At 44.4% G+C, this 142,756-nt stretch overlaps 1 protein-coding gene across 5 annotated transcripts; it reads left to right on the top strand.

The window, feature by feature from the left end:
• Positions 1–33,583: 33,583 nt before the first annotated feature.
• Positions 33,584–133,622, top strand: SLC4A11 (solute carrier family 4 member 11). Of its 5 annotated transcripts, none has more exons than XM_054202958.1 (21): positions 33,584–33,724; positions 51,060–51,110; positions 62,782–62,934; positions 73,171–73,217; positions 77,941–78,172; positions 78,822–78,884; positions 79,423–79,504; positions 88,710–88,833; positions 92,082–92,288; positions 97,268–97,352; positions 105,014–105,139; positions 105,994–106,107; positions 106,983–107,115; positions 107,423–107,496; positions 112,101–112,350; positions 113,103–113,209; positions 114,387–114,555; positions 117,389–117,562; positions 122,373–122,568; positions 124,738–124,907; positions 128,004–133,622. In XM_054202958.1, the coding sequence occupies exons 1-21, from the start codon at positions 33,664–33,666 to the stop codon at positions 128,065–128,067; spliced, it is 2,682 nt and encodes an 893-aa protein (XP_054058933.1). In that variant the 5' UTR covers positions 33,584–33,663; the 3' UTR covers positions 128,068–133,622. The 5 variants fall into 5 exon arrangements, with proteins under 5 accessions (XP_054058933.1, XP_054058930.1, XP_054058932.1 ...); XM_054202955.1 differs by lacking the exon at positions 33,584–33,724 and adding an exon at positions 37,775–38,164; XM_054202960.1 differs by lacking the exon at positions 33,584–33,724 and adding an exon at positions 38,221–39,299.
• Positions 133,623–142,756: the final 9,134 nt, after the last annotated feature.

Below are 142,756 nucleotides of genomic sequence, written 5' to 3'. Positions count from 1 at the left end.
AGTCATAATTGAAAGGCGTAAAACTTTATGCACCAGCTGCTGCTTTAGCCCTAAAACAGTTGGCTTCTCTAGGCAATTAGCCTGTTGACTTTTGAGCTGAAGGCTTTCACCTGCACAGACAGTGAGACTAGAGTTCTCCTCGGGTGATTTCCTGGATTCCTTTGTATGTGGCCAGGCTTGTTCATGTGGCAACTCTGCCTTGGCCCTGCCTTGTTTCTTAATCCGGTGGTAACTTTGGCATGACAGACACTTCTTTCAAGTACAAGTGTCTGTATCTAATGTCTCATTAGGATTTCAACAGCTTTATGCAAATGTTTGTTATTGTCCTAACAATGTCTGAACCCATGTTAAAGTCTGCCTGTGCTTCCTTTTTTGTTAGGAAGTCAGATTAGTATGCTTTGCTCCAGGTCTGCTCTGGTGGGAGCAGTTTGGGTGTTAATATATCTGCCCACAGTCAGTGGTGGTTCAAAATGGGCCTGTCTGGGATGGCTGATTTACGCATGCTGAGGAACATGCCCTAGATCAGAACAGTTGGACCAGGCTGTATGCTGTCTGAAGCTGTCCTCAGGACTGTGTCTTTACAAGCTAGACAGCAATGGCATCTTGCTAAATCAGCAGCCAAAGGTGAAATAAGTGAGTGCTGTGGCTTTCCTCTTTTCTAGTATACGGAGTTTCTCCTAGTTTTTATCCATAATGCTGTGACAGTCCCAAACTTCCTTTTCCTGTCCCTCACTGATGTGTTCAGCTGGGAAGGGAGCAGAGCACCACAGCTGGTCCCAGGGACAGAAGTGGTGAGAGATAGGAATCCCCCCCACCAACATATCTGGGTCTGCTGGTGTTGATGACAATAACTGCAGTAAGTCTTGGATTCGAGTCTGGCATCTGAATGGTCAGAGCCTCCACGTATTGACACAAACATGGATATCTTTGTATGTTTGCTCGTGCAAAATTATCCTTGGACTGTTGGCTTATTAGTCTCGATTCCTGTGTTCTTGCAGTTATAGCTTCCCTTCAAATTAGTTATTCTTCTCTTGAAAAGCGGGGACTTATCTCCTATGAGTAGGAGGGTTTGGCTTTTCAGGCCACATCAGCCCACTGGCATTGCCCCCACCCCTCCTTCCCCAAGATAAGGGAATTAAGGAGTGAGTTTGTAATAACAAAACAGCACAGTGATGCTCTGTGTAGCAGAGATGAAATGACTGCTTTGTGTGCTGGAGGCTTGTAGCTGACAGCTTGCTCAGCCTGGGGATGCCTTTTATTTCGAACCGAAATAAAAATAAATGCCAAAGTCTTCACAAGCTGCTGTTGTGACTGAATGAGGTACTTCGTCCTCAGAAATGTTCCCCTGGACTCTTGTGCGCCGTAAGCTGTCACAGTCCTTGAAGAATCAAATTTGATTGAGCCCCCAGCACTGTCTGCATCCAGATCTTGTCACTCCGAGCCCTATTGTAGTCTCTGCACTGGGTATTCGGAGCAGGCTAACAACTACGTAGGAGGTGCTCTCAGCTGCTTCTCTCCCCCTAAAGGAAGCTAGGGTTTATGTAATGGTACCACGTGTGTCCTTCCTCACACAACCAACTACAGCCCAACTTGAGAGGTGATCCCAAAGCCTTTTACAAGACTAAAAGGAAAGGGTTGCACACAGGGAAATAACTAACTAGCATCCCTGCTAAGGATTTTTCCTTGCACTGTAGCGGATACTGAGGAATCCACCTGTGCATTTGAATCCAGGGCTAGGTACCTAAGTCACTGACTTTTTTTTTCTGCTTCTCAAGGAAACACTTGTTTACCTGGCCCTAGTCTCAAATAGTAGCCATGTCCAACTTGGATTACGTAGCTGCTTCTAACTAGCACCCTCCCCCTCCCAGTTCCTTGATGAAGTTGGAGGCCACCCTTTAAGTGCTCAGGGCACTGCAGTCTCATTAGATAATGTTTGCCTGGGGGAGCGTGGTTGTATTAGACTTTTACTCTGATAAACTCCTTATTTATGTATGGTTGAACCTTTTCCCCTTGGCTGGCATATTTTATGATGAATGATGGTACATGACAGGATAGCAAAACTGGCTTGTAGCGTTGTTGACATGAGATGGGCAGCAAGCTGTGCTGGGAGTGGGTGCATTACCCCCTTCCTCCCCCCCCCCCCCCCCCCCCCCCCCCAAAAGAAAAAAAACTTGGTCACTCTGATCTTGGAGCATGTGAACAAAGCAGATGTGCAATTTGGTTTAAGGATACCGGCTTGCAGGAAAAACAAGTTATTTGGAAGAAGAATATTTTGGTGGACCGTGTTCCTGTTGCTTCAGGAAAACAGGTTGTTTAAGACTTGTGAGCAGATGGACGAGCCCAAGAAGTTTTTGAGAGGGCTTGCTGAAGTTTCCTGAAGCACGGCCTTTGTGTGTACGCAAGTACATGTAAAACCTGAAACAGCATATGGCTGAACTGAGGGTTGAACCTTCCCCAGTGTTGGTGTTGACTAGTTTCTCAACTCGTTAGGGCAATATCAGTTTGTGTAAGAAAAAGTGGAAGTGGGTGAGGTTATTCTTAAGACTGAGACAACTTCCTGTGATTAGGATGCTAAAATGGGTAGCAGTGCCCTTCTAAGAAACAGGAAAGCAAAGGAAGAGCTCTGCAGCTGTCTGTCCTGCAAGGCAACATGCCCTCAGGAGCTCACTGCACAAGCACAGAGGAAGCAATAGTGTTTAGCTGGTCTATTCATAAACCTTGCTGCTCAAACTTGGTTGATGAGATTATGTTGTAAAAAAACCAACACAGCTGGAGGGAAAGGACCTGGCACCTGATGCTCAATCCCTTTCCAGTAAGGAAAAAGTTGCGATGAGCTGCGGTGACTCATATTGGGATGAGAGGATGGATGTAGGATTGTTCTTAGTGTCAGGTATGGAGCTATTGGATCTGGGCAGAGCAGCACTTAAACTTGATCTTTGTCATTGAAGTGGAAGAAATGTGACATACACGGGGAACTTATGTTGGACTGCTTAAAGCTTAATTAGAAGGCTCTTAATGCTGTAAATAAAGAACTGATCCCTGAGGATGGGATTGGGATTTTTAAGATAGAAGCTGATGTAAGACTTCAGGATCTCCTGAGGAAACATCTTGTGGAAAAAGCCTGTGGAGTGAGAGCAGCATCCCAACTACTACCAATGGCTGGAAAGCCAAGAGGTCATCAACTTAACCGGATGAGATGTTTTCTCTAGCTTGATATCATCAGATTCAGAGGGTGTCCTTTTCATTGTTCTGCAAGTCTTGCTATTGCCTTTAAACTTACAAGGAAGACTTTAAAAGGGGTTTGCTGTGCCCAGCAGTTGTCATAAGGATGATCTTGCAGAACAAGTTGAAGTTGTTTGATATATTTGGGTCTGAGCTGAGACCACTAACAAGCACTTGGCTTGGCAGAGATTGGGAGAATGACTGTTCAACCTGTCTTGTACTAAAAGCACAGCTGTTTAAAGCACAGTAGGATTATAGACTTGCTAATGAGGACTCTGCCTAGCATTGGGGAACCCAAAAAAAATCTCATTTATGAAAGCAATCCCACTGTAAACCAGTTTTGTAGTCTCTGCAAATAGACACTAAGTGCTGTCAACTTGCAAATGGTGAAACTGAACTGCAAGGGGTAATATTTAGGGGCAGGCTCCTGGACAGGCTTCATTACCTTTCTGCAAGCCATTAATTCAATAAAGCAGTAACAGATCCATTTCTGCCTCATTTTCAGATGCTATCACATGCTTTTATTGTATCCTGAATAAGGTATGAAAAACTTTGTGTGGATGGAAAAATGGGAAGGGCTAGAAAAACAAGATAAAAGCACATAAAATTATAAAATTGACTTTCTTAAGAGTGTGGGCTCTGACAGAAGGGGAAGAAAGAGCTGCTGGGGTCAGAACTGAGGTTAAGATTGCATAATGTACGCCTCTAGTTGCATACACTTCTAATGTAAACCTCAAAACACTTGGCAAAATTCTTCCTCTTCAGCTCAAAAGTGAGATTGAATAAACCGAGGAAACCCAGTCTCCACAGAAAGAGGTGGTATGTTACTCTTGGTTACAAGTAGGTTTTCTGCTTTAAAGATCTGGTATGCCCTTGATTAGAAGCAGGTACACTTGGCTTTCAGCATCAAATGGTGAAATTCTCAAATACTGCAACTGGGCCTTTGCAGCTGCATGAGCAGAGCTTCATTTTAAGCATGGAATGCCATAGTTAGGTGTTACCAGGCTTTGTTTGAGGCTTCTCTGAAAGAAGAGGAGATCAGAGTTCTGACTCTTCATACAGCCTCTACCACACAAGTAATAGTAGGCTGCTTGAAACTTGTGCATGTGTCACTGACGTTGATATGAGCTTAGGACTGGAGATGTATCCTTCATCTGAATGCTCTAGACATCAGATGGCCAGGCTCTTAACTGGGTAGTTGTATCTATAACCTTTGTACTCTGCGTGGCTAGTGTACAACTGATTTCCATCTTTTGGTACTGTGTAGACCCCATCACCAGAGCTGGAAATCTCTGAAGCAATTTGTATTTGTCATGGTAGAATTGTCTGTTGTTGGCTTCATGCGGGAAGATGTAACCATAGCTCATGCTTTTCCATCTCTGTTCCCAAACATGAAGGGAAACTAAACAGTAACAAGATATAAGGTTATACAAATGTTGAGTTAAGGCTTAGCAAACCCTTCTGTTTCAGATCTGTTTCCCTTGAGCATAATGCCCAACACTCAACTTCATGCCAAATTGTTAAAAACATTCAGGCCACAAAAGCAGCACTCTAAAGCACAGAATAATTGAACTAATGCTGTATGTTTTATGGTCAAATAATTAAAGACTGACTTACACTCTTTCACTCACAAAATAAGAAAAACTTGCAGAAGCTAATTCCTGCCTGCTACTGTGAAAGTGTTTCTCTGTGTGCCTCTGGTGTCAGTGTTCTCCATCAGCAGGTTTGCATTTCCAGAGCTGCTGGGCAGACTCTGCTCCTGAAAACAATAGCCTCCAACAGCAAAGGGCTTTTCCAGTTGAGCAGCACTAGGCATAAAAATATACTGTGGCCAACAGTGCTCTCCTGACAAGGAGAATAGGTGAAATGAGGATTCCCCCATGATACAGAAAGGCATGTTCCATGGTGGAGCTAATAGAGGACTTCTTGCCACGTCTGTCTTGATACTGTCCCTTGTTACCACTCTTTGGTCTTCCCAAGCTGCTACTCTGGCCTACTGGCTTCAAACTTGGATTTTTAATTTCTTTCAGTCACCAATTCTCTCAGCATATCTCCTGCTGCTGCATATTTTCTCTTCTTTTCTACTGGCTCCTATTCATTACCTCCTGCTTGCCCCATACCTGCTTCCAATTTTAGTCAGCAAAGCCAAAACCCTTGAGTCTTAAATTCTAAAGTCTAAGGGTTGTTGAGCATATGCAATTTAGTTGCTTTTTCTCCTCCCCTCAAAAGGCTTATAATTTGCCCAGATTTTTGGCGATGACAAAAATTAAATTTGACACAAAAAGATATCCCCTGCTCATTAAAGTCCCAGTTCTAAATCATGGGTCCAAGGCGCTTTTAAAAAAAAAAAGTCACCAGAAATTGAACAAAACAATGTGTTTATTCCCATGCTGCTTTCTGAGAAGCAGTTGAATTCACATGTTCCAAAACAACTCTGCCCGAGGCAGACCCAGCTAGCATGCAAGCTCCTATCTTGAACAGCCAGGACTCGGTGAATTTATAAGCAACTGAAAACAGTACTGGGAAGGGTTAGGCAGCCTTAATAATATTTTCTAAAGATGCAGTCTTGGAAGTAAGATTATCTCCTTGAAAAGTCTCCTAAAAAAAAAAAAAAAATAATCAAGTCCTGCTGAATTCCCATAAGAACACGAAGGATTTAATTCAGACTTGCCACACTCTTGTGCAGACCTCCACAGACCCCACATCGTTCCTGTTTAAATAGACCAGTATTCTTGAATCTACCACAATAGCACAAAAGACAAATGGAAGCGATTGTGTGCTTGCGAGTCTATTTTCTTTAATGGATGCATTTCAGGGGTCATGGGCCATGTGGCCCTCCCTTAGATATACAATCAGACCCTGAAAGAACATTGTCTGCTGGAGAACTTCCTCTGACACACCACCCTGCTGAAACAGCATGACAACAGCCGTGTTTCATTTTTCAAAGAGCTGCATTCAGCCAACTTTGTAATTAGGACAATGAGGAATACGTATCTCTAAAGCAGCGTGTCTTTTAATAGTTGATTTATTTTTAAGAATGGGTGTGATTCAACAACTTTTTAAAAACTTCATCTCCTACTGTCTGTATCTTAAGGAATAAGCCTGGTGTTGATCTAGTGATTCTTTAAATGGAAGGCTGGAGTTGGCTGACTTCACTGTTTTGAATGTATTTTTATCAGTGTTATACCAGTGTCTGGGTTCTCAAGACTTGCTCCTTGGCCTCTCTATTACTGGCAGTCTTGCGGTGTGTTCGTCTGACCTATTCAAGCGAGCGCCTTGCAATGGAGATGTTTCCTGTGAGAGGTTAGTGGCATTTGTCTAGTCTGACACTGGTGCATGAGCTCTGCGATGGCCAGCATGAGTGTATACGCATTAGATAGCTCTGTTGCAAGGGGGCTGTATTCTCCCAGTTTTGGGGGCTGAGGGGGAGAAGAGATGTAGAGTTCCGGGGCTTTTGCTGCCTGGCTGCCCAGGTAGGGGGTTATGGTGTATTGCTTGGTGCTTCACAGTGAGCTTTGAGAGAATGCTTTCGAGGTCTCTCTTTTTTTTTTCCCCTATTGGTTTGGCCATCATTTGTAAGGGCTGTAGCCTGTTGGAAATTTCTGCAGCCTGACCTCACCACAGGTACTGGCAGATCTTTGCTATCCCTCAGTCTGGATGGGAAAGAATGAAGGAATGGTAGTTGTGTTGCTAACTAGGGGTTCCTCTCCTCCCTTTGCTGCTTTTTTTAAATGCCACATTTGTAGTACTGGAGTATGAGGGACCTCTGCCCAGATCCTCTACTATGCTAGGGCTTTTTGCTCTCTTGTTTCCTTACTAGGAGGTGCTGACATGTGAGTAATCCTTCCTGTACAACACCTCTAGACTCCTTTTCCCAGGCCTGAATTATGCTGGCAAGCAAGGCATGGTGCTGCCAGTAGAACTGGGCATTGGGTTTTGCAAAGGGAAGACGAACTGCAGTGGGTGATCTGTGTCTGCTAAAACGGTCTTGAGTCTTCTGTCAATTCAGCTGCTTCTGTTCCCATCAGAACTGTCCCTCAGTGCTCCCTGAAGCTTTGGCTGCTCAGGTATGGTAGTCAGGCTACTGTTGTGTACAACTATTATCTTTAAAGCTGAAGCCCTACATCTCTTCGTAAGTGCATCAGTGTATCTTTTGTCTTCCTCAGTACTTCCCAAGCTTCTCGTGCTCTGAGACTTAAAAGCAGTCGAGTGTTTAATATGCAACTTGGGATGAACATAGGTGCCAAGCTTTGAGATGAACGAAGTTGACCACCAGCTTCCCCCCTCTGCCCCATTAACTGGTCACTTTAAATTCAAGCTGAATTTGTTGATGGAACCTTAATTGCTCTTGGCATCTTGGGTGGGCTAAGTATCTCCCTGATAAGTCCTTGAAGGGTCTTGCTTGTAATAATGTTCCTTGGTGCTTGGGTGAACAGAACTGAACTTGTAACAGAGCTCCGTGGTAACAAGCAATGGGATTAACAAGAAAAATAGCCAGTTCTGCTCACTAGCTCTTACAAAATAGCCTTGTAGCTGAAGGAGCACATGTCTGGATCAGGTGTGACCTGTGTTCAAATTGAAGTAGCCACTTTGTGGACCTACAATCCCAGTCTTATTCTTCTAGTATGGTCTCAGACTGGGGATAAAGTCTGCTCTGCAGAGAGCCAGAGTAGGTTCAGAAAGGGACCACGAAAGAGCGGGCTATGAACACAGGGAGAAGCATCCATTTCACGTCCACTCCAGGTATTGCTGACACCTTTGGCACCAGAGTAGTGAGAAAAATGCGCTCTTTGCTGATTTGGATTTTAGCTTAACCATCTTAAAGGCATTGTTATTAATGTGGGATGGGCAGTAAACAGGACAAAGGATAAGGTAACTGTATCTTCTCAAAGCCTTAGTATTAGAGAGTAGTAATAGCAGGCAAGTGTTGGTAACTCTTTTTTTTAAATCTCCTTTAACTTTCAAATGCTACTAACAGTACATCTTGTACTGTTGAAGCTAGTTGGTTTCTCAGTACTCCAAGTTTGTGTGTATTAGTGCCACTGGGTTGCCTGACTAGAAAGGCTTCAGCTTCTGTGCTGAAACAGTCGAGGATTTGCCTTACATATAGGCAGAATGCCTTACATATAGGTGAACACGTCCAGGTCGGAGGAGACCAGTTCTTGCGTACCAAAAATGCTGTTCAGTGCCTAGAAACCAGCCAGGACTTCAGATGATCAGAAAGCACAAGAGCTGTCTCTAGATCACAGACTTCAGAGGCTTTCTGCTAATGGTGCATTTGAAATGTTACGTTGCTTTGGCCTTTAATTCTTCCAAAGGAAAGGAGTCTTTGTGCTCATCTCTTACTTATTGCATATAGAGTTGTATGAATATAATCTAAGAGAAAAACAAGTAGGGGCACAAGGCACAGCAACCAAAGAGTTTAGGTACTGCAATTTGAGCCTGGCTTTGTCCTCGGTTTGGGGTAAACAGTGTGGGATGAGCTTGAGTGGGGTTTGGGCATCAGTTTCCATCGTTGTCAGGTGTTAAACTTGGGAATCTGCACCCCTCTGAAAGAGGCGACTCCTGTAAATGCACGGTTACTGGCAACACTCTAGCTCAAACTTGAGAGTGTGCCCCAGACAGAAGTGTTTGGGTACTGGTGTCAAGGGAAACTGGTGAAAGTCATTCACACCCTTGGTGGGCCTGATGCGTAGGGAGTCAGTGTCATCTGTCCGTGTCTCCATGTTGCGTGGTTGTATGGGGAGAAGAAGGTGGTCAAAAATAAGTGTGGGCAAGGAAAGGATTGTTTAAGTGTCCTCTACGGAGAGGTGGGGGGATAATTTTGAAGACTGAAATTTTATTGGCAACGACAGAATTTTGTTGCTTTTTTTATTTAATAATTTTGTTCATGCAGAGTAGAGAAACAGTAAACCAGAATGGTGGCAACTCTGCTGACAAAGCATTAAATACTTGTTTCTGACAAGTTAGGGTATTTGTTTGTTTGTTTCTGGTAATCACAGAGTCATAGGGGTTGGAAGGGACCTCTGCCGATAATCTAGTCCAACCCTCCTGCCAAAGCAGGTTTACCCAGAGCAGGCTGGACAGGAACACATCCACGTGGGTTTTGGATATCTCCAGAGAATGAGACTCTGCAACTTCTCTGGGCAGCCTGTAGAATGAAGATGTCCTAGGATGACTGAAGAGCTATGACAAGCTATAGTATGGCTTCCCACTGCATTTTGTTTAAATGTATGTATGACTCCCATCTTGATGCTTAGGCAATGAAAACTGTACAGATAAGGTACCTCTGCTGGAAAGGCACTTGGAAGAGAGACCCTTTCTTTATGAGAAACTGAAATGATTTTTCCCGGTTGAATTAGTTTTTCTTAAAATGGCTTTCTCTTTGAGGGCTTCATGATGGCACTTAAATAACGCTTTATATCTCAAAAGTACTGACTGTGCACTAAATTTTACTGTAACTATTAGGAAATAAAACTTACGGCTATTGGCAGAAAATGAATGTGATGCTTCTGTATTTGAGTCATTTACTACCTAAAATAGTAAAAGAAGAGGGGGGGGTCTGGCAGACAGTTATGTAGCCCAAGTGTGACACAGATATCTAGTAAGGAGACCAATACAGACAGGCACAGGAAGCTTGAAATGATGAGTGCTAATTCTCTGAGGCAGGTTTCTATTAACATGACTATTTCTTGAGTAATTTTCAGCTGTAGCTCTTGTCTCAGGCTCTTCTATGTGGATATATTAAAAGGTACATAGTGTACCAGAGACTGAGAAATGTACTACAGGGAAGGGACATATCCACACTGTGATGCGGATTCTTCCCCCAGCAGATAAGAGTTTATAACCAGAATTGCCAAAATGCAAAGACAGAGACTAGCCATGCAAGGATGTTATCTGTGTTGCCCAAGTTGCTTTTAAATAAGCAAAAAAGCTTTTTGTTAAGCAAACCTCTTGCGCAGGGGAAGAATAGATTTCTTAAAATACCAAGGTTTTTAGCTTAACTGGCATCCTCATCCGTTCATCAGCACTGTGTATTTGTGGGTGACAGCTCCTTTCTCCTGAAGGAAGGATTACAGGTTCTGGTTTTGTCTTTTTTCTTCATCACCATGACTTTAACCTTTTTGTCAGCTGATATTGATGTCTTGTTAGCTTGGTTTATCCCTCTTCCTTTTTGAAAACACTGCATTTTTCAACTCCTCTAGCAAGTTGGAAACCAGATTCATCATTAATTCTTGTTGTATTGTTGTGTTGATACTTACACATTTCAAGTGTACCTCATTCTTGTTGCTGATTTCTGTGGAGGTACTAAAGCACTGTAAGTCCTTCTCTTCTTTTCTCTAGCTGCTGTTAGTTGAAAGTAGGAATTCAGCTGTCTTTGTGCTGACAGACACCTCAATAAGTTGTCACTTCCCTGCAGAACTAAAAATCTGCCTCTGATGTGTGAAGCTAACTAGCCACCTGAGCTCAGTGTAGCTTGATCGTTATCTGTGGTACTCTCTTCATCACCAAATGGCCCAACTCTCCTGTTCAACTCTTCTAGGGTTTCCTGTGTGCCATGGGTCTCCCATATCTTGCTTGCTGTCTCTGAGAGATAGCTTTTGTCCACTCCACCTTCCACCTCCTAGAAGGTGGGTTGGTTGCTTACTGATCTAGATGTGGGTTTTATATGCAGGCATCTGTTTATGGTGTTTCTCTCTTGCTATACATGTATCTCACCTGGGAGGCTGGTTAACTGTGACATTCGTGATGTAAGCCAGTTCCTTTCAGAGCTCAGATAGCGTTCGTCAGAAATGATACTTGACTCTGAAAACAAAACAGTTGGAAGCTGAGCCTCTCGGGAAACCCTGATTGCTTAGAGATAAGAGTAGCTTTGCTTTCACCTTCAAAAGGCAATAGGTAACAGCTCTGGTGCAAGTTCATCGGAGTCTGTGCATAGAGCATTGAGAAACCAAATGCCTCGATCCTGCAATGCCTTGACTAGCTGCTTTTAGCTCTACGCGCTTGGTATCGCGCTTGTCATTGATTGCTGTGTATTTAAAGTTCAATAGATGCTCTTCAGAGGATTGGGGTCTCTGCAACATAATTGTTTCCCTGTGAGGCAGAGGAAGAGGTGTCCCTTGAAAAATGTGTTTGCAAAACTTCTACTAGAGATCCTAAGGCTTGGTCTGGGAGATAGGTGACTTTGGCCCTGGTCGAATTCCAGCTGAGTGCTATCTGGTGACAGGGGCTCTGGTAGAATGTGGTTGTCATCCTATGCCATATGAACAGTTTGGTGGGTGCTGATGTGTTGATGCAGGACAGCTGCCTTCTGTTGAAAGTGGTGGAAGGTGTGATGTAAGTACTGCGTGCAGCAGTGTGAAGACTCTTGGAGAAGAAGAGGTCTGTGCGTGTGACTCTGACCCTGACTCAAAGTTCACTTGCAGATAAATATTAACTGGAGAGTATTCAAATGTCATGAATGTGCCATGGTCACTTGGTCTCTCCAGCTTTGCAGATGAGAGAATGTGAGAATGACATGTTTTTGGAGAACTCTTAAAGGATAGACTGCTTTGATATTTAAATATGCATCCGGGGAGGCGGGTAGTTGTGTGTCTTGGAGAAGAATGCAAGTTTATTTGCTTGCTTGGATGATTGCTCGACCACCACTTGTAGCGTGAAATATGAATTTGGAGAGAAACTAATAGAATGACTCCAGTGACTGCAGGCAGATGTGGGGTGGGGCATACTGTCTCTGATGCCTATTTAATGAGCTCTGTTTTAAAGGTTGGATATAGAAATGCAACTATGCATGCACATCCTCTGTAACCCTTAGAAGGCCTTTGACTGCTGGATTCTTACTCAGTTGCAACTTTTAGTTATACTGAGCAGGTCTGTATGAAAGAATTGAGGGGAACCTTGAAAACAGTGTCTTGGGAAGTCCTGGAGAGCAGCACTGAAAGCTTGGCCTTGCTTTTCACTTCTGATGAGTTTTGGGTCCTTTTGAAGCCTTAGCTGTTGCTTGAGTGTATTGTGGTGCAAAGAGTATTGCTTTTTTACATCTGTGGTGTGAGAAGGAACAACCTTGTCCCTAGGGTGACAAGCCATCCAGCAGCTCTTCACACAGAGTTACTCTGAGATGGGGTGACAGGGTCTGCCCTACCTGACACAGGGCTGGACGACCACACGGAAAGGCAGCATGAAATACATCTGAAATACAATTTCAAATAAGACAGACTGTATATATGCAGTTTTAGCTGTATCTTGAGTCCAACTGAGAGCCAATCTGGCACTGACAGCTTAAAAATGAATCTATGGTAGGATTTTTCTGTATGCTGTCTTACTATGAATAAATACGTTTGGTCTTCTCTATCCAAGTGCTAGAAAAAGCAGACAGAGCAGGAGACAAAAATTAACACCCACCCTATTTTGCCTGAAAACCTCTTACAAAATAAATAGTGCTGCATGATAGACTGAACTATTTACAAGTCTACTTTTACCGTAGATAAGGGTGGATGGGGGAAAAAAAAAACCAAAACAATTTTAATACCTCTATCTTTTTGACTTCTGCACAAACTGTGGGCAATCCAGAGCACTTAGCTGCAGGTCCACAGATGCTTTTAACATGAAAAGGTCAATAATGTCCACCAGCTAGTCTGTCTGCCCAAGACCAACTCTGTCACTGCCTGTAGGTCCCTCCATAAGGATGGGTTTAAAAGTAAAACCATTCCAGTTGCTCTGGTTGCTTGTATCTGAGGTAACAATGCTTCCGAAGTTAGGAAAAAAGTCTGCTCATGAGGTGACTTACTGGGGTACTGTGATGTTAGTAAGATTTGTGACAACCTTAATGAGTGTGTTTGCCAGTGGATAGTATGAAGCAGTTGGTGTTTAAAACAACATTCCAACACCTGCTTATATTACAAGGCATTATCTTAATATAGAAATACGGGTATTATCTGAGCACTTAAAATTAAATTTTACTTAACTTTACCCCAGGGTAAGGCCATATATCTATTACATAGCACTCAAAATAACCTCTCTTAGGTATCTGAAATGTCCTGTGGGTAGCTGAGCCTTTGGCTCATCCCGTGGGTCATTGCAGCAAGAATCTGCTAACTGGAACCCCTTAAATCGGCTCTTCCCTCAATGTCATCAACCATTTGGGACTCTCCTTCTCGTGAATGATATGCATGGCCTTCTGGTCCCTCATCTTCTGGGGAAGCTGCGGGAGAAGGGATCAGCATTATGGCTCGCATACTGTAGGCACAGTAATGTTCCAGAATGGTGGTGTTCCTTGTTGTCCTCCCCTCTAGCAGTGCTGGTGGTGGGGCTTTGGGATGCTCTGTTCTGCCTGTGAGCACTCCTCGCCTGCAAAATGAAGGATGATGACTGCATTAAGGAAGAGTTTGTTTTGTTTGGTTTTTTTCCCTGTAACAGGGCATCCCCTTTGCAGAGTATAAGAGGGGTGAGTGGTCTGTGGTTGCACATCTTGCATGAGCCTTCAGTTAACTAATGCACCCGGACGTGTCAGCCTAAAGCATTCCTTCCATCTTCTCGGGCAGTGGTGTTTCGTTCAATCCAAATGAACTCTGAGATGAAATGCAAAACGATTCCTTGAAATTAAAGCTTCTTAAGCTTAAAGCACTGCAGAAGTCATGCTGGATTGCAAGATAGGTCTGTGTCTGCAAAACCCCCCTAAGAAGTTTCCCATGTGAGTAATTTCTGCCCATTAAAAATCTAAAATTAACCCCTGGGATAACACCCCCATGTTACAACTGGAGAACAAATTTATCTTTTTCTGAGGCACTGAGTGTTTAATCCCTACAGACTCTCTCCCTTGAGACACAGCTTGGAAATTTATAGCAGATCTGAGAGTCTTTTGAACTTGGGCTCCGGCAACTCTTTTTGGCTAAATGTCCAGTTTCACATCTGACAAACTTTTAACTTGGAGTGTGTGAAAACAAATTCAGAACTTATCCATCCACAATCCAAAAGGGCAGGAGTTCAGGCCCACTTCAGAGGGCTTTTTGTCGAGCAATCCTGCTCATGGGCTTGATGGCCAAATCATACTGCAAGCCTGTAGGCTAAGGTGGTGTTGTAGAGGCGGCATGAGAAGTGTCTGTGATAATGATGTGTGAGGTTGGCAAGGTTGCAAGGGCTAAATCATGTGTGTAATCTCACAGGAGACTTCACTATGAAACTAACAGATGTCATAGCAAGGCCAAGAGGAATGCTAGCCAGAACTGAGGAGAGCAGACCATACATACCTATTCTGGACTTCGTTTTGTTGGCTTACAAAAGCATGGTTGTTGCATGGTAGTCAGGGTTCCTCCTTACGCTGTCCTTGGCTCTTCTGGCTGTACAAACGTGACATCCCCAGAAAAGCCTCTGACACTCAAAGGCACTCATGCTGGGAGATGTCAGCTCTCTAAAATGTTCTTTTAGGAAAAAAAAAGCAGAACTCTGCAATTAAATTCAGTCAAATTCAAGATGTGCAGAACAGGAATCCTATGGTGCAGGACAAAGCAGGACATGCTGTGCTGTGTATTCTGCTGGGGTTTCCTTTCTTATTAAATGACTTAACAGAAGGAAGTCATAACCCATTCAGTGTTCCCTCTTTTGTCTGGAAGAGTTAACTTTGCAGCACAAAAACAATCCAGCACAGCAAAATGACTGCATTGAGTGCAATGTAGAAATCCATTTGCTAAATGGTGGCTTTCTCAGTGGTTTTGCAGGGTGCCTCTCTCTAAAGAGAAACTCTTATGCAACTGTGAGGGTCTTATAGATGTAGCAAAGTCCATTTTGACAAATTCAAGATGCTTATAGTGTGTGACCTTGCTACAGACTGCCTCAAAGTGCAGCTACCTACTGAAATGGCCTCAGTCATCAGCTTGGCTCTGGCCATCCCAGGAGCAAGAGGGCATGTGCCAGGATGGAGTGGGCAGGGGAAACTGGATGTGAAACACTCATCACTAACAAAGTGAGTAAGCAAAACAGACTGCACGTTGGTTCCTACCTGTAGGGGGGGAAAAAAAAAAAACAACAAACAGCAAACCAACAAACAAACCACATCAAGTTGTCTAAGAGCTTTCTAGTTTCCCTTGGAAATCTTACCAAGAGGAAAATAACCAGGCAGCTTATCTGGCTCCAACCAGAGAAGTGAAACACAAATAGAGGTGGATGAGACCCATCCAGAGGCAAGGATAATAACCAGGACTCAAGAAAGGTGTTGGCAGCCCTGGTGTCCCTTGCTCTGGAGGAGATGAGGAGAAGTCCAGATGACCTCTCCAAGGTCAGTTAGTGCTGTGATGAAAGGCTACACAAATTGAGGGAAATCTGGAAAGCAATTTTAAATGAAGATGAACTTAGCTGCAGGTGCTTTTCTGCAGTGTACTTGCTTCAGTAAGTAACCAGTACACCTGGTTAAACTCTTTGAATCTAGGAAACATTTGGAGACTGCCCAGGCTGCTTTTTTTGGGCACCCTAAGGAAGTCTCTTACGTGTGTGTATATATATACATGCTTAAAAGCAGCAGATACATTTGCTTTGTGTGTCTCTGGCTTCCTCCGGATAGCTGAAAACCTAGAGAGCAGGCTTTGAAGGCCTGCTGCCTGCTCCCATGCCTGCTGCTTTAATATTTCTAAGAATTGAATGCTGTGAGCAGACTGTTTGTGCTGGGAATATTGTGATGCTCAAAAGTGACACCCTTAATTGGAATCTGCCTTATAGACAAACTTGTTCACTAACAAAACATGGCATTTCTTGCACACAACTTTTTAAATTTATTTTTTATTAATACCCACCCCACATCCCCCTGAGCCAGTAAGCTTAAAGTGAACATGCTGTTCTCAGCTGTAGCTTTCTTCTCAGCTGCTCCTGGTACAGATAGCCTCTGTCCAAGCAACAGGCCCTCTGTGGGCAGGAAAGGAATGGGGATGGGGGGTGTCAGGCTTATCTGAGCAAGGAATGAGCCACGGGGCACTGAGAAGAGGAGGAAGGATCACCCAGGTGCACAGCTGGGACTGAAGAGACCTGAACTTTGCTCCCATTGCTCTGTTCCCATCCTGAAGTTGGGCATGCAGCTTTATCTCTGACTCTATCTCCTCCTACCCTTTTTTTTTCCTTTGAAGCTGGGGGTAGAGGGAGAAGACCATGCAGGCACTGGGGTATCTCCTCAGGAGATGCTGAAGGGATGAGCCACTTTTCAACGTTATCTACTCCTGTGGCTTTGTTCCTGATGCCCGAGCACAGCTCCTGGATGTGGGCAACTGTTACAAGCTGAGGCGAAATGCAGTGGTGTCCCCCGTTCGGCGCTGCCAGCACAAACAGCTTCCCTTGCTGGCCGAGCCAGGAAGTCACTGAGTGAGTGCTTCCCCTCAGAGCTCGTTCCAGAGGCAGGGGGCCTTCCTGCACGGGGACACTGGCCCTTTCCTGGCTATATTTGGAGGATCTGTGTGGCACAGCTCTGTGTAACTCTTGCAGCATCAGTCCAGCCTTGCGCTGCTGTGGTGAAGGGGGAAAAAAAACCCACTTCTTGGTTAGGATGAAGCAGTAGGTCTGCTGGAGGTAAGGTGGTTGCAAGGTGGAGTGGCCCATGGCCAAGGCATGCCTCCCCCCAGTACAGGTGGTGACGGCAGGGCTGATAACTAGTACTGATTTTTGGATGGTGAGGCTGGAGGCAAGGCTAGCCATAGGAAATCTGCTCAGTTTGTCTTTCTGCCTACCCCTTGGGATGAGGGGTCTAGAGCCAGGCTACAAAGCCGATGGCAAGAGCTTGTACTAGTATGAGTTGGCTTTTGTTGCTTTGAAACTCACTATTAGTGTGATGAAAATAAAACAGAAAAAGAAATATATCTGAGTGGTGAGTGGCCTGTGGGTCAGACAGGGTGCTATTGTGGTGGGGCATGCAGTTGGGGATGAGGTCTCTCTGCCCTGCCAGGTGGATGAAGGAGGAGGCGGAGGGCTTTGAGGATACCCTGGGTAGCTCTAGCGCTTGCTGGACCTGCAACTTCATCTGTGCAGGCAGTGGCCCAGACTGGCCATGACTGGAACTCCCAGCACTCACCAACTCTCAGGAGTATGGGTTGTCCAGGAGCTGTTTGTGAAAAGTGCTTGGAACCCACCCAAAAATTGCTGGTCTTCAACTTTTGGAGAGCTTCCAATTCTGAGGTGCTGGCTCCAAAGGATGCAAGTAGAAAAGGGTTGCTTTCATGTTTTCCTGTGCCAACAAACCATGTTCCAAGATTTGCCAACTGCATCCTGGGCCGCATCAAAAGAAGCGTAGCCAGCAGATCAAGGGAGGTGGTTCTGCCTGTCTACTCCACTCTGATGAGACTCCACCTGGAGTACTGCATCCAGCTCTGGAGCCCTCGGCACAGGAAAGACATGGACCTGTTAGAGCGGGTCCAGAGGAGGGCCACAAAAATAATCAGGCTGAGTGAGTTGGGATTGTTTGTCCTAGAGAAGGGAAGGCTTAAAGGAAACATTACTGTGGTCTTTCAATATTTAAATGGGGCTTATAAGAAAGACGGGGACAAACATTTTAGCAGGGCCTGCAGCAATAGGACAAGGGGTAATAGCTTTAAACTAAAAGAGGGAAGACTTAGACTAGATAGAAGGAAGAATTTTTCTTACAATGAAGGTGGTGAAACACTGGCCCAGGTTGCCCAGAGAGGTGGTAGATGCCCCATCCCTGGAAACATTCAAGGTTAGGTTGGATGGGGCTCTGAGCAACCTGGTCTATTGAAGATGTCCCTGCTTATTGCAGGGGAGATTGGACTAGATGACCTCTAAAGGTCCCTTCCAACACAAACTATTTTATGATTCTATGATTGTAATGGTGTTAATAGGAGCTTTTGGCAGCCTTGGGGTCTCCTGGATATTGAGGGCTACCTGGTCATCTTAGATGTGGTGTCCCCAGCCACTCTGTGGGAACTCCTGTGTCCATCTTGCAGCAGCACAATGGTCTGGCAATAGGAATACTACCCTGAGGGCACTGTCTTTGTGCAGAGCATATGTAAGTCCCTGCTGTAAAGTGTAAGAATTGTATAGTGTGGGAAAACGTGTTGCTTCTCCTCTCCTGGTCCACCCCCTACTCAGTCTATTCTCAGGGAGGCTTGATTGAGAATATGTCTGTGTAGCTCTCCCTGTTAGAGAAGCTTTTACCTGCAGGATGGATGCTTCAAAGCATCTCAGTTGCTTTCCCCCAGAGCTCCCTGTTCTGTTCTTCTGGGCTGCTATGCTTTGTGCCTTCCAAAAAAACCTCTTCCAGATGGCTGAAATCACTGTGCAAATGACCTCACTTTGGAGCAGAGGTGCTACTGCTTCACTAAGGACTAGAATTCTGGAAATCTTTTATGTTAGTAGCATGTGTTCTCTTAGGATAACTGGACAATTATTTAACTCTCAACTCTGGCTCTGTGGAGGGTTCTCTTTTGCACTGTTAATCAACTCTATTTTCATTAAACTGCTCCAGTGTCATCACTGGGGCATAATTTGGAGGGAAACAGAGCATAAACTTGTGTTACTGAGCCAAATTTTCTTAACCTACCTAAAATAGTCTGTCAAAGTTGTATTCCTCCAGGCCACCACTAATTATATTTGTGTTGCTGAAGATCAGAATGAGACTGTATAATCTGAGCTTCCTTTGATTTTAAGGCCTCTCGCTTACTGGAATTGCAGTGAGAAGTTTCTGGCTTACCCAGATAATGATGGAGGAAAAGCACTGACCTCTGGTAGGCAAGGAAGAGGTGTCCTCATGTCTTTGCTCCCCTTGTTCCTCGAAATCTGGCTTGTCTTCATGTAAAATGCAGTGTTCCAAACTGTAGAGGTGCCTGTGCTGCCCCTCCAGCAGCCCTAGGCATCACTGGAGAGTCAGAAAGGCAACAGTGAGGGCCAAGGTCAAGAATAGCTTCTGTACAAGAAATAACAGAAAGTTAGATTATCTCCAACCTGGAAAAGGCCATAAGGAAAGAGGCTGAAGAGTGCAGACAAAGATAGGAAATGAAGGCTCATAATGCAAGGGTTTTTACTTAAAAATCTAGCAAAAGGAAACTGTTCTTGCGGCAGCATGCGAAGCTGTGGAGCTCCTTGCTGCAGAATTTTAGAGATGCTGAAATGCAGATGACCTCAAAGAATGAGTGAGCCCTTCTGTGGAAGGGACACGTGCTGCAGGTTATGGAGCATGGAGACCCACCTCTAACTCTGAAAGTCCTTGGTTTCCAGACTTGTTGGAGAATGCCCTAGGAGGCCTCCCTATAATCTGGGTTAGTGCTAAAGCTCTTGTCTATGTATTCATTGATAGCTATTATCTAGTCTATGACACTAGGCTGGAAGCAGGTTTTGTTGATCAGTGGAAGGAGCTGTTCTTAAGCTCTTGAGATGCTCTTGCTTTGCACCATACCTATCACCAGCAATTCCGACTATGTTCAAAGCTAATGTACTGATAGCAACAGTGCTCCAGGCCTTAGCTTTTTTTCTGAAGGACCAAAACCTTAGTGGGGTGTTTGTGTAAAAGAGTGGCCAGAAACACTCACTCTGTGTGTGGATGTGGCAAGGAGATGAGCTGTGTCTTTAGCTGTCTCCATCCTGTTCTATTCCTCGGTTCTTACTAAGGTCTTCCTTATGTTTTTCATAGGACTTGCTAAACTCTTTCCTCATAGTTTCCGTTGGTTGTTGATGATGATCATAACCCTTCCTGTAGAGGAAATGTACCAGGTGAACACCTTAATGTTTCAGAAAGTCAGATAACAACCTTGAATCTGGCTAGGATGGTGCTCTCAGCACTTCAGTATGCTTTCTGGGATTGGGACACCGCTAGTGAGTGATTTCAACCTCTTTCATGAGTGAGGTTGAAAGTAGTCCAGTGACTCAACCCACACCAGATCCAGGTGATAAGTTTGATATAGACTGAAACAAACTGCAAATTGTGCTAAATAGTTCTGAGCATGTACCTTGGGCAATAAGGGGTAAGGCTTTAAACTAAGGCTGCCGGATCTCATTTACATTGCTTAGGGTAGAGCTTGAAAACCCAACTGGTTTTGGTATTGAGACAGATTCAGCCTGTCTCTGGTGAGGACACAAATTGCTTCTCCAGTTTGCTTCTGAGGGACTGAAGCCAGAGATGTGATGTCTAGGCAGGCTGCCTGGTGAAAGGTTTCTCACGATGAAGATACACAAAGCTGGGTAGCAAGCTCAGGTCAAATATCTAGTGATGATTTCTTGCTAAAACTAACAAGAGCACTTAATTTACCAGTGCGGACCAAGATGGATATCTTTATCCCAGTCTGTTGGGCACTGAATGCCCATATCCTGAGGACGTGACAAAAGGCCTGGGGAGATTGTATTACTCAACAAATATGGTCACGACTGGCTCTCAGTACTTAGTAATCCACATAGCATTGCTTCAGAGTACAGTAAAGTATTTTGACTGTGGTAGTTCAGGTATCAATCATCAAAATATCCTGACTAACCTAGAGGAGAGTCCTGCAGCATGTGCTGACAGAAGATGGCCAGCAGTTAACTGCTGTGGTGTTCTCAGTATATAGTCCATAAAATACTTGTAATGGCATGCTAGCCCTCTATTCAAATGCACCATGGGTATCTGCTTTGTGTCTCCAGGCTGAAAACAGAACTGTGTGAGAGCAGCAGCCTGCCCGACTTGCTCTCTTCAAATGCTGCCTTGATTTGTTCCCCTCTGTTTTTGCCAGCTGACAGCAGTGCAGCCTGTTGGTAGCTTAGTCTGACAGTGAGAGAAAGATCTGAAGGAATAAAGTTAATGTCAACCGTGACCTGGGTGGAGGGAGATGAACAACCCTCTTGAAACAGCTGCATGGCCAAGGAGGAGAAGTAGGTGTAATGCAACCTCTTATTTAAATGGTTTAGTATTGTTTTAGTTAAGAGCATTGCTAGCTCCTTAATGTACAACATGAGTGCTTGGCATGTTTGTGTACAAAGGCAAATATACCTGTAGGAATCTCTGACAAGGTATCTTTTGTGGATCAGCATATTGGGTACATGGAAGGGGGTGGAAAATCAACCTCTTGCTCCTGTGTGGGAGGGTTGCGCCGGGAAAGGCATCATTGCATCTCTCCTTCCCTAAAGCTTAGAACAGTATGGAGTTACGGTAAAATTGATCGCTTAAGGACATCATCTACTCAGCAGCACCGTGCATCAGTTGGTTTAATAATGTCAACTCTGTGACCCCAATTCTAGCTACTTCTCTGGTTCCCAGCAGGTCTCAAGTTCAGAGACAAAATGATCTGAGACTGACATTGATCTTGGTGAAAGAAAATGCTGTAAAAGAGGAGTTGTTTCTAGCTCTGAACTAAAATGTTCCTAAAATCCAACTGCTGTGTTGCTTACCAGGGTGTCAAAAAAAAATAAAATCTCTTGTGGGAACAGCAATTGCAGGCCAGTCTGATAAGCTGAATCTCACTGCCTCTCTTCCCATCAGTCTGTTGGAGTTTCTCAGATGCCAGAGGGTTTCAGATGACTTGAGATGCGTGATTTTTCTCAGGTGTTTTTCTCCCTACCTGGTGAAAAAAATCTTAGACTACGAAGAGTATTTGGCTTCATTTAGAGGCCAAATGGTTGTTCTGTAGTGGGTGCTAAACCAGTACAAGGAACATGTAATCTTTAAGTGAAACCCTAGTTTTGTTTGTTCTGTTGTTGAGAAATTAGAAATGACACTGACTTTCCTTCTACAAGCCCATCCTTGTGGATACTTCAAACTGGTTGAACTCTTGTGGACTTAGATCACCCCAAAAAAAGAAAAGAGGACATAGTGTTGTGATGAAGGAGTTGTGCTCCTGACATGCGTTACTCTGTATTTGGGTGTACTCACTTGCCACATCCTAGGACTTCAGGACCTTCTTGCTCACTGGAAGGCAGGTAAAAAGGGCAGGGCATGTGGAAGCTCCCCAGAGAAGGAAATTACTGTCAAGTTACTCTCTGCTTTAATTTCAGTCTCTTTACCAACTTTCTCAGGATTCCTAGCCAGGAACCTGTCTGTCTGCAAGAGGAAACCATCTCGATGGATGATAGTGTGCCAGTGCTTCTGTAGGTGGCTCTTTGAAGTCTACTACTTATCTTCAGCTAGGACACCCAAAAAAATATAGAAGTGAAGTACAGCGGGTAGGTGTTGTAATTGCAGCTGTCTGCAGAACAGGATCTGCAGCTTGGCATACACAAGTCTGTCATGGTGAACACTTCTGAATGCGGCTTTCAAACTGGCAAATAAGGGCTGGTTTCTGGCAGTTTGGTGTATAAAACTTGCTTCTGCTCACTTTTGGAGTAAGAGCCCCACTAACAGTGCTTCAAGACATTTCATATAGTTCTGCAACCATAAGGGGAGTATGGATGGGCTATCTAAAAAAAAAAAAAATAAAAAAAATTGAGACGTCAGGTTGAAACCTTCTAGCTTGGCTGGACACTTTGTGGGTTTGGTGTTGCTCACTGAGGCTGAGTGTGCCCATTAACATCTGTATGTGTTGAAACTCTCTGGATGGGTTATGAACTCTTGCCTAGGTAAGAAAATCTTACCAAAGAGTTTGCAGGTGTCTTGAGGTGTCTGTGCATCTAAACATGGTTGTATAGTTGTGTGCAGTTGCAAGGTTTCAGAAATGAATCTTATATTGAACATCTTACATCCCTTTACGCGTAGGGATCTTTCCTGTGACAATGAAGTAATTTTATGTTCTTCTGGCACTGGGCTGATGGTAAGACACTGAATTCAGAGATAAGAACCACCTGCTTTTCTTCCAGCTCTCTGATATTAAAAAAACAACCCAACCAAACACCAGAAAACCCTTTGCTTCCTATGCCATATCTTTTAGTTTTTTCCAGTTTGTGCAGGAATAATACTCTCCTGGGAGAGGATGACTAGGCTACAGTCTAACTTGCTTAATAGTTGAAAACTTTCCTGCTAGTGAGCCAAAATTACCTTGCTTAGTTTTGTTCTGTTCCTTTCCAGTTCCTCTGTTTCAAAGCTTGTCCGCAATTGCTTTCCTCGCAGATCAGTTTTCTGAGAAACCGTAATCGTTTTATTGTTTGCTCTCAGGATCCTGTTTAGCTCTGCCAACAATATTGGAGTGAGTGATTCCAACTGCAGGCTATAAACCTACCTGCCTGATGCTCCATGCCAAGCAATGGAGGCGAATTATTAAAACACTGACTGTTAATGCTAAGCTGCTTGATTATGCATATGAATGGGAAAAACAAAAGCCACAAAAGAGGAGCTGTAAAACATGGCAAAATCTTGCAGTCTACCAAGAAGTTTTCATAGAACGGTTTCTCCTTGAACCCTTAGGCCGGCAGGTGATTCCAAGATTGCTACTGGGGTACCCAATGCTTAAGAGTTTCCCTTTCTGCCTTGCAAACACTGAAAAGAAAGTTCAAAGCCTTCAGGTCACTGTGAAACAGTTTCTCCCTATTACAAAGGGTTGCAGAAAGCAGGCTTAATCCATCTCACAGTTGGACTTAAATGATTGTTGTAGGTCCCATCCTACTGAAAATAATCTGTTCTGTCTCGAGAATCTCTTGTCCCACTGTTTATTCTTTCTTCCCTCCTATGGATAATGGAGGTGCGTGGCTGGTGTTAGAATGAGGAAAAAAGACCAACCAGTGAGGTGTGGTGGTTGGTGGTGGGGAAGGTGAAGATGGATACGGCCCAGCCTCAGCTAGGTAGATCTGTTTGTAGACCCTCTGAGCTCCTGCAGAAGGTCTCCTCTGAAAGCGAGCTTGGCCTTGCTGGAAAGAAGAGTATTGCTTAATGCTTAGGAAAGCCCTTGAATGAAAACTGGCTGGTTCAACATAGGCCACGGGTAGCTTAGTGGAATGGTGGGCTGAAATGCAAGGTCAAGAAGGAAGGCCCTGAGACTTGAGCTAACTCCACCTATGCTTAAGATACAGCTTCACAGCATGACAACATGTACTAACCAACAGAAGAGAAATGCAAGTGTGTGCTTGAACAAGAAAGATGCCTATTTGTAATGCTTTCAGACTCTTTTTGGCTTGGCCTTATACTTTGTCACTATTCACAGAGTGAGTAGGTAAGTCCTTGATGGCATTAATAGTCTATGGTATTTAATGCAAAAATGTATAATTATACAGGTATGGAGCTGCTTCATAATGGCATCTAGGGCTTTATTTATCCAGTTCTCTAGGTGGTGGGAATGCTACTGGTTGAAACTAGTTTTAAAGAGCAAGTGCTATCTAATAGCTTGCATGTTTGAGTCAGCTGGGCTTTTAACATCAAAAGAGCTTGGGTTTGTTTAATCTGGCAGTAGGGACAGTAACTCTTTCTCCTTGTCTGGGAGTTGGATTACAAAATCTTGAATTTGCTGTTGAGAGGTGCTACTAGTGCTTATGCTGGAGTGATGGTGAGGTCTGTGTACCAGCATCCTAAACCACACAAGGTGACGGTCCCTCTCTGCAACCACATTGTCTACCTGGGTGTGAAAATGAGGCAGAACTGTGGCTGCATCTTCAGGCAGTGGCTCCTGCAGTCTATCATACCGCTGATCATCAAGAAGCCGACTAAGTTTTTGATTAATGGGAATGCTATTTTAATGGTCTGTGCTTCAGTATATGCATATCAGGCTACTGCTTTCATGCTCCGATTAGCTCTAAAAGGCGCAGTTGTAAATGGGAGAATTTCTATCCCGTATCTGTGGGGCTGAAATAGGATGGAAATCTTTTATAACTTTAAAACTGCAGTGATTTGTGTTTGTGTCTCTTTTTTTTTAAGGACGTAAATGCTGCCTGGCTGCTCTGTGTTAGAGCATGTCTTACCAAGGAAGGCAGTGAAGGTGGCTAACACCTCCTTAGATCTGTCCTGTAAGTGACCAAAGAGTGTCCCTCTATTTCCCTAGTTGGGGTAGGGCACTGCAAGCTAGACAGCCCTATACCTGTCCCTTAGTGCCCCCAACCAACCTGAAACAGATGTTAAAAGGGCTTCATTCCACCTGTTCTATTGAGGTGCATCAGTAACTACTACGGACTTTTACTTAACACTTCGGAAAACAGATCCCCTTGTTGCTTCCATGTTGCAGCCTGGAAGTTGTGTTTGTGCTAATGGTGGGGTGGTGAAGACATGAATTGGCCTGTTCCAGAGGTGAGATTGAACTTGTCAATTAGCTTGGCTTAATCTGAGGTTCTATTTCTAACCTTAGTTCTACCATGGAACTGGTGGAGCCAGTTTATCATTTATTGCTGGTAGAGCCTTCAGCTCACCATAAACTTCTGTATCTGTGGACCAGGTGCCGGCATCCACATTCCCCTCCTAACAGATGAGCTAAGCCCCAAAGTGTTGTTCCACTATTTGGTTGTGCTGTTGCATTACCTTTAATGTCACTTTACTCATTTCAGAGGGCAGGTGTCTCCTTAAAACTGATGTTGCTTTGAAGTGACGGGCTTTCAAAGCTGAGCAGATGTGATAACCCATGGGTACGTGGAGACCCTCTGGTTTTGGTGAATACACAGAGGATAGCAATACCCCTTTTCTATGAGGACTTGGACAGGGATGCAGCATTTCTCACATTCAAAGTCTTTGCTGGCTACTTAAATTTAACACGTTTCTTGAAACGCCTCTTCTGCTGCATCCTTTTACCAAATATCCAGCTCTGATCCCAGTCTGCAGTGTCAAATCCAGAGGTGTCAATTTGTAATCACTTAACTTGGAAAACCAGAGCATCTCTGCTACTCGTACCCTACTGTCCCATCACTAGGGGAAGGTGGCACTTCAAGGAGAGAAAAGCGAGAGGCTTTTCATGCAACTCAAATTAAGTTAAACAAGCATAGCAAACTGTGAATCTGTTTTAGAAGTGAGTAAAACACTATTGGGCTTTGAAGCTTGTTGTGGAACTCGAGCGGCTTTTTTCTGTTCTTGTGTTCTTGCTGCCAGCAATTGTATCTGCTCAGTGAGATGAAAGTCATCATCCCAAAGTGTGAAGAATCTTCACAACCGCATCCCAGCACGTGATCCCTTTTTGTATTAAAAGTGGGGTTTTTAGCTTGTCTGGAAACTGTTACAGTTACTCCTGACCTCCACCTTCTCTGTGCTGCAAATCCTCGTGAACCTGCTGCTGAGTCCCATTCAAAAACCCCTCTTTGCCTGGAAAATGTTGCTCTTCGTTAGGCTTGTTTTCATCACCACTGCTCGTCATGGGCTTTTGCTTGGTACGAAACTGTGCTGGTGCCTGGTGCCCTCCTCTTCTTGGTCATGAAGGTTTCGGGTAAATATTTACGTCCGTGGATGTCTTGTGATCTGACTAGATGTGTTAGGCAAGGGGCTTTGCAAGCGTGCATAGCTAAGGTTTAAGGTTATTCCTTATTACATCTTTGGATGTTGCTGAGTGTTCCTGTTTTTTATCTACTGCCCTCAGTTGTGTAATTCTTTATTGCTCTATTACATGACATCATCTGGATCTGCTGCTCTAGTCTGTTCTCTGAGCTTCATAACATGTTCAGCTGAGTCTTGGGTAAGGACTGTCATTTATTTCTAAATCCATTAGTGTTCTGAAAATAACTAAATAAATGCCATGCTAAACTCCTTATCATCAGCACGTTGCCTCCAGCAGCAGTGAAAATATTCACATTGTTTGAGTCGCTGCTAACTGCAGAGGAGAGGCTGGGGTTGCCAGTGGCTGGACTGGTTACTGAGGTTTTTTTTTTCTTCTTTAAATTGTGCTCTTGCACAAAAAAGGCTGGCAAGTGTGTTCTCTACTGGAATCAACAATCTCTTAATGCTCTGAGGCTAAACTAAGGCTGAAGTCAGCTATTCAGCTGTGGCTCTGTGCAAATCTATTGTGTTTATCTCTGCCCGAGACCTACTCATTAGGCTAGCCAAGACTCTTTGTATAGTTGTAACATCATTTAAGGGTAGGCTTTTCCTATGTTCTTACTCATGTAGAATCCAGAGCAACGGAAAACCATCTCTTGCTGAATGTCACCTCTTAGGCGACTTCAGTGGCATGACTGGGTCTTGGCAATACTGCTGTACCAGTATATACTGTGTCCCATAATGATGAGATGTGCTGGTTCTTAGGCACATGCTGGCAGGATGGAGACGGAGCCGGGGCCCTCTGGTCCTTGGTTGACTGCTAGGGTTCAGGAAGCAGTGATACAGGTGGAGATGCTGTGTCCTATTGTTAATGAGCCATGAAATGGAGATGTGCTCGGAGCTCCATGGAGATGTTCTCTGTTTAATTGCTACAGAAAGGTAAACTGACACTCGGGTGTTAAAGTGGCAGGCTAGAGCTTAAGCCTGCTGGTGAGGAGATGGATTTCAAATCCCACACTCCCTTAGAAGTAACTCTTTCCTTTGTACCAAAATAACCATAAGCAATGTTCTTTCAAACTCTGATTCAAATCTTGCCTGCAGGTGGAAGAACACTCAGGAGCCTGAGGGCAGACCATAGCTGTAAGAGCAATGAGGTCCACATGTTATTGCTGCTCTCTTTACATCATCTCCCTTTGCCCTCTTCAGCTCTCCTAACCTGTTCGGGTGTGATGCACCTCTCCTTTCCTACAGGCGATGGAAAGGCTTGAGGCAAAGTTTGGTGTGTTGTAGGACTCCAAGGTCCTGATTAGATTTAGATCAGGCTTTGTGATGGCACTTCCCTGAGGGAATCTCTCTTCTGCTTTCCACATCTATCTTGCAGGGAGCCTGGGAGGCCCTGCTGTACTGCACGTGCTGTACTGCACAAGATGCTTTAATCAGTCAGCCAAGTGGAGTACAGGGAGCTGCACTGTCTAATGGAAGCTTTCCGTGGTCAAAAGTCCACGCCAAACTTACAGCTTGCTGGTCGCAGCTTGCAGAGGTCTCCAGACAAATCTTCTGCTAACTAAATGTTTTAGCAGACCACAAAATGTCCCCCTTGCTCTCCTTCTTTCCAAGATAAGCCCAGCTAGTTCGGACCTGAGTTGGACCAAGTCTTGCTTAAGTGTGTTGTGACCCCATCTTTCTAGTAAGGTATGAGTTTGACCAGTCTCGGATTGCCTTATCTTAAGCGTTGTTTGTGAAAATAGATGGCTGGATGAGGAGCAACTCTATTAATGTCCCTACTGAGGGGAAGGCCTGAGCATCCCTGGATGCCCAGCAAGGGTATGGCTTTCTCACCCTGTGGTCTAGGCAGCTTCTAGGGATGGCGAAGTAGTCTCTAGTTAATGTTTTGGCCCTTAAGGCCCCAGACAAGGAGAACAGGGTTCACTCAGTCCCTGCTAACCGATGCAGTCAGGAGACTAAAGCTCAGGCAGCACTGGTGGCCATCACATGAACCACGGCTTAGTACTCCAGGTGTGCAGCCATGCTGCTCCTGCTCTACTGGCAGGTGGGATCTTCACACTTACAAAACCTTCTAGTCCGGATGTCCAGGATTTGTTAGGGAGTCCTTATTTCTGCTGCTCCTGTCGAAGTGAGACATATTGCAAAACTCCTTCAAAGAGGAAAAGGCTTATTCCTGATGTTATTCCCTGCCCCAAATGCGTGCTCCTCAGGGAGGGCTGGAGCAGGGACTTTGCAGTCAGCTCCTCTCCACACTGCAGTTTATTCCTGTGGCACTCAGCTCCTTTACAAGAAGTCAATGGTTGGGCGACAGTTGCTCCCCTTACAGAATCACGGAATGGTTGGGTTGGAAGGGACCTTGAAGATCATCTAGTTCCAACCCCCCTGCCATAGGCAGGGACACCTCCCACTCGATCAGGTTGCTCAAAGCCCCATCCAGCCTGGCCTTCAACACTTCCAGGGATGGGGCATCAACAACTTCCCTGGGCAACCTGTTCTACTGCCTCGCCACCCTCACAGTAAGGAATTTCTTCCTTATATCCAATCTAAATCTACCCTTTTTCAGTTTGAGGCCGTTACCCCATGTTCTATCATAACATTCCCTGATAAAGAGTCCCTCCCCTCCTTCCTGTAGGCCCCCTGTAGGTACTGGAAGGCTGCTACAAGGTCTCTCTGGAGCCTTCTCTTCCCCAGGCTGAACAACCCCAACTCTCTCTGCCTGTCCTCATAGCAGAGGTGCTCCAGCCCTCTGATCATCTTTGTGGCCTTCCTCTGGACCTGTTCCAACAGGTCCATGTCCTTCCTGTGTTGAGGACTCCAGAGCAGAGTAGAGGGGCAGAATCACCTCCCAACGTGCTTGCAAGGGACCCTTAAATACCTCCTGAAGGGGACAGCATCTTTGTCCTGAGAAAAATGAATCACCCTTTTGGGGTAAGGGGAGAGGTCTGTGTTTAGGACAAGGACTGTGCGGCTAACACAGTCACCATGTTTGAGCGCTCAGTCCTGTTTGCGTCTCCCTGTTCAAGTTGGTGGTAACGCAAGTTGGCTTGCACGCTCCTGGCCTAATAAAACCTGCATGCTGCTGTGACTTTTGCCAGGGAGTTTCTGCCTCTAGCTCTGGCAGAGCACATGGGAGAGACTGGCTGCCTTCCCCAACTCCTACCAGTGCCAGGAGGAAATCACCATCTGGGTGCAATCTGCATCTAAAGGAGTCTGACCTTGCCAGCAGCCCTCGGTCTGAGCACCAGCCCTGGTCCTTGCTGGCCCTGCACAGCTCCCAGTATCTGTAGGAGAGAGACAGCAGAGCTTGAGGAGCTGTGGGAAGCTATAGGAAAAAAATTAATCTACAGGAGGGAGACAACAGAATGAGTATTTATCAATCAAAATATATTCTCTTAATCAAATATAACTAATTTCGGCCTTTGTCAGTGACAGGCTCTTCCCTTAGTGGTGAACATAAGCAAGGAGAAGCAGCAGAGTGTTGTCTCTGCCTTAAATCATCAGATTTTTGGGTCAGCTCCTTGTGCTGCTGCCCCTTCAACTTCCCTGATCCCCCTTGTGCTAAAGGGACTGTTGAGCCTTTTCTTGGAGTTGTTTTGTGACTCTTTCTGTGGTCTTCTCTCTCCTATTTGAATGAGTTTCTGGGGTGGGGGGCAACTCTTAAAGGGTAACTTGAGATGTGCTCCCTTGTAACTGGAGGTACTGACACAGTTCTGCCTAATACTTGTGCCTTTGCTGTGGGCTGGCACCCAAAAAAGTGATAGTTGCTAAACTTGCCCCAATGTCTCAATCTGCAGGCTGCAACTACTCAAATGGCAAGGTCACTAGTTACCTTGGCCTCTGACACTGAATTTCCTTAACAAATCTGCTGCCCTGAGCTGGTCTGGGTCTCTGCAGCCCGCTGTGCCTGAGCAACTTCCAACGTTGGTCCTGAAACGGGATCCATCCTGTAGTGCTGTGGTTGAGACCTGTGGGAATTCAGGGCTGAGACCAAAGGCCACTGAGGCAAACGGTGGTGGGACAAACACTTAAACCCCTTCCAAATGACAAGAACTCGAAAAGGAGCTGTTATCTGGTGGTTCCCCCCCAGGTCCCGCGATCGGAGGGGGGTTCCCAGCAGGACACTGTGCTCCCTCTGCCGTGCTGCAGCACTTATTGCACTGTCCTGCAGGCGGGGGTGGCCCCTGCAGCTGACAGCCCGGTGCGACAGGAGCCCATTGGGGAGGCAAAGTGACACTTCGCTTGAGCTGCAGTCAAAGCAGCAGGAGGCAGGAAGGGATTTAAGGGCTTCAGGGCACAATTAAAACAGAATAAAACAACTCTGGCTGCAGGTATGGTGGTACGTACTTTTTTTTTTTTGGATCCCATAAACAACTTCTTTGCTTTGGTTTAAAGTCTTGGCTGTGTCACAGCCGTGGGAATCCCAGCACTTCCTTCATGCCATGCGTATTGGATAAGAGTTTCTCTGCAAAGCTTGGGTCCACCTAGTGTTTCTTTCTGGGCTCCAAACTCCTGCAGTCTCTGGTGCTAGCCCACGAGAAAAATCATTGTCTTGGCAAAAGTGTCCTGCTAAAAACCAAATACACCTGGTATTCCTCCCTGGCTTGGAGGAAACCCAAATATATCTTCTGCTCTGCTACATGGCTGATCCTGCTGGACCAGGCAATCAGGTCCTGTATGATCTGGCTGTGAAGGCAAGCAAAAATCCACTTCCTGCTGGATCCTAGCCCCAAACCAGCCTAGGTACAAAGAGCTACTTAATGCCAATCAGACAGTCAAGAAGAAATAACTTGCTAAGAGAGGATGATGAACATCTGCCTTGAAGGGAGGTTGTCTTTGTGCATAAAGCTTGTTACTTGCTGGAGGGGGATACTCAGGTGAGGCTTCTCAGAAGCTGAAGGGCTCAGTGTAGGGTGTAACTCCTGATCCTTGGATCCAGGTCCCTCTGGGTGACTGTGCTTAGCTGGGCCAGTGGAGACATCCGGTCTCCACTGCAAAAAGCAGCTCTGGAAATGCTGGGATAGACCAGATATCTTCTGTCTGGCACTATCTGATATCTTCTCTGGTGCCTGGCATCATATCAGATGAGCTGATACCTTCCAGAAAGCTATACTGGTGATGGGGATAATATTTCTAGCAAGGGACACCTACTGCTGTAATAAGTCTTCGTCACAGGGAAATATGGTTTGGAGTATAAAAGGAAACTAGTATGGGTGCCAGTTTTCCACTGTTAGCTGTGGGCCCATAGGATGTAAGTCTTGGAGGAATTGTACAAACCCCTGCAGGAGACTTTTATGAAATACAGACCTGCAAATACCTCCTTGTGTGCTCTTGCATGTAATCCCATAGTCCTCTCCTTCCTGGTCATCATCTTCCAGGATGAGCTAGCAAGATTACAGCTTGGGAGACTGGGCTCCCAATCACCTGATGTAACTGGATGCCATGTGTTCAGCTTGTGCAACGAGTTAAATGTATTAAATATGTACCGTTTAAACCATTAAAACAACTATTAACTTCTGCAATGTATACATCTTTCAAACCAACATAACTAGATTAAAACCAGATCTCCTCACTCTTCTGTGATTGTTTTGGTGGGAATGGTTTTCTCTTGAAGGAGATGGCACTTAACACTTGAAACTAGAAAATTAGTTGATTCCTTGAAATTAATCTAGGTGCTAAATAAGCATGAATGCTCTCTTCTCCAATATTTTCTGGATCTATACAGTAGCTTAGGCCTTCAAATCTTGGCGGGGGATTCCCACCTTCAGCTGAAATGGTGTCAAATGGTTTCCTAGGTATTTTTTTGGTTTTGTTTTTTTTTTCTGGATGTGATTCACTGAGTTAGAGGATGGGGAAGGCTCACTCTGGATATGTTGCCTTTAGACCAAGATCTGTAACAATCAAAAACCAAGATGTCTCTAAGATTTCTTTAAACCCCCTTCACCCCTAACTTCCAAATTTCCCAAATTGCTTGCTGCAGCTACATCAGCTCAGGAACCCTTCTGGAGGAAGGAAAGATTGGGAAATGGAGAAACATAACAGACGGAGTCCAGCCTTTATGGCAGTATTGATCCTAATATGATACTGTGTACTAACTGGAGGCAATGCAAACGTCCTCTTGCCAGCCTCTAATTGCTACCTTGCTTTTATTTCAGCCGAGGATCCCTAAGCTTCATTCACCGCTTCTCCAACTGTTTTGTGTTCGGTGCTTCTAGTGTTGGCACCTGCCTCCTTGGGGAGAGTGATTTGAGCAGGGAGGCAAAAAAAACCCACAAAGGCTTGCTCAGGTTGTGAGCAAACACGGTAGCAGTGGCTGGGAAAAGCTCACAAAAAAAAAAAAGCAGCAAAGTTTGCAGAACTTTAAGAAATGTGCCAATGTTTTCTTAAAGCAAAGTCTACAGGTTGGAGAGCATCACTCTGCACCTGTTTTTAAAAATGTTGTTGCTGCTTGGTTTTGAAAAGAAATTGGGGGTATATCACTGTGCTATACCCCAGGGGTTCATTGTGAATCCCAGATGGCTGCTTTTGACTCGAATGTGCCTGCACCAGGTTATTTCAGAGGAAGTTTTGAAGTGGCAGAGAACACGGGTATGGACAATGGGGCTCTGTGGTGTACATCAGCATGCTTTATGGAAGAAGTGAGTTTTTTATCAGCTTGGTGCTTTTCTTCCCCCAGGTCTGAAGTTACTGCCAGCATCTCGCCTGCTAACACTTCTGGTGTTAGCCTTGCCTTCTTAGAAAAGTGAAAACTGGTTGTGGGTTTGTGTGGTGGTGTTTTTTTGGTGGTGGATTTATTTTTTTTTTTTATAAGTGGAGTGATGAGACTCAGTACAGGAGGTGGTGACGGTGGGGCGCAGACGTTACCTCTTGCCCTTCGAGCGCAGCCGGGGCAGTGCCCGGAGGGCCTGGCCTGGGCCGGGCCGGGCGCGATGGGCAGGGGCCGCGGGGCGGGCGGCGCTAGGACCCGGGCAGGGGTGTGACACCGCTCCGTCCCTTCCCCTCCCGTCCCGCGCTCCGCACCGACACTTTCTCTGTTATTATTTTTGGCTTCGCTGGCTCTTTTTTTTTTTTCTCCCCTCTGGTGTGTGGGGGGGAAAAAAATAAAATATAAACACACACCCACCCCCCCCGCCTCGAAACCACAAGAAAAGCCCGAAAAGTGTCAAGATGAAGACGGGATGAGAGGCAAACCCGCGGCAGCCATGGCAGCGAGACGGGTGTTCCACCTCCAGCCATGCGGTGAGAGGCGAAGCCGGCAGGAGCCCCGGCGTCGGGGGGGGACGGGACACAAGTGCGATGAGTTCCGCCGGCAGCTTGCGGGGTGTCCCTCCCCCCTCCTTCACCCCCTTCACTTGCCTTTTGCAGCAGCGGGGAGGGGTCGGGGCAGGGGATGGGATGAGATGGGGAGGGCGGTCTGGAGAGGGGATGGGGAATGTATCCTGCTTTACCTTCTTGGAAAGTTGCCGGGGTGGGGGGAGAGCAGAAATCGGGGAAATCTTCCATTTGCATCGTTGCTCAAAGGTTTTTTTTGTTCAGGAGCCTGTCGCTGTCGGCGGGGAGGTGGTGACACCCCCCGAATCTGGGCTCTCCTTGGGCAGCAGCGGGATGTCCCAGCCCAGGGAGCGCAGATGCGGCATGAGACAAGTACCAGGAGATAGAGGAGGGACGTGAACGTCGGGGCTTCTTATTCTGGAGGTGGTTTCTTCCCCCCCCCCCCCCGGCTTTTCCCCTTTTCTGGTACTTGTTTATACCTCAGCGGGGGAGGCGGGCGCGGTGTGGGGCTGAGCCCCGTTCCGGCGCTTTGCGTGCGGATGCGGCCGCCTGACTTCATGTTGGTAGTGGTGTAAAAGCCGCAATAAAAAGAGAGAGGAAAAAAAAAGGCGAAACTACATGGCTCAAGCTGAACTAGTGTAAAGGGCTTGGGCAGTCGTGTGCATTAGCAAAAACCCTAGCGATGGTGGTTTGGTTTTTTTTTGTTTTTTTTTTTTTTTTTAAAGGTGGGGAGAGAGTGGTTTTAAACGCACTTTGTGATTTACGCTAGACTTTAAAAGTTATTTTCTGAAGTGCCTCCCCCCCCCCCTTACCAAAGGAAGCACTTCCTTAATCAGCATGGCTGCGTTAGTGCTGGTTTGACACTGAATTAAATGACAGGGACTTGGGTTTGCGTAGGAAAGTTTGTTCTGGAGTAAAAGCAACTGTAGGTGGCACAACAGCTTTGCTGCCTGTAAAGCAGCGAGCGGGAGGCTGGTCCTCAAACTGCTCCTGAGGATCTCTTCTCCGGGAGGATTGTGCCTCTGTGTGTTGGTTTTGTTGTTTTTTTTTTTTTTTTTCACCTCTTCCCAGTTTAATGAAAAAGTTTGTTTCAGATCTGATGTTGTACCTCAAAGTTTGCTTCTGTGCTGCTGTTTTTCACGTCTAGGACTGTCATTCTTCCTCTTGAGACCTAGTGGTGTGGACTGTCTGTCCATCAGCAACGTGCATGTGAACAACCTCTACTGGGAACGTATAATTTATTCCCCCAACGTGCCAGTTTGCAGGGCTTCTCATGTGGGTTTTCCCTAGGTGTGGACATAGCTTTGTGCATTCTTTGCAGAGTTACCATCCCTCAAAAGCTGTAGCTGAAGTGTGGGATAAACTGTTTGACCCAGTGCTGGATAAATCCAGTGGTATTTCAGCCTTCTCACCTGCGTTGCTGTTGGAGTTGGTTTTGTGGCTGGATTTTTTTTTTTGGAGGCTGGAAGGGAAACAGTGATGCAACTCTTCAGTCCTGTCTACACTGCGACCTCAGTCATTGCTGCGGCCCCTGTGAGCCGCGCGCCGCCGTTTCCCTGCTATAATCAAGGCGCGTTGGCTAATCCATCTCAGCCAGAGTCCTCTTCTTATGAAATATCTGTGGCTTTTATACAGTTGCCACTCTGTAAGAATTATGTACCGCAGAGGAAGTTCCTCTCCGGCTCTCATGTTGTTCCTTGGCAGTTTGAATGCTTCAGCTTGTTTAAATGAACGCAGCTAGAAATACGAGTTAGGCTTTTAAATGGAGCGCTCGCTTGACTCCCCCAGTGTCATGAGACATCTGTATGTAAACTCATGGTGCCTTGACTTCTAGTAAAGCTGTAGTAAATCATTTAGGGCTGTAAACAGTTGTTAAAGCAAACTTTATTTTTATGTTGAGTCAATGTGAAAACAAAAATGTCTTGGGTTTAAAAGCAAAAGGATCCAAAGTGGAAGCTTTCTGTATTGTCTTAAAAAAAAAAAGTGTCAGCAAAATGCTTGATATTTCTTTGCAGAAGGGCACTTGAGGTTAGGTGCAAAGTTGGATTTTAGTCCAGAGTTATTGGACTTAGCCTGGAGCTGTTTTATTTGCCTGTATAAGACTAAAACCCAAACCTTGTCCTTGCAGAACTGCAGTGATGCACTGCATACATACTTTATGCCCGAAGACAGGTGCTAAATCATGTTACCTGGGGGGAAAGCTGTTCTTTTTTTCAGTGAGTAATTCTAATGCTGTGCTGTGATTTAGGTGTCTCTGGGAAGCCACAGTGCTTGCTATCCAAAAGCTTCCTATTGCCCTAGCTCGGGTGGTACTGAGTTTCATATTCCTAATGCAAAACCATTTCTAGAAAAGTCCCGTTTCTTTATGTGGGATTTATCTGGGAGTAAACAACTCCCTGGGACACTTTAATGACTCATCATCATGAAACTGTCATCTACCCTCTAAATATGTAAATTACTGCCAAGCACACCAGCAAATATCCAGCACATGTTAAATCCGAGCTACCTTTGCTGCTAGCAGCAGCTGAGACACGACATGGTGCTGACAAAAGGGGGTTAAGGAGTCTACTGAGAAGGATGCAGCACAGCGAGGTTAAAAACTGGGAATGCTGAGGCAATTCCTTGAGGTTTTGAGCAGTGTTTTGTGATAATGAAGTCTGCAGAGCAGCTCCTTTGGGAGTTTGTGCTGGGACCTGGTGAAACTGAAAAACTTTTTTTTTTTAATGCAATATAACTTTCTAAATATGACCTAGTATAAGCCTCCCTATAAAGCCTTTCTGCAGAGCATGGTGACATGCTGGCCCAGAGCAGAGCACTGCAGGCTTCTGCATCTGTCAGTGCTGGCTTTGATATCAAAGCACTTAGCTGTCGCTTATAACTCCGTGGGTTTTTCCTATTCCCCCTTTCTAAATTCATCCCTGGCTCTGACTTGCAATTTAAAAAAAAAAAAAAAGGCAGTACAAAAGGCTTCAATCTAACTTTGTTACTTACTCTGTTAAGAAGGGTCTGCAAGCTCTGATGGACCAGTGGGAGCTGTGATTTGGGTATGGAGGGAATAGAGTCCAGTTCTGTTCCTCATAAATGCCTTGCTGAGAAACTGCAAGAATATGGGGAGAAAAGCATGAAAATCTGATATAAGCTAAGTGGGTAACACTGCTTTTATACTAGTGTTGGGCAGGAACTTTTTTTCGCCAGTGGGTGCTCTTTTGCTCTCTAGGTTTGAAGGACCTGATGCAAATGGCAGCAGAAGGGTCTGTGGGGTTGTGGCTGCCCCAAGGGCATCCCTGCAGCCATACCATAGTGGGATGGATGGAGATTAGTGGTAATGTGGGCTCTGGCGGGGGGAGGATGGGACCCAGATTTGAAGCTGGTGGAGAGAAGATCTCAGCTGGTCAGTGCCTGGAGCTGGGCAGCCTTTGTCTCAAGATGCTGCGGGTGGGTTTTGAATGGCAATGGTGGTTGAGTGAATTATTGCTGGGTGCTACCCACTCATGGGGGCAGATAAGGAGTGGAAAAATTAGCAGGGGGCAGTCTTGGAGCTGAGGAATGGGTGGCCTTCCTCCCCTTTTGGTGTTGGGGCAGGTGCTGGCACCCTGCAGCGGTGGGAGCTGGCACTTGAGCGTGCTCCCTGAGCAAAAAAGCACCCCATGGGGCAGAGTGTTGGGCATCAGGTTTATTCTCCTTTTCCTCTCTCCCATTGCCATCTCCTTCTCCAGGAGTTAAATGCCTCTTCCCCCTGCTCCGAGGCTAATTGCGTCCCTAGGGTTTAACACGCGTGTGTTTGTTTTATTCAACGTGTTGGCTGTTCCCACCGGAACAGGCTGATTTTTATATTTTTTTTTTTAGGGATTGGGCTGCCTTTTTTTTTTTTTGCTTATTGTGCACAACAAGCAACTGCACAAGATATTCGTGGGGGAGGGGGGTGTGGAATTGTAGTAATGCCAATACTTTTTGAATATTATAAACCTGGCTTATCAGCCCGACGCAGAGCTGGAATTTGTCTCTTCCTGTGCTGCATCTCTGCTTTCTGAGAGGGGCGTTTAAATACAGGCTGGAGACGCAGCCTTTCCAGTGTGCTCTGCTGGGCTGTGACAGCAGCAGCGGGGCTGCTTGAGCGGCTTTCTTTTTGCACTAATTCCTCTCCAAAAAGGAACTTCTCGGGGAGAAGGCTCTGAGACTGCATGTCCCAACAGTACCCGCTGAAGGAGGTGAAGGGAGACGCGGTTTGCTTCGTACCTGGCTCTCCTATCTTCTCCGTCCTAATGGAGCCGGCTTCTTTTTGCTACCCCCGGCTCACCTTTCTCCGCTCGCCCTATGGCCAGTTCGGGGCAAGCGCTGGCTCTTCGCAAGATTTGGCCCCGTGGCCACAACGTTTGGTGACGCAGAGGTGGACTGGGCCGGTGGACGGTGCGTGACCGGGGATGGAAAGGGTCAGGGACTGGAGCGGGATAGTATGGGGTAGCAGAGAAGCCCACTGAGATTTGGAGGGGCTTTGGAGATGGTGGGCAAGGAGGGAGGCAACAGAGATAGGGCTTGGTGGATGCGTTGGTGCGGTTGTGTTGATGCGCTCTCCTCTTGGACCGTTCCTGGTGGTGCTCGCTTGGCCGCTGTCATCTCCACCAAGGAGTAGCTCCTGTCCCTGCTACACCCTCGTGCCTGGGCAGGCTGGCCAGGGAGAGCTGATAAACAACCTCCGCATGGAAAAAAATAAAAATAGAAACTGATCTTAGCCAGTCTTTTGTTTCATAAGCTTGTTCACTTGCTGAAATGAATCCGTCAGTGTTTGAAACCTGAAATACCTGCTGGAGGCTAGGCGGGCTTGTTTCACCTTTAGGGTTGTGATGCTGTCAACTCTGTCCTTTAAACTGCTATTAAAGGTATCAAGTGTGGGTATAGGGGAAGGTATTAAGATCATCCTCTATTGTAGATTTGTCTCACTACAAGTAAATACCTTAAGAGTATCAGCTTGGTTCAAAATTTTACATGTTGCTTTACTGCAAAGAATCTATGTGGAGAAACTCTGTAAATGCTGCTGTTTTAAGATCTGAGCCCTGCTGTTTGTGCTGATCCCAAGGACAGGAGTCTTGACTATAAAACTTGTTTTGGAGAAGATATCAAGCTTGATGAGATGAGGTCCTGAGCAGCCTGATGTAGTTTTGAAGGTGGCCCTGCCTGGAGCAAGGAGTGGGGGTAGAGACCTCCAGGGGTCTCTTTCACCCTTGCGTACTTTATGATACACTTCCTTTACATCTTATTAACAGTCTGAATATGATGCGCCTTACCTGGAAAAGCTCGTCAGGTGGCATGCAAAAAAAAAAAATATGGAGGAGACTGGATGAGCAGTCTCGGCAGAGAAAATGCGTAGGAGGTGTTTAAAAACATGCATTGCCTGTGGTTTCATGCAGCGGAAACAAGTCTGTAGCAGAGACTGAAAACGGGGGTATGTGGCTCTGACTGAATCCCTTGGCTAAAAGTGATGCCTCTTCCCGAGCCGTGCCCTGCCTCATCTTGCTTTGCACCGGGAAACGTTTGCTGCCACCTGGTAAATATGATCCCTGGGAAATTTTTACTTAAGACACAGTAATTGTCAGAGTTACTGTAGGGGAGTGACCCAGTCTTGCCAGCATTTGGATAACTCGCTGTTTATTTCTGCCTTTTATTTTTTAGGGTTCTGCCTTTTCTAAGGCTGACTTGATGTTGCTTTGGGGAGTTAGTTTTTTTCCTTTTTTCTTTTTCTTTTGGCCAGCATAGACCATTCCTCTGGGCTTTAAATATCCAGCTGGGGGAGACTTGGCTTATTGTTATGAAAATCTTGAATTGTAAGGAAAGTGAAGCAGTAGAATAAGGTGGAGGAGGGGGAGGATGTGGCATCTTCCTTCCAAAGCTTTTTAGGGACTGCATATTCGAGCCCCGGGCTTAGATATAAGTCTCTTTGGATGAGGTGAGGTCCCTTCAGCTTTATTTTCTGCAACTTGCTGTTATAGTGCAGACTTACTGCCCTGTTTCTCACTCCCTTATGCCGGCTCCTCACTGAATGCATGTGTTTAACCCTGGCACTGCTGCTGCCCGTGCAGCTGAACTGTCATGCTGGGTAGCATGGAAAAAAACATTGGAGCCCAGCTCTGCAATTGGCAGACAGCATGCTTGCTGAGTGCTGCAGCTATGTCTTTAAGAAATTCGCTATATCTGCCTCTCAGCAGCAGGTTTTCTTCCCTCTCTCTCTTCTTCCTGCATCTTCACATCCTCTTGTTTTCCCTGTACTTCTATCTGTAAGGTACAGTATCTTCTCACTTCAGTTGAGCCTGGCTGCCACAAAGCTTTTTTTTTTTTTTTAAGGAGGCACACAAGCTTTCTCTGTACAGCATCCAGCAAAAACTGCTGGCTCCGAAGCGCAGGGTCACTTTAATTATTCTATTTTTCCTCCTTGCTACCAGAGGCAAATAGCTCAAGAAGCAGCAGGATCTGGGTGGCTGGAGGAGAAAACCCAAAGCCCAGCCTTGGCCGGGGCTGCGGTGGCATGCGGAGTGGTGCTTTGTAGGCATGAAGTTAGCGGCTCGCCGGCATCGGCATCGCTGCTCCGGTTGGGAGAGCTGGGTTGGAGGTGCCCATCTGGGAGCTAATGGGTCACGCTCTCACTCCACCCATTTGCCACTCGCCAATTGGAAGTGAGGGAGAAAGATGCTCTGGATGGATTAATATTGGAGCCATTGAAAACGCACGAGCCATTGCCGCCTCGGCCACCTGAGCAAGTGGCATTTGGGAACAAGTGTGGTGACTCAGGGGGAGCAGCCAGGAAGGGAGCGGAGGCTGTTTGAACAGCATCTCTATTAAAGAAGTAGTGCAGGTAAGTTGTGTTCTTGAAGGAAAAAAAAAAAAACCCAAACCAAAACTGAAGCACTACTGTTGCTGGGTGATGCATTTGGACAGGAAATCTAGAAAACCATCTCTGCTAGCTCTTTAATTATTTAATTCGCTAAAGTAAGACAGTACTTGATGTATTTTCAATGGGCTTTGCTGCTTAGTGATGATATCTATTGCCTGTGCCGGATGTCTCTGTGCTGCTGTGTTTAAGGATGGAGAATACCTTTTTGAATTCAGTTTACATTAACCAGAGTGCTGTATTTCAGGGTTTGAATTTAGTTTCAAAATATGCATGGGGGGATGAGCACAAGGGATCTTACCTGTTCTGGTTTTTCTCTAATTAATGCTAAAACATCCTAACAGCCTGTCTGCAAGGCTTTACATACTGATGTTTCACGTGGGGAAAGTACAGTGCTGAGTGAAAACAAAATGCATATATGTAATCTGTTTAAAATGCTAGCAAACATCATCCCTGTTGCTGTAGTCATGGAAGCCATGTAGACGAACCATAAACAATGTCCCAATGAATAACACTCTATCATGGATTGTCAGTCTGCAATTATTTCACCACTTGACCAGGGCATTTTTATTTTGGGTTGACGATGGACAGCAAAATCAGATCCGGTGCTGCTGGCTGTCCCCCCACCCGCTGTGGTGGTAGTGTTACTGCTGCTGCTTCGTGTCTCCTAGACATAAAAACTCTATGGAGTGACTTGTGTTATCCTCCCAAGCCTGTTGTGATTTGAAATACCTGTTTCTGTGGGGAGGGCAATGGCTGCAGAGGGCAGCTGGGCTGTCATTTGGGTATCCTTTAGGCTGTTTTCACTTTTAATGGCAAGGGGAGATTTTTTCTTTCAGTGTCTTGCCTGGAACCACAACTTAAAAGGTGTTTGGTGATCAGGTGGCTGGGTTCACTGCTCTACTTCTGTGTCTTTCCATGTTTCCAGTATAGAGCTTGGGTTTGAGCTAACTTCTGGGTTTGGGTGTAAGTTTGAGCTGGTCTCCTGTTTCATCCAGATGTGTTTTTGGGGGGTGGTGGTAGGAATGGGTGCAGGAATAACTCTGCTGCAAAGCTTGAACCAGCCACTGTTTAGCAGCTGTTTTCATTCCTGGTGGCAATTAAGACAGGGGATAAAAACTTTATAGCAATGCACTTTGTTCCAAAACATGATCCTTGTGCCCTGGGGGGGTGCTGGAGTGTGAAACTGGTGATGCTGGAGCATCTCCTCCAACTAACCCCAAAGAAGTGTTACAGCTACTAGTTTACACCTTGCAGCTGCTTAACTTTTATGGTATTTAACACAACTGAAACAACGCTCCCTTCCTCTGAACAGCCCCAAGCAACTGAAATGTTGATAGACTGTCTCTTAACCATTTTTGCATGTTTTACACGGTACTGCTGCAGATAAGTGGCAGGTGGTGGCCTCTGGAAGACCTGCCTGTACAAGGGAAGCATTTCAGCAAAGAAAAAATGTCTGAAGCACCTTTCTGAAGCCACATTCAACCCCAACCAAGATTTGGGGCCACTGCAGTATCTCTTTTTGATTAAGAGTTATGAGGTTTTTGATAGGGCCCTGCAAGTGAAAGAGCTGTCTGAAAAGCTGTCACTAAGAGTTAATGCTTTCTAAATTATTTAAGTGTTTCAGGAAAAGTCTACTGAGAAGCCTCAACTGGTCTGTTCTTGGGCCTTTGCCAGCTTGTGGGATCTCTGGAGGTATTTGCTTTCGCTCCTCTCTATGCAGCACTTATGCAAGAAATCCTTGCAAGTCTTAAATCACTCTTTTTTTTTTTTTAGAGGGCCCAACAAAAAGAAACCTCCCCCTTCAACTTGGAGAAAAAAAAAAAAGGCAAATAGCACAAATTGTCTATCCACTAGCCAAATCCCAAAGTGGCGTTGTTCCCCCACTTCTCTGCTTGTCCTGCTCACCTACAAAATGCTGGCCAAGAAACCTGGCAGAGGAGGAGGAAAAGATATCCTGTTAGCAAAGCAGCTGCATGGCTCTCCATTATAGGGTCGCTTCCTCTTGCAGCTCACCTCTGGGAGGCACCCTCGGATATTAATTGCTCTGGTGGGCTAAATTGTGATGAGTTAACCTAACAGTCAACAGTGACAGCCTGGTGCTGCTGGTAAATCGAGCACTGCTGACACCACCAACCTTTAGTGTGCATGAGTTGTTTTTGTTTGTTTTTTTTTTTGGGGGGGGGGTTGTCTCTGGTAGCTGTCACTGCCGCACCCAGCGATCTTTTATTAGATGGTTTGATTGTGGCAGGTGCTCTAGAGGAAGCTGGGGAGGGGATGAAGAGGGGAATTGTTCAGTGCAGTGAGGAAGATGCTTTGAAAGCAGACATGTCTGATCCCTGAGCTTGTGTGTGGGTGTGTGTTTGCTTGGGAGTGCGCAGGCAGGAGGACGCTTCCTGCTCTATCCTTTCAATATGATGCTTTCTATTTTCACAGCCAGCGATTGTGAAAATTAGTTTTGGGGTTTCATTTACCGGAGTGACCGTGGCATGATTTGAGACCTCCTCACACCACTTCGCTTCATCAGGGATATATGCTCCTTGCATATAATCCTTGATTTGACACTTCAGTGCCTACTGAGTTGCAAAGCTATAAAGTTGTGTTTTCTGCCTGGACCGGGACTGGCATGCCGGGGTGGTTGCACTGCGATGGAGAGTTTAAGTAGATCCATGGAGCAAAGCTGTATGACTAGTGCACCATGGGATAGCCTAGGAAATGTCAGAGGGCTAGTGTCGCATCCTCCAAAAATCAGAGAAATGGGACACTTCCCAGGGGTGTTAGAGATGCTTAGTTTTGGTAATCTGGACCTCTTAGTCCTAAAACTGGGAATTTTGGGAAATGAAACCTTGTGGGAGGCCAAGAGGTGGTAAAAATTGTTCAGGTATACTACTTCTAGTAGGAGGGCAGGGGAGACAAGTGATGTGTCTATGCAATTCTGTGGCAAGAAAAGGATGTTAAGCATAACTTGTTAAAAGTGCTCTTCACTAACAGAAACACCCTCTTTAAGGATCGCTAGGGGACTTGGCCGTGTCTACAGATAAGGAGGGTAAAGCTTGCGTCCTGCAGGTCTGAGTCTCTTGGCTAAAGCAGCAATTTGCCATTGGATTGGGCTACTTAAGCGCATCTTCTCAGTGTGTGCTCTGGCCAATGCTTTATCGTCTTCTAAAAGCTTACCAAGGTGAAAGGTTTTGGAGTATATTTAAATCTTCCTGGGTCACGGCTGTCTTCTGGACTGTTTTTTCAGACCTCAAAAGTCGATTTCTTGTCAGTGTTTGCACACAGTTGGTGTTTTAGTCAACCCATTTAGGTAAAATTCTCCAACAAAAAAAGTCCCTGCTTTATTACAAAGTGGTGCCAGTGCCTGTTGGTATAGCCGTACTGCTTACCTGCATTAAACCTCTAGGCATGCCATGTGGGGATGAGCCCCTCGTCCATCCTTCAGTGTTGGCTGTGTTTTTCAAAGGCTTGATAGCTTTGTGAGGAGGAGGATAACCTGAGAAGGGGGGGGGGGGTGGGGGCCAGCAGTGCAGAAGGGAAATGTAGGCAGAAGGGGGGGTCTGCCCTTCCCATGGGTACTGGCTGGAGCGTGCCCTTAGGCTTTCACCATGATGACTGGTACGTTGCTAGCTCTTTACTCTTCAAATACTGTCATAGAAAGCAGTATTAGGAAGATATTTAGACATGTATGATGGGCATGTGGATGTAATTGGGGCGAGGAGGAACACAGCTGGTCCTTTGTGGAGCTGGGTAGCTTTTCATGGGGCTGTGCTTAGCCCTTCCCTGCAGCTGTGCAACTAAGATGAATAAAGGATAAGTTGAGGAGGGATAGGGCTCTAGTATGTGGATGGATGTGTGTCTGCACTGAGAAAGCACGTGGTGCTTGCAGGGGGGAGAGAGGCTCTAAAGCTGTAGTGAAGAAGAGTCCTTTGGTTGATCTTGACTCTATGTCTTAAAGATAAAGCTTCTTGGAACAACAGTGCTGATATCTCCCATTTAATGACTTAAAAAAGGTCTTTTTACCCCTCTTGAGTTTTTTCTATTATGTTTTCTTATGCCTTTATCAATACAAACTGGTGCTTTCTGGGGAAAGGTCTACATTTGGCCTTGGCACAGGCAACAGTGCTCATACACTGTATTTACCGGGCATTTTCCTGCCTAAGTATTAACAAGCACGCCTTACTCCTCTTACACTTCCTTGAATTACAGTGATTGGTTTTGAAACCCTGACTTGTGTGGTTTGTTTTTTTTGTCACACCTCTCTAGGTGTAGGGGAAAAACAAGTAAAAACCCAAGCTCTTGTCCTGTATGTCAACTGTTATTGCCTAAAACAGCAGCTTGGGGCATGCCTCTCATCTTTCACTGTGCCAGTACGGGCTGTGCTTTTACCAGCATTTTCCAGTTGAAGTATGCAGGGCTCTAGTAAGGGACCAGCTGCTTAAGGTGTAGATAGAAATGAGAAGTGGTAAATTAAGGCAAAATAGCTTTTTGCATGCTGCTGTCCATTCATTCTTGCTGACTTGGGTGGTTTTAAATAATGTGCAGCAAATGTCTCCACGAGGAGACCTTGCTGCTCAGTTCTTTCCTGAAAATGGCCAAAAATCTCATGTTTTAAGAGCACAAGTGATGCCCTGTGGAAGGATCCTGCAACACTGATATATTTGGAACTGATCAGCTAGTCAGCGTGTTCAGATTTGCTGTTGAGATCTTTCCCTATTCTTATGTGGTGATGCAGTTGTGTTACGAAAGGAGTTTGAGGCTTCCTCATCCTCCTGCTGTTGAGCTCTTGATGCATACAGAGACTTCTAAACTCAATTGCAGGCTCCTTTCAGCAGTCAATGCTCCACATAATTAAAAAAAAAAGTTCTCTCCTACGGGTTTCTCTTGGGGTATTATTCCTTGTGTGTTTTTTGGGATTCCCCCCCCTCCTTAAGTCTGTCTGGTTTTCTGCTGACTTTAGGTGGAGGAGGGGAGCAGCATTGTTTGATTATTAGGTATCTGAAGCACATGAATTGTGGCTTTCCCACTGTCCCAAATTGTATGAACCTGTGTGCAGCTCCCTGGTCACTTCTGCTGCTGCAGAATCCCTTGTCCTGTGATGTTAATTCATGGTGGGGTGGAGAGAACAAAGAATAAGAGCGAGCTCAGAGTTTAATGCTAAATACCAGGTCTGATAGAGCCTTGGATAGGGGTAGCCTTGTCATCTTTCCCCAGTTCTAAATCTTAGATAAGACAATACACTTGTTCAAGCTGGACTTGGCCCTGGATCTGTTTGAGATAGTGTGACCGACTGCAATGTTCCCCATCATGCAGGGAAGCTGGTGCCCAACTATTTCACAGTAGTGATGGACACTTTTAGCAAACTCCTGAAAGTCAGCTTGAAGTGGCCAAAACCTTGCTTCAAAACTAAAGCCCTAAATGTCTTCTGGAAAGTAGATTTTTTTTTTTTTTCAGATAACTAGGCAGTTCATTCTGTCATGCTGAGAATTGGTAATTCTTCATGGGAGGAAACAGGGAAAGTCTAAAAGCTTTTACAGTTGAACAGGTGACTTTTGTTCTAAGCTCTTGCTCAGAGGCTCAAGTGTTTTGCTTTATTAACCTTAGGGCAAGATGTTGCATTTACTGATGAGTTTCAGAAACGTCTTTGGTTTCAGCAAAGCAGTGTTGAAGAAAGTGGTGGAAATTTGGGGTATTGGAGTACGCCCTTAGTAAGAGATGATGAAGGTACCCAATGTTTTCCCATCAGTACTTATGGGGTAACAAAATGCTCCAGATGTACAGGCTGCCTATGTTCAGAGACAACGCAAGAGTAGTACCTTTCCAATAACTCTTTCAAAATGGTGTTGTCTCAAAGTAAACTCCAATTAAATATTAAGACACTAGAACTTGGAAAGATTTACTGGAGGGGAGTCATAAAAGCCGAAGTCTGTAAGTACTGCTTGTAGAAAACCTGTTAGAGAGCTACGTTTTGCTTCAGTATAGGGCTTGTGCTGTGGAGGGCTGTTTACTAGGAAGATGCCAGCAGCAGAACATTGTAATTGAGTTACTGAAGTATCCAGAGAATGTGTTTTTATTTGTAATCCGCTAATATTGCAAGGCTCAAGAGAACTTATTACTAACCTTAAAACAAGAGAGTTAAAATGGGTTATTAGATCTGAGACACATTTCCCACAGGAATTTAATAATGGAGGATGGCATGGTAGGGTTTTGTCTGTTTTTGTTGTTAAATGCAAATGTAAAAATGGTAAGAATGTAAGAAATCAGGAAGTGTACCCACTTCTGCTCTGATACTTCCCACTGCAGATCATTTGATTCGTCCTTGTCCTAAGACCAAGCACCTCAAACTACAGTGAACTTGATTGTCCTACCAGTTAAGCAGTAAACTTCATATACCTCCCCCCTGGTGGCTCTTGGAGTCACTGCAATAGCTTCGAGTCAAATGGCAGTGACTTCTGAAATCTTAATCTGTATGCCTGAGTCTACTAAAATAGGCTTTGTTTTCCATTCTGCAGCACTTCGGTGCTTCAGCTCTTCACTCTTACCTTTGAATTGAATGCTCATAAAGCGATGAGAAACTAGTCAGAATCTTTTCTTTGAAAAAGCAACTAGGTGGTGACACTTTTAATGCCTGTCCAATTTAGTCTCATCTAATAGACCTCCCTGTAGGGAATAAGGTGGGGTGGCAGTAGAAACTTATTTACTGGAGTAAATTAACTCTTAAAAATGAAGGGGAATGCTTAAATTGTCAAAAGAGCTATACCACATGCTTTTTGGCAGATAACAGAAGATGGTATCCTGTTCTGCCTTTTTGGATTGGGAGAGCAATTTGGAGAGTCTGGTTGTCCTCGTAGGTGTTGGATGAGAAAGCAGACTCTGGAGAGAGAGGACACAGGCCTCTCTGAGAGATACTAGAGGTACAAGAGTGAATTTGCTGTGTTGTGTATCTTAGCTCCTCAGGGTATTGCTTTCCATCTTTGTCTCTAGAAGCCTGACCTTATGTCCTGCTGATATTGCTTTGGTTGCGTTTTTTTTTTTAATTGCTGAAACCTGAAAGAGAAAACCTGGGGGAAAGGAACTAGCAACATGCATTTGGTGGATCTGAGGGAAGTGGTGTGCTCTCCAGACAGTAGTCTTTTCCTCTAGTCTGTGAAGGCTGGTGCAGCGACTGATTTATACTTCTTGGAAACACTTCTGCAACTTCAGGCAAACCCTGGAGCCTTGTAATGTTGAACTCTAATGTACCTGGAAACTCACATGCCTGCCCAGGCTTCCCTAAGCTGCACAATTGCATTGATTACTGCAGTGTTTTATAACTGTGCCCCTTGGTTAAGCTCTTTTTTTCAAGAGTGGAGATGTGAGAGTGGAGAGTGAGACGGGGAGAGGAAATACAGGTTGGTGTGCGTGCGTCAGGCTATGGGTATGTACCATGTTAGTACAGAAAAGAGGACTCTGCCTTGCTGTCAGTTCTGCACAACTCAAACCCATTGCTCCTGTCTTCAGCAAAACATGACTAAGGAGCTGAGACCTTGGATATTAATATCCCATAAGCTGTGTGGAGGGAGAGGCATGTGGAGCCTGCTGGTTTGTTTGCCTTGCTGACTGCTGCTGAGTATGCACTTAAGCACAGTGTAGCTAGCCTTGTCCTTAGCTAGCATCCCATAAACATAAGCTATACTTGCTTGTAATAAAATGATTGAAGAACTATGGGAAGAAGGGGGCTGGTGTGTAAGGAGAAAAGATATTAATTGCCCTCTCACCCAAATCAGTCTCCTTTGTTCTGCTCAGTTAAAAAAGTTAGATGGATGCTGCTTTCTTGAGATTCGCAAGAGATGCAGATGATGTAGCCCCAGTTTACCCTTCCTACCTCCACTTCTGCTAATGTCTTGACCTTTAAGCTAGTCCCATAGCTCCCTGTGTGTGTCTGGACTTGTGCAAACACCCCCATCACCTTTTACCTCATGGGCATGTTACACACCGTGCCTGATGTTAATGTGCGTAGCCCCTTCCGTGGGGGTTGTAACAACTTTTCAAAAGCCTCCAACAAAACTGTTTTGAAGTCTGAATCCCATTGGTGCTATGGGACAGTATTACGTAGGGAGAAGACAAATTACCAGGGCTGGACTTCAGCCAGGACATAGTAGGGTGAATGCCTGACTCTTTTTTTTTTTTTTTTTTTTTTCCAAACGTGCCATTGCATCTTTAATTACAAGGTTAAGACCTCTGTTTTATGACTCATCTGAAAAAACAGCACCTCCAACATAATTGCCTGAGCATGTTGCCTAGGGGACTATCGCTCATTAGTGACTCAGAGGAATGAGTGCCACCTAATGAAATGGCACTACCTGTTGTAATACCCCAGCCTTGCCCTTTTCATGCCTAGTCCAAGCAGCAACCAAAGCAGAGTCTTCCGTAAAGGTGCAATGTCAACCCACAGAATGCTGCAGTTAGAAGGCATTTCTAATAAAGAAAGCAACCAACTCTGAATTCCTGTTCATTAGGCATTATCAACCCATAGAAATAGGTGTGTTCAGTTAAAGAAAAAGCAAACAGTGTCTCATTTTTGCCTAGTGAAGGATGAACATGTTGCTTCAGGCTCCCTTAGAAGCCATAATAGAAATGAGAAATTGATATACCATCCTGCTGGGAATGTCAGTTCCTTGGGTAATCTGTCTGCCTAGGCGTATTTTGTTTGTTTCTCTGAAATACGTAAATGCAATCATTACACAATAAGAGCCTCTTTAAAAAACTTTCCTTTGATCATTAGCATGCTAATCAGTCTGGATGGATCTTCTCCTTCCCTTCCAGGTGGAGGGAAACAATTGACTCGTGTAATGGGTGCCCCTTGGCCACGGTTCGGTTCATTTGTTCCTCCAACCCATTGTTCTGGGATGAACTTAGAACATTGTGTTTCTCTCTTGGACCAGACACTTGAATTGCCCTCGGGTTTGTGTGGTTTTTCTTTTAATGGTCATCAGGGTGTCCCTCCAGGAACCTGTGCAGCCAGATGCTATCTGCTGTGAAAGGTCTGATCCACGTGGGGCTGTGATAAGTGTTAGGGCTGGAAGGTGCTGCCATCGGTGTTGTGACTTGTATCCGTCTCGTGCACAAAGGCTCCCAATGGACTAGGATGAATTATGATGCTTGAAAATGTGGCACACTGTACAGTGTCGGGCGGAAGTATGTAACCTGTAAGTCAAAAGTTATGGGGTAGAGAAAGTGTCTTTGGGAAACGGTCTCATACCTCAAACGAAAAGCAGGAAGCCTAATCTGTAGAACAATAAAGCAGGCAAAACCTCTTTCCTTGTTGGCCCAAATTCCTCTCAGGCTTGCGTAGGTAATGTTTGATTAGCCTAATGAAGTGGGGAAAGACAGAGCAAATCTATTCCTCTTTCTGATTGCGTTTTGGCTGGGAAGAAGCACATAAAGAGGCAGCATCTAGTAGCGGATTTCTGAGGGACTGCTTTGGTGATTCTTGCTCAAGGCTTGAAATAAAGAGCTCTGTTAGCTCACTGTAAAATAGGACATGCACCTGTACAGAAAAGCTGGTGCTTCCAGCCCACGCAGTCTGAACTGTCAAATACTGTTAGTATTAAAAACAGCCAGGCTGGGCTTGGGTACCAGACTTTGATCACACCTGAAAGCAGGTGCTCCTATGATGTTTGAACATCTCTGCATGGTAAATACTCAATTTGCCAGCAGTTAATTGCAGAACTGACTCACTAACAAATAAAATATGTTCCATAATGATTCATGGTGATTTGGTCTTGGTGCTGCTGTGTTTGTGGGTTCGCTCTTGGTCAGCATCGTTTCCCATTTGTGGCTTCCTCATGAGCCCCTGCTGGCGCAGATGGTGTTTGCTGCAGGACCCCTGCTCAGGAAGCAGGCCAAGGAAGGCTTTGGTGTTCTGGTGCTTATCTTCAAGTGCCAAGCACTGTTTTGGGATATCCTAATGATTAGGAGTAGCAGAATAGGATGTGAAATCCCATTCTCATCTAAATTGAGTTGTTTTCTTCTAAAATAAAGTGGTTCTTTTTATCTGAGTGTGAGATACAACCTGGACTTCATTATGGTTTGTATTTTGTTATAAAAGCCTCATAGATACTTAGCTCTTATTATTTTGGATGCACTTGTTCAGGTTTGATAGGTTACTGAGATGATCGGGCTTGTCTCAATCCTTTAGTCTTGCTGTTTTGTGGTCCTGGCTCAGGATGTCTGAGACTGCTTAGCTCTCTTCAAGCTGTGACTGCATAGGACATTCTGGTAAATGCTAAAGTCAATAAACAAAAGGTTAAAATTGCCACGTTCAGGAAGATCTGATGCCTGCAGTATTCCTGGTCTGACTTTCTGCTGTAATCCAGGTTTGCAGTAAGGTGAAAGCATTCAGTGTCTTGATTCTTATGTTTCCTTTTTTTCCTGTCTTTCTAGAGTCCCCACCAGCAGCGATGTCAAGAAATGGATACTTCTTTGAAGAGAGTGGCAAGTATTATTTGACCTCTTTGTGCATAGTATGGCCTTATTGGAGGGAGAGCTGCACCTACAGGGTTAGCTGAGAACTTGAAACAAGTGATAGAAAACCCATTTAGCTTAAGCAGCATGCAGAGACAGTCTTACACGGTAATTGTGTAATCTTGCACTGGAAGCAGACTCTGCGTTTTTAAATCCTGTAGATGTTCTAGATATTCAAAGCAGTAAATAATTATCTTCACGTTGTCATCAGTGACTATTCTGGGTGGCTCCTTGTTTTTCAAGTTCTTTCACGATGTCTTCCTGTAATACAGGCTGGCAGGTGTATTTGCTTGTCTTTCTGGAGTGGAGATGATGTGTAGGTGTCAAATCCCTGTAGAGACATCCTGCCAAAGACCATCAGGCAAATGTTAGATGGTTCTGGTAAATGCATCTTTTAGTCCAAAGTGCTCCCTAAGATTTTTCTTTGAAGCAAGATTAAGTTGTGGCATTTGGAAACCTGTATCATCCGCCTCAAAGGCGGCAGAGCTCTTGGAGATATCATACTTGTAAAAGGCCAAAGTATTGTACAGCCAAACTTGAAGTGCAGTGAGGTCCCAGGTTCTCTACTGGTTTTGGAGAAATAGCATGTATGGGGCTTGTTAGGAAGAGATTATCTTGAGAGTTCAACTTAAGAGCAGCCTCTTCAGGATGTAGTCTCTAAGGGCCTGGGACTTGTTGTTCTGGAGAGGGTGCAATGCTTGGAGTATTCATGACTTCCAAATTGTGAGAGCAGAAGACTAAAATGCTCTATTATTTAGGCCTGTAGATGCTTGTAGCTGTCACAAGGATGATCTTGCTTCTTCCAGGGGTCCAGGTCTTAGGTTAACATCTGGGAATGGGAAGCTGAATGTCTACCAGACATCAGCTGCAGTAGATCCAACATTGCTATTGACAGCACTTCCTTTGGCACTGGCTCGCTTGCCTTCTCTGAAAGTGTTATAGAGCCAATTTCTAGGAGTAAAAGGATGAAACTGGAAGCAAGTACTCTCATCTCTAGTAAGAAGTCTTTTCTGAAGGCTGGATTGAGTTGCAGAAGGGCAGAAATTATGCCTAATGTCAGGGAGGTTTTATTTCTTTAGTATTTGCATGTTTTCCAAGGTCATGTGAGTCGTGAGGTCTGGGTAGCCCTGCTCCTACCTTCCCTGGCTGGCTTGTGGCCCCTTGGGATGTGGTTGGTGCTTTCTTAAGGACTGGGGTGATCCAGGTTGGGACCTGGAGAGATGACTAAGCCTCCAACTTCTGGCTGAGAGCAGTGTTAAGGGCTTGGTGAGAAATGCTGCTGTATGATTTGGAGGAAGGACAAAGGCGGCTGTTGTCTAGTGCCACTTCATCCCAAGCCTTCCTGCCACAAGGAGCACAAGCACAGCTGTGTGTCCTAGCATCTTATGTGGAAAGGGTCTACATACCCCCTTCCAGGACTCAATGGCTTGTCTTCCTCAAACTGTCCAAACAGAACAACAAAAAAAGCAGATATCTGGATGATTTTAGAGCACATGTTTGTAGTTGTGGAATTTCCTGTGCAAAGCTCTCCTATGAGATATGCTTTTTTGTCAACTTGGTGCCATGGCAGCGAGCACTTATTTCTGCCCTATTTGTGTTATTACTCAGCTTCCTCTTTTGTCTTAAGGAGATGGCACCTTAGAGCTACCATTAGGGACTTCATGTTAACTGCGTATGCTTCTTTCTTGTTACGCTTCTGCATGGTGTTTGGGGGAAGGAGGGAAGATTGCTTGCAAGCTTCTCTTCAACCTGCATGCGGTATTGAGGGCTGTATTAATTGTAACTGAGAATACAGTTGATTTCTTAGCTATTTCACGCTCAAATCTGCTGTCATTCTTGTTCCTTATTACAAACTGACCTTTTTAAAAAGTTCAGATGCTGTTGAGTGATGAGTCACCTTCTACTGCCTGATTTAACTGAGGGCTTGTGTGCTTCTGCACAGAATATATGGACAGCACATCTTGGGGGTTGCCAGATTCACATCCTTCTGTGAAGCGGTGCTTTGGCTCTCTGTACGGAAGTTTCATGCACTCGGATTCTTGAAGACTTACCCAAAAACTTAATCAGAGCTGGAGGAAGCCGTAGAGAAAGAAGTTACCTCTTCACATAGTTTCAAAACTACCTGTTTTGAAACGGAGCTGCGTAATCATTAAGCTGTTTCTTGGAACCACTTGTTCAGATCTCCCAGCTCGTTACAGAGGCCAAGAGATGCCCTTGCCCCACCTTTAAAATAAAAAAATAAAAATTCTCCTAAGCTGTGTGCTGGGGGGGCAAAGGAAAAAATAAACCTTATCTGTTGGTTCCCTTAGCGCTTACATTTTTCCCTTTTCTCAGTAGAGAAACATCTTTTGATACTGTTGCTTTTTGCACAGTCGAGCTTTTTCCCCTTATCTCCTCCTGAGATCTTGCATATACATATGGCTTTCTGTATCCTTAGTAATTAGGATGTTTTTGTTTCTGACCACATCTGAGTCTCTGTTCAGAGACTGTGTCTGTCTCTGCCAGCTTTTTTCTTAGCCTTGTTGTGTTCTCAATAGCAGCTACAGCAATGCTAAAATTTAAAAGATGAGACTTCAGTTTTAGTTTAAACCATTGTAGTGAGGGTAATCTTGGCTGCAGCACCAGAACAGTGCTTTGTAAGACTCTCCTAGATATTTACTGTTCGTAAGAACTTAATGAAGTATTTAATAATTTGTTGTTCTGTTAATTGCTGAGGAAAGCCCAGGAAGGATTTTCTGGTGGATGAATGTTAATATACAAATATTCTGGAAACTCAGAGGGTTGTTACAGTCCCAACTATGTACTAACCTATTTGATAACTTCTTAACTGGCAAAAAATCTGGAAAGTTAATCAAAGGAGCTCATTTCTTTAGCTATGAGTTCCAGCATGCTCTGGTTTTCCCCTATTGCTGGAAGAACTTGACTGAAGACCACTTTTGTAGCCTTTAGTGCATTGCAGAAAGTAAATACATGCACTGTGGCTGGGGGAGGAGTTGGGGAGGGGGGGAATCTGTTTAGTAGCTTGTTCTGTAGAGGCAACATTAAGAGGAAAAATAAGGAAATAAATTTGCCTGCCTGGTTAGAAGTTCCTGATGGAGAGTGCAGTGGCAGCAGGTACGAGGGCAGCTGTTAGCCATGTTCTGTTTTCAATTCATGTGTATTGTCAGTTTTAATAGTTGTCCTCTGACATATCTTGCCGATGAAAATCCATGTTTTTACTCATTCTTCTGAGTCTGTGGAACAACCAAATAAACAAAATCTGGCATGGCCCAGTAATATTTGCTGTCCCCCCTACCCGCCCCATGAGCCCAGCCCACTGTGTGTTTAAGTTACTTGAATCTACAGCAAGGTTGTTTTGTCAAATGAGTTTTCTCACTTGCAAATTTAAGTGACTAATGAGATGATTGTGTAGACCCAATCTAAACCTGAAGATAATTGGAGTCCTGATGAAATGCAGCTCGGCAATCAATGTTCAGAATAACTACTCATCAAGCCCCACATTGTCTCTTGGCTGTCAGCCTCCTGCACCCTCCGTGGTGGTTTTGGGGGAGTATCCAGTGCCTGCTACAAGTGGATTAGTTCTAAAGGCATTGGGGTTAGCTGCAAGTGATTGAACTCTGCCGATGTACGATGAGCTTTTTACTTGACCCGAGAACTTTCCCTGATAAAACACAAAACCGGAGGCTTTCTAATTCCTCTTACAAAATCCAAAGGAAGGAGTCCCGGTATAGTGCTGGGGATATTTGAATTGTTGCATTGTTTTAAAGCTGGCTCAACAGATATTGCAGCACAAATTTTTGTCTTCCAGAGCAAATCCCTCATTGCTTGGTCTCCCCTGACTTATTAATTGGTTTTGCTGGCACAATAAATTGCAGTTGTGTTGAAGGGCCCCAAGGCCCCAGCCTGGCTTGGGATGTTTGGATATATTTTATCTGCTTGTTTTTGTTTTTCAGTTTGCAGTTCAGTTTGGTATGTGTGCTGTGTTTTTTTTTTTTTCTTTTTTTAAATTTGTCTTTATCTGTCTTGGAATTGTTTGCCGAACTAGGAGATTAATCTAAATGTCTTTGTGAAACAAATCCTTTCGCAATGGGTTTCCCCTGATGAGATGCCCAGTTTACCAGCAGGAGATGCACTACTGCTACCTATGGAGAGCCCAAGGGGGTGAATTGCAGGTCTCTTGCAGGTTTTTATTTCTGAGAAGTGTCTATCAGGAGGCCTATAATGAAACGAACACTCCTGATTTCTGTGGGTTCTGGTACAGAACTGAAATTCCACGTGCTGCTGTGTTTTGTTAAAAACAAAACAAAAAATAAAAACAAAGCCCCACTGAATTACTTGGATTATACACAACATTTCCTAGAAATCTGGCTGCAAAATACAATACTGGAATTAATTCAAAAGTGCCTGGGTGTTTGTTGTGTTGGTTTTTTTTGTAGCAGATCAGTTCTTTCAGTTCTGTTATGAATTATTGCTGAAGTGGCAGGGGAAACTTTATGTTTCCATCTGGCTCTTTATGACAAAAGACTGACTCGAAGTAGGGTTGAAAACATGTGACTGAAGTTATGGCTGGCCAATAGTGGAGGGATCTGTTACTTAAAGGATGCAGGTCTGGTCTTGGTGGCTCACCTGCTAGACACTTCCTATCTCTTTTTATGCAAGAAGAGGTTGTGGTTTAATTTGTTGTCTCGAAGCACTCTGAAAGCTTAGGTAATGCATTGATATCTCCATCGCAGGTGGTCATTACTCGAAAAGGCCGCAAACCCATATCTGATAGGCTCCCAATGACTGCTCAAGAGCCAAGAAGCATCACCTAACACTTCCCCAGCTCTTCTGCCCTGTAAGCTACCTGTGGAGGAGCTAGGATTGGAGGATGCTTCCCTAAACCCCATCTAGATGACCTATAGAAGTCATTAGTCTACCTGTTCCAACCCATAACATTTGGCTTAATAAAGGAGGTTGTCAAACAAAAGCATGGGAATGTAAGCTCTTGGCAACTAGTTGTCAGCAGTAAACCCTCAGCAGTCCAACAACAGTCTGTGGACAACCCCTCCTTCCCCAGTTGTCTTCTCCTGGGCTGGCATGAACCATGTCCACGTGGCTGCCTGCCACAGGATGGGTAGATCTGCTTAGGACAAAAACACTGAGCCTTGCCAGGGAATCTCTCAACTGTGAACGAAAGGAAAAGCTTAAAATTCTAGCAAGCATCCAGCTGTATGTAGAACTGCTTTATTTAATCAGCGTGGCTTAAATTTTTAATTTTGTGGGAGACAGCTTTGCAAAATGTGTCTTGATAGCAGCCTTCAGAGGGTATTGCTCTGTGGCTACAGCACTTTAGTTGTTCTTGTCTGTGAAATGGAATAATTTGTTGGGAAGGAAGGAATTCTTTTCCACTGCTTTTCAGACTCTTGTGATTCAAAACAATAAGTAATCCCCAAACTTTGAAGTTTAACCTCAGCAGGAACATGTAAAATTTAGGCAAATATTTACGTAAAAGATACTGCTCTACCAATACGATTGCCCTCTTTTTTTTTTGTCTGAAAACAGAGAGCTATTTTGGTAAGTAGGTGATTATGCTGAAATCAGCATATGAGATGAGACCAGAAGCTTGCATTGGTTGAGCATGTGAGAGTGGCATGCTGTTTAAACTCTTTTTTTCTAAAATACTGTGCAGATTGGGGAACTGATAACACTTGTACAAAGTTCTTCCTAGTCTCTCCTGAATCCTTCAATTGTTTTATCCCTGCCAATATTAACTAACTGTAAGGTTATCTAACCTTTGGAGGCAACGTGAGTCCATGTTTTTGTGCAGAGTGTAAAGGTCAAAACGGAGGTGGAGACTCCATTATTAATTGAGTTTCCTTTTGCACCCAATGTTGGGGATTTGGGTATTTTCTCAGTGACGCAGTGAATCTGCAAGCCTGCAGGACTCGGGCAACAACGCAAGCACTCTGATAGCTTAAAGCTCAGGCTGATCACTTTAGCTCAGGTTAATTAAAAGTTCATGCCTTTCTTGAAAAATAGTGTCTGTTGTTGATTAGAGCAAGTTGAAGATCCACGGGTGGAAAAATCAGATAAAGCTGACTTTTTTAACTTAATGCCAGTATCATGACTAGTTTTTAGGCAGATACAGGGCTTAATTCTCTCTTGAGTTCCTTAATACTAAGTTACAGCTGAGCATTGGGATGCTCAAAGAACCAGACCTGATTTTAGGATAATGCCAATATCCCAGTTGATGCCCCCTTGCCTTTAAAAGCTATTGAATATACATTGTTGTTATTGCTCCTGTTGTCCTTTTGTACTTGACATATTATTTTTCTGAGAAAGTGGGTGCAAATAGCTCTTGGGTTTTTCAAAAACAAGAACCTGCCAACTGCTGCACTTGACTGACTGCAGCAGAGCTGGGAGGTTTAAGGCTTGAAATGCTAAGAGTGGGGCCAACCGCTGGACTTCACTTCTGATCAGGATCAGTGGCAAAAATATCTAAAGCAGTGATGTTAGAAGGAAAGCCCTTCTTTCTCCCAGGGTGAAGTGTGTGAGGCTGCTGAATCTGGCAGGAGCACATTGCATACTGTTGCTCCCATGTTCTGGTGAGGTGGCCACAAATGCTGTTCTGCAAAACCAGTAAAAAGGACTGTCCTGCAGTTTTCTGCCTTGTGTGCCTAAAAACTCATTTGAGAAATCTGAGATGGCTTTTAGCATAATTCGCTGATAGCGTTGGATTGCCAGTCATATGAGCTCAAGAGAACTCTTCTAATCTAACTTTAGCTTTCTGGCTTTTTGAAGAGACATCGTGGGAGGGGGCAACTACCACTTCTGAAAAAGAGCAGATGCACCCCATGATTTGGGAAGCTGGGGCTTGGATTTGGCTGAGGGGAATAGGCATTGCTGTGCAAGCAGGTGCTATCAATGAGAACACTTTTCCAGACTTGTAGTGTAGACTACTGTGAAAGTTGAGGGTAAAATCAGTGGTTTCCAGAAAACTGCTTTGACTATTTGGAGTGTTAGTGTAGCATATGTGGTCCTTCAGAATAAAGGCAGTATTTTTTTGCAGAGACTTGGCAGAGGTCGATAACTTTTCACAAGCTTTGATCTTAGCTTTCCTATTTTGCCCTGTTAATCTTGCTATATGGATATGTACCTTATCTCATCCATGTAACTTTTGCTAAGACAGTAGCAGCAATTTATCTGCCTAAACAAAAAATTGATGTAGCATGCATATGCCCACAACTGTGCAACATCTGCGTAATACCAAAAGGAAAAATACCCACTCTCCCCCCAAAAACTCCTTAGATGCTTTGGCTTGCTGTGCTGAACTGAGTCTGCAGCAAAGTGCGCATAGATGCGTTTGCAGTCCTGGTTAGTGTGCATGCTTGCAGATGCAGGTGTTGATTAAAATAACACAATTGGCTTTGTCTCCCGTGAGGCACACCGAGAGGTTATGCTGGGGCTGTGTCTGGCATAAGTCTCATAACCTGGGATGTGAGATGATGTTGTTAGTAATATAGCTGCTTTTCTCCCAGGAAATTGAGTTTGATGATTAAGATTTTTGGCTTTCTTGGAGAAGTCTATAGCCCCTGGGCTGTGAGTGCTGCTCCCACGGAGCAATTAAGCTTTTCTAGGGAACATACATGATGTGGCTGAAGTTGTGCTTCTTGCTAACTACTACTCTGCTGATTTTATTACCCCAGCTGCAGCTGCCAGGTGCCACTAAAGCAGCAGAGGGAGAGGTAATGCCACCTCTGGTTGTGGCAGCTCAATTCACTGCGCTTTCTGACAGAGCCCTGGGCTCTTAAAACTCAGCTCAAAAGCAAAATAGCTGCAGGGCAAGCACCTTGTCAGAGTTGTGTGGGGGTTGATAGCAGCAGGACTGGGGAGGTGAAGTGGATCTGAGAAGGTGATGAGAGTAAGGAGAGAAGGATGGAGATGGATATTGAGATATTAAAGCAAGGTAGGCCTGGGCCAGGTATGAATTACAGGGGAAGGGGTGATACTCTAGAGGGGAATGGCTAGAGAAATTGCATTAATTATGTTTTTTTTTTCTTCCCAGCACCTGCATAAAATGAGGGGATGGCTTATTTTCATGTGGCATAGGATGGGCTGAGGTACAGGAGGACTTAGGGTCAAGGCATTTGCTACTTATGGCTGCACAGGGTGAGAAGTTGATTTTGTTCCTGCAGTACTGAAGGATTGTGCCTGCCTTGTGCACTTTTCATGCTTTTTCATTGCTCTTTGCTATGAGTCCTGCAGGGTAGACTGAGAGGGAATCATCCTGACCACAAGCTTTAATGTGCAGGAGGGGCTGCTCTGATCTCCTCAGCCAACCTTAACTCAGTTCCTGACTCTGGCCACCTACTCAGCAAAATTGCTTTTCTTTAGTGTTTTAGACCATAATTCAGGCTGAAGTGGTGCTTCCTGTGCTCTGAGGTCTGACTCACCCTGTCATGTAGCTCATGGTGCTTCAGCAAATGCTGCCTTCATATATGAAGTGTTAGAGATGGGGGAGGCACCATTTTGGAAATTTTGTGCTCTTCCACAGCCAATTTGAGGCAGTAAGCAGAGGTGTCCAAGACCCCCCCACACCTCCTTTCACCTCCCTGAAGCAATTGCTCATAGCACAGGCTATGAAGTGTTACTGAGACTCTGCTTCCATATGGAAATCTGATTGATATTTACACAAAGTGTGCTATGGCCACATCAGATCTTACTCAGAACTTCTGCAAAACACCAATCAAACTTTCAGAGGAGCTGAATAACTTCTGCTGTTGCTTGTGGCATCTGCTGCCCTTCAAGCAGCAGGGTTGGCGCTCAGCGATCATCAGGTGATGGCGGGGGAAAACAGCTGCCAGGGCTGGAGGCAGCTATTGAGCCATGCTCAGAGGGAAGGGAAGGTGCATCTGCCATGCACACAGCTCATCTTCTTACCTCGAGGTGACCCTGCATTTGACAGGCAGAAGTTGCTCGTGTTTTAAAATGCCTGGCAGACTAATAGGCTGAAGGACTCAAAACAGGAGTGGTTTGAAGCCTTGGGGTGGTTTAGTGAGAAAGCAGACACCTGCCCGGGAGTGCAGTTCCTGTACAGCCCAGGTTTGGGATTATTTGCAAGCTGAGTGTTTTGTCCGTCCCTTGCCCAAGGGACATGAGGCTCGGCTGCCTTTTGTTCTGCTCTTTCCTCCCCTAAAGACGGAGGAACAGAGGATGCTTTTCTTGCCAGAGTCCTCGCTGACCTCTGCCCAACCCTCTGATCTTACTCCACCCTTGCCCTTCTTCCAGCTCCTGTGCTTCTTCTCCCCTGTCTCCAGCCGTCTCCGTTTTCAGGGCTCACCACTGCTGTGCTCATCAAGCCAGTTTGAGTAGGCTTGGGAAGTGAATAAATAGTTTTCCCTGCTTGGCTTTTACCCATCTATGTCTTAATTGCATTAGGACAGTGGGGAAAACCTTAACGATGTTCTCTGAGCTGTGTGCTCAAACCCTCCTGCCCCTATGTGCCTCCTGTCCGCCCCACTGAGTGGGAAGGATGGAGAATTGTGGACCTGTTGTGACAACTTACTGGGGGCTGAAATGGAAAATTCAGGATCACCATTTTTAGCCTGTCTCAGGCTGATTTTGCTTTGCAGGGTGGCCCAAGGTGGCATTGAGGGGGCTGTCAGCACTGGTGGGTGCTCTGCTTTCAGGAGAGTTTATGCTGTCTGTTGTGCATATCAGAGAAACCAAACCCTTTGCTTGTGATTAAGATGCTTGCCTGGGGCTTTGTGGTACTTCTGAAACTACCAGGCAATGCTGCCTGGTTCTTGTTCGTCCCTCCAAGACACAGGCTGTCCCTCAGTCCTATCATATGTCAGCTGCTTTGTGGATGTTTTATACCTGGTCGTGCCCACAGTGTCATGATACTCATAGAATCATGGAATGGTTTAGGTTGGAAGGGATCTTAAAGATCGTCTAGTTACAAGCCCCCTGCCACCAGCAGGGACACCTCCCACTAGACCAGGTTGCTCAGAGCCCTGTCCAGCCTGGTCTTGAACATTTCCAGGGATGGGGCATCCACAACTTCCCTGGGCAACCTGTTTCAGTGTCTCACTCTGGGCATTATGTTTGTATGCTCTTTACCTTGCTTTCTGTCTGTTTTGGACAAGTTTCCATCATGCAGGGATGGAGACAGCTGCCTAAGCTCCACCAGCAGCAGAGGACAGCACCTTTGGTGTGTTTTGATGGCTGTCTGGCAGGCTGATTGGGGACAGCAGCTTTTTGGAGCCTTCAAAGTAGTTCTGATAGGACCAATTCACATTTATTCCTGTCAAGCGGGTAGATGAAGGAGGCAGAGATTGGGAGAGGGGTGTTAATCTGAGTTTTTTGTTGGGTTTTCCATGCCTCAGATAAGCAGCTCAGAAGTTACCTGAAGGCTTGAACCCCTAGCACCCTCCAAGCCCTCCTGGGGAGATGCTGAGCACCCGTTGGCATGTTGCTCGCAGCAGGAAGCGCTGCAGCCCCTGTCCTGAGTTGCTGAGTTCCTGTTTGTGGCCTCCCTGCTTGTGGCTTGTTTTTTTTGTGGCGGCTAGCTGTTGGCTTGAGATCCCTCTGAGACTGCATGTGCTGCTCTTAGCTGCTGCTGCTTCTACATTTGCTTATACGAGGCTGTAAAAAAAGCCATCAATATTTTAGTTTCCATTCAAGCCTCTGCCTTGAAGCTCACCCTTTTCATTTTGCCATAGTGCCTAAAGCAAGCTAATGAAATATATCCCTCCTGCTTCAAATTAGGCATAAAAGACTTGTCAGAAGATGGGTAGAAGCTGCTGAATAATCCTGGTAATGTAAAAATTGACATTCTATAATGTCCCTAATTCTCCTAATTAAACATGATACACGAATATGCCACAAGAGTCCTCCAGCTGCTTCATAATAAAATGTTGCAGTGAACCAGCTTGCTGTTGAATGAGGCTAGGTTAAACTCTAATTAGAAGCGTTGCGAAAGGCTAAGGAGTTGTCTGCTGTAATTAAGAAACTTGTCTCGCTTTCTCAGTGCTGCTGCCTCCTGTGACCTGCTCCTCTGCCCCTTGGGGAGCTGTGGGTCTGTCTGTCCATATCAGGTGTCTCCTTGGAAACATCGTTTTGTTTTTTTTTTTCCTTTCCCCCCTCTTCAGTTTCAAATTGCTGAACCACAAGCGAGACGGCTGTGCTGCTGCTGACTTGAGCTGATGAACGCACACTGCGTTTGGGGTGGGCTGGGGCTGTGGCAGCTCTTGCTTCTGGGTTGCCGCTTGGTGGTTTTCTTATGGTTTCCAGTAAGAGTTTTCATCCTGGCTTTCTTTTGATCTGAGAGGAGCAAGGCGTGCCCCCTTGGGTCTGCCACTCGTTCCATGGGCTCGGTGAGCAGGCTGGTGGGCGAAGCCTGTGCTGTCGCCTGGCCAGGCTCCAGAGCGACCCTTTGGATGTACGCCTGAGGCCAACCCAAAACGTGCCAGAACCGATTGCTTTATAATTTTGAGCCCCTCACCAGGCGAGGGGATAAGAGAAGCCCCTGGCAAAGGCCCCAGGTATTCCTGAGGCCTTGCTGCAGCTTTCGGCGGCCATGATGGGTGGGTATGCCCGCAGCCCGCTGGCCCTGGCCCCACAGCCCTGCTAACTGCCCTCCGCATGTCGTTGGCAGGGTACCTCAAGTGTGACACGGACGATGGCTGCGAGACCAAGGAGGAGACGGCGGGCGAGGAGCTCTTCGACGCGGTGAACTCCTCCATCGTCTCGGGGGACAGCATCCGCTTCTTCGTCAACGTCAACCTGGAGGTGCCGCCAAACGCCACCGGTGAGTGCTGCCCCCCAAAACGGAGCTGCGAGGCACTGTTGCTGCTCGCTGCGAAATCTTGGAGGGGTTTTTTATTGTATTTAGGAAAACCTAGTAAAAGTTTAGTTGCCGAGCAGTCCTTCAGCCATCTGTATGAAGCATTCCTGACTCCTTTTTCCTTCCCCTTGTAAACCAAGGCCTCAACTTTGGGGCCTGCAGCCTTGCTGTCGCTCTCGCTGCTGTTGCTGGATGAGAGTAGTTTTTAGGGAGAAATTGTGATTCTTGATGCATGTTAGTCCCTGTAAGACAACTTGAACGTGGCTCTGGGGCTTCCCAAGGTTTTTGGAATTATTTTTTTTGATCACTTCTTAATTGAAATGCTGGAGGTGAGTCGGAGCTGTAGATTGCTCGAGTCAGTTGCTGCTCTCTGCAGCAGCTGACAAGGGAAGAGTGCACAGGGACTTCTGGGGCTGGAGGTGTGCCATTTGGGTTTAATCAGAGGCAAGCAACCCCTATACCTGCTGTGTTGAAGCAGCTAGGAAAAACGAGAAAATCAGCTCTGTCTGCAGTGCAAGGAAGTGCTGTTGTGTGTCATGCTCTGTTTACGAATACGAACTACTCCCTCCAGGTGAGGGCCCAAGTGCCGAGAGCCCCCAGGTATGCTTTACTGGGATCTGTGCCTGCTACAAGGCAGCTTCATGCGGGGGAGCAGGATGGCATTTACTGGCTGTGGTGCCTGCAGTGCCGTGTGGGCCTGGGGGTGAACCCACCAGCGAAATGCACCCCTGGGGCTTCCAACCTCAGGCAGCCGCAGTGTCAGCTTTGAGTGGTGGCTTGGCTCGTTCGTATAGGCCAAGTGGCCACAGAGGAAGTGGTTGTGCAGTCATGTTGCAGATAGACGTGTCTGCTCAAAACTCCTCTCTGTGTACTCTCCCTGCCAAGCCAGCATCCTTTAGAAACTTTGTCCAACATGGGGACCGAGATGGAAGGGACTTTCAAACAGCCTAGTTAACACAAATTGTGAAGATACATATCTAAAATGCTTGCTATTGAGGAATTAAATCCCTGGATTGCTCTAGAGGTTGCTTTTGCCTCTAGCCCACCATTTTAACATCTTCTGTAAGGCACATGCTAAATGGTGAAGGAGGAGGACTAGCAAAACCTGGCTTTAGTGGTATGTGCCTAGGAAAATGCAGCCTCTGGGACGCGGCAACAGTCTGGGTTTCATCTTGGCAGCTGGAGGCAGACTGAAGCCTGCCTGTGTGGGCACTGACTATTTTGGAAATTAAATGCAAGGGCTCTGGATCATCCTTGGCGTCACAGTATCACAGAGTCCTTTAAATTTGCTCAAAGTTATTTTTAGATTACAAGCAAATCCCAATTGATCTATAGTGAGCAATTATTTGAAACAGCAATGCAGAATAGGCATGGCCTGGACCTCTGACTATCTCGAAGGCTACTTTTTGAATTTGAGCAGTGACTTTAACTTAAGAAAAATATCTAGCAATTTTCAAGCCTGCATTTTTACAAATGCCATCTTAATTGAAAGATATAAGGGGAACTGTACTCTGCTATGACAAGTCTGGGTTTAATGCCGTGGGGTGCATTGTTTGGGGATGAGGAATGCAAGTACTGTGGATTCTTCTGTGTTGGAAGAAGCTGACTTGCCTTGTGTGTCCTCCTGGGCTTTTCATAAGTGTTTTCCCTTCCATTCAAAACAGGACAAAAAAGGCCTCCTTATTTCCCTCAAGCACTGATGTTTGGTGCTGGTATTAGTTGTATCCTTTTTCTTCAGCTGAGATGCTTAGGATTTTTAAGGGAAAATGGACTTCTGATGTACTGGAGTCCCCTTTCAAATGTGAGGATAGAAGTCTTAAAAATGGGCTTCAGGCAGAACTAAAGTCCAGACTTTCAATAAGGGCAGGTGTGAAATGAGATTTACTTTTAATTTTTTCCCATGACAGCATCAAAGTGGTCCAGGTAACCAAAATCCAGGTTCTTCCCTGTTATCATCAGGCATAGGATTCCTCAGACTCCGGGGTTTGAGTCATCTAGGCTGTCAGCTCTTTCTCAGAGGTCGTTTTGATGAAGCATCTTCCAGAGTTGATTTTATACATACTGAATCAGACTCTGGCTGCACAGGGCATAGCTGATCCTCCTGGACAGCTGAGTCCTCAGGTGGTTGAAAGTGGCTGAGATGAGCCTCTTAAGCTCTTCTGAAAAAAGTAGTCTGAATTGCTGAAAAAAAATACCCTCTTCACAAGTTTCCTAAGCTCTTTCCAGAAATGAGGTTTAACTATGCTGTGGCTGAGGTATGTCTGGGAGTGTACTGTTCCTTGTTTTCTACAAGGGGACGCTTTTCAGAAATGCCCTTGCATTGCTGCTGCTCTCTGGTTGTTTCATTTTTATATTCAGTCTTTGCATGCCTGGAACAGAACTGTGGAGATGAGCACTTGCAGTGCCTGTCTCCAGCAAGACAAGCTGAAAAGAGAGGGGAGGGAGGGAAAGCGGGTCTTGTCCAGGCAATGAAAGATATTCCCCCAAACACTTCATCTCCAACCCCCAAGGGGAGCTAGTGCTCCAGGATCCTACAAGATCCTCTGGTGCTGTTTAAACACAGTGGAAAAGCAAGCGTGGGAATGACATTTTTCTGTCCCCATCCCGTTTTCTTGCTTTTTTTGAATTTGGGTGAAACCTTTGTTGAGCTGAAAGGCCTCCTTGTGCCAGAGGGCTCGATATTGCCCTCTTGTGTCATGCAACTCATTGCAACAGTTGCTGGGGCTTGGACGGTTGCCGTGTGGCCAGAGAGGGACTGACCACGGGCCATCTTCTGCAAAGAGGGTTCTCCAGTGCTGCCTGTGTTGATTTGCTCCCTAGTGTGAAATGCACTCGCTGCACAAAATGCATTTGCTCTATGCCCAGCAGGAAAGACCTCTAAGGTGACCTGAAACAAGATAAATAGCTGCTCTATGATATGTGAGCCTCTGCATGCCTGTTCTGGTTGTCACAGTTCGGTGTCTTGGCTGTATGTGGTTTCTAGATTCTCTCCTGCTGGAGATCTTTTCTGGTAAGCTGCTGCAAGGTTGCTGCCCACCTAAAAGATCCGAAAATCCCATCTGGGGAGGGGATGAGTTGGTACCCTAGGGTCTGGGTGCTGGCAAGCAATGTAAATGGAATTACAGACACAGTGACAGCTCTGCCATCATCCTGTCGAGCTGTTAATCTCCATGTGATGGATGTACAACTCACTATGAGCATAATTGGATGCACTTTACTGTAATTCTGTTTTAAAAAGATCACTGCGTGGGATTAAACATTGAGCCAACAAAACATAGCACAGCCCATAAAATTCTGACAATTAACCGTTGTCATAAAATGCTGGGCTGTGTGTGCACAGATGTGTATAAAACAGGATAGCTTGAAGAAATCTAGGGTTTAAGGGTATGGCCTGTCTCAGTTTTAATTAATATTGGCTGCTGTTGCATGGAATACTGAGCCCAAATCAGTGCAGATGCCCAGACACTAAAATGCTTCTCGGTCTTGATGCTTGGGTCCTTTCTCTTGGGTGTTTTATTGCTTCTTTGTGGTACCTGATGAGAAGCTTTTTTTTTTTATTCTCTTCTGCCTGTCATCCTTCTAGCTTAGGTTTTGGTGGCAAGGTCCGTTTTCAGCAAATATTAGTAGCTCCAACATGGCGGTGGGTCTTTATCTGAAGCTGCATGCTTTTGGACCTGGGATCTGCATTTTGGGGGGGAAAGATCAGGATGGTTTTTAGAGGGACTGAGACTTGTACTTAAGTCAAAATAAATGTGTATAAGTAAAATGCACGGTCTGTGCCCTGTTGTATGTATTTTTGCTGGAGTCAGTACTGCATTCCTGCCCCAAATGAGATCTCTTTTCCCTGACACCCTTGCCGGAGGTTGGAGAGGGAGCCCCCCAGAACAGGAGCAGGGACATTCTTTCCTGTGCTGCCGGTAGGCAATCCAGCTTGATGCTCTGGTCCCTGGGAATTCATGCCAGAGAGGATGAGGAGCATCAGTGAGTTTGGCGTGCAGTTGGCAGGGGGCTCTTTCCTCTCCGGACTGGTGTGCTACAAGCCCTGCTTATTTCATAGCTGCCATGTTAGTTGTTTAGTGGCTTGCAGGCTCATACGTGGTTTTACAACTGCTTTCCTGTTCTCTCACCTGTCTAGAAGTATATTAACCCTTCTGTCTTAGTGCTATCTGGATGTGAAACTGAGTGTATTTTTGCGTTTTATACATGGGCTTTTCCATAAATCCCTCTGGAGCCTGGGCTGCAGGTGTACATACCTTCATCCCTTCAGCCTGTCATAGAACCATTGAACTAGGGGATTCAACCACCTGCTGCTTTATCTGCAGCATGCTTAAAAATAAATCTCTGCAAATGAATACAGCAATTTGGTTCAGGTTGAGCCTTAAAGTTGGCAGACAGGCGACACAAACCTTATTTGTTTCAGTGGGTCTGCAAAGTGTGCAGGGTAACAGCCTTGCTGGCGGTTGCAGTGTTCTTATCTTCTTGGCAGCTCCCTTAAATCAGCCAGGCAAATATTTTCATTGTTTGGATCTCATTCTTGCAGTTTGGGGTTTTAAAACAATTCTTTGGACCTCGTTCTTGCAGCTTGGGATTTTAAAACAATTCTCCTTCTCCTCCTTTCCCCAGATTGCAATAGAGGGGTTTGCACAGGACTTTTTCCTAAACTTGGGTGCAATTTATCAGGGATTTGTGGAGCTATAGCTGCTCAACTTTTAGCAGTAGGCTTTGCCACTTAGAGCTGATGCTTGTACTGGTGGTTTTAGCTACAGAGAGGTGCCTGAAGCAGTTTTTGGGGGTAAGAAGGCAAAATCCTGATGGCAGCAAAAAGCCAATCGGAAAGCAGGATGTGGCTTTGTTGTCAGGGTGTGTGGGGGAAATAACGGAACACGATTTACGCTTCATGAGAAATTAAAGCCTGTTCCACCCTCTGGACAACTGATCATTCCTAGATACAGAGAATCAACAGTTTCCTGTAATCCGCTCCAGAGGCACACACGTGCACGCCCGCTGCTGCTGCTCCGAGCAAAACATGGTGCTCTAACTCATGGCCCAGCCCCTGCCGAGATGACTTTTTTCTTTAAGGGGACGAGGAGAAACGCTAGATGCTGGCGCCAAGGATATTCCAGAGAGAGTAGCGTCCAGAGACAAGTGGTCTGGGCCTGAATGGGTATCATTCTGCACACGATAGTCACATTTCCTCACATTAATACCAAGGTCCTTTTTATGTCTCGAGGCACAATGCTGACCCACGCGTTCCATCTGATAACTCCTGTTTTAGCAGTTTGATGTCAGCGTGGGATGTTGGGCTCCTGAAGCTTCCTATACTCTAATGGAAAGTGGATACACCAATTGTGTGCCGGGGGGAGATGGCCTCCCTCTGAATTTCCTGGCGAGGGTGTTTTCAAAGTGGTGCTTAACGAAGCCAAGGGAGGTGCGGGGACAGCAGGGGGGTTGAGTAGTGTGGGTGGTTCTGCACGAAGGCAGTGTTCTCCCTTCTAGGTGCTTCATCTTGGGTTTGCTTCAGGGCAGCTTTCCCCAGGGTTTTGAGTGCCCTGTCCCTCCAGTTGGCATGGAAAAAATACACCTTCTTCCTCCCCCTCAAACTTAATGACAAAACCTATTGAAGCAGTTTTGGAGGAAAAAAAAATAAGAAATTTGCTCTTATAGTGTGTGCATGTCTGAGGCATTGAGGGGTGTGACAAATGACACAGCGCTCAGCACTCTTATCTTGTCCCTGCCCCGGTGCAAGAGCTCTGGTCAGTCTGTCTGTGTTGCCCGCCTCTCTTTCCAATTCCTCCCCTATGGCCAGAGAGAAGTGCAAGGCGATAGTCCTTCACCTGCCCAGCCATTGTGATGTCTGTGCTGAGTGTTACTCAGGTGAGGATTTCCTCCCCACCCTGCCTGCTCCTTCCAGCCTGCTCCAGAAACTTGCAGCTTGTTGCTTATTTCCACCTGCCTTTAACCTGGGTGTTGGCTTAAGAGGGATGAACCCAGCTGATTCTAGGCTTTCTGCTGCAGGTCAGCGCACCACGCTATCATGGGGATGTGGGGTAGTTGGTACATGTTTGTTTATCAAATAACATTTAACCGAAATTATCAAGTCTGATAGGGGTGAGTCCAGACTTGGCACAGCCACAGCAGGACAGCAAAGCAAAGGATCCCTTTGAGATCCTGCTGGTGCAATCCCTCTCTGCCGGTGACAAGTTAGAGGCCTCTCCGCTGCTCCTAACAAGCTCCTTTTGTGCCATGTGCTGATGTGTTTTATTTATTTATTTTTTTTATGGCAACAGATTCTAAAAGTAGAAGGTTTTGCTGCTCGCAGTGTGGTTCAGCACAAGTGACTGAGGCTTAGGTTTGCTCAGACCCCTGAAGAAATCACCAATGTCCAGATAAAATAGCTTTTTTAATAATAAAACCCGATGAAGTCAGACCTTAAACCTCGTGCCAGATCTTTGATATTTTTCTGAGAAAATCATGGAAGTGCTAATGTAGTATTCTGCTCCGATTTATTAGCCTATCTACCATGCAGATGCCTTGGGAAGTGCATATAGATCTAAAGTAACATGTAGTGACACCTGCACAGCCAAAAAGTTCCCGCTTTCCAATTTCCACTCCTTTATCCCGAAGAAAAATGGTGTTAATATGCTGCAGACATCCGGTGGTGGATTTGCTCTGAAGACTTTTGGGCCTTCTCAGGTATTAAGGGCAGCACTGGGGACCTGTACAAGGGAAGGAATGGAGAGGGGATCATAAGTGGAGATCTCTTGAGGCAAAAGGTGAAAAGCCTTAAACTTCAGCGTATGACTTTCACAGATTTGTTTTCAGGGTTGTCTTTGTGTAGAAGATGTCATTATCTTAACAGGGGGTGGAGGGGAAGCAGGGAGGGAATTTCACTTCTCTGGGTTGCTCTCAAGGATGTTATGTAAGGGGATGAAATCGCTTTGGACTATAGTAAATAAATTACCTGCTGCATTTCTCGTGTCCAAGTACTAAATCTCCATGTTCCTGTCAAAGCTGCACAGGTCCTGTTCTTCTGCAAATGGTGGGAAATAAAAAAATGGAGGTTTGCCACAGTGCCCTGGCAGGGCTCTGAATGTGCTGACATGAGGCCACGAGTGTACGTCTAATGTTTGCAATTTATCAGTGTTGCTACAACTGAAATGACCTCCCAGTGAGTAGCTTGTAGCGTATTCGGTAATGCTGCGTGCTTGTGTGCATACATCCTAGAAATTCGGGATGTGCGTGTCGCCTTGATGTGGCTGCCAGGGGATGTCGGAGATGCGTTGCTGGCTTTTTGGTTTTCCCCTGGGCAGAACTTGGAGCACAGCCTATCAGATAAGGTCATCCACCCCTGGCAGCTCTACTTTAACTATGTGTGAGGACAGAGACAATAATGCCCGTAGCTAGCTAGCTTGCCTAAAATAGACTTTTGCAGCCTGCTTTGACCAGCAAGGAGGACCACAAAAATAGAAATAGAAATTTTACATGACCCTGACCTCTTCTTTCTGTTTAAGTATGTTTAATCCTGACATTCAGGTGTGAAATCTAGTTGTTATTCCTGGTAGTGAGATATAACTGATGATCGATGGATGATTTCTTCCTTGTCAGTAGAGGGGGAATCCATGGTTTTCTGTATCCATTTTTTCCCCATTGAGGGTTTCTCCATGGAGGTGCAGGGGTCAAGAGTGTTGCATCTTTTCAGCTCTTCCATAACTGGAGGGAAGCAGTGGTAATTCCATGAAGGAGGAAAAAATTGGTGGCAGGCTGGGGGTGGTTGGTTTTGGACTTTAGCTAAGCTATCTCCCAATAGATGTGTCACGGGCAACTTCATGCAGGTTTTTATCCTGCGTTGTCTAGTGGGTTCCCCTTCAGTAAGTAAATGGGTGGCTCAAAAGCCAGGCGGAACAGCACTTGGGAAGTCTGTGTATTTTTTCCCCCCATTGTTCATGTTCCAGTGGTTTTGCTACTATCTCTAAGTAATGTTATAGCACTCAAGTGGGCCTTAAGATAACAGCCCGGAACCAGGATGGCTGGCCATATCCAGCTGTCTCCTTTCCCTGGTTCAAGTCTGAGTGGCGTGTTTCTTGGATGAAATGATGAATGAGGCTCTGGGCCTTCCAAAGCATCACCTCTGTACCCAGAACAGCTTTTTTGAGAAGTTTGAAAGATCCTTGTCCAACAGATGTAATTTAAATGTTTTTACTTGTGTTGATAAAGTAGCACTCCGGTGCCCATCCAAGATTGATACATGCTTGAAACTGATAAGAGGAACCAAGAGTTGCTGCATGATAAAAGGACAACATGAATTTCTTTTGTGTTTTGCATGTATCCGTGAGGACAGACTGCAGATATGCAGATCTCTCTTTTAGCACGTGATTGTTATTGTTCAGGGTTGTGGGTGTTTTTTGTCTCTCTAGAGCTATCTCTTGCAAGAGCAGAAAAACCAAAACATGTTTTCTCTTCAATGAATATTTATGGCTTCCAAATCTTCCAGCATGCTTTTGCATGTGTAATTAGGCTGTAAGTTGAGTAAGTGAGTGTTGGAGAACTACAAATGTAAGAGCCTGGGGAAAACGCTTGATGTTTTAGTTTATTTGGGTGCTTGCTTTTTAATAATAAATAGCATTTTTAGATGAAACAGCTTGTGTTTTCCAAAAGATGTGTCAAAGCTTGTAATAATTGGGACTGTTGCACCAGCAGACTTGACTAGTTAAGTGATGCTTTTAATCACAGGCACAGCATCCAAGTGAACTTTGGAAGAAGTCAGGTGATGTAACCAAAGCCTCTGAACCATTTTGTTTAGTGGGAGAGAAGGGCAATCCTTTCCCTCTTCTCTACTGCAGTCAACTCTGCTCCCAGTTTTGAGTTGCAGCTTTTTAACCCTGTTGTGGATGAGACTTGAATTCCTGTTTAATCAGGGATGGTTTTGGTTAAAGCAGCTTTCAGAGTGCAAAAAATTACTCTTCTAGAATTCTGGTGTTTTCATTGTATTGTCATGAATGCATGAACTGTGAATTGCATCATCAGCTTATTTTTGGAGAGTAACAGGGCTGGGCTCGAAGGTGCTGGTGTGTGTGGTCAGCCTGTGAAATGGGATTACAGCAGTTCTTGTAGGTTAGGATTTGAAAGTCCAGATCTGGAAAGGAAGCAAAAACCTCATCTGAATAGCTGTAACTGTATTACATCTCTGTACTTTTCCACAGCTCGGCCTCTGGAAAAGTTTTCGGTCTTCAGTGGGTTTTTTCCATGCTGTCACTGCACTCACTTGAATGAAAACTGTTCGTATGTTTCATTTATAATTTTGGTAGCAGCTCAGTCTTGTGGGTTTTCTTGAAGAGTGTGAAGATGAGGACTTTGAAGGAGAAGGATGCACAGACAGTACCTGTGGTAGTAATGACGCTACAGAGAAGCTGTCTTGGATGCAAGCAGTATGGAGTAGGCTTGTGGCAAAACCCACTATGTTTTATTTGGTTTTTTTAGATTATACCAAAAAAATTACTTCATAGATACTCTAAGAAATGTTAATATTGTTGCTTGAATGTCTGAACTGGGAACTTCCCAGGTACCCCTGTCCCTGTATCTCAGGTGCATATTAAGTGACATTTAATAGTCTCTGAACAGCAGTTTTCTTTCCCAAGAGCTCTGTTGCTTTACACTTAGATTTATGGAGGCAGCGTGGTGAGTTGACAGGACATTAATGTGCTCATCTTCAAGTCGCTGCGTGCGATCTCTCGCAGCCTGCTCCCTTGGAAGTGCCTGGGTGTTATTGTTGACTCTTTAACGAGGACAAGAATGGTTTCCAAACGAGCGTGACTCATGCAGTCCTAGCCTCAATCTATCAAACAACGATGCATCGGATTAAATGATTACCTAAAGGATTATGAGTTAGACTTTTTTTGGGGAGGTGGGGGGAGAAGTGAAGAGTTAAAATATGTAGGGAATCTGGAAAAAAAAACCAAACAAACATGAACAGAAAAGGCTGCAAGCCACAAGTAATGCCAAAGGCTGCTTATGTGCTTGGTCGACACTTCCAAAATGGGAAATGTTGTAAAAATTGAATCTCTGTTTTTCTCTAGAGATCATCCTCTGCCAAAAGGGCAATACTTCACCTTGTTCTAAGCCTTCTGCTTGTTTCCTGTTGCCTGTCAAGTAGCTGCAATAGTAACACTTTTCTGATATGACTTTTTTCCCCCCCTTTTACAGCTGAAAATGAAAGTGCTGGCTGCGTGTTACTGCACACATCAAGGAAGGTAAGTAGGGATGCCATGTGATAGAGTTGTGTTTTTTTTCATTATCTAGAAGCAGAGAAAAGGATCTTGAAACACTCCATGGGGGTGGGAAGGTGGTTTTTACTGGCCTAAACAGAAGGCGTATTAATGTCTCTTTCTTTGAATTCCTCTGTCTCTATTTAAACCGTAAAGGCCTTGTGCTACTTGTTCTCCAAACAATTTCTCTGTAGTTCTGATTGTTCCACTGCTTTTTGTCTCAGACAATTCCTTGACGGGTTAATTAATCACTTTCTCTTCTGCAGCTGCCTGCAAAGGGATCCAAGTATATACCGTAGAGATTCAGACTGCTGAGCTGCTCTCGAGCCGAAAGCAGAAACACCCAATAGACACTGCTGTGACTTGGTTTCCTGTTTATTCCAGCTAATCAGATCTGCCTTCACAAGGTTCAGCAGGAATGAATTCCCTGGAAACACAGTCTAGGAGTATGATTAGGAAACAACGCTTGGTTTACACTTGCTCTTGAGATTGTATATCAATAACAATAAGGTAGAAATGCAAAAAAAAAAAAAACCAGCCCATCCTTGTATAGGCTGTATTACTACAAACCTCCAACTATGAAAGTACACAGAAAGTATATTGAGTGGAAATGGGTTGATACTTAATACTACATGCCGTCTTGGTCTTGTGGGCTGTGAGGCATGGCGTTCAGTTGTCTTGACTTGCCTCGTCTGCCAGTTGGAGGGGCTGGCTGTCTGCATGAAAACTTGTAGCACCACTGATCCTGGTAAATCATATAGTGTGGGCTTTGTTGAAGGTTGTAACTTGGGTTCTTAAATCTGTATACCAAAGCTTTGGGGGCTTTTTAGGGAAGCTCGGAGAGCTCTAACTCTGCTTTCCTTCACACCTCTAAGATGGCTCAAATCCTGAAAAGGTATTTCAGCATTGCCTGAATTAGTAGAGGGAGGAAAAGAGTAGAAGAAACCTTCCCCTCAAGTTTAAAGAAAAAACAATAAAACAAACCCACCACCACCAACAACAAAAAAAAAAACCAAACCACAAAACACCACAAACATTGGTATTAAGTCATAGAAGTTAAAATAAGCTATTCTGTGCTCAGGAATGGAAACGTCTTTGTCAATAATTTGTCTTGTCTAGTACTAGTGCCAAGGTTCTCTAAGTCGTATACACTTGACTGAAAGTAACCTAAGAACTTAATCACTTAAAGTGCAAATTCTAAGCCCAAATGCAGGATATGCCTCTGATAAGAAATAGTTGGAAACTGCTAACACATAAGTGTCTTTTCTGTTTTATTTTTCCTTTTCAGAGCTGTAGGATTCCTGCTTCTCTGACCTATAGTTCATGCTTGAGCATTTTAGTGTGCTCTTGAGTAACAAATACCAGAGAGCTAGCATGCTTTAGCAGGGCTTGAGAGAAGATGCTATTGCCAGTTTTTGCCTCCAGGGACGACGAGTTGAAATTTTGCACTTCAAATGCAAAGGAAATTAGGACCTGAGTCACAGAGGAGATGGCTCCATGTGTCTGGGAAGGGGGAATTGCTAGAAGAAAATGTTTCATTGCTAGATTGTCCTTATCTCTGGTGGTAGCCTATGGTTCTTGTGCCTGTTTGGGAGAACTGGAAGGGCAATCTGTGTCTTGGCAAGTTGCTATCTGGCATGGCACTTGGTAGGCATAAATAAGGAGAAGCTTTTTGACATGGTTTGAACTATTTAATGACCACATGGTGTGTTTCTGAGGGAATTGCCTTGAGTGACTATGGCCACAGCACAGGTAGAGCTCTGCTAAGGAGATGCTTTTTGGATGCCCTTCTTGTAAGGTTCTTGCAGTGTCTGCAAGTGGAGGTGGTATCTAGAGCAGCCACCCAGCAGAGAACTTGCTTTTTGGGGCCTTCTTGATGAGTGTTGAGAGCTGTGGAACTTTGTCTTATGGTGGTTTGCCAAGACGCCTACCTGAAGTCAGGAGAGGCTGTTTCAATGTGTTCCCCCTTTGGCATGACAGCCTCTGTTTTTTGCCATGATGCAAAGTGCAGCTTTGCAATCAAGGATACTCGATGCAATTAAAATGGCTGTTGGGTAGCTGTCTTGGGTTTCTTGCTAAGCAGTTTGCAGCATGAAGTATCCTGGTGTGACTTGACTATCTAGCTAAAAATATTTGTGAAGGAGCAGTGATTAATCTCTCTTGAAACCAGCGTGTGTCCTGACTAGAACAGTTCTGTTCTGAGCTATCTCTGAGGTGTTTCTGTAGCAGTGCTGCCACTAATTTGATCTTGTTTTTTCTCAGGGAGTGATTATATTTATATCTTTTCATGGTGGCTGGTTGCTTTGCAATGTTTAATGTGTATATCTTCCCCACTGTTATGGGAGGGATAATAGGGGCAATAGCTATCTTTATTTCCTGTAAAGGACCAAAAGCAGGGGAATAAACCAAGGCTGAGGTGTGGAAAGTGATTTACACAAGGCATTGTCTGAAGCCTGTGTCAGAGCTGGAGATGACTTGCAGTAAGCCACTGAAAGCACTGTCCTGCCACAACAAGCAAATGATGCTGTCATGCACAGCTCACTGGAGGATCAGTGTTGATTGGGATGCTGTGGGCAGATAACAGCCCTCTCCTGAATGCCTTTGATTCATTTCTGCTATGCCTCAACTTTTTCCTTCTATTGTTCTGCTTCTGGTGGCTTCTTTCATGTGTGGGGGAAGTTGGTGAGACGAAGCCCCTCTTGCTTTTTTGAAAGCTCTTGCTTTTTGAAAGCTCCTCAGCACAGGACTATGTCACTCCTGATGCTCTTACCCATAGAGGTATGAAGAAGGTTATCTCCTCTGCTGTCTACCTTGTTAAAACCTGTCTAGGTCATTTGGCCTCTTTGCTGTTTGAACCTACATTCTGGGTTGGATTCTGCATGCCAGAGAAGCTGAACATAGGAAGTTCCATCTAAATATGAGGAGGAACTTCTTTACTTGGAGGGTGGCAGAGCACTGGAACAGGCTGCCCAGAGAGGTGGTGGAGCTCTGTCTCTGGAGACATTCAAAACCTGCCTGGACGCGTTCCTGTGCAACCTGCTCTAGGTGACCCTGCTCTGGCAGGGGGATTGGACTAGATGATCTCCAGAGGTCCCTTCCAACTCCTGTCATTCTATGATTCTGTGAAATGAGTTACCTCTGGGAGATTGTGGCTGGTCATGTGGTGATGCCATGAATACCAGTGTTACAGATGGTGATAGGTGACTTAATTTGCTCTCATGCAGTAATGATTTGAGACTGACTTGGCCACTTGTAGTTATATGGCCTCTTTTAGGAGGAGCTGTAACATAGTTGTGTTACCGTCTCCTCTCCCAAGAGCAGGTGGTAACAAAGCCTTGTGGGTGGGAGCCAAAATCCTTCAGAGAATCCTCCCTCTCAAGGATGCTGTGTAAGAAGTGATTGATGCAAAGTAAAACAGTGCTAATTGCAATGGATGTGTACTGACAACTTGATAGTTGCTGTGATAATTACAGTAATTAGTGAGATATTAGTATTTCCCCCCCCCCGTGTCTAGGCTATAAATGGAAAAAGTAGAGAGGGTATGTGAGAGGAGGGGATCCATGAGTCAGGCTCTGAGATAGTCCTGTAACTTGCGGGGGAATGTGCCAAGGTCCTGGTTGTGGAGTTTACTGAGCGTAAGGGGATCTGAGGGTTTAAATGTATCTTGACAATCTGGTCCTCAACAACATGAATTCAAGCTTGGCTGGTTTTCTATCGGAAGGAAGATCCATATAACAAAGTGCAGTTCCCACTTTCTCAGTTTTAAGCTGTTGAAGGAGAGGACAGGACTGTCAGTCCTTCTTGACCAGTACTGTGAGTGCTGACTGTGTGTGTGTATTTCCAAGGACTGTGAAACGGGAACAAGGCATTCGTAGTTTGATCATTCAATTAACAAACTTCACAGCTTGCAAATACAGAAAGGAGATGAGGTTCTGTAATACAGTGTGGCTGTTTCTTTTATCTCAAGGACAGCAAGTCTGGGACAGCAGAGGGAACCAGCAGAGAGCTGAGACAGTATCAGCCTCTGCTGTCTTTTTTTGGCTTCCTATCACATGTTGATTCAAAGCTAGATGTTATGCACAAAGGAAGAAAACTTCCGTGGGAATGGGAACAATAGAAATTTAAGAAGTGTCAAAAAAGGTGATGGGCCGGATGGCATTCCCCATCTACCCCTTCAGGCTTCCTAACTGGGAGCATCGGGGAGAGATGGTTCCCGCTCTGAGAAGAACTGGGTCGGGTTGCACTGAGATGCATACTGGTAACTTTTTCACACTGCTGAGCTTGGAGTCCATTTCTTCCAAAAATCTTTTCCCACATTTCAGTAAACTTCTTGAATTATTTAAACCTAAAGAGGACTTTAAATGCTACCTTAAGCATTTTTGCTTTTAGGCTAATTTCTGTGCTTTATCCTAGGCAACAAAACTTTATTTTTTTTATTCTTCTTTCTGTGTTAGGGTGTAAATAGGCATTCACCTATGGTGACTCTGTTAGGATAAGACTTGAAAATGCAGGCCTTCAATGCATTAATGATATAACATAAAACTCCTTTTCTTCCATAAATGTGATCTGAATAGTCAAAGTGATTCCAGAATCATTGGTTTGGTGGCAGTAACTTCAACAAAACTGCTTGTGAGCTACACAGATCCTAGGCCTTTGCTGTTAGGTATTGTGTGCAGCTGTCTAACGCTCTGACCTCTTCTTAACACAGTACCTGAAATTAAAGAATTTTGAGGAAGAAGTCAGAGCCCACCGAGACCTGGATGGGTTCTTGGCCAGAGCCAGCATCATCCTTGATGAAACAGCCACCTCCTTGGATGATGTTCTTCGAGAGATGTTGAAACACTTTGCTGAAGATCCTGAAAACATGGAGCCAAGCTGCAACTTTGAAAAAATCATGAGCACTTTATTCACAGATTCGGGGACCCCACGAGAAGGGAATGGTAATCAGTTCTTGATTTGCTTTTGCCTATGGGTTACCGTTTAGTTGTTACCTTTTTCATTTGTGGTGTGTTGAATGCTCACTACTGCATGGTGCCCAGACTTGCATGTTGCATTAGAGATTGGGGATTTATTTTTCCATATCACCCAGGCTGAAGGGTCTCAGGTTTCTGGGATTTTTATGTTTTGGTGGAGTCTTGCCCCTGTTTCATTAAGATGACACGTAGTGGTGTTCTCTGGGGTTGAAAGGTCTACAGCACTTGAATGTCTTGTCTGTTTGGACCCATTAGGTGTGCTTGTCCTCAGACAAGTGTCCGGTACTCTTCAGCAAACAGACACTTGGGGTGTCCCTTCAGAAATGGCTCCTCTGCCTTGTGATTCTCCATCTGAATTCACACAGGCTGGGGAAGTTTGACTGCTTTGGATGAGTAATTGGTTGGGGAGTGCTTGAGCCTTCATGTTGCTCCCAGCCTATTGGAAGGGATGAGAGGCAGTTTGTTTTCTTCCAGAAAATCAACTAGGGTAACTCTAGCTAACATTGTTGGCTCACATGTCACCTTTAAGCTACCAGGAAATGTCATAGCATAGTCTAAAACGCTACCTTTTAACCCAAGATGTAAAGAAGCTTAACTAAGCGTTGTTTCTCTGTAGGCACCCATGATGTTTCAGAGTCAACAGGAATGAATATACAAACTTGTACATCGCACCTCAAATGTAACTGTCACAGCCTGAGTGAATTTGTTTAACAGATATGTCAAGTCCTGAGCATGTAGTAAGCATGTTCATGCTTTGGTTACTTCTTCCTACCTGTCTTAGAGCTTTGCATTTATCTCTTTAATTTAGGCTTTCTGCCAATAAAGAAAAACTAAGCAGTGCTGTAAAATGATCTGAGAACGGTAATTAGGAAGAGGGGGAGAAGAGGGCAGGGGAGTTGAAAGACAATGTCGCTTCTAGTCCTGTGTGTGTGTTGAATAATGCTAATCTAATAATCTAATGTTGCAGTAGGTTGATGTTGGGAGGAGAAAACAGCTGCCTTTCCAGGCTGTGAATAGTTTAAGGACAAAATTCAAAAGCATCAGGACAACTGTTTCCATCTTTCTCTGTCACCCCCTGCCCTTGCATCAATCAGCTGTGCAGATAACTAAGTATGCTTGGTCTTAGTATTCAACTTCCATTTGAAAGAAAATGTTATTTGCAGTTGCGAACCAAAGATATGGACAGCCTGTAACTTTTCCCTCTCTTCTTTTCCTAGTTCACCTTTTATCAGATACAATTCAGGGGGTCACGGCAACAGTCACAGGGGTGCAGTATCAGCAATCCTGGCTCTGTATCATGTAAGTACCTGGGTTAGATTAGCAAAATCCACTGGCTGCTCAGAGTTTACAACTCTTCCTGCTGCTGGGAAGAATAGCAGTTCAAAATGTGCCTTTGTAAATTGGGATGGTGGTGCACTCTCCATCTGTGCATCCTGGCCGGTAGGATCTCAGTCTCAGCATTGGGCTCCTCCTCTTTGCAAATGGTCAAGCAGAAGCCTGAGCAGAGGTGACCGCAGTCTCTGCAGAGCATTACGCTCTTGGATGCTATCGAAACCTGGTGTTAACAAGCTAAGAATGCTGAAAAAAATCTGAGCCAGAAAATGCTAATTACTGAGAAATGTTAATGAGAGGAACTTCTGAAAGGGACAAGAAACTGATTCATGGACTACTTTGCCTGCCAAAGTCTGGGAACTTGTACCAAAAGATTTCTTAGGTCCTTTGATGAAAACATCTAAACTTTATAACTGAAAATTTAAGTCAGAAATTCCGACACTATTTATACACTGATTACTTTGTCTGACAACTAATTCAGACACTGATTAATTGTCAACACTGATCACTGTCTGAAGGGTCTGCTCCAGTGTTTAAGAACTCTGGCATCTGGGACTTATGAGACATGGTGGCTTCACCCCAGCTTCCACTTGACCAAAACTGAGTTTTGAAATTGTTGTTGTGAAGTGTGTTGGGCGAGCCAAACTATCCCTTCACAGAGGAAGGCCGGAACCTGAGTCACTGCGCCAACCAAAGCAATGCGATTTGACTTCTGTCTGTTGCTTTATGCATATGCAGTCTCTAAGTCAAGTTGTCAAGAAATATGTTAATTCCCAGAGAAATTACTAGGGTATGTTGGATAGGTGCCTAAAGGCTCGGGGAGTGCGTGCACATATTCTAGCCTTCATAGCCTGTTTGCTAGGACAACTGTCAGGAGTTTTCTTTCTACTAGCAGTTCTACTCATATCTTCTGCTTATGGATGGAAAAAAAACGTAGAGTATTCTGCCTTGGAAATAGATGATTTGGGGAAAAAAAAAAGCCAACAAACAACAAAACCCCTCACTCTTGTTTCTAAACTCTTATGAAAGAGAAAAATGTGGTCTCTCTGTAAAGAGGTAACTATTGTATATAAAGGCACTGTTCTGTGAAAGAAGTTAACTGGATAATGTCTGTGCTGTGTGTGCTACTGTCAGCTCTGTTCTTATGCCTGGCATGCACAGAGCAGTTTGCGTGAAGAAGATTATGAGTTTATACAGTAAAACGGTCTTCCTGTACTGATCATCCAAGAGAGCTTTTGCGTAGTTTTGTACCCTTTGCTGCTATCCTACCCATGGCATCCAATAAGGATATGTACATCCTAATGTAGGAAGAGTAGAGGGTGGAAGTTTCTACTGTGGCATGTGACATGGCTCTGTGGAGGGCTTTGGAGAGCATTGATTTAATAACAAAGCATTTCTAGAGGTAATGATACAGATGCTGTGATTATATACATGAAGCTGAAAAGGGTAGGTTCAGCCTTTCTGTGGAAAGTGTGCCAAAGCTTTAAATGCATCCACGTGAGTAATACTAGCTTCCATGACAAGATTTGATTTGAAAAATAAGCTTACAGCCTGAAGGTGTCTTGTGCAAAACTTTCCTTATTTCTTCCTTTTGTTACTCTGAAGAGGGTGAAGAAAGTGGTGGGAAAGCAGTGATGCGTTATTAACTATAATTATCTAATTATTGCACTGTATTTCTGCTGTAGCTATTGTGCAACAGATTGTGAACCATATTTTTAGATCTTACATTTTTCTTGAAGTCAGATTGCAAAACAGCTTCAAAAACTCAGAAGGAATTTGTTGATGAAAAATTTCTCCATATGAGTGGGAAGAACCTTTAAGATATCTGCTGTTCTTTATCCTTGGATTTAGTCTATACTGTTTGCTAAATTTTAAGTTAGCACTGATGGTTTTTTGTGTACCTTAACTAACTAGTGGATGAGATAGGCTTGAGTATCATGATAGGATTCCATTAATCAGGAAGAGCAGCTCAGAGATACGCTTTTGGTAGGGCTGCTTCTGCACTGATTTTGAGGGGAAATATTAAAGCCAATATTAGCTTAGGGTCAGAAAGAAAAACTTACGTAGGATTTTCACTGAGTTGTGCAGAGCCTGGCTGCAAAAGAGTGTTCCTAATTGACACAAAAATTTGATTCTGTCTTTCTTCTGTGCTGGAGAGATGGTTGCTTTTTCTTATCTGACTTATCCTTATTGTGAAAAACCTAGGGTGAAATGGCTATTGTGCTTCTGCTGGAATCAGTGCTTTCCTGACAGTTTCAGGTCTATTGTGCTTCTGCTGGAATCAGTGCTTTCCTGACAGTTTCAGGTCTATTCAACTGCCAGCAAGGTCAGATGTACCATATGGATCTGGGCTATAGCCACATGACAGAACAAACTGTTGGGGAATTGAAGATCTCAAGGTTTGAATGTTCCACTGAAATCCAGGAAAATAACTGGCTTCTAGTTCGTAATAGGCTTTAAGGCTTTTTTTTTTATTACTGTCATGAGTGACCAAAACCTCATCTTGCTGAAGCCATACTAGGGTACATAAGCTTATGGAAACCTTAAAACTCCTTCTGTAAAATTCTGCGTAACTGAGAGTAGTGCAGTACTTCATACCCCACTAACAAGCAGTCTTCAGCTCTAGAAGAACGAAGGTTGCTAGGTATTTGTGTACATGATGGTTTTCTAACTAGAAAGCACATCTTCAGAGTTACAGATTAACTTCATCGGTCAAGGACATGATCTTATACCTTAGAAACCATGGACACAACTCTTTTTTTTTTTCTCCTATTCATAGCATTTGCCAGAACAGCAAGACACAAACTGGCATGGAGATCTCTTGCTACTTCACTGTGAAGCTGCTGGTTGACTGTTTCATTAGAGAACTTGGGATGAGGGATAGCCAGACCTGTCCTGGAAAAGGGAGTGCTAAACTGTTATCCTCAGACTTATTCAGCTATTTAGCATGAGGAAGCTCTGCTGTTAGTAGGATCTTAGGGGAGGTACTTTGGTACCCCTCCAGCATGCAATGACTACAGCAGGTAGATGCACTCTGCCAGGAGGGTGCTCGCAGTTCCTCGTGAACTACCCAGAGCCTGGAGGGGGTAAACTGGATGTTTTGCATGTCTGGATCAGGAAAGGTGGGGAAGAAGCCCCTGTGAGAGCCATTGGTTTTGGTGTTGCACAGCTCTGGCTCAAAAAGCCCAAGGCAGGTCCCTCTCTTATCCAATGGAGAGTATAAGGAGAAGTGGCTGTCATCAGAAGCCAAGACCTATCACACCCAATTCTTTCTTTTACTATCTGACAAATGGAGATGCAAATGCCTGTTTTTTTATTTTTATTTTTTCCCTTATAGTGAAGGATACCTAATGCTAAGGATGTTAAAGTAACTGTTAACTGATTGCTGTCTTTGACTGACCGCTTATCTGTCTCCTTGATGTCCTCCTAGGAGAAACACCAGCTATATGGGTTATTGAACAAATGCCGCTTGAGCTGAGTAGAAGTCCCCAGGCATCTCAACTTCCAGGCTGTGTTCTTCTTGCCAGGAGATAGATATCTAATTGCTTTCTTCCAAAGCTGAATCCTTAGAAAAACATGAAAGCAAGCTGCTTCATAGTTGGGATTGAGGAGTTGAAGAGCCATTTCCTTTGTCTGCATTGATAAGGCATATGGGTTGGTGAAGGATTTGTTTTCAGTGCATTCAACTGATTGGCTAAAGCTGTTTTAACAGGCAAAACAGAGGGAAGAAGCCTGTCTGTAAGCAAAGAGTGGTTTAGTGGTTTGTCTGCCCCGTGTTTCTATAAAGTTGCTTATTCCGATATAGTGTGTAATTACAATGATTACTGTGGAGGAGTTTAAGTCAGGAAAAACCCAGGTAGCCATTCAAAAAGAGGTATTGTGAGGTTATTTTGGATATCGAGCAAGACTGCTGTTCAAATACAGTAAAGTTTAAGAGCAGCAGCTTCTCAGATTTAATGTATAACCGATGGTTGTGTGAAATATGTTATTTATGGATCTCTCAACAAAAGTAATGCAAAACCTACTTCATGTGTTTAAGGATTTTTCAAGACCTAAAGGCTTTTGTGGGTCTGTAAAAAAAAAAAAAAAAAAAAAAAAAAAAAAAAAAAAAAAAGCCACGTTACTTCTGATTTGACTGTGGAATAGGCTTCAAGTAGAGATGCTTCAGTTTACTGTGTGTTCCTCAGAATAGTGCCTCTTCAAAGAGCAAAATGGGATACTATGGGGAAAATAAACAGTTCAACTGTTTAAAACAAACATTAACCTTTAGGGGAATTATTACAAGATTTGGAATCTTGTAAATAAGAGCCTCTTCTTGAAAATTTACAACCATCATCTCAAGTGTTCTTTGCATTCAAAGAACTGATTAATTTTCTTTTAAGTGCCTGTAGCAACCCTTGTTGGGTTGTCCCAGGTTATGCTGGAGAGCTGAAGATCTTGCAGTTGCTGTGTTATGAAAAGGGAGTTCTCAAATTCAAACACTTCATTAGGAATTTGGGTCCTGAAGGATATCTGTTGGAGAGAAGGATGACTCGTTTCAGTGCCTGCAGCATGTGTACAGGAGGGAGGAGGTGTATCCGTACACATTGACCTGTAGGAAATACTTTTCACTAGAGAGATTGACTGCTAGAGAGGATGGGTCTTTCTGGAGCTGAACAAAGTGCATTTACCAGTCCAAAACAATATTCAGCTTGGAGTGACTTTGTTGCTGAAACAGCCCTGTGCCAAGCTGCGGGTGAGCTGGCTTGCTGGTCACAGCTTCATTCCTTGCTTGCAAATTCTGGTTTCTGAAAGCTCGTGCCTGGAGCTGCTCGGTGGAGGAAGATTTATTTGCAGTGGACGAGAACGAGAAGTGTCATTGTTATTTTGCATTGGGACAGGAAAAGGCTGGCTAGATGATTACCTCTGCCGGGCACTTTTTCTTACTGCAGGGGATAATTTGTTTCTGAATTAACTTCCTTTCTTGCCCTATTTAAAGAGGGTTTCTGTTTCTCTTGGGTCTCCATAGTTTGACCCTTTTTATGATTTGTTTCAGAAATGTGTTATTACTCTGATAACATCTTGGGTGTGGGGCAGACCTGCGGCGTGTGTGACTTGGTGTATCAGTGATTTTGGTGGAGCGTTGCCAGTTCTCACCATCTGAGTGCCACGCTCAATGCCACTAGATACGCAGCCTGGAAAGAAAAGAGGAGGACAGTGAAACAGCAATACATGCTGTAATTTAAATGCCCTTTTTATGAGCTCAATTATTGGAGGACTGAGATAAAATTGCTGAGAACACAACCTGGCATCTCATTAAATCATAGCCCAGCATTTCCTTGTGTGACTAATACTGGGTGAAAATAGATTTTTCAGCTTGTTCGCCAAACCAAAGGAGAATGAAATTTAGCTCAACCCTAACCAAAAAGGAACTTGGAGGCTTTGGCCAAACCAGACTTGATTTAGAGTCAGCTGAAAATGTCTTGTTAGTTCTCAGGTTTTTTGGGGCTTTGGCTATTTACCCTTCAGAATTTTTTTCTTAGTGGGAGTTTACTTAAGTGTTTCTTGAAAAAAGTCTCTTCACTTTAAAAGTGGTTCTCCTCTTGGCCTGAACTATGCTGAGTTTTACCTGCCGTCTTGCATAACTTGGGATTTCTTCATGTGAACCAAAACTTTTTTGTCCTTTACAAATATTTGCATGAGTCTAGTAGGGACTAAAGTTTTAGTTTTATATTTGTATCTGTATTCTGGAATTAAAGCAAAAGTAGGAGCTGTAAGTGCTACACCAGGCAATAGGTTTTGAATCAGTTAAATAATGGTTTAAATTTGAAGATAAGTTTGAGGTGCTGAATGATGCATGGGCAGAAGTGACTTGGCCCTGCATTATAACTACAGAGACAGTTGGTTTTTGTCCCCAAACAAACAGATATAATACAGTAAGACCAGGTTTGGGGTAGAAGAAGCTTCATTCTGCACAAAGGCACCTCCATGCAGCAATGCTTAGGTGCATCAGACCTTCTCTGTGGCACCTGTTTAAATCTGGCTTACCCTCACTGAACCAACTCGGCCTGATTTGTAAAGATATTACAGACTTAAATTGTGTCCAAACATTGTCTTAAACTAAGGCTGGAAATTCTTCAGTGGTCCATACTCAGTTTTAATGGTGTGATGCTGGAATTCAGATGCATGTGACGGTATCAATAGAGCTCTTTACAGAAGAGTTGGGAGAAACTGTCTAATAGGTGTGAGAAGTCTCAAACTCCAGCACTGGGGATAAAACTATTTTCAGATAAAGATGGGTAATGATGACAGTGGGTTTCCTGGTGTCTTGTGAATGTGCTCAGTGTTGCTAAGTCTTCCAGTACTGCCTAAGCGCTGCAAGGTCCTCTTGTTGCACACTTTTCCAGTCCCTCAATGTAAGGAAACAGTGAATTCCTGATTTAGAGAAACACAAGGCTTTGGTGTCACTGCTAGGAAAACTAGCTTGTACGTGAAAGTGATTCAGTGACAAAGAGCAGCCTTCTGAACAGTCAAGTTTTCCCGTCCATACCGAAGGAGCTGTTGAGCTGAAGTGATGTTGTAGCCCTGTGGACTGGCACTGTTGGCAGGACTGTCATCTCTGGAAAGCACAGCCTTGGAGACAAATTACTGGAGCTGAAACATAAGCTTGTTACTTCAGGAAGAAAGCTAGCTGCAGAAGAATCCATGTGGCTTGCTCAATTATTGCACTATATAACAGATATTTTTCTAAATAACTTGTATATTACAACATGACTTACATTGTAGCCAGGGGAGCATGTTGGCCTTCCTGCCTTGGGTAAGAGCAAGCTGAAATTCTGGGGGTTTTGTGAGGTTTTGGTTCTTGGATTTACTCAAAGGGGGTGAAAGCAGGCAAGTGGGTACTGCTATGCAGCAGTGCTGAGAGGTAGCTGGTAACTTGTACCTCCACAATGTGGAAATTTGTGTTCATGCCTTGCTATCCTGCCCCGCTTCAGGCTTTGAGGCATGTGCTGGTGTGATCAGCCCTTGCCCTGCAATAAGTTTTCTCTGTCCATGTTTTGCACTTCCATAGTTTCTTACTAGGTCAGGTACTGCCATGGTAGGAAAGGGATGATGTTTGATAAGTGTTAACACAGCTCTGTGAGCAATAGGTATCCAATACCTGCTTCTGGCCATCTCTGGAACAGAAATGATGTTCAAAATGCCCAGAAAGCCTTCCTTTTAATCAGTTGGTGAGCTCAACAGCTGAGGTATGAAAATAGTAAGCACAAAAAAAGGGTCACTTTTGCTAATAGTGTATTAACTGTTCACTGTTACTGACTAGTTCAGGTGGATGAAGTTGAGAGAACTGAAGGTGTTGGACCACTTGAAGGTTCTCCATTTAGTATAACGCCTGGAGTTCATGTATCTTCCCCACTGGCTTGTTGAACTGTAACACCAGGAGGCTTGTATGCTGACTAGCCACAGCAAGATTGCTACCGAGGGCTTTGATTTGCTTGTGAAAACCAGTGTTGTCTGTACTCATTTGATCCCTTGGGAGGGAAGAACAAGGATTGTTGCAGATTCAGACTGTGGGTTTAGTTGAGAAGATAGCTTGTGCTCTATTTTCAATTACTTTAGAAGGTATTTTATTCCTAACCTTAGGACCTGCCTTGATCTTTCTCCCTTCTAAAGCTGATTCAAGTAGACAAAAGACAAGGGGCTGTGGTGGAAGTGAGTTAGGAAATAAATGGAATACTGTCATCTTGCTCATGACCTATATTGTTCTAATTAAGCTGTTGGGTTGTGCTCAGACAAGTGCCTTTGTCAGATTAATTTGCGTAAGTAGACTGCTTCCAATCTGTGATCAGGGAGTCAAACTCAATAAGAAAATACTTGGTGGTGTGATTATTGAATGCAAGTTAAGAACTTCATAGAAAATGTAATGTGCTTCCGACTAGTACATCTCCAGCCAAAGATCTTCAGGAGCCATTACTGAGGAGTGCATGGTCATGGGAATAATGTTAAAAGGAAAGATATGGTCTACGATTATGTAAGAGAAGTTAAAGGAGAGATGAATTCTACTGTCACGAAGGACTGTGATAGGGCCTTGCTAGATGAATAAAAGGGGGAGCAAGCATTCTAAGTGACTTTGAACCAGAAAGAGGGGGAAAAAAAAAAAGAAAAAAAATACCTCTGAGGTAGGAAAACGCACTTCTAGACTTATTTCAGTGTCAATAGGCAAAAACCTGTGTACATATTTCACCTGTGCTTTTCACAAGAGTTGAGTAGTAGTAGATGGCTTTAATGGGAACAGGAGAGCTGCAGCCCAGGCTGGTGTTAGCTGTCTTCTGCAACTGCACCAAGCCACTTTGCTGCTTTTTCAGAGTTTCACAGCAGGAAGAATGATGGCTACCCATATCACAGCTCTGTTTAAAAATCCCAGGGCGGCGGCAGACCTGGTCTTTCATGGCCTCCGAAGATGATCTCTGTGTTTCTTTCAAACAACTTGTGGCTAGTCATTGTTACAGGAGTCAAACAGCCACCATACGCTCAGCAGTGCTGGCTGGATTGCAGCCAAAGATTTCCCTCAGACCAGTAATCCTGCCTGCTACAGCCTCTGTAGATCTTGAGCAAGGAGGTCAGCTTGATTTCTGTAACACACCTGAACCAGAAAGGGGAAAAATAACAGCTGAGAGCAAACAGGGAAGGCCATTCAGAGAGAGAGATCTGCCCAGGGCAAAAGAAGTGGAAATACGTTGGTCTGGCACCTTGCCTTAATGTTTCTAAAAGCGCTTTGGGAGATCAAGTGAAATGAAATGAAGTGCAAACTGCTTTCCAATAACGTAGGTGTTAGGGTTTTTTCTGAGGGCTTTTTTGTAGAAGCTTCTCTAGCACTGCAAGTACTACATATGTTGCACTCTGTCTTTTAGTTTCTGGGCTATTAAAAAGCAGATGGGGGAAGAGGGAGAATATACCTTGAAACCTTGAAAGTTATTTCTCATAAAACCATGGATGTCAAATTCTACAAGAGAGTTAGAATTGGGCTAACAGCAACTTAGTCACTGTTTAAGGCTTCAAAATTGACCCTTTCACAACCAACAAAGTTTTGTGTTTCTCAGAGTTGTAATGTTTGTTTATAAACCTTGCACACCAGGAGACAGCATGCCATGTGTCATAGTGCCATGTATAACGATGGTATCTTCCTTAACAGTTGCACTATAAAGTCCCTTCAGCGACGTCATGTTTGCATCAGCCGCCTGGAGAGGCCTCAGAATTGGGGTGAAAACTCCTGTGAAGTGAGATTTGTGATATTAGTTCTGGCTCCTCCTAAAATGGTGAGTATTGCACTCTTGTTTGCTGTGGTGCTTCAGAGGTTTTTCCCAAGATTGCTTTTCCTTGGCCTTCTTTGAGGGTTAATGACAACATTTTGTTTTTAAAACATAAGGGGATGTAAAAAGACCCAAGATCTTCCCAGCAGTTGTCAAGATGGCTTATTCTAACAGTGTCCATGAAGGGTAGATTAGTCAGTTACATCCTCATCTCATACTGGAGAATGGCCTCTAGCGTGACTGGGAGGAGAAGAGCGCAGATCAAGTGTGTCTGTTGTCCCCATATGCTTTTTGCTAGAGCTACAGCCATAATGCGTGTAATACTCCATAGACTTCTCCCCCCTCCAGCTTTAGCAGTTTAGCCACTATTTTTAGAGGGTAAGGAATGCTGTTCCTGGTTAAAAGCCATGCTTGTGAAGGGCTCTTGCGAGTCTGCAGCTGATGCCCCACTGCAGAGGTCTGGGTTGCTTCCCAGCCAGCTCTCTTGATGGGACTGACGGTTCCACTGCAGATGTGATTGCAGCAGTTGTAGATGGACTAATGTATCCAAGAGTAAAATGTGGGTTTACTTGAGCTCTATTGAAGTGTGGGTGAGACTATTTGGGACCTGGGGTGCTTGTAAGGTCAGACGTGCTGAGGTCCTTTGGGATGTGTTTTCATAGCTTTTGGCACTGAAAGCAGCAAGGGTAAAGCTTGCTCAAGTGTATTTACTGGTTCTCTGGTGTAGGCGAGGCCAACAAATGACATAGTAGTACACATTTACTGCAATATCACGGGGGGACATCAAGGTCAATTGGGGATCACCATCCTGTCTTCCTAGAAAGCTCTGGCTTGATCAAGATGGTGTGGTGTTCTAGCTAATGGTTGAATGGTTCAAAGCTCAAGACCTTTTCGCACTTAAGCTGGCTGTTTACACCTTGGGGCTACTAGGTCTGTGCTTCTGGGAGGTGCTGGAGAGGTTGGGGACCTTGTCTGAAACAGGGCATATCCTGATTCAATTTCCTCCTCTTCAATGCTGTCTGTGTGACCTTGGGACCCTCTGGTCTGGTCTGTCTGCCGCCTCCTCCCCCTCCACCACCACCCTTGTTTAAATGGAAATACTGGTGTTTCCTTATTTCCCAGGATTTCTGGCAGATCTTTCCCAACTGAGCGGTTCAATGCTTTTGGCATAGATCTCAAACCCAACAGGCTGAAAACATATTGATGTTCCTTATGGAAAGCAGCAGGCAAACAACTGAACCCGCACGCAATTGCATTGATCTCTTTCATTGTACGGCAGTTCGCTTATCTCCAGCCAGCTACGTGCAAAGCACCCAGCAAACAGCTCTGCATCCGCTTGTATCCTGAAAGTTTGCAATTCCAATGGACAGCATCAAATTAAGGAAAGGGAGTGGAGGCCAAGCAGAGCTGCAGTTGCCAATATGCTTTTTATTTTAAATGAGTTTATCTAGCCAGCTCTAAGTACGCATTTCTGGTGCAGCAGTTAAAATAATTAACCTGCTGACAGTAACAGATTAAATGAGCCTTGCTGGGGAGGGGGAAGTCCAGAAAATGGGCATCTGTTGTGCTGAGGAATCCAGTTCCTTGGCTTTCTCTAATATGGAGAATGGAAAAAAACTTGTTCTCTTGCAAATGTCTGTGCTCTTCCTCCAAAGCGTTTCGTATCTCTCTGGGAAAGCAAAGAAAGGGAGCAGCGTTGGGCAGCTTGAAGTAACCCCTTGCAGCGTCCAGCCCACGGACCAGTGCTTCTTAGAGGTGAAAGGAGAAGCCTCCCCTATGATGAGAAATCCAGGCTGGTTCAGTCTTGAAAGGACCAAGCTTACAAATTGTAAAAGCAGCTCCCAGAGCATATTATCTTCACTTAAATCCAAATCCTTTCCTAGAAACTTAAATTCAACATGTCCTAGCAAGGGACACGCCCTGTGATGGAGAGAGGGTGATGGAAGAGAGGCAAAGGCAGGGCACTGTGACTGGTGGAGCAAGTGCAGTGTTAGTGATGATTTTGGGCCTAGTGCAGTGCCACCCATGTATCCCTGTCTCTTCATCAGGCAGCTCTGATTTATATGGTTGTGTTCATGAAAAAATTGTTCATCTGCTTTGTTATGAATCATGCAAACTAATATAGATCAATCATGTAACTTGCTACTACTTTTCACAGTAATGTGTGCAGCTTGGAAGCTGTCCAAAGGAGGGTGGTTGTTTGGGTGTCTCGAGCAGTTGCTGCATGATGAGTGCTGAGTGTAGCTAAGGCTGAGTGGTTAAAACTTTGCATCAAAAGGAGCTCTTAATGAGCTATGATTCGGCATAACTTTGCTTTAGCATGTATCTTATCTGCCCTGACCAAAGTGGTACAAGCAGTTGAGCAGGTCAGGGTTTGCAGAGCTTGGTTTTGGTGGGTTTGTGCAGGGATGGGGGGAGCTCAATCTGCTTTACTATTCCCTTTGTGTCTAATATCCAAGTTGCTTAGAGCAATAGGAAAGTGGGCTTGGATACTGTTGAAGCTGGACCCTTAGAGATAATGCCTGTGGCTCACAGGAATGTTAAAGCCTGCAGATAGGCACTTTTTTCTTTTATATGTTTTGAGTCTCCTGTCCCTTCCAGGCATTTGGTGAAGATACACAGTGCTGATTGTGTGCGTGCTCAGCTGCTTCTTTCCTATGCTTTCCTTTGTGCCAGTAGTTACTTTATCCGAGAGCTCTAAATCTCCACTTGTCCTGTCAGAATTGCCCCGAAGAGACCAACCAAATTGAGTTTTAATGCCCAGAAAATAGGAAGCTGATGAAGCAGATGTGCACAATAATTTCAATCTTCCAGAAAAGACATCAGGACACTTCTACCTGCAGGAACCTTGACTACAGTGTCTCTCCACCTCAGTAGCAGTATTGCTCAGTTACTGTAGGATAGCAAAGACTCTTATGTGTTTAGTTTTAGCAGCCTCGAAGGGAGACTGTGGATAAAATGAGTGCTCAGCATGATTCAGCTTTGGCTCAAGTCCTGGGAAGTTGATTAAGACCGATCAGTGCTTCTGGTCAGGACCCGTTGGTGCCTTCACAGGATCCTGCTGTGGTTGGTGTGTTCATCTCCAGCAGCTTCCACGTGTGCCTGTCTCCATTGGTGGTCTCTGGAGTCCTGGAAGCCAGGCAGCGTGCTCTTCAGATGATGCCCAATGGGGCAAATCAGTGGGTTTAACTTTTGGAAGTGAATGGAGATAATTTTACAAGGGTTGTTTTTTCTGTCTCTTTTTTTCTGCTCAGAAAAGTACCAAAACAGCCACAGAAGTGGGCAGGACCTTTGCCACTATGTTTTCAGATATAACCTTTCGGCAGAAACTCCTAGAAACCAAAACTGAAGAGGAGTTCAAGGAAGCCTTAGTCCACCAACGCCACTTGTTGACAGTGGTGAATCAGAGACCTTCAGGGATGAGCGATGGACACAAGGCACACGGTCCTAAGCCACTCAAGGTAAGGCTGGCCAACATCTCCTGCCATGTCCCTGCTTCAGTGGGGTCCAAATGCATAATTGCAAGGATTTTGGGGTAAGGAGGTGAAGTGCTTGTGCTGCTTGCATCCGTTGGTCTCTCCTAGCAATCTCTCAGTACTGAAGTTTCTACAAATGGCTGCTTGTGTGTATGTCCACCTTCCTCAGTTCCTACTGTAAGTCTAAAAAAAACCAAAACAACTACTTCAGAGGCAGGTGCTGAAGGGATGCAGAGCAGTAGGGGGTTGAAATGGTTACAGGAGTTTGATTCCAGATGCTTAATCAAGGGTGGGATTAATGGATCACTGTGTGTTGTCAGTCCAAGGTACTTAATCCTTACAATCAGAAGTCTCTGAAGAAGTTGCTGCTTGTCTTTCCTGCAGCCAAAAGACTCCTTGGCCATCCCTGTATGGTAATTTCATTTAAGTTGCCTGTCAGTACTTGGCCTGACTTCTCACTGTTTGATCTGTAGCTCTGTAAAATGTTACTTGCTTTGTGCTCTGAAGTTCGAGGGAAATGCTGTAATTCAGCTTTCTTTTCTGGAATTTCCTGTGTATTGGTCATCACTTCGCTTTTCCGTTCAGAAATTCATTCTTTAACCAGACAGCGTACCTGAAAAACAAACTATGCCATCTCTAGCTTGCTGCTCCTGTCCCTGAATTAGAAATAACCCTAAAGCTTTGGGTTGCCTGCAGTGCAAAAGCTGGTTAACTTACCACTTTTTTTTTTTCGCTGGAATAGATTTAAAGGGTTTTGATCTGCACATCTGGAAATGAGCAAAGCTCATGTTTTTCCTGCAGAATCCCCTTGCTTATAGGTAGTCCTTTGAACTTTGCTAGGCCCCATACCTGCTCTTAAGTTTGCAGAACAAACCCTGAAACTCTCTTCAAACCTAGGCCATTCAGAAGGGTGGTATTTGGAGTACTTGCAGTAATGTAATTTAGGTAAAGTGTGTTTAACCCTTTGCACTTCATTCAAAGGGTTTTTTGGTAGAGCAGTTGAAGTGTCTGACTGTCTTGTGCAAAACTAGCCCTTTTTAAATGTCTGTAGAAGACTTTCTGCTCTGTGGTTTGGTGAGCAGGAGGGCTGGTTGCAACACTGAGTTTGTAGGCATTGGCCCTGAGAAGTGGTGTTCCTACCTGCCATGCTGGGCAAGCAGTCTTGGCCAAGCAGATCTGTGATGGCTCTGAGCCAGTGCTGTAGACAGTGATGCTTGCTTCTTTAGTGCTTGCTCTTGGCATTGACCATTATTGGTCTGGATTTGGTAAATAGTTGTTTTTAAAATATCTTATCCTTCAGCTCGCAGGAGACGTAGCCTGTGTAGTAGTAACTCTGCTTTCTCATGTCTCTTGGAAGAAGCTGTCCCTCACCTCACCTTGCCAGCATAGACCTTAAGAACTGGAATGGAGATTTCTTTTCCTGGCAAGCAAAGATTTGCCTAGAGAAGTGAGGTTGATTTGAGATCATAACCTGCATTCCTCAGCTCTCATAGGAACTATCTTCAGCAGCATCTCCTCCCCTTCTGCCTGCCCTGTGCGATGGCCTTCTAGAAAGGAAGCATTTAATAGGAGCACAAATTCATATGAGACCAGGGGTGTAATTTCAACCTGTGAATCACCCCCAGTGAAATAAATACCCTAATCCAGAGCTACTGTATTATTACAAGTGAACCCTCAAGATGGGCCAGGAGGGTAAAGTCTCTTCATAACATAACGATCTGCCTCCTTTCTTCCCTTGGCCCTGTCGTGATGGGAGAGAAATGGGCCTATCGAATGCTCTGTGTATGAGTGGGATTTTTGCAAGTGCTTGTTTTTACCTCTACTGAAATACTGAACATGACAGTTGCATACCATGCTGTGCCTACAGCACAGTCAGTTTGCTTTGGCTCATCTCGGAGGATTATTTAGGCAAGGCTACATACTCAGTCATAATTAAGTCAGCCTGAAATCCTCTTGTTTACTGAGGCATCTAATTGTGATTTGGTTCATGGAGGAGCCCCTAACGATTCTGATGCTTTCTGGCTGTGATTTTTGTGTCGGTTTGATACCTCTGTGGATTTGCTGAGAGGGCTGGGCTATGTTGGCTCAGGAGGAGGAAGGATAGCGTGTGTCTCTGGTCTGTGTAAAATAGCTGTGCAACCCTCCCAGTGTTTTAGATGGAGGACTGAGAAAGGGTTGGTGGTGTTGGAGCAGGTATTTTCTAATTGGCTGTGTAACTCATAGTACTGGTTTAGTCTCTAACCCAAACAATGGTTGTTTATGGCAAGAGATTTGGAGGGATTTGTAAAATGGAGAGCAGAAAATTTATGAGCTTTGTCTAGGATTTTTTTTGCATGCTCTTTCCCTTCTGGTGTATTAGGAGCAATACAGGCAAAGCACTGGAAGGACTTGCAGAACAGGAGGAGAATGGAGGCTGAAGGGAGGATTTGGTGCTGGGGTACCTGAGCTGTGGTTCCTAAAGGCTAATAGCCTTGAACTTGGTGGGGAATGTAACTTTGGGAAAGAAAGACTTTCTGAATAAGGCCGCCTAGCACCAAGGATGTTAAATCAAAGACGACAGTGCTGTGAGGGAGGTGCCACCATGAGCAGGAATGGAAAGCCAATGGGTCAGCCAAACTTGACCCACTGAAGAAGAAAGAAGCGGGGAATGACAGTCAAAGAAATGCCCAGCACCAGAGTGTATGAGGAAGCAAATTGAAAAAGGCAAGAATGAAGTGTCAGCATTATGCTTTCCAAGATTTTTGGAAACCAGATGAGATGCAAGCTCAGAAAAGATGGCAGGAGGCAAAAGCCAGACTGAAACATGTCTGGAGTAGAGTTAGACGATGAAGATGTGTGGTGGGTAGGTTGGGGAATAAAAGTAAAACCGAAAAGGGCAGTAACTCCAGAGGTCAGTAGACTTGGTCATTTCTCTTCTTAGTGTAACCCAACCCAAGCTGAGTATGAAGTTAGTAGGCAGAGAGGAAATTAAGAGGAGGGTGAGCCATACAGCAGAAACAGCTTTCTCCATACTTAGCCACTCGTGAGACTTTTAGCTTGACATCCTCATGCCGCACCCTAGGCTAAACCAGCACACATGCAAGAAATAAATGCATGAAGGAATTGGGGGTATTGGGCGTAACCCACTGCCTCCCCTTCTTTCAAACTCGCCTCAAAGTGCCTTGTGGAACAAGAAGTTATGCAGTGCTTTTCTCTTCTGTACACTCACTGCTGCCTACGAACAGGCAATGTGCATGAGTGCCTCTTCCCTCCCTGGGCCAGTAGCAAGCATGTGGCTTCTTCCCTGGAAGATGAGATACCCCAAGCATCGTTTTCCCCATACTCACTGCAGGAAGACGAGTAAACATATTAGTTATTAAAGCTATTGTGATTCTCTGTCTGACTTGTGCCTTCAGGAATGTCTTTCTGGGGGGAAAAAATTAAATTGCTTTTCAAGTGCATATGGCTTTGATGTCCAAATACGCCTCCAAATATAGTTTAAGCTCATAGCTTTTTCGGGAATGCTTAAAATGCAGATGTTATGATAATGTCTGCTGTTTTTTCACCCTGATTGAGAGTTAAAACTGTCCTAAAGTAATACAGGTGTTTTGGCAAAATGCAACAGAATTAAGTAGCTGAAATATGTAATAGTCACTGATAAAGGAGCCGGTCCTCTGAGGTATCTTTTGCTCCCCAGACCCTAGTGTTTGCCATGCCCAGTGTATTCCTTCTAAAGGAGAGGTTTCCTTGTTGTCTTTTACTTATTGCTCTGATCTTCCAGGCACTGCAAAGCAGGTGAGTCCCATGAGAAAAGGCAAAGTTGGTGTAGTCTGTTAAATGAGCACTGTAGTGTCAAGTCCTTTCTAAAGCAGTAGTTTTTATCAGTTTCAACATAACCAGCTAAAGGAAGATGTCCATGCTGTTTTGAGGTGATCTGTTGGTGTAAATTTTGGATCTGTGGCTTCCCTCCTAGCAGAGGTTATAAGTCTTCTGTGTTTAGTTCTGCAACAAACATATGAAATTTTTTAGAGACAGCTGGGGTAATTAGCACTGTATAAAGGTGCATTTGATGTTCAGAGTAGTATGTGTACTCTGAGTTGAGGATAACAGGAAAAAATCTGACAGGTGCCTCATTTGCAAGTGTTGCCTACTCTGACGTTTTCCATGTGCTTTATGTAAGGATGTAGCTGTGAGAACTGGGAGGCTGTAAGTCAATAGCATCTGTCACAATTTCTGAAAAACTCCTTATTGCTTGTGGTGAGCACCGGATTGTGTAAACAATCATACTGCACCTTGCAGGCCTCCAAACCAGACATAAAAGGGAACAACATGTTAGGTTTTTGGAACCCTTTCACAATGATCCTACTGTCTTTTAATGGGCAGAAATTATGGCTTGGTTATGTGAAGTTACTAAAGCTTGTTCTGTTTTGGTGGAGTTTGACTTGTAGACAGTCTTAGTTCCCTTACATCTATTTGAGGTCTCCCTTGCCTGTGGCAATGCCAAGGAATGGGAGCATTTACTGGGGATCCCCTTTCAGAGGCTTTGAGTCAATTTGGGGAAAAATTTTATAGTGGCATCTAAAGAAAAAGAAGTTGGCTAGGGGGGTGGCAAAGGCATCTCTGACCTGATGTTTCAGCCCAGGGTACTTAAGGTCCAATCCTGCTGTTGGCCAAAGTGTTTTCAGTGGGTCATGCTGTGCATCAGCTCCCTCACCTGCAAAGCAGGGATACAGATATGAATGGGAGGAGGAAAAGGGAAGGAAGGGAGGAAGACAGCGTGGTCTAGGGGATTTTATCTTTTACAATGCTTTTGAGGATATAAATTGAAGTGCGAAGAGTTTATTTTTATTATCATTACAAAATCTGATTTGAATGCCCTATTCAAAATGACTAGTTTTGCTCCTATCAGTATTGAATAAGGAGGTTAATCTCTTTAACAATGCACGAGCCTTTAAACTGACACAGCACTTCCTTCCTTTCTTTAGTTGCATGAGTTTCTCAATGTTGGCAAGGGGATTTCTGATGACATTGCACGAAGATTTCCAGTGTACGCTTTGGACTTCACTGACGGTATGTTGGCCAATGTTTATGAAAGCATTGGCCTGATTTTGAATTTTTGTGACGCGATGTCCTGTTTACAGTGTGCGTTGAATGTGTTCTTTGATACATGTAATACTCTTTTTTCTTATTAGAATATTTTGACAAAAGCCTGTGAATAGGCAGTGCAGCACCGTATACATGAGAATCTTGCAATGTTCCTTTAACGAAGATGCTAGCTGTATGTAGATGAGGATTTTAATTTTTATTAAGCAATGAGGTGATTAAATGGATTGATTATTGTCGTGTGTAGATACAGAGCAACTCATTGCAACCTAATTATTCGGCGCTGGCCTAATAGGCCGTTTCTGCTGTCTTTGCAAGCCACCATCAGTAGCAATTATGGTGATACTATGGGAGTTGAGAATGCTTAAACAAAATCTGAGTTGTAGTAACTTCAGCTCGGTCCTTTTAAAAACAGGATATAGCTTGTCTGCTGTAGCCAGATCACAAGAGCCAGCATTACAGTGTTTATATTGAGCCTCAGGTTTTGGGCTTTATATAGCTCCCACAATGGCCCTGGTGGATTTAAGAGTTGCTTTCTCCCTTCTCACTTTCAAACTTTCACTTTCAGAGATTCTTAAGCTGTGAAAAGTCTTCAAGGCAAACCACGATTACAGAGCCTCAGCCTGCCATCAAAATGTTCGGTTTCATACAGCTTATTGGGGAGCTGGCTAATATATTCAAGTATCAATCCCAGAAAGTTTGCATAAAATAAAGATGCAGAGTGTAGGCAGGGAGAATCTCGGGGCTCTATCAGACACCTTCCTGCTGTTAAATCCTCCTTTGCTCAAGTCAGTGTCCCAGCCTTCCCCACTACACCTCTGCTGAGGGTTATCTACCTTGGAGTTGGCATAAGAAAACAAGATGCATACCCAAGCCTCATTTTGCACACCAAGTATTCTAGTGCAAAGCTACCTTCCACAGGAGCTTAAGCTTGAGAGCAAGCAAGAGCAGGGTATGGATGTGAGTTCTCTGCGACATTTCAACAGGGATGGTCACCACCAGCAGAGGAACAGAGCAATTGGCTGTTGGCTGAAGGAGATGCTGGGGAAGTTGCCGAGTAGTTGCTTTCCACAAAGATCCAGCTTTGACTAGGAATGCTCCATCCACCACGATGTGTTTTGCAGTTAGTGGTATCCACTCTACTGAGAAGAATAAAATGGGATGAGGTGTTGGCTTAGCACACTGGTTGAGTGCTGGATGCTTTCTCCGCGTGCATTGTAACTGCTGGGAAGAAACTGTTTGCTTGGGGTGGAAGGAGGGCAAGCTCTGTTTGAAGTCAAGCTAATGCTATGTTCTCTGGGGATTGAGGGCATATTGAGGAGGAAGGGGGACAAGCAATTATTTTCAGAATAGCAGCAAGGAGTCTGGTAAAACAGAAAAAATATTTCTTGATGTGTGCATCATTGGCACCAGATCTGGTAGGGGACTTAGGATCCTAATCTGGATACCTCTGGAGTGGGTTCCAGACACTTCGTTTGTATTGCTGTTGCTTTGTAGGGCTGTCAAAGTCTAACCTTTCATTATAAAGGGATAGTGAAGCACTTTAGAAGTGCTGCGGGACTACTGTTCAGGGAGAAGCATCCTGTGGGAACCTATGTTCATCTCAAGAAAGAGCAGTGTCTGCTTGCTCTACCTATGCCTGTCAGTGTCCTGAGCCCAGCAGGTTCACAAGCACAAAAACCATCATGCGATGGTCCTGCAGCCAACATTGTCTCTCAGCAGACTTAGAAATCCATTTCAGGGTCCATGTTCTAGCTCTGCACGCATCCAAGTTAACTTGCACATGCTGCCTCTCAGCCCTGGGGCTGTTGGCTGTAGCCAGGTCTGCAAGCTTGCCATGAACTCATGTACACAGCAGATCAGGTTTGGCCTAAACAAGGTGCTGGGAGTGTCTAGCTTGAAAGACTTGTTCCTTTGGTTGTATCTGCCCAAAGTGATGAAATACTGTCAGAGTGAAAATCCAGCATTACAAATATTTCAGAAAAATGGTTTTGCTATAAAATGCAAATATATGTTAAAAAGTGTCAGTGCATTGGTGTACAATTTCTGGAGAGTGAAAGAGGCAGAAATGAGCTAAGTGAAACTCAAGAACTACTGCAGCTCAAATGTGAAGTACTCACCTTAGGAGCAGTTTTGATCTTTCAAATAGGATATGGGGAAAAGAGGATTTTCAAAAACCTACGTATGTTAGTATGTGCCATTTCTTCCCAGAAACCAGAAATTAGGATGAATTCTTTAAGGATCTGTGTGGAATAGAAACCAGATGGAGCATAAAGCATCTGCCATAAACCACCAAGACTGAAGGTGATCAGGAATGTGAAATTCCTGGACCATCTCAAAGCAGCAGTGTACCAGAACATTGGGGATTTGAGCTATCCAAGTATCTGCACTGCAGACAACCACACGTGTATCATCAAAGAGCTCTGAAGTACAAAGATGCCTCTTTTTGAATGGTTCAAGTCTCTAAATCCTCAATCTGAGAAGCATCCTGGGGTTTTGGTTTAGACAGATAAACTGATTAAGGGCAGGGTGATAAATAATAAGGTTTTTGTAGGGCCAGCAAATGTTTTGTCAGTTGGACTTTTGTGGGATTGGTCTTCACATGCTCTGCAAAGCTGGACATTAAATTATCCTTAACCATCATGATTTGGGAGAGGAAAGAAAGGAATCATCTTTTTTTTTTTTTTCCCCTACAGATTAGGAATTTGTCAATTTTAGGTCTGCTTTGGGTTGTAGAAGTCTTGTGGGTTTTACTGAACATGCAAGGATTAAGGAAGAATTTTCTAAACTCTTGCTCCAGGACTTCAGTGATATGGATGGCTTGTAGTAGGTGTCTTCCAACAGGAGCATCTGAAGATGAACAATTGGATTATGATGAACCTAAGAACACCTGTAACTTTCCTTTAAAGTTAGGATTAACACAATTTGGCTTGTAGTCTCATTTTAACAATTACAACCTCTGTCTATGGGATTCTGCTTTCTTTAAAAAAAAAAAATGTTTGTAGAGAACTTCATTCTGATCTTGTCAAATAAGTTCAGAACACACGTGTATCAATATTATTACTCCTAAACTCCTAAAGATTCAGTTGAACCATAGGAGCTTCCTGGTGGTTTTTTGGTTTTTTTGGTTGGTTTTTTGTTTTGTTTTTTTATTTTGAGACTGGTTTGAATGAAGGAGGGGATTCTGCCTGGACTCAGCTACAAGTTTCCTGAAACCCCTTAAAGTTGCTACCCTTATTCTTCAGTATGTGTTTTCTGGTACAACACAGAGGAATAAACACAAATGTAGTGCTTGGAGTGCCCAGGAGGAAACTTGAGATGCCTGAGGTTCTTATGGTGAGCTTTGATGCTGCGTTCTGCCGTATCCCTTCGCCTCTTGGGAGGGAAGGGGAAGGGAAGGGAGGAGAGCTGAGATGTATTCTGTTTCCCCGCGTTTTTCTTGACCTGTGTCCTCGGCACACTGCTGTGGCGGGTGGGTAGTTCAGCTGGAGATCTGGATTCCTCCCTGTCCTTGGTCCTGCAGAGGGTCCCTAAGCAGCTCCTGAGAGTAACGTGAGCGCATCTGCTGGCAGCATCCCCAGGGTTTGGTGGTGGTGTTTTGCGGGAGGGGGAGATCTCCAAAGTTCCCTGTAATGCAGGCAAGCTTAGAAGGAAGGCTTGAAGGCACTGGAAAAATGGGATTTGAAAGGGAAGTTTTGTCTTGCTCTCTGTCTAAGATAGCACAGAGCTTAAACCTGCTAAAATCTTGACTGTGGATTGGCTGTGGCACGTGCCAAATCTTTATCGACTTTCCCACCTGGTTGCACTGGCCGCCTTGTTTGGCAGGATTGCATTCCTGAGGGAGGAGACAAAATAAAGGGATTGCAGATATGTTTTTTTGCCTTCTCTTCAGTGCCTCTGCTGCTCTAGGTTACGTAATGGGGTAGCTCCTGCATCACTCTGCAGCCCTTCATTCTTAAACATCACCTTGGTGTAAAAGTTATCGGCCACTTAAAGACTGACTTGTTGGATGCTCTAGGGCATCACGACCTGGGTTTGCAGCTATGATGCTTTTGAAATCTCTGTTTGTGTCAGTGGTGGATGGGAATGCATTAAAGATGCATAAAAGCATCTTGTTTTGTCTGTGGATGTTTCCTTCCAAGAGACTAGCACTTCAAGAGAAATGGGCTGAAAGAAACAGAATAAAGGAAAGCTCGGAGCTCTTGATTTGTTTCTTCATACTTCTCTAGTCTGAGCATATGCTTGGCTTCTGTGCTCTAAAATCAGTAAGAGTAGATTTGCTTTTCCAGTTAAATTCTTAGTCTCGCTTCTGTTGCGATTTACTCTTTATAGGACTTTAGGGAAGATTCATTTTCTGTTCATCTTCAGAAAATTGGGCAGAGTCCAGCAGCTACTAACATAAGTGAAAGCCCAGATTTGAGGGTATTAGCAGATGTTTGTAATGCTTTGAGTTTTTATGGGGCAAAACCTGTGGACAGATAGCCTTACTGTGTGTTTTTTACCATTGAAAGGTGATATATTTTTTTAATTAGGGCTTTAGTAGACATATCCTTGCTGCTGTGCTGCAGATCAGTATAACTAAATTTGGTTTGCATTGAATATTTCAGAGAATTGGGAAAGAACATTAATAGTCAGACATTTCATAGAATGTCCATCTGTCTCAATTTTGATTCAGTAAATCTACAATTAGTAGATTTAAGGAGCTCTAGTCCCAGTCTCTGGGTCTCTTGGTCATTAACTTATTGATGCAGAGTACCAAGCAAAGTGAGGCAAGCAATGCTGCAGTATTCTCTGAAACTCTAACCTTGTCTTTAAAAATTACACTGTTTCAGAAGTTCAAGCAAGTAAAATAGAATTGTCGTGTTGATGAACAAAATTGCTTCCCCTGTCAATGTGTAGATGTACCTTAATTTCAAAGGATTGCTTCTGTAATAGTCAGCTACTCAAATTTCACAGCTGGACTGAGAGTTGATTTTATGCTACAAATTTACATTGTGCAGTTGGAGTGACACATTTTTCAATGGCTTTATGAGCCTGCTGCAGATGAAATACCATCATAATGCAGCCCACCTTCTTCTAAATAATGTCAGTCCCTGCGTTGCAAATAGACCCTGAAAATGTTTAGCCAGATGTTGACTTTAAAGAGGCAAAAGGTAAACTGTGGTTAATACTGGATTTTAGTGCTTGTCTCAGGTGAGTCTGTACAAGGAGGTGGTATTTGTTCATGATTTTAACTGCAATTAAAGAGTAATTAATGATGTTTGTGAAAGAGTATGTTTAATGTGATGTAGTTGTCTCCCTTATGAAGGGAATCTTGCTGCCCACCAGTAGGGATTTTTGCTTCTTGGATCTTGTGGCTGATTATGGACTAAAGAAAGTACTGCTTTGTATTGGAAGCCTCAGACACCCCCCCCATGATGTGGCATAAGGACCTCCATGATCAGCAAGGGCTCCTGCTGCTTGCTTTGCAAGGATTGAAGCTGAAACTAAAAGCCATGCATGATCTTTTGTGATGCTCTTCAAGGCTTCTTCCTTCCTTCTGCCCTGTCATACTACGATGTATCTACCTGAAAGTTTTTTAGAAAGCACCTCATCACTTATGTAGCTTTCTCTGCTCAGCAAATGAGGTGGGTTTTTTTCAATATTAGTTGCTTGTCTGGTCCTTGTTGTCTCTCTTTGAATGATTTCAAAGCTTTCAGGAATTGTTGCCTCTGACCTTTCATGTTGGAAAGACTCTTTTGTGCTGCTCCAGAATACTGCTTTTTGAACAGAGTCCTTTGAACAAGGATGTGACCATTTCTACTTATAAAACTACCACTTGGTCCACTGTTTGCCCTGCCAAGTCTTTCCTTTTCTCTAAATGTCTCGGGCACTTGGGAGTGTGAGGTAGGAGCCTGCAGCTGTTGGTCTCAAGATCACATGAGAAAGCTTCATCTGCAAGAAGTAAATTTCAGGCCTTTTGGTTGCCAAGAGTGGTCAGGAATGTGGTCTGTGGTTTCTGAATCTTCACAATAAATTGAAAGGAATCTGCCTTGAAACAGCTGGTCCTGTGACTCTTGGAAGGTCAGGCTCATATTTGCATGTTTGAGATGTCTCCTGTCAAGTTTCAGCCCCTGCCCCTTTTTTGAGGATGCTGAGTATCAGCAGTCCTATTTGTCTGTTCCTCTCGTGTCTGTGAACAGGAGCCTTCACAAGGTGTCCTTTTTCGTGTAGCTGCCTGTTCGTTACACATCATCTTTGATTTTTTTTTTTTTGGTTTTTGAATCCTCCTTCTGTCCTTACATCTGCACTGCAAATGGTGCAGAAAACGGATGTTAGATAAGATCCCAAGTCATTGAGTGATAGCTCTTTGTTGTTGTGGGTTTTTTTTGTTTTGTTTTCATTCTAGTGATACAGTTGGTCTGTTTTGGCAATGTCCAGATTTTCTCAGTGTTGCACCAACAGCCTCTAATGCAAAGAGGCTCCTTTCTCTGATTCAGCTCATTGGCTTGCACCTCTCTCAGCAAGGGACTGATGCTAGCAAAGGCTAGATGGGCATCTGGGAGCTTAGGGGTCAGTGTCTGTGTGGGAGTTTACTGCTCAGGAGGCTTCCAGAAAGGGGAACTGGGCAACTCCAAGCTTGTCCAAGTGTCTCGCAGCAGTGGCATCACGAAGGATGGTGGCACATGGTTGAAGGGTGTTTCAGGGTTTTCTTTGAAAAGGCCCTCTGGTGTATCCTTTTTGAAGATGCTGTTCTGTGGAAAAACTTAAGTTCTCCTTGAGCGATATCAGCTGTTGTCATCTCTTATCCTTTCTCTTGTGTGGTACGAGCTCACTGGGGATGGACATCAGCCCGAAAACAGGAAAGGGAAGGGAAGCTACTTCAGAGGCCCTTAAATTCATATTATGACACTTTAATTCTTTTTCTGGCTGCTTTTGTTTTGGCCTGATGTGTTTTTTCCGATGGAGATGAGAGGGGGTGAGCGGATGGAAAAGAAAGAAGCCATGCTTTCAGAAGGGCTTTTTTAAAGCAGAACTCTTAATGTACGCATTCCTGACCTCTTGTGCTATTTGTTTTTGTAAGTCTGCTAGCATTAATTGGCTCAGCATAGCATATTATTGATTCAAGCCTATAACCTCAGATTTCTGCCTAGGGAAAAATGAAGTGCTTCATGTTTTCCTGCCTACAGCATCATGAGTTGCGAAGACGAGTGATCATTGTGAAGCCCGTTCAGGGCATAGCCCAGAATACCTATAAAGTTGGTGTTAAAAAGGCAGGGGGTGGAGGGTTTATGAACCCTAAACTTATGGCTTCTGCTTTGATTGTCTTCCAAGGTTTTGGGGCTGGCAAAACTGAAGAAAAAGTTTCTAGTGTTTCCTATTTTGATGATGCCAGAAATGTCTGTTGAAGCAGTCTGGTGGCACGTTGGTGCTGCTTTTTCTGATCCCAGATAAATAAAAGAGCATGGTTATGCAAAAGCAAATGTTAAAGACCTATCTATACATTTAAGACTAAACTGTGGACTGAATTTCCGCTTCTGCCTTTCAGTATTAAAAGAACTAGTGGTACATATGGCTGATGCAAGTCGGGTTTCAATGCTTTACAAGTGGGAGGTACAAACATGACTTTTTGTTATGGTTTGCACTAGGTGTTATTGGAAACAACAAAGCTATAGGAAAATACATCACAACTATGATCTTTCTGTATTTTGCCTGCCTCCTTCCATCCATTGCGTTTGGGTCACTCAATGATGAAAACACTGGAGGAGTTATTGGTAAGTTTATTACTTTTGTGCATCTGTTATAGGATTCCATGTATTCAAGCTGAGTCGCTGTGGTCACAGGAAGTTCTGATAGTTTTTATTTGATTAACAGAATGCCACTGAAGGCTTTTCTAATCGTCATGTTTGTGACTTTTTCTCAGAAGACTAAAAACATTGAACACTACTTTGGATAGTATCATCTGATTTGGACTGATACAGATATATGCTACTGTATTTTTAAATGATGCTCACTTTATAACTACGTAGTTATCTGCACATTTTTCCTAGTACAAGCTCCTGTGCTTTTCATCTGAATTCGATTGCAAGTATCCAAACCACTGGTACAGCCATACCAAAAACCGAAGCTGGATGCTTTGTTCGGTCCCAGTTGTGGCCCTAAAGCAGTTCATAGAAGTCTTAGTTGAAATCTTGTCCTGAAGGCCTCCACAAACACTGATTATGTTTTTATAGCCATTTAAAATAAAATAAATATCAATTAAAAAAATGCGAAACACCCACCCTTCCCCCAAAAGAACTAAAAAAAAAAACCAAACAAAAAACAAACAAGCAAACAAATACAACAAAAAAACCCCACCTACCCCACCCCCAAAAAAACCCAAACCAAATAAAAAAAGCCCACCCAACTTTCATAGTTCAACATCTGGAAACCTGATAGCTTCCTAAATTATTGGTACAAGTTTGCTAGCAAAGGGTCACTTTTTGCTTTCTCAGTATCTTACCTCTGTACCCTCTAAGCATTGCTCCTACTTGTTAGTAGTTGGCTTCTCTGCTCTGTAAATGCTCCTTGGTCAGGGAAGTGTTCATTAAAAACCCTGTTTGTTTCTGTCCTTCCTAATCACTTGTAGATGTGCAGAAGACAATCGTCGGCCAGTGTATTGGAGGGCTGCTTTACGCACTCTTTTCAGGGCAACCTCTAGTTGTACTCCTAACTACAGCTCCTTTAGCACTCTACATTAATGGTAAGTCTGTTAAATGTGTATATCAAGGGACTGAGGTGATTGCAATTAGTGAAAAATGGGACCTTGTACAATAACCTTCCAATCATGTTAGTTTTAGGTGAATTTGTTTAATAAATTAATACCAAAATACCTCCCTTCTGGTGCTAAGGGAGAGAGGAGGAATTTGATTCAGGTTTAGTTAAAGCTGGTTTCTAAAGGAACATCTTTGCATAGAAAAAACATTGCTTGAGAATGAGCACATCTTCTGGTTCAAGGAGGAAATCTTTTTCATATGATGTTTTTTTCATGTGGCTGCATCCAACTTGAGGATAAGAGCCTAAGACAAAGGTTTTTTGTTGGTTTTTTTTTTTTTCTAAGGTGTGATCAATAGCTTTCCAGTTACGGCTGCAAGCTGATACTACTGAGCCAGAGGTGTAAAGGGGAAAACTCAATACCTGTAGGAACAATCACATGGGCTATGACTAGCTTGAAAGGCTTAAGACATGAGGTTTTGTGTGCAGTGCAGTGACAGGTGGTGCGAAAGCATGTACGAGCTCCCTTACTCAACAGCATCCCGAAATGTCAGCAAGAGCAAATTCCAAGGGCTGGTTTTTGTGGCCTTGATCCCTAGGAAAGATGCTTTGATCTGTGTTGGAGAAAGTCTTCCAAGTGCTTCTCCCTGTTTCTAGTGGAGGAAAGAAGAGGGAGGAGAACGATTTGGGTTGGTCCAGTGGGAGTCCATATGGGAGTGTAAGACCAGGGTTTTAATACTATCTGCCATAAGCGCATTGCAGTGCAGTCTTCAAATTGGTTCTTTTTGCCATCAAGCAGATGGGAAGCACAGGGTGGTAATAACAAAAGTTTAATCTGATGTGTGAAATGCTTCATTTTTGCAGTCATCCGAGGAATCTGTGATGACTACAACTTGGATTTCAGTGCTTTCTATGCCTGGATTGGACTGTGGAACAGCTTTTTCCTTGTGATGTACTCCCTCTTTAATTTCAGTCTTCTGATGAAGCTCTTTAAAAGGTAGCTATTTTCAAGAAGTCATATTTTGATCAGATTATTCACCAAATGGAAAAATTATACATTCCACAAGCTCCTTAATTACAAACTTGCTGCAAAATGTATTTTGTGAGATGAGGCTAGTATCATTTCAGCTTATTGTTCCAGCTTGAAAGAAGCTTTTAAAGATTCACTAGGTTTTGTTTCCTGAGGTGGAGTCTAACTAAAATTGGTATATTTTTGTGTTAATGCATGAATATGCTGATTTTCCTTTGAATGGAGTTGAATGCAGACTCTGCTAATGGCTATATTCCTTGGATTTTTTCCACAGGTCAACAGAAGAAATAATTGCACTTTTTATATCCATCACGTTTGTACTTGATGCCTTCAAAGGCATTATTAAAGGTAAGTCTTGCAACAATGTTTTTCAGTGCAGATCTCTGCTTTGCTTCCTTGTCAAGGCTGCAAATATGCGTGATGTTTGCTTGTTCCATGTTCATTCAGGGTCTTAAGGGGAAAAAAAAAATGAGTGTGCGAGATTGAAGCAGCCCTGTGTCCGCAGTTTACCTGAATATGCAGGATTTCTATCAACTCAAATTTCAGTTAGCTGAGATTAGCGTCATAACTTAACAAACGGAGAAGTCATATTAACGTTGCTGTGAAAGTCTTCTAATACTTTGAATGGTCCTGTCAAAAAAAAAAAAGTCCAATTTAAACACAGTGTATCTTGACCTCTCTTCTTGCCACGTTATTAAAACTACATGGAGGGGAGTTGAAAGGTGGCTTGAGATTGCCCATTCTTACGTGAGCTCTGAGACCCTTCTCTAATGGCAGCATAACAACTGCAGTGCTTTTCAGCATGCTCCTAAAGCTATTCTGCCCTTTCCAGCCACTTGGTCCCCATTTTTGCTTTAAGTTCTACATTGAGTATCCACGAGCAACCTTGGGATTTGCCAAATTTCTCTGGTATCTTTCTTTGACCCGATCAGGATTGTCCAGAGATATTTGTGAAGGTGAAAGATGTTAGCAGTAATGCCACATGGATGGCAACCTTTCTGTTCATCCAGGTGAGGAGCTGGCCAAGTCTACATTCCTTGTTTGTTAGGACCTATTGTCCAGCAGCTGCAAGCTTGGGCTATCCCCTGAAATCCTTCAGGATGTACCTAATGCTGAGCTCATTGCTTGTTTTCAGGATCCTCAGGCTTGGCTCATTATGGTATCTTGCATGCAAGAACACCTTCAAAGAGCAGGTTTGACACAGCGAAGCAATTTGTAGTGAGATATTTTCTCACTTCATTGGGAATCCTTAATTTGTCTCCTTGGGCATATGCTTTGATTGTGCAATCAGAGGGTTTTTTCCTCTGCAGAACACCTGCATCTTTCAAATAGCCTGCTTAGACAAACGTTGGTGAAGAAGAAGCTGTTCTGGGATACTTTGCTTTCTCCTTGCTAACTGTGTAGCTGTGAGCTTTGCTTAATGTGTGCTGTTAGTGCCCTGTTCTGGAGGCATGAGGCAGTCTCCCCGTGGCACTAAGGTGTTCCTCAAGACACTATTCAACTGCTCTGTAAAGAATTAGCAAATGCAAATGTTCACAGTACTTCTGTAGTAGAGCTGATTTCCCATAGCAGGGGAATGGGGTGCAGCTTAAAGGTACAGAAAGCATCCATTGATCTCAGCTGCCGGACTTTCAAGAATGTGCAAGTACTCAGAGTACTTCAGGGGGCACAGGAGAGGATCCTGGAAGTTAATTAGTGTAGTTAGTGAATTAGTGTAATTCTCCCTTGTACTTGGGAAGGGCTGAGTTTATTAGGAACAATGGTAATAAAATCAAACCAACACTCTACTAATTTGCCAGCTCATGTTGGCTTGAGCTGCATCTGGGGGCCTTCAGTGCATCAACAGACAGGACCCCAGGTCCAGCCATGTTCCCAGATGCAGAAGGGCACCGATGCTGGCAGGCACAGACTTTATCCTTAACCTTCTCAGTGCTCATAAACACATGATCCCAGTGCAGCTCACAGCTGCATGCTCGTCTTTCTTCTTCTGCTCCTGTTTTGTAGCAGAAGGTGGTGGTTGCTGCTGCCGTCTCCCCCTCCTGCTCAGAACTGCAGCTGAGCAGTACTTAAGTAGGAAGAGAAAGTTGGTACCATGCTGTTAGACATGTCCTGGTAACAGCTGACCAGCAGACAGGGACTTTTGGGCTTCATGAATGCCAGGGAACATTCTGCTCTTGGTCAGATACATTTTCCCCAGTCTGTTCACAGCTTTGATTTTTTTTTTTTTTTTTGCAAGGTACTTATAGATGTACAGGAAAGAAGTGGCGGGGGGGGGGAATGTGATACCATACAGAGGAATCAAGCCATGCGCATTCACGCTATTTTGGTGACACTTTGTTTTTGCCATGTGGCCCAGCCACCGAAGCTGTGTTTGTTTGATCTTGACATCTGCACTCTGCAGGAAACAGCGGTGAACTGGCTGAAGCAAACAAAACGAGTTAATGTTGTTGGAGGGAACTTGAGTGTTGCATTAGGCTTGAGAATGGCTCTGTTTCAGCCAGGGCACCACCTGCTTTGCTGCTCTCTCTGAATGTGGACAACAAGATTCACTATGCCCTCTTATAAAAATAAACTATAAATTTGCAGGAATCAAATACTTTCTAGCAAGTTGGCAGTGCAGGATGAGGACCTCCGGCTAGCCATCTTGGCATGTTCTTGTTGCTTTAATTAAAATACAAGAGTAAAGTGAAAGTTTCTTTGACTGTATCCAGGACTGAGTGGAGCAATCCTACCTAGTTTTGACGTGGGTGCAAATTGAACTGCAGCCTGAGAGGTAGTGTACATAGGTGTAGTCGGGCTGAACGCAGGGCACCAAAGATACGCTAAGCCCTAAATATAGTATTTGTAATATAGCAAAGTGTAGGAAATGGAGAAAATCACCGAGACCCCCAAAAACTAACTTGTTTCTTATTCATTCAAGTCTAAATCTAAAAATGGAGGCATGCAAATACAACTCTGTACCTATGCAGAATGTATGTGCTGTCGGTTTATCATATGTTCAGGAATTGTGCATGTCTCTAGGACTTAGAAATATTTAGAGTCAGCTGAGATGGTGAGCAGGCTTTTAGCCCTGGGCAGCTGCTAATTCCCAGGAAATACTGCCATAATAATTTTTGTTATGACAAGTGTCCTTTAATGTTCAGAGCCGGAAACTGCAAATCCTCCAACAACCTGTTCTGTGCTGGTACGTGGGTCACAGCAGTGCTCTGTGCCTCAGTTTACCTGTTTGTAAAGCAGATGTGGGTGTCCTGCCTGGGTTGGACACAGCTGTGAGGATGGAGGGAGGAAATGATTGCAGAGCCTCTTCCGTAGCACGCGATGCAGAAATACACAGTGCTAATGGAGGTCATAATAGGATTGCTCCTTACTGGGGGAATCTTTCTCTTTCTTTAAAAGTGCAAGGATCTCCTCATTTCTGGCTGCTGCTGAGAGCAGACTGAAAGGTTAAATCTTGAACTGTAAACCTTCTATGATCTTGAAATTTATATATAGAAGTATTGAATGTAAAGTAACTGGTCTTTTCTCTTGTGACCTTCATGTCCTATTGATCACATCCATTTGTTGAATGCCCGAACTCCTTTTAAAAGGTGGTAAAAGAAGGGTGATTACCACGGTTAAAATGTCAGCATAGCTAAACGTGGGGCATTTTATGTTGGGGCGAGCTGCAAACCAGCAGTAATACAAACTGTGCTTTGGACGAATTCAAGGTGGCTGCAAAAACCAGTTGTGCTTTACAAGAATGTTTAAAGTTCGTTTTGCTTGTTTTCAGTGACAGGGGTTTTTGCCTGCTTTCCCTGTAGCTGCTGCAGATGGAAAAATTGAGGTGCTTGGGACTTTCAGAAACCTGATTGTTGTTTGGGGCTAGGGGGGAATGTTAGGAGGAGTGTTATACCCTTTCAGATTGCTGTATGTTTTGCCTAAAGAGGATGGTCTTGCCCTAAACTTTTGAGTTCTTCTATGCGAAGTTTGAAGGGGTATTTTGACTAAAGCAAAGAAAAGTAGAGGGACTGCAAAGCTCTCACATAGTGGTTTCCATCCTCCTGTATCTTCCCATTGGTACGGGGGAGAGCCGGTACTGCCTGCTGCCATCTGGTCACATAATATGGGAGTACCAAGGCTGCAAAGCCCAACTCGCATCTTCTTCTGGTTTTACTTGCTCCTTGTGGCACCTCATGCTGTTGTTCCCCAAAGGGGTGAAATTATCCCAAAATCACATTTGTATGCTTGGAGCCAGGCAGTGCCATAGAAATGGGAACACAGGTGTCTAAATGCTCAAGAGCAAGAATGTATTTACAGCTCCTCATTACTTTTATAAATGTCTCTGAGCTAACCCAATACATTCATGGACAGTTCCAGAGGCATCACTGGGTGTTTCACTTGTACAGGTTTACTTCAGGTGCTCTATAACTCTACTTCACTTTGCAGTGTAAACTTAAATGTTCTGCCAGGTTTTGCCTATCATCCACACTTATCTTTAAAATCTGGACCAGCATTGGAGGAAAAGTAATTACTGGACATTTTGTAGTGCACTTAAGGATCTGTGCAGCCTGGCTGCTCTTAACTTTTTCAGATATTGTGATGGAATTTATTTCCCAGGCTGCTGACAGTAGGTGTGTATGTATATGTGCACATATATACATGCAGTGGTTTCAGTGTTAGGAAAGAAATCATATAAATAATTAGTGCTGGAAGTCCTTACAGTTCAAACGTGTTGCTTTAGATCAGTTTAACTTTTACCTGTTAAAATAAGTGAAAAATAAATTTGTAAAGCACTGGCTTCATAAAAGAAGCGGCTCTTCTGATTTCTTTTCACTGGTTTGAGGGATAGAGCTATAAACCTGGTGAAGCATAACATTAATACTGCATGATCAAGCAAGAAAGAACCACTTTATTTTACTTGCTTTGATTGTCACAAACCTGTCCTAATGCTTGCCTGTTGGTTGTTTGTACAGTTTTTAAGAAATATTACTACCATGGGCGCACGGGAGACAGTTACTTGGAAAAAGCACGAACTGATGCTATTCCAAGCCTCGGCATCAATACCACCTTCTTGATGAATTCATCAGTGAGCAGATCCATGTCCCTAGAGAATCAAACAGGCACGCATGATGTGCATTATGGACGTGAAACTGCCGTCCTTAGTCTCATGTTGATGTTGGGTACCCTTTGGCTTGGTCATACGCTCTATCAGTTTAAGAAAAGGTGAGTTACTTCAGTCTTAGAGCTCAGACTGCTGATTATTTCATGTTACCTGTGAGGAATTGCTAATGGTTTAGATCTTAATTTTGTAACCCAGAAAAATCAAGTGGAACTAATCCATTTGTGGTGGTGGAAGCCAAAGCCAGAGATGAACTTGGCTGGCCACCTGGAAAATGTTAGCAGCAGAACAAAACGTTCGGTCACTGGATGATGCCCTTCCGTATTTGGTTTGGCCTCGCAAATGACTTTTTAGAAACCTTTGGGTTTCATGTTGAAACTCCTATAATTCTCCCCAAATAGGCATTGAACTGTTTTGGTGGGCAAAAATCCCTGATGATGCTGGAAAGTCTACTGGGAATATACCTTCAGTGTGCTTTTGGGAGTCAAATGCCTAGCTCTAATTTGGTTTTTACTCCCATTGCCCTTAAAACTCTTAATTTGAAATGCTTGCTCAAGCATTTCAAATTAAGTGGAAATGAGACAGAAATTGGTGCTTGGAGGACTTTTTTCTAGCTTGCATCTTAGTTTCTTGTTTCTTTATGGGTTTTGCCTATGCATTCATCAACCTTCAAAGGCTATAGATTCCAGAGGACTTGAGGCTGAATTAAAGACTAATTCTTCACTTAAAGTATTTCTTTAGAATTGTGAGACTGGACTGAATTTTCACTTGTTAAAGCATTAATGCTATTTGGATTGAGCAATTGTCCCTATGGTGTGGTGTTGATGGATTATTTTTTTTTGTCTTTAAACTGCAGCCCATATTTGCATGCAAGAGTACGTGAAATTCTGTCCGACTGTGCCTTACCAATTTCAGTTTTGACTTTCTCTGTTGTGGGTTCCTATATCTTCAAGGATATTGAAAGTAAGTTATATTTTTTATTCTCTAGAATACTGGGGGAAGCTATTTAGGGTGTATGAAAAAGAGAAATTAAATCCTAGGAAGGTTTTGTTAAAAAATAGCAAAATTCTTCCATATAATTTCACAAATATTTTATATACATCCTATCACTCCAAGAGCTCAGATTTCCTTAATGTTAGATTTAAAATGCTAATCAAACAAGGTTGAGTGAAGTTTTTTCTCTAGATAAATTATTCCAGTGTGTCTTTTCATTTCAATGTGGTTTAAAGTATGTATCTCTTACAATAAAGAGGGTCAACAATTTCTGGTAAAGAACAAAGGGCAGAGTAATTAGCAGGCAGGAAGGGTTGTTGCCAGTCATACAGACGTAGAATTGATGATCCCAGTCTGTCCTCTTTGTCTCCACTTTACGTTTTCCTAATTTAGGTGAAATGGTGCAGAGCATCTGGGCAGTTCTAAGTTATACAAGGAAATCTAAAAATGAGACACCATTCATTGGCCAAATAGATCAGCTTTTCCATATCAGGAAGCGATAATGGGGACAGGAATTGCATTGTCCTGTGGTGACGTGAATGGGTGATGTGAGGAAATGTATGGAAACAAATAAGAAATGGCTTTTTTCTGTGGTGGTCATTCCATCCAGTTGGATTGTAAAATGATGTGTGGCCATGTGTGATTTATCCTTGGTCATGGATTTCTTCCAATGGCAGGAAAGTAGGGGCATTTTATACTAAAAGGCCTTATACTAAAATGCCTTGCACAACTTCTTGGATACAAGGAAGTTTTAAAATGCCTCTGTCAGTTGATTAGCTGAGCAGGAGGAGTATACTGCTAGTTAGAAATCAGGTTTTCTAATCTGAGAATGCCTTGTGTCTGTGGAAAACAAGTTTCCCTCTTTTGTTTTGCTCAAATATATGTAATGCTTCACTAGAACTAGCAGTAATTGGTCAAATCAGGATGGCAGCCAAGTTCTAAGAGGATGGAGGGGGAAAAAAATAAACTAAAACAGCCAGATGAGCCTGTCTTCTATGGCCTTCTGGCTCTCACAATGCCAGACCATCATGCCTGGTTTGCTGCATTGGGTCCCAGTTGTTCGTGGTGTGTGTAAAACATTATTTGAGTCTGTGTGGATGGTGGGACAAGAAGGGGCCTCCTAACATCATTCCTTTCCTCTTTCCAGTGTCCACATTTAACTACAACCCCTCTGAGAGCTTGTTTGTGCTGGCCCCCGTCCAGTCCCTCTCCATCGGGTCAGTGATGAGCGCCATGGGGCTGGGGTTCCTACTGTCAATGCTCTTCTTCATAGAGCAGAACATCGTGGCGTCACTCACAAATGCCCCGGAGAACAGGTAATACTTCTGGTACTCCTCTTCCTCTGTGGAGGGACGTCCTTGAGTCTCTTCCCAGCACTGCTTGTCCAAAGCTTGTCTGAATATCAGAAAAGATACTCAGCACGTGTTCTTTAGAACTTCTGTTGTCACAGATGAAAGTAATTCTACTGCTTCACTCCTCACCATCCCCAAAACCCAATATTGTGGCAGTGAGTCAAAAACGCAAAGCATCAATGAGCTCATCACCTCAGCTTGTTTCTTGTTTGTCCATGTGTGAATTTTATGTAGATATTTTGTATGGTTTGAGGTCAGTGGATGTACCCCTAGATATTTAGGGAGTCTGACATATTGTGGACACTTGCTCTGCTCTTGCAGTACAGAGAATCTTTTAAAAATGAAAAGTCGGTGACCTGCATAAATGTTATATAGCATGATACGCTGCAGTTGAGCATCAGAAAAGAAGTGTTTGGAGCTGTTAGTCTCCAACTGAAGAGGTGGAAGTGAAGCAAAACAGTATGTCTAATGTCTGATAGGTCTGATTTATGTGCAAACTTGAGTCGAGATATTGCACTATTAAAATATTCCTTCTGATGTTTTTGTGCCAACTGCAATCAGATATGATATCAAGAATGAATGTGTATGACTTTTTTTTTTTCCTAGGGAAACTACCATGTCTCAGAAGATTTTTTTTTTGCTAATGTAATGCATGGGAGGGTTCTCTCCTTACATAACATGCATTAGCATTCTCCATGTTGCAGCTGGAGTGACAGGGAAGAGAAGACAAGCTCAAATTCAGTTATACTAATTTGGTTTTCTTTGGCCACTTGATGTTTTCCTTTTATCTTTATTATATCCCTTTAAAGTGTTGCATAAATCTGTAGCGTAAGCGGGTCACCTCTTTCCTAATAACTTTTGGTGTTTTCCACTGGGCTGTCTTCAAGGAATATAAAATATTCTTTGGAGTTCTTAGTGTTTTTCATAATGCCTCGTTATAGGGCTGATCAAGTATCGGGGCATGGGGTTTTAGAGATGGAAAAACTAGGACTTGATGCCTCTTGTTTTTGGTACCATCACAGAATAAAAATAGCCTTGTCTATACCAGCCAAACGGAGAATGTGCTGTTTGGTGTGTTACCAAATGTAGTGATTTTTCTCCTGTAGAAAAAACAGGGAAAAGATGATGCTTGCCTGAAAGTACACTGATGTGCTTTGCTAAAGAATAATCAAAGCAAGCATATAGGGCAATCCAAAGAATACTGGGCTGGCTGGGCAGTGTGAAGATAACCTAGGATAAGGCACCTAGATGTGTATGTGTGTTGAGCTAGACAAGGTCAGTGGAGCCTGTCCATGGGTCAAAGCAGCTGAACGCCACACAGTGCTGCAGCGAGACTGCTGAGACCAAACAGTGTCCCAAGGGGACTAAAATGATGCTGCTGTTAGATGTATGGCCTTTGTACATAGAAAGCCCTCTGAAAAGGGCAGGCAGGACAATCAAATGATAACCCTGGGGATGCTGGAGATGTCTTAGCTCTGAGAAAGCAGCACATGAGCAGGGACCATGCTATCAAAGTGTGAGCCAAGACAGGAAGTGTGTTTACAATCCCACCCTTCCTGCCAGCACTTTCCAGCTTCAGAGGCATTGCAATGTAGACATCTATCTTGACCTAGTCACCCCATGGCCTCCTCAGTTGATGGAGGTGAGCGCTTACAGATGTGTCTTTTTGTTCCAAAACCAGACCCCACCCAAGATTGCTGCTGTCCAAACAATGGCATGTGCTGCTCTTTGAGACAGACAATAGGTAGATCTTCATGTGCATGGAGATGCGCATGTCCTAGAGTATCGCTGATGGCTCCAAGTGTCTGCTTAAGTATTGAGCAGAGCTTGCTTGAGTGGCATTAAGATACCTAAATGGTGCTCCCTTTCCAGTTGATGGTGTCCAGCAAGCAATTCAGCTGATTCCTTGTGTTGTGTCAGGATGAACACTGCTCTGTGCTCCAGTGCCCAGCCAGAAACACACCTATAGATTTTACATTAGGTAGCAAGGTCCGAGACTTGAATCCTTCCCTTGCCTTTTTCTGAACTTTACTCATGGCGTCCGAGCAGTTGGTACCAGACGGGTATTTTCAGGAAGGGGGCGGCCCTTGCAAAAACTAGCAAGATTAAGCTAGACGCGAGTTCAGTGTTAGCAGTGCAAGTGTGAAGTGGTCAGCTGCTTTGGTGAAGGCTGCCAGTTTCCCCCTCCCCTAAGAAACAAAACAGGGAGGCTATCGTGCATTCACCAAAGTTAGGAGCATATCTCCTTGGCTGACTACTGAGGAGGAGCTGAAGCTTAATGAATTCATGTCCCATTTTCTTATCATGCAGTAGCAATTACATAATTAGGGGATTACTGCAGCATACTGAGCATGTGTTCCCCTCATGGGGAAAGAGGGAGACCATGGTTAAAAACAAGATGAGTGGGAAACTTCAGTGGCAGTAGTTTGGCAACCCATGCCCAGGTTTCTAACCACTCCCCACATGGACTCTGCTAGGAGATGCAAGTGTATGTTTTGAGTAGACTCTCCAATAAATATAGTGGCAAAACACTGATGAAATTTTCATGAGCTGTTATTTTAGTGGGTTACCTTTCTGCTCAGCATTGGTCTTTGCAGGAGATGACTGCTTTGGGAGCAAACTATTGAGTTTCATTACCTTTCATGTTCACGTAACACAGGCTGTAAAACAGAAGTGTGAAATTGCTCTGTGGATGGAAGTGTACTTTGGTGTTTAGCATTCGAGCTCAGATGCAGCAAGAGCAGCCTGTTATAGTTTGCACTGGGTGTAACTGCTGTCAACAAAAACCTTGTTTCAGGTTGGTGAAGGGCACAGCCTATCACTGGGACCTCCTCCTCGTTGCTCTGATTAACACGGGCCTGTCACTCTTTGGCCTCCCGTGGATCCATGCTGCCTTCCCTCACTCTCCAATGCACGTTCGTGCCCTGGCCTATGTGGAGGAGAGGGTTGAAAATGGACACATCTATGAGACGTAAGTAGGAACCGTGGAGTTGTCTTGGATCTCGTTGGTTCCATTTGTGGTTTTCTAATCCTTTGGGTACAGTGGTTGGGAAGTTAGCGGTCTTCTTGAAGACCTGCAAGATATGAAGGTGGAGGGGAGATACACCAAACAAAGCCACCTCAGCCAGCATGGCCTGTGACCCTGCCTCATCCTATTAGCAAATTGCTTGGTTTAGGACAGACACAAATTTATGCTCTTATCAGTGGCTCACAGCAGACTGCAGGAATTCCACGTGCTATGATGTAAATTGGCTAATTCTTCCAGAGGACAAGGCCTTTTTCAGGTTTATGCTTATGGAAAGCTGAGGACGAGCTTTGGTCAGATCTTTCCAGATGTCTTCACCAGGAAAAATCCAGTCTGATTCACTGCCTGAAACCCGTCTGGTGGTTATTACAGAGGGTAGGAAAAATGCAGCATTACTTCAGAGCTCCCATAACATCTTCCGACACGTTTTGGGAAGGCGTGATGCTTATTAAATCCTCTTGTTTTTAAGCAAAAGCGACTGTGGAGCCATGCCCTGGTCATGGCTTTCTATTTAAGGCTAGCTTTTTTGCCGTTTTGAGTTTTCCAACATACTCTTATGAGAGACCTATTTTAAAAATAAAAAATTAAGTTAAAAACACAATCCCTATTCTGGAGCAGGTTTCATGAGATATTATCTGGTCTGATCTCAGTATGTTACAGTTGAGTGCTTTTACCTCAGAAGTGGTAATTTCCACGTACGTGCCATTAGTTTTAATTATCCTGTCTTAGTTTCCATTTTCAGAGTTGCTACTTATCAAAAGTGAGGCTAAGTGGTCATTTACTTTGGGGGATGGAGTGGGTCTGTCTTCTAATTTCAGTCTCACTTGCATGCTGTTCTTGGTGCCAGCTGGCCCAGCCCAACATGGCACAGCTGCTTTTTGGGTCAGTGATGGACAGATTTCACCTTCCACATCTGGAAATCGCTGAGTCCTACTGCTCCCTGCAATGCTTTCACAGATCTTTCCTGGGAAATGAGCCCCTTGGGCTCGTATTCCCATTAGTATGTGTTGGTATTAGTTGCTTCCACAACTATATCTGTCTCGAATAAATGCTAAACCCTATTTCAAAAAAAAAGCAACTTTGTAATTTAAGTTCTTTAGAGTTTTAATCCATGCCTTTCCACCTTGTGTCCATGATCTGCTCTGGGATACCACTGCTCTCCATATCTTTGTGAGATGCAGAATTTACACTTTGAAACCCATGTGCCAAGCCTCCCTCCTGTGTCTTCTGTTGTCAACTTTAATACCTGGTGGCTTTTTTCCTGTTTTGCCACCTACTGTCTTGATTCTGCATTCTGGCTTCTCCTTGATGTCAAGTCATTCCCCTGCTTGAATTAAGGACTACCTTCTGCCCTTGTCCTCTGCTCTTTCACCCAGATGCCCAAAAAGAGCATCAGAGAACAGTCTTTGGCCATGTTAACTTAGGTATGGCTACCGTGATTATCCTGAAAGGGTTGAGGGATAGGGATGCCCTGATCTCACTTAAGCATCTTCCCTTGTGGCACAGCTCTTCCTCCAGCTCTTTGCTGGAGGCTGATTGGTATGTAAATGAGTGCTGTAAAATGGATATTGGGAGTAAAAAAGGGGACGAGGATTTCCTAGTTATTTGAACTCCCTTTGAGACTGAAGCTTTTTGTTCTCTGCAAAGCATTGAGCTATAAACAGGAGGCTCTAAGCAATGTTGTCATCTTTTTCTTTCTTTCCCCTCTTAGCCCACTCCGCTGAAAAAGAAACGTCCTGAAGCTCAATTAGAAAATCGGGAGTTCTTTCAGCGCTGGCTCCCTCGGCAGGCTCCTTTCCTGCACTTGAATCAAAGCTCTCAGTGAGGATGATGATATAAACAAGAATAAAGATCTGTCACAATGAAAGCAAAATTTTCTTCTCCCCTGTAGAGTAGCCACTTGAGTTTCATGGGGCAATCTGCAAATAGGCTCTTATTACTCATATGGAGGAGGTTGGGAATGGCTAATCCCATGCTAGCTGTATTTAAAGGATTCTGGAGAAATGATCCTGGATTATGCTCTTTATTCTCCATTAATTACTTCATTTCCATTGCAGCACAAACTTTCTGGAGCTGTTTCCTCAAGGGCCAAGCCAGATTCTGAACATATGCAAATTACAGGCTTTCTTCCGTTGACTTTATGTGACTGTTTGTGATTTCCTTACCCTGGAAATCAGAAAGGTGCTAGAATTGGCAGAAGACCAATTTGAGGCTGGAAACTTCAGCTTTAAAGATCTCAGGTTTGGTCAATTATGAGCCATTTTAACTATATTCTAATAAGAAATTCCAAACTATTTTAATAAGTGGTATTAGCAGGAGCTGGCAGTAGTAGTTGCAGTACATCTTGCATGTGATCAAACACTCTGCAGTGCTGTGATATTGCTGCCTCCGCAAGAGATGACAACAGAAAACTTCATGAACTTCAAAAATCCATTACCAAAGGGCTACTATTCTGAGCTGTTCTGTACTTGCAGACTTGTGTTTGATTGAAATGTGGTAGCTTCATGTCTAATTTTGATCCTGAGCTTTTCGGTTTGCATGCCTTCACTTGCAAGAAACGTAGAAGACTTGTGTGTGCTCAGACTTGATGCTTTCAGGTCATGAGTATCCTCAGCAGTGGGTTAGATCTTTGCCTGAAATAGCAGAAATGCTTCCTCTGTAGCTTGCCCAATGAGGAAGCCAAGGGAGCTCTTGCTGTACCTGGATGAGCCTAAATCAATTACTGCATCCTTTCACTCCTGCTTTACTGGGCCACTTGAGAGGCTTGTAGTGGTTCTGGTAGCCCTGAAATAGTTTGACCACTCCTTATCGGACTATCAAATTACTTTGAATTAGCACTTGCAGTTACACTTTGAGCTGCTTGTCTCTGTTCATCTCCAAGACTTCTGTTATGTGATGATCCAGACCTGGAGGCAATGGAAAGGATGCCAAACTATATCCACCTAGATGTTGTCTCGGTTCTTCCAGAGCTGGCAAGAGCAGTCTGCAGATAACAGACAGAAATGCTCTGCTCGCTCTCTGCTTCTCTAGGCATTGGCAGGGACCCCTTGACATAGGAGACTTGCAAGAGGATCTGAACAAAATCTGTTTGGAAGGAGGAAAGCTGTGGTTTCTGCTGTTTTAAACCTAGACAGGGGGAGGTTACTTAGAGGTTAACACCTCCTGTTGCTCTTCTGTGCATCCTCTCTTGGTAATCCTATACAGTATGTATGATCTGCTCCATTATTCACCAAGGAATTCAAGTGTTGTCCTCAGGACTTCGTGCACTCTTTGTGGTATCTGTTGTTCATGACTGCTTACATTAATTCTGCCATGTTATCCAAATCCTGAGAGCAAGCCTTAAGCTGTTACCCTTTCCCCTCTCTCTAAATACAAGTGTAGAAGTCTCCTTCATCCCCACATCTTCATTACGCTGTTAAATGTATAAAGAGATTTGAAGTTCAACCTGACCTTACTTATAAGCAAGACTCTCAAAAACTTAATATTGAAAGAAAGGACTGGAAAACAGCCTTCTTCAGGGCTGAAGGGATTACAAAGTCCCAGCAGTGCATATGTAAAAGAAGGAAATGTGTTTTGATAGATCTCATGGCTGGCCCTTGTGTTGATCCTCAGTGTATTTTGTGTACAGGGTTAATTCGGAATATTACATCTCATATCTAGGGAATGGGGCCACTAGATGACACCAAAACAGCCTGTGGACAAGAATTTCTCCTGATAAAGAGGGATTTACGTGCTAGCTTATTCACTGAATTGGTGGATTTATCTTCTCAAAAAAAAAAAAGTTACGTTAAGAATCCCACACTTCTGTATTTATAAGTACTCTTGAAAGATGAGGGTTTTCTTTCCTCCTATTGTTTCTGGTAATTTTATTTTTTTTCAAACAAGGAGATGCTCACAGGTTTAGTTGAAGTGAAAAGAAAACAAGCAACCTCCCCTCACCTGCCAAGTAGTCTCTGAAAGTTGCTGCATGCTTTCCTGTTAGGCTCCCTGCCCTGCCCCGCCCCCCCCCCCCCCCCCCCCCCCAAAAAAAAAAAACAAAAACAAACAAACAAAAACCCAAAAAAACCCCACAAAACAATCTGTGGTCTGTCAGCTCTGGAAAATTTGCATTAATTAATTACATGTTTTGCATGGCAATAGGCAATTTGCAGTGCAACTGCTATTATCCACAGCAGAATTAAATTTCTAGCTCCCTGCGTAGTGCTCTTCCATACAAACAAGGAGATCCTCACATACATCAAAAATGCTGACTTGCAGTCAAGAGTGCAGACTTTTTTTTTTTTTACAAGAGGTTCATTAGTTCCCATAGAAGTGAATGAGTTTTTTCTTTTGGGTAGAAGCCAATTGCATATGCTCTGGGTAAATCAAGGAAAGGATTGCTGCCCAGAAAGAGGATTCTTGCCTGGTTTTGGTGTTTGCTTTTTTTTTTCTTTTTCAATGTGCTAAACAGAATTAGTTTAGAGGGCAATTTAGTTCAGGATAGGATCTGTGGAGCTTTGCAGAAGGGGAATTTGGCATTTTTCCAGCTGCTCTGTTTGAGCTGTGGATTAAGTGCCTGGCCTGGATCCAGCAGAGCTCTGCCTTCTCAGTGTCAGCATGGGGCCAGAAGTGCTGATCTCAGTGCAGTGGAGACGAGTTTCCCTTTCCCGAGCGGCACGTGTCCTGCACCTACACAAAGTAGCAAGCCCTGGTGATAAGTTTACATGGATACTGGGATATTATCCTACTCCCCTAATCCCTGTTTTATTGCTTCCAGGATTGTGAGCGTGAAGGAGACCCGGCTGACAAGTCTAATGGCAAACTTCTTGGTTGGCCTCTCACTCCTGCTCCTCCCATTTCCTCTCCAGTGGATCCCAAAGCCAGTCCTCTATGGCCTCTTCCTCTACATCGCATTGACGTCCATTGATGGAAACCAGCTCTTTGAAAGGGTGGCTCTCCTTCTCAAAGAACAGGTACACAAACAGGGGCACCAGCGTGCTGAAAAAGAGAAGGAAATTGTATTTACAGCCTTAGCGCCGAACTGTGCCAGTAGCTAACGTGGAAAGCTGCTGGTGTTGGGAATGTGGTTACTCCCAAAACTTGTGTTCTCAGGAGGCTGATTTCCAGCTCCAACCTGCACTTTGCGTATCCCTTACACCTTTCTCTGCAAAGAGGGAGTGAAACTTGATATCTCTAGTTTAGCCTGGCTGCCACTGAAACAAGAGCATGAGAAGTCTTTTCCATTAAAGCGGACAAATGAGTGGGAGAATAATGCAGTGTCAAACAACAAAAGCGGCACGGCTATTGTTGGATTAAAAAAAGGTGGTAACTGAGTTGTTCACAGAACTGCACTGCATCTTGTCTGTCTTTCAAATTCTGCATAAATTGCTTTCTGCATTTCCCTGCTACAAAAGCATTTTAGCTTTCTTGTTCAGAGCAGTGTCTTGGATATAATCCTGCTCTTCTCAGTCTGCTGAGAATTGCTCTGGAGACCAGTTCTCCAGAGGCAAAGATGAGTACATCGATGGAGCCAGGGTAGCTGCTACCAGTGAAGACACCTTCTAGGCTGTGTAGAATGCAAACCAAAAATACATTCAAACAATGCCTTTTTAAAAAAAAACAATTGCACAAACTGTTGCTCACTGAATGTAGGGTTTGTAAGTTTTAAAAACACACTGAGGTGTTGTGTCAGCATGACATGCATTTTAAAAATAATAATAAAATATTAAAAAGCACATGCATAATGTCAGTAAACAGTGATCATTGATCTCCCCAACAAAGATTCAGAACAGGTCATTTTTTTTGCTATAATTTGCACTTTCATTTTGACTTGTGGGAAATGCCACGAGATAGGATTGTAAACTCAAAAGGAAATTACTTCAATCATCGAAACACTTCTGATGTGGTATGAAAACAAACCTAGAAGATCTGTTTTCAAGCCATCTCTATTACAAGTGCTAAGAAGGTGTTAGCTTGCAGTAGTGTAGGCGATACCTGGGAGCAATAACGAATCTCCAGCTCACCTTCTCTTATGTAACAAGGGTGAAGGCCTTAATAAGCCCAAGATTTGGCTCTGCATCTCTGCTAATCTATCTTGATCTCTAATATTACATCCCAGAGGTTAAAACTGTGAAATCTGGGTAAAGATTAAATTTGTCATGTCAATTTTCGAATCAGAATTGAATAGTTATTGATGTTCGTGGAATATTACTTCTGGTTTTAGTACAAATTATGCGTGGAATTTTCCAAGCTTGTTTGGAAAATTAAAAAGTATTCTCAAACAAGGATATCTCCCTTTTCTGTAAACCTTCTAATGAGTCATAGCACAATCTGAAATCCATTGAGTCTGTATCAGTGCCAGCAGACAGTCGCTCATACTCTTCATTGATGTATAGACAGTGAGTCAAAGCCTGTGCTCAGACATGAGCAAGTAACTGTCAAAAGAAACCACGAGCAATATTTAGCCTATTAATGTCACTTTCTCCCCCTTCTTTCTCAAAAATGAATGGCTTATATGAGTTGAGAAAACCACTGCAGTCTGAGTACTGTCTCTTATCACACCTCCCCGGTCTTGCCTCCTGGTCTTCCCCTATTAGGGTTCAGCCAAGAAATGGGACCACCAGGGGCAAGCATGTAGTCTGATCAGCAGAAGACAGAAAGCTGTAAAAATAATGAGAAGCTGAGTTTCAGGTGGAGAAACCATCCAGCAGTAACAACACCCACATCTGCTTACCATCACCCCCCTGCACACCCCCACAGGCACTTCACATGTTGCTGCGAAGCCCTGATAATCCTACTCAGGGGAATCTTATTACTGTACTTATCAAGATATTTTATTGCACTCCAGATGCTCCCAAAGGAAATCTTAGCTGTGTGGTGTGTCTTTTCTTCCCCAGGTTTTTAGTGCCCAGTCATCTTCTGTGTGTTGCTGCCAATGCTGTGGTTTAAGGCACTTGCTTTAACCCTACAAATCCCGCATTCAGCTTTTGAACCTGTTAAGGACTCTGATGCTGATGCGCTCCATGTGTGTGTTTGTAAATTGATGACTTCCTTAAAACCCTTGTGTTCAAAAGCCTGTGTCACATTCTGCAATCTTAATTCTAGGTCACTGCATATCTAACGTGTAATTCTTCTCTTCCCAGACTGCTTATCCTCCAACACATTACATCCGCAGAGTGCCCCAGAGGAAGATCCACTATTTTACAGGCTTGCAAGTCCTACAGCTCCTCATCCTCTGTGGTTTTGGCATGTCACCGTTGCCCTACATGAAGATGATCTTCCCGCTCATCATGATAGGGATGATCCCAATCAGGTATGAAGCTTGGCTGCCTGTTTTTTTTTCCTGTATCCCTTACCTACAGGGCTTCAGGCTTGGACTGCAGAAAGTCCGAGTGGTCTAGAAGGGCAGCCAGTACTCTTCTGAGTAGCCAGATCCTGGAAGTGGGTGATGTTTGACCCCGTTTTCACCAGCTGCTCAGGCTTGAGGAGGAACAGTGCAGAGAGCCTGTGACTTCACTGATGCTGGGTGTTGTGCAAAGTGTTCTGGGCTGACAGGTATTATTACAGCTAGTGGAGAGGCAAATAAGTCTCCTTTTGCAGTTTGCAAGATGCCTGATCTTCCTGAGAAGCTGCAGTCTGAGCCTTCCCTGTAGGTAGTATTTGGTAAAGTTCCTTCTTGCTTTGCAGTTTGATTTCCTTAGACCTGTGCTTAGAGCGGAGCTAGAAACTTTACTGAAGAGGAATACTTACTTTAGCCGGTGCTCTGCTGTGGTGACCTTACAGACCACCTGCACTGCTGAATGCCATTGCCAATGATCAGTTAGGTCAAGCTAGGCACATTTAGTATTAAAATGTATCTTTAAAACTGGGAGGACCCTACAATATCTTGCAGTCTTCAGAGAGAATCATTCAGAAATTTAACAAATTTCTTCCTTTATGTTCATTAACAGTGATTGCCCATCATTTTCCAGTTAAATCATTCATGCTCTCCATCCTTTGGATAAATGAGAAGCCATAATAAGATCTTGGAAGGAAGAGATCTGTTTCCAGTCCACTTGATTATTTTTAGGCCAGCATGGTATCCAGCGATATCTGGTTGTCTTTGAGCTAGCAGTCTTGGAGATTTTCTGTCTGATCTCAAAAGTTTTAGGGTACCAATGTGATAATCTGCAAAGGCAGCTATTGTGGTGTTTTCCTTGGGTGATAAAGATGGGTACAGTTCTTTCTAAAACAAAAGCAGATGTCAAAAACTACCATGGCTTTCAACAGGATCAGGTTAGAGCTATTTGGGCTGGAATTTTAAAGATAAACAAAATCTTGGAAAACACTGAAATTATTGTTCTTATGGTAAGAGTCTCTCACCCAGTCTTCACATAGACGTCACTTTGGATGACAGGTTAAGTGTCTGGTAAATACTTCAGCTGTGTGCAGTGCAGGATGATTGACTCTTGTGGGAATTGCAAATCTCTGCACAGAGCCACTCAGTACTGAAAAGAAAATGTGGGACACTCTTTGCCAAACACTCAAGTATCGGACATAGTGTAATAAGCTCGTGTGGAGAGAGTTCTGTCAAAGAACCTGATTTTGTAATAAGAGCTAGATAATTCAGTGGTGCAAATATATCTTCTTTTGAGTAAATAAGATACCGTCATCTTATATTAGATCTCTTGTTAACTTATTTCTCTTTCCAGAGCAGCTTTTTTAGTAACTCGATAATCATCCCTGCTGCTAAAGGGAAGATGGTGCTACCTGGCAAAATCCAGAAATTTGCCCTTGACTCTTCTTTCCCTGACTTTTTTTGCCTTCATGTAGTTTCTGTGGACTCCAGCCGAGAAGGCAGCACCATGATGCATGAGCTCTGTAGTTAATGACTTTTTCGCAAAGATTTGGCACTCTAAATAGATGAGACAGACTAGAAGAAATGAAATATCTTTTTCTCTTTTTTAAGAAGTGAAGGGAGGAAGAGGAGATGGGACAGTAGCCAGGGGTCAAAGTCAAGAATCAAACCCAGATGAGTGAGTCATGGCTCAGTGTTCTGTCCAGAAAACCAGCCATGTTACTTGTCTGTCTCAAAGCCACATTTCCATCTGTCCACAGCGTTAGATGCATGATTTGCATTGTCAGTGGTGAGGGACCATCATTTTCCACTGGTGTAGTGTTAATGTGAAAGATAATAGATTTCAATGGCTTCTCATTATTGCAGTGGAGAACAGCCTGTTGGGAGAAAATGTGATCTCTTTGGGTATCCCCAGTTTCTGGCTTTGATTCAAAACTTTGGAATGACTAGTTTTTAGTTGCTCAGAGAGGAAGAATCTTTCCAAGTTCTCTGTGATGCTTATCTGTGCTTCCGCAGCTCTCTAACATCTTATTTCATGACAGTTCTGTTTAAGCAGATTCTGGTACTTCTCAGTAGTAAGTGCTGTTTGGGATCTACTAAGCTATTGAAAAGGCCCTTCCAACTCTTAAACTGGCTTTCCTACTGCCTCGTGCCTTACTTTTAACAGCTGAAGAACAGCTTCCTTGTGAAGCAAGGAAAAGTGTCAAATTAAATATGCAGTAGGATTTAATGAGAGCAACTTCATAGCATATTGTTATAGTGCCTTTCTCTCACAAATACGTAAATTCATGAGGATGTTCTTGCAAACAAATGAAAAAACAAACCCCCAAATTAAGGGAATCATTGTCTCCATGATCCAATGGAGAATCCAGACACCGGGCAGGGACAAAGTCTTACTAACAGCTGGAGGAATGAATGTCACAGCCCTTCTTAGCCTTTTGCCATGGTCTCAAGTCTTGCTGATATTTGGTGTTTTTCTAAAGACCAAAGCTTCTGGGTTGTCTATTAAAGCTTATTTGTGGTGAGAGCTGAAAGGAGTGACCTGGGGTACTTGGAGAACTGAGGGAAGTGTAAGACAAATAACTCTTGAATGCAGGTCTTTGAGCCAACATTCCCACTGTAGGGAAAGTGGTAAAGAAAGTAGAAATTAGAAATAAATGGTGATTCTTGGCAAAGTAACCCATCCACTAGCAAACTGGAGGCAGCAGGAAGCCTGCTACCTGCCTCCTCAGCACAAACCAGGAGCATAGCTGTGGGTCGGGTGACATAGTACATTTTTAGCACCTTGAAGACTTTGAGGTGACAGAGTGCTCTAGGAAAGCAACTTTGTGAGGATGATCTCTTGAACTGAAATGAGGAGGCTTCTTCCAGGAGGAGCTCTGCACTGTTATTCCCATAAATGCTGTATTTGCTTGCAGGATTGGTTGTTTTTACTTTCCCTCACTTTTTCCCCTTCAGCCAGGTGAATCTGTTGTATGCATGGCCATGGACAAACTTAACTGAGAGTCTTAGACAAACAAAACGTTACGTGACTATATACAAGCACAAATGCTCTTTCTGGTTCAATCTTAGGTATAACCTGCTCCCTAGGATCATTGAAGCCAAGTACTTGGATGCTATGGATGCAGAGCATTAAATGGGATCCACACAGAGCAGCGAGGACAGCTCTTTTGGAGTTGGAAGGCGGCTTTGACAAGGTGTAGAACAATCTATCTGGAGTTCTTTCTTTCACCACTTTCTTTCTGCTCTAATATGGCGTTGGTAATGCACATATATCAAAGACCAATTGAGCGTTGAAGTGTCAGACCAAAACAGCTTTGGACTTGGGAGGCCGATTCTCTTTGGAGCTGTGAGGCAAGCAAACTTTATGGAAAATGCTACTTTCCACATCCCAAAACTGGAAACCCCAAAGATCAGCATGTCTGTACAGCTGGAACATGTGTTCTCAGAGTTGCTATGTGTTCCTTTGTTTGAGGGCTGGAGGGAATTTCTTTTTTTATGCACCATGTCCCTTTCTTCCCAAAACACTATAAGAACAGCAACTGACACTTCTTTTACAGAATGACAGTCCTGTTCTGGCCTTTGAATTCAATTTCTCATGCATCCAGTATTCCCAAATTGGTATTCTGGGTGGGATGGCCTCATGCTAAACCACTGATGTCAGGAGAGATGTCTGGCCATCTCTTCAGATCAGCAGGGTTGGAAACAGATATAATTTGTACTGATACAATCCACAGCTTTGAATAGTTAATTCCTCCAAATGAGCTGGAAATGTTCGGAGGCTGGGCTTGCATGGTGATGTTGATGAAACCACATCTGGGTCTAAGCTATTTGGGAATTATTTTGGCTCTTTCTGCCATTACTTCTTGGTAATCAAACACAGAAGCGTAGTTTTGCACAACTGCAACATTCTTGCTTGCACCCAGAGTCAGATGCTGAAACTTATCAAAGGGCGGTTGTGTTTATGATTGCATATACATATGTACAGTAGTGCCTATGTGTACATATATACATATGGATTTGTGTATATATTTTGCATAGATATACAAATAGGCCTGATTCTTTCAAAATATCAAAAGTGTTTTGTGCAGTCAGTGTTACCCGTGATGTCTTGACCATATTCTTGTTCTCTGCTTCAGTGCTGCTTTTTCTCATTTGAGATATGCTCACTTTTGTCCTTTTGAAGCTGCTTAGTTACTGGTTTTGTTCATGTGTTGCTCTATTCAAGGTGTTCCTTTGCTTTCTTCTTCCCATGGCTTGAGACCTTCATCATTCTGTCTTGATGCTCCAACATGTGAATTTTGCATTTAATTTTAATGTACAGCATGCAGTGAAAGTTTTCCTCTTTTGCCTACTCAATATTTGTTGGTCACTTCATTGTTTCTGTTTTGTAGCTAAGCTCCAGTTTTCCCCCCTCCTAGACATTATATTATATTTCTGGATGAATCTAACTTTTGCTGTGTTTTGTATTTCAGTTTATTTAATTTTGCTTGTACTATGGTCAGTTTTCTTATTTGGAGTACTGTGAAACAAGCTGCCCTTTAGTTCAGTGCTTGCCCTTTGCACACTACAGATCACAGGTAAAGTCTTAAGAAAAATGTGCACCTCCTGAAGATAATGAACTTTCAACACAGTAGAAATGAGGGAAGAAGAGTAATATAAAATGAAATGCAAATATATTATTAGCACAGACAAGTGTTTCTTACCAATTGCTTGCCCAGTAAATGGCACAGAGTTTTTATCAACACATGCCCTACTGATTGGGTGTTCCTTTGCAGGATGAGGGAGACCAACTCTCTAATGAAGGAGGAAGGCATTGGGTAAAAATCTCCTATGCTGAAACTAAGCCAGACTCACTGAAGATTTGGTGTATTTGCACTAAATATCAAATGGTATTTCATCTTAATGTAGCTGCCTACGGCTTTAAAGCATGTATGAAAACTAAGTTTTTATTTTCTTATGAAACCTTTCATCTTTGTGTTGATACTTGATGGAGGAGAGCAGTAAGAGTGTTCCCAAGAACGTGGCCCTGGTTTATGCGTCCCCAAGCAAAGGAAAGCCCTCAGCAAGCAAAACAATATCACGTAACCTTGAAAGCATGACCTTTGTGTTGCACCACCCAACTCTTGTGGAACCACTGAGATGTCTCAGGGTCAGGATGACCACCCCAGTATATCAAAACAGGTAATGCCACGCGTTTGGCTTTCAGTCAGTCTTGGAGGCAGCAGGGGGTAGCTCGTGCCATGTCTGTTAAGTGGCATCACAGCAGGTATGAATCCGTGTGTGGTTTCTGACTGCCTTCGTCAATATTTCCTGGCTTTTGAGTCATTTCTGTGGTGAGGTCACTAATAGCTGTTACTAAGGTCTACATGTAGAAACAGCGGTCAAAACAGTCAGCAAACAGGATTTCGGGGCAGTACGAAGGCGGATGTGGTAAAAGTATGTCTGATCTTCAGTCAACAGAAAAAGAGCAGGTGACAGCAAACAGTTCAGTACCTGTTGTAAAACAGGGAGTGCAAAGGCCTAATGATGTCTAAATAACATGCTTTTCCCACGGATGTCAAAAGATTTAACCAAAGGTAGAATGAAAAGCGTCGTCCTGTGGTTGAGTAAGCTATTAAATGCATGTGTCCTGGGGTTGCATTTCTGGTGTCTCAGCTCTTGGCAGGAAGAATTCACCCTGTGGGCTGGTTCAAATCATATTGTGGATGCTGTGGCTGGAGGAAAGGAGAGGACATGCCCAAGGGAATGTGGCTCTGGTCCTCCTTGAGGAAGAGCAGAGGCCCTGGGTGAAACTTCCCCCAGCACAGAGCATGGTGGGGTGAACTGGCATGTAGGTCTGGCCAGAGGAAATAGTTTTGATGTGTACCCTCCATCCTCCCCCTTAGAAGGACCAAAAATGTTCCCATTTAAAGCCTCTTTGGAAGCATCAATTTCAGATAGTGTCAAGTGCTGCTACTGAGATCATTTAAAATCCAAATAACTTGGAGGGGTTAAATATCCATCACAACTCTTGTTTATATCTTTTATTGCTGTTGCTTTACCAGTATGACTTCACTGTTCATGTTCTCTTCGTAGCATCAATAGGATTCTGTTTTGCAGGGTTTTCTTTTGACAGAAGTCAGGGGCCAAAGAATCAACTGACGGGAAATCAGCACAACTTGGGAAAAGAAGCTGTGCTGGCTTAGACTCGTTGAATGTTTGGACTAATGTCTCAATATATGGGTAGAAGGAAGATGTGAGACTCTAGGCCTCCTGTCTCATAAGCGGTTGTAACAATCCTGCAGAGGATTTTTTCATACAAGTACCTTTTCTCCTCTTGGTTGCTTCTGGTTTTGCTGACTTAAGTGCGGGCGTTTCCAGGAAGTAGGCTAACTAGGGAAGAAGAGTTTGTTCAGCGTTGATTGAGCACTTTAATACTTCTGTGAAGGTTAAGACAATTAGAATGTAAAAGAAGTTTTATTCTAAGCTCTTTATATACGCACAATGCTATGTATAACTGTTGCCAAAGAAGTGGGTTTGAAAGATGTTGATAGCGATTGAGAGAGTCCATGATGTTCACCTGGAACCACAAGGTAGTAAAAAGCTTCTGAAACAAGTGGCTTTTGGAAGTTCTTTTGACAGCTGCCAAAACGATCAGAAACTCAGGATAGAATTAACTTCTACTCTCAAACTTGTAGTTTTTGATCCTTGCATTGAATGTAGGAGCTAGAAGTTAGATTGACAATTAAAATTGGATTTATACCTTAATAGTTTTGTTGGTCTGAGATTTATTTTGTTGCCTTCAAAAATACTGTTGACATGCTACATATGGAAATAGATATTTTTCTCCATGTAAATTAAGGAAAGTTGGTGAAAACATGGGCTGCTGACCAGGCAGCATAGCACTTTCTAGATTGCTTAGGAAGCAAATCTGACAACTTCACTAGCAACAATCCCCAAATTCTCTGGCGTCAACATCTGAAGCTATTAATAAATGTCAAGCTCTACTTGGATATGCATCAGTGCATTGCTGCGAAAGGATGTGGATGGAGTAAATGAATTCAACTTGTTTGCTTCAGAGCTGCCATCTGGTGAAATGCTTCAAGATGAGCCCAACAACTGTGGGACGTGATACACGCTTCCTGATGACCTATGTGAACTGGGATGCTCTGAAAACAAATACAGTAGATGGTCATGTTTCCATATACTGTAGTTCAAATAATTCTCCCCAGAAGTCCATATCCCCAGCTGTACCAAAAGACTGAAACTGTTTGTAAACTTTTGGATATCGTATTTGGCTGCTTTAGAAACAGCTGCTGCTCTGTGTTCTGTGGACACTCTTTGAAGAAACATGGAGTTGGTCAAAGCTTGGATATAGCTGGAGAGCACTTTGGGGTAGGAGGGAAGGGGGTTTTTGTGGAGTTCTCAGCAACAAAAAAGGGACGTGAGACATGCCATGTCACCAAAAAGCACCTACAGTTTTCTAGTCTATGTCGCACTAGCATGTTATCTGCACTATCTGTTGTCACATGTTCGTGCTACTCGTTGATCAAGCTTTTTTCTTGTTCATTGTGTTCTGTATCTTCACTTTGTAGTGTTTCTATCTGCCTGGAAGGTTAGTGTGCAGAACCAGGGTTGGCTTGAGCTCCTCTCTTGTGTCTGTTCCCACAAAACTTCAGTGCAAGCCATTTTCTGTCATCTCCCAACCCAGCTCTCCCCTTCCCCAGCCCTTCTCTGGAAGCTGGCTCTGGCATCCCCACTGTGGAAATGCTGCCAGAGTGCCGAGTGGGAATTTTTCTCTGGAGAACTCGAGCCTGTGTCTGAGCAGCAGCATGGCAGCAGCTGCTCCCTTGGGGCTGACTTTGCCATAATAGGCAATTATGAAGGATTCGTAATTGTTCTACAGTTGCACTGTCTTCTGCATCTCTTTAGATGATTACTTTATGGTGCAGTGTTCCAGTTGGGCTGTCCTCCTTTCATCTGTCAAGCTTCCAAAACAACTTAAATAGACATAATGGGATGGGTTTGCTCCATTTTCTATCTGTGCTGAGGCCTGTGGATGTTAGAAGAGAATAGTCTTCTCTAATTGTTTTCATATCTAATTAAGGCATTTAAGTACCAAACCCTGTCCATTACACCACTGGCTACAGATCTGGTTGCAAAGAGCAAACCATCAATATTGTGTAAAGAGCAGACAGACGAGGGAGTTGCCGGAGTACATGCTTTAGAAATACAAATTAGCACTTTCCTCTTCAGCTTTTCTGTGTTTTCCTTTCAAACTAAGACAATCCTTGGCTGCGTCTGTCTTTCTGTTGTAGAAAACTGCATGAGTTTGGATCACTTGGCACTGGTCTGATGTCACATTAAATATTAAGAGTCTGTCCTGGGGGAGATGCTGCCTTCTGCTCCCCATCTGCATCTCTGCTGCAAAGAGCTGCTTGCTTGGAGAGCTGAAAATCCGCTCTTGGAGCGGAAGAGGGGGATGCATGTGGCATCTCAGTTGGTGATCTATGTGACAAATTCTTGCTGCTGCAAAAGCTGTCAGTATGCCTCATAGCTGCAGGTGGGAGTCCTGAAAGTGAAAGAAATAGCAAAGAGTTGGAAAAAACAGTTTGCAATTAAATTCTCTTCCTCTTGAACTGAGCTATGTTGGATTTTTGCTCTTAGCATTAAAAAAAAAGTAAAAAAAAAAAAAAACCAAAAAAAAAACCAACCCCAAACTCTCTGACAGTATAGTATTTGTTATCTGATCAGGGTTTTGCAGAAAATGAGCATATCAAATTCAACAGCTGGAGTATCAGTATCAGTTTCGGTGCTTGAGAGCCTTGCTGAAGGGCTGAGATCAGTTCTTGCTTTGCCTATCAGCAACAATCGGTGTCTTGGCACACTTTTTCCAGGCATTGAATTTAGATAAGTTTCACGTGATTGGATAACTTAAATGGCTTCTGCAAGTGTCCATACGAGCGATGGCAGGGTAACGTGGCCATGCTGGTCTCTGCCAGATGTGGCTGGAGCAGAAGGTGCATCCCTTGGTGCTGTGAGAGCTGGCATCTCCGGTTTTGCAGGTGATCTCTTTTCAGGAGGTGGTTGATTGACATCGGAGTGGCACAAGCGAGCTCATGCAGTGTACCCTCCTCTCTGTGAACCGCTTACCTTGGGAGCTGTGTTAGCCACCTTTCTGTTATTTAAAGCATATATCTTTAGCATCGAGTATTTCTGAACTTCTCAAATTTGGGACCAGTGCCACTGATTTCAGACCGCGTGCCCAGCAGAGTCCCAGTCTGCTTAAACAGGCTTTTAAGTGATTCGCATCTTCATTGCAGAGCTTCCTTCACCTGCCCAGGTGTTAGCAGCTACCTCCTATCTCCAAGACTTCTGAAGCCAAAGTGTAATTAGGGTCCTGGTTTTAAGTGCCCATGTCTGGAAGCTGTGGCTGCTGGGATGTGCATCGGACATGTCTGTCCCCTGCAGGTGTTGGGCTGTGATCTGAAGTGCCCAGCAGGTCTAAGTGGATCTGTTCTCATGGGAGAAAAGATGATTTCAGCTGCAAAGCGCAGCAGCTGCTGGAAAGCGAAAAGCTTATTGTGCTGTTTGACCCTTTGAGGATTTAGCTGCTTGCGTATGGCAGAGCCGCTCTGATTTAATAAGTAAGGTGTCTTAGTGCTCTGTTATTTTCAGAAGTGTTTAGCCCTTCCGTTCTCCCTGTCCTCTTTATTGATGTGAAGCTGTACCTTGTTCCCACGCAGATGTTGTTACCCCAGAAAACAAGAATTCTCTTCTTAGAATGCAGCAGTTCAGCTGCCAAAGAAACCTACCTTACTTCTCCAAAGTACATACTCTTGAATGTTAGCGCAAACCAAACCCCCTTCCCCTTGGTCCGACCTGAGAAAGGGGCTGTATCTCAAGTACTCCCTCACTTTCCCCTCCTGCTTTCCTTGGAGGGGAGTGTAAATGCAGGATAAGCTCCGAGGAGGCGATTTAGGAGGAGAAACGATCCTGAGGCAGAGCCAGCTCATCTCAAATCCTGCATCCCCTTTCCATGCAGGAGAGTGCTAGCAGAGACGCTTGGCTGGGGCGCTCTGCAGTGTGTACCGAAGACCACTGGTGGGTTTATTTTCCGACATGTCACATAGCACGTAACTGGTTAAATATTTCCATATTTGGTGACCAGGAGGTTTCCGTCACAGATTGCTGGGAAACTATTTTAAGTGAGGGAAAGCACATGTTCCTGTTTAGGGAGATATGGCCTATAGATATTGCACTTGCTAAATATGCTCTAAAAGCGCATGCCTCTATCTAGTGTTGATTTTACAGTGAATGATTTCTTTTGATAAGAGTTGCTTGGGGCGGGGAGGGAGAGGGAATTCCTTTATTGTATAAGGAAACTCTGTATTTAAAAACAAAATAAAAAGAAATATACTGTTTATATATTTCTACTTTGTGCCTAATCAGTGTCCTTTATTTAACCTTAAGCTTGGACTTCTCTTCTAGTGATGGTGTACGTAGCCCTCTGGTGACTGAGGGACATCACTGTAATTGAGATACTTCTGTAGTCCCCAATACTTGTAGCACTTGAGAGTCTCAACTGCGAACGTAAGGACCCATGTTGTCTTACCCATGGGAGTCTGGGGAGCCAAAAATGGGATTCCTTCGTCCTTTAATGGGGAAGCATAAGAAATAACTGCATCTTTTACCTCATACATTGCACTGAGAGCGCCTGGACTCGGCTAGCATTGCCCTTGTGGCTCTGACTTCCTTGGCATAATCCAAACCAGAGAAGAGCCCAAAACCTAGTGAAATTTGTGTTGTATGATAGCCTGGGAACGATCCGCTTCTCCAGGGAGTAAATTCACTAGTTACCTACCAGGGGATCCAGGCTTGGATAGTTGCTCTCTAGCTCCATCTAGCTCATCGAGATCCTTGAGGAGCTCACGCTGCAGAAAGGGGCTTGTCGCATGAGAACGCAAACTGAGGTTGAGTAAGTGTGAGACAGAGAATGGCTGTGTGGGTCTGGGACCGTTGGCTGAGAGGAACTGGAGTCTGCAGACTTGCTCCTTGCCTCTAGTCACTGCATCTCTCCACATCCTGTGGGATTCACCCTCCACACAGAGGGCCACTTTGGCCTCCATCAGCATTGCCCTAGAGGCGATGTTGGTGACCCTCATATATATATTTAAAAAAAAAAACCAAACCTAAACCATGTGGACAGATTATCAGGAAAGGGGGGAAACAGTCCTTGTGGTCTTAACTTCAGAGGGCTGTTGAGCATGGGGGGCAGCCTCCAATTTTTTGGGACCTGAGCTGCTCTGTGCTCTGGCATGGGGACCTTTGAGATGCACCAGTCCCTGGGGCAGGGAAGGAGTGCTTGTGCTCTTTGCTGCACCAGTCGTGTTCCATCCCTTTCTGCAGGAGGGAAGAGTGGGAGCAGGGTCTGGGGAGGCTCGTGAGCCCTTCTTGTAGCTCTGTGTTGCCTTCAGGCAGGTAGCTTGCATCCCCCTTCGCAGCAAGGTCCCAAAGGAGCCAAACACAGAGATTCTCAAACTGGTGCGAGGACTAAGGCTGTGGCAGCAAGAAGCAGCTTGGAGTGGGCCATGTGGCAAGTATCTCTCTCTTTTGAGATCTTAATCTGTGATGAAGGATGGCATAGGTGGGGGAATTGTCCTGAGCACCTGGGGAACCCCTTTTGAGATGACCGGAGAGCGAGATTGTATTCCTACCCAAGACTGCTCTGTCCTGGATAGGATGGAGGCCTCAAGAATGGGACCAAAGCAGTGACGAGAAGTGGTTGTTCACCCATCAAATACAACCTCCTGGGAGTTATGGGGTCACCTGGGCCCATGGTCTCTCTGCGGCAGCTGTCTTTTTCCAGTCTTAGAATGGTTTGGGTTAGAAGGGACCTTAAAGATCATCTAGTACCGAGGATCTCTCCATAGGACAGCCCACATGTCCCTACTTGATGCCCAGGAGTAGCCTTGGAAAGCTGGGATGGGTGTACAGCACCTTTGGGCTGAAGTGAGGTGTAACGAAGGGCTCAGTGCTACGTCAGGACCATAAATGTATAGGAATGCAGCAAACCCCTCAGGATGGGTGCTGAGGAGCAGGGAGGAGGTAGGCAGGACGTGTTTGTCACCACCTGGATGTCATTGCATGGAGTTTTAGCAGATGGGCACCTGCTTGTGACTGTGGGCAGCCTGGCAAGGCCATAACCCTGTGAGGTGCAAAGCAGCCACGTTCAAAGCTGATGCCCAATAATAGCGGCTTAAATGTCAGTGGTATTTGGTGTGGATCTGAGCTGGGAAAGGAAGGGGTCAGATGGGGATGTGCTTCCCCCCCACCATGTCCTTCCATCCCCACCAGGACACATGTGCAATGCACTGACAGGAGCTTGGCAGGAGGGGTTTAAATACCGGTTGGCCAAAAATTACGTGGATAAACTGTTCAAAGAGGAGCAAGGCCGCAGGGACGCAGTCGGTGGGTTTGCCCTGTACTGTGTCTGTACTGTATGGAGGGTGTGGAAAAAGGGATTGTTTAGGGTGGCTGCATCTGGGCTTTCCTGGAACTGACATGAGCCTGTGGGTACATTGCCCTTCTCAAAGTCCTGCTTTGATTTAAACTGAAAAGGGAGTTGGCGTATTCCTCCCTGCATTTCCCAACCCTATGGAGGACTGAAATATCTTCCCAGAGTGATCCAGGTCTGATGGGGTCTGTCTGTCACTGCCCCCAGCTGCGCACGGACCACTGCAGCAAAGCTGGTGAGAAAGGACCGGTTAGCCCGTCTGCTGTATTTTGGGGGGATTGAGGACCCAGAGACAGTCCAGAAGAGAAAGCAGCAGAAACGTTGCAGTGAGGGGTCACGTATCTCAAGTTCTTGGTGTAAGAGCTAATAAAGCCATTAGTTGTAGCTTTTTATTTTTTTTTAATGTTTGGGGTGGGGTTTTTTGTTTGTTTGTTTGTTTGTTTTCTGGCAAGCCGTGTGCAGCCCTGAGCCTTCCCAGGCACCAAAACCTGCTGTTTTTCATCAGGGATTTAATCTGCTGAGAGCAGGTGCCATCTAGGGGACAGACAACAGAAGACAAGGAGGGGTTTCGTTTCCAAACTTCGCAATACTTGCTCCACCACCCCAACCCACCTGCAACCTCCGAAGGCCCTCGGCCCACCTCCACTTCCAGTGGCTTCGGCACTGAGCATGGAGAGCCCCAGGCTCGAAGTGGGGAGCTGGTTGGGTGCGTGGCTGGATGCAAGCTTGGCCAGTCCCTAATCCCGAGCAGAAAGCATCTGCCTTCATGCAGCACTCATGCCCAAAGCCATAGGCCAGAGAAACCTGTGCTGAGGTTTTTCTTTGGTTCTTTGCTCTAAGCACGTGGAGAAACCACAAGTGAGACACAACGCTGGAAGTTCACCTCTCTGTAAGCACAACTGATGCTTCCAGCTCTCGGTTTGCCGTGATGTCCTGAAGCAACGTTCTTTCTTCCTGCTGTACTCCAGAGGGCTGCATCCTGCTGGCTTTTAGAACAGGTTTGTCCGGGAATGCTCGCTCTGCATCACCCACTTCTCTCCCTCTCCAATTTGGATGGTCCGGGAACGTAACACCAGGACCGCGCGTCGAGGGGGGCTGGTTCAGCACTGCATGACTCTATCTCAGCCCATAAATCAACACCTACCTCGTGGCATGTACTTAAAATCAGGCTCTACCTAAACTCTTAGAGATGATAGGAGAGATCTTGGAGATGATGAGAGAGTGGTAGGTGGAAATGCCGCATGTCTATCGCTTCAAATAAATAATGGGCACTAATGATACCAGCTTGCTAACAAAGGTCTGGTAAATGGGTGGCTTCAGCTGTGAGCCAGAGCTACGGGGCTGAGGGGTTTGCATCAGAAACTTCAGCTAAATCACTTATTTTTCACCCTTTCCTCTCCTGTTTCAGGCTTTTTGACTTTTCTCTGCTAGCTTCATCAGCCCCTCTGGAAATCATTTTAGCACCCACCGTAGACATCTTCAGGGTGGACTGGAGGGTCCGCAGGCCAAAAGTTTGCTGTCAGGGGCTCCTCTCCACCTCCTCCCCGTCTGCAGCAAATGTCCCTCCAGCTCATCCTCATCCTCTGCTGGGGCAGTCCCGCCTTCGCGGGACATCAGGAGGAGGCGTTGGTGCTGCCAGCACACGGCTTGCCCTGGCTTCAACTGCGATGGGGCACCGATGTAATTTTTTGAAAGCCCTCCCAAAACCAGAAGTTGCAACTCATGGGAGATTTAAATACTAAAAGCCGCTTGCTGTCTGTGCAGACTCCAGCAGAGGGAGCGTGGCTGTTTCTGACAGCGTTAGTACCTACTTCTCTTCGGCAAACGCACCTTCTTGAGATGAGCTATTTGGATGTCTCCTTTGGATGGTGTTTTCCCACGAGGTTCCCGAGCTGATCCCCACCTGCTCAAACAGGAAAATGCATGGAGTGCCTTTATGAATAGTTGAAAAGTTTATTTATTATTGTTTTCTATCTTGTGGAGATCCAGTAAGAAAAAAACAAACTAAAGACTCAACTCTGAGAGTTTTACGTTACAGGCAGAGCATTAACTTAGCAATTCCGCATTGGCTTTTCCCTTCATAGAAAAAGATTTTAGGCAGAAAGCCCTTTTCTGGTTGTATCCCCTTGCTGAAATCCTTTGGCTACGGATGTCACCGCTAGAGACGGGTCCCCTGGTTCCCACGGGGCGCTCTGGACCCTGTCCCCTCGCTCTGCCCCTGCTATTTGCCTCCTTCCCAGAGGATGGGTTTCTGCAAGGAGGCAGTTCTCTATATTGTTGCTGTGGCCCAGAGGGAAACCAAAGAGTTGAGAGAACGCGGGGATGCTCAGATGGACTGAGGGCTTTATGCCTTGGAAGAGGGACAGGGAGGAGATCACATCCTGATCCAACAAAACGGATCCAACAAAAAGCTTCAACGCTTTGGAGTCTTATTTAGGGACTCTTCTTCGAACAACTTTTGGGTTGTTTTTTTAAAATTGTGTGTTGATTTTTAAAGGGCACGTGTGGTTTGAAAGTTTAAATGGTGAACTTCACTGCTTTCTTGGGCCTTTCAAGCACCTCAGTTTCCCCTCCAAGCTCCGGTTCATTTGCCACAGAACTCTGCCAGCCCCACTTCAGCAGGCACTGAGGAGCTGACACCAGCCACCCTGAGCTGGACCCTGAGCCTGGAGGTCCGTTGTCTGGGAGAAACAACTGTCTTGTGGGTACCATGTTCCCACCACACTGAGATGGTGTTTGCTGGGTGAACACCTCTGGGAAACTGGGCTTCAATGCTCATCAGGAGGAGATAGGGCTGTCTTTGGGAGCGGGAAGCCTTGGAGGGAAAGCAGGACGCATGTCCATGGAACAGAGGTGATGCCCTCAGCGTTTTGGGTCCTTGAAAGACCTCAGGCATCATCATTCCTGACCACAACCACTGGAGAAGCACCACAGCATCTGCACATGGTGAGGTTATTGGCCAGCCTGCTGTGAAAACGGGTTAAGCCCCTCTGTTTCCAAATCAGAGGGGGTTTAGATATCCCAGACTAGTTCACCAATAACTTCTCTGGAGGAGAAAGCAGTCCTTGCTGATAGCCTCAAGTGATTAATTCTATCTATGTGGGCAGGCTCTGCCCTGCTTGACAGGAGAAATGTCAACACCTGTGATGCAGGGAAGATTACTAGTCCTGAAAACATTGAGAGGTTGAGGACCTTGGAGTTAATGAGATTTCTCAGAATTTGCATATTAATAACTGTGCCAATTACCTTGCCATTAGAGTTAATAGGGTGTAATATTATCAATTAATAGTTCATAAAATAGCCACTTTAATGGTCGTTTGTACATGAAGATAGAAGAACGTATCTGGGCACTGCCTTCATGGCACGGTGGGAGGACTTTGTTCCTCTCTTGTCTGTCTGAAGATGGAGGGGGAAACTGGCTATTTTGGGTCTTCAACTTCTCAGCTTTATTTTGCAAGAAGAATTTTCTTTGGGGTTCATCCATCTCTCTCCAGCAACAGCCCTGCTCCTCCAAATCTGTGCTTTCTTCTCAGCCAAAAAGAGAAAACTACCATTAGTGGCTAAGCTAAGGTAAGCTGGCTGTTTCCTCCACTAATTGCCATTAAATGCAATTAGCACTTCCCAGCGTGGCCCAGGAGCAAGTGTCTTAGCAAGGTTATCATGGCCTGCAGCTGGAAAAATGCTGCACTAAGATTTTTAGGGAGAAGAATAATTATTGTTATTTTTAATCCTCCCTTCACAAAAAAACGCCAGCATTTTCCCTTCAGTTCTCAAAAAAATCAGCCCATGCGGAGAACGTTCCCAGCAGCCATGCAGTGTGTGTCCCATGAGCTGGCCAGCGGCTCACTGTCCTTGGTTTTACAGGAGTTTTGCTGTGCCCCAGATTATCAGAGCAGCTCATTTCCTCTGGAAAAAGGGGGAGAAAACCTCCTCTGGAGTCCCCAGACCTGCAGGGGTTTCAGAAGGCAGATGATGTATGTTGTATCCTAAAGAAATGAGGCTGGGACAGGGGAGAGGGAGGTTAATTCTGCTCCCTGAAGCTACTGTGGGATTTGGGGGCTCTGCCCTAGGTAAAGTGTCAGTCAGAGCAAAGGGAGCATGAAGTTCATCACCTTTATAAGCACCTACTTTCTCTGCCAGGACGTGAACTTGACCTCTGTGCATAAGCCGGCTGCTTCCCAGTGGTGCATCGAGAGGAAAAAAATCCCTCCCTGTCTCTCTTTGCTAATGCACAGGAGCCGTTTGCTGCACGGCTCTCCCAAAGGCAACCTCCAGGGAAGCTGGAAAAAACCCCTCCTGCCTGTAACCCACCCCGTGCCCCTCCTGCCAAACCCCAGTCCCAGAGGTGGGAAGCAGGGCAGGACTTTGCAGCTCTTGTGCGGACGGTTTTCCTGAAACACTCCGGGCATCTGGTGACAGCCTGCCTTGGCTTGGTCCTTGGGGAATGGTTTTATCCTTGGGTGAATTTGTCAGGGTTTTGAGACTGCAGAATCTTTTGGTCCTGCGGCAGGGATTTCTGCAGATCCCCCTTTCTCTTTTGGAAATACAGGGTGTATTTTTCCAGTAAATATTGCTGAGTTCAGGCTGGCCACTGAAGCAGCCCTCGCTCTCCCGGGTCGGGCAGGGACTGGACTTTGTGGGTTGTCTTTGTGTATCAACCTCATCCCGTCTTGGCATGTCCTCACTCTCAAGGGACTGGAAAAAACCTCCACATGCAATGCAAAGAGCAAGAAAGCCGGAGCTTCAGCACACCCTGCCCTGGCGAGGAAGCTATTTTCGCCAGCCTCCCACACACGCTGTGATGCTTGAGCAGCAAAGGAGAAACCCTCGTGTTAAGTACAGCCTTAACAGCCCTGTTTTAGCTCACCGGCACTTTCCTTACAGATGTGCTTTTACAGGCAACATCTGCCCCAAAAATCTCTTGGGGCTGGTGCCGGCTCTGACCCAAGGTAATGCAGTGCTCTGCATCTCAGGGATTTTGTCCATAATAAGGTGTTTTTTCCATAATCAGCCCTCTGTGCTGTTCCCGGGAAGGCTGGAGGGTGCCAGGGTGTTTGCACAGCCCCGGTATGGGCAAGGGAGCTGGTGGCACCAGGGATGGAGGCGCCCGTCTCACTCCTGAAGTGCTTAGCATAGGGCAAGGCAGCAAGAAACACTTTCTGAGCCTGGAAACTGCTCCAAAACCACCCGTCTGCACCTCTCCTAGCTGGACACCCATCACCCCAAGGGGTGATGGATGGAGCCTTTGCAAGGGGAGAAGCCCCACACTGTCGTCCCCCCAACCCTGGGGAGGCAGCAGACGGGCTGAGCTCCCAGGGGAACTGCC

Source organism: Rissa tridactyla, chromosome 5 (genome assembly GCF_028500815.1).
Source record: "Rissa tridactyla isolate bRisTri1 chromosome 5, bRisTri1.patW.cur.20221130, whole genome shotgun sequence".
In the NCBI taxonomy this organism is placed as follows: domain Eukaryota; kingdom Metazoa; phylum Chordata; class Aves; order Charadriiformes; family Laridae; genus Rissa; species Rissa tridactyla.
Note: the sequence above shows the minus strand (reverse complement) of the source record. Positions and strands in the feature narration are given on the sequence as shown.

Coding starts and splice junctions, on each gene's coding strand:
- SLC4A11 (XM_054202955.1), top strand. CDS start 37,939: ATGTCCCAACAGTACCCGCTGAAGGAGGTGAAGGGAGACGCGGTTTGC. Junction 97,353..105,013: donor CGCTTTGGACTTCACTGACG/GTATGTTGGCCA, acceptor GGTTTGCACTAG/GTGTTATTGGAAACAACAAA. Junction 122,569..124,737: donor CTCTCCTTCTCAAAGAACAG/GTACACAAACAG, acceptor TTCTCTTCCCAG/ACTGCTTATCCTCCAACACA.